We start from the raw sequence: 144,179 nt of genomic DNA, 5'->3' as shown, positions 1-144,179 counted from the left end.
TGAAAAATTAAGTGAAGAGGTTTGGCAATCACAGCGCTCAGCTCATTTAATACCCTGGGATGAATCCCATCCTGCCCTGGACCTTTGTTTACCTTTACATGTTCAATCAGATGAAGTCTTGCAGGCTACTAAGATATTAAAGAACAATAAAGCCCCAGGTCCTGATGGATTTACTAATAATTTTTACAAAAAGTTACTTTCCACCATCTCTCCACTTTTAACCCAGTTATTTAATAATCTAAGTAGCAACCCTTCCCCTCGTTCTGAATTGTTTCAAGGTACCATTACCACCATTCCAAAACCCGGGAAGGACCCCAATTCAGTAATCTCTTTGTTAAACTCCGATATAAAAATTTACGCGAAAATACTTGCTACTAGACTAAACCCAATATTAAAATCCCTTATAGTGAATGATCAAGTAGGATTTGTCCCTACTAGACAAGCCCCGGACAATACTAGAAAATTAATTAATATAGCCCTCCACGCTAATTCACACAAAATTCCATGTCTGATCCTCTCTTTAGATGCTGAAAAAGCATTTGATAGAGTTGCTTGGCCCTTTATTAAAGCAGTATTAAATAAATTTGGTTTTTCTGATTTTTTTTTTGAATAGTGTTCTATCGTTATACATTAATCCATCAGCTAAAGTATACACAAATGGTTTCAGCTCTGCCCCATTCTCCTTGACTAATGGTACTAGACAAGGCTGCCCCCTTTCTCAGTTAATATTTGCCCTTATAATGGAACCTTTAGCTGAAACTATACGGAACTCTGATTTACCTTGTAAATATATCCTGCACTACATACAGCTATGGAGCCAGTAGTGCTCTCTTTCTTCTTACCTCTTGTCTATTTTCTTTTATATGTTTTGCATTGCTATTTTCTTCCTCCCTTTCTTTTCTTTTCTTTATTACCATTATTGGGTTTTTTTTTTTTATATGTATAAAATCGGTGAAGTTATAACTGATTTAAAATCCTTGTAAATGAAACAAAGCACGATTTTTATTTACTTTGTTGTACTATTCTATTGAACTTTCAATACGCAACTGTAACAATGTTGTTGACAATTTGCTTCATCAAGAAATAAAAAATAATAATGAAAAAAAAAAAAACTCGGATAGAGAGGATAGTAGTGGCAGATAATTATCTTGATAGCATTTGCTTAAGTCATCTTTTAACTTGATACCTAGGTATTTTATGCCTTTCGTAGCCCATTGAAACAGGAAACTTTGTTTTAAAGCCGAGGAAATTTCTTGTGGTTTGGCCTATCCCTAATCCTGCTAGTGTCCTTTCAAGATAGTCCCAGGACACCCTATCAAAGGCCTTCTCAGCATCGGTAAGATAAGTGAGGGGATATTCCTTTTTTTTGGCATGGTGTATCAACGATATTATTTTGGTTGTATTATCTCTACCCTCTCTTCCAGGGATGAAGCCTGACTGGTCGGTGTGAACTAAATCTGGTAAGTATTGTTTTATTCTGTTGTTGATTATCTTGGCGTATATCTTCATATCTATATTTTTCAGGGAAATGGGTCTGTAGCTGGCACATTGCTGAGGGTCTTTGCCTGGTTTGGGTATAATTGTTATGTGGGCTTCTTGGGCTTATGGGTGGAATGTGGTTGTTGCTGAGATTGAGTTATAGTAGTCCAGTAAAAGGGGGGCTAATTCTTTTTTGAATGTTTTGTAATATAGTGCGGTGTATCTGTCTGGTCCGGGACTTTTACCTGTGGGAAGATTGTCTATGTTTTTTTCTATTTCCTGGAGGTTAAAGGGGGCATCAATTATCTGACTGTCCTCTGAGTACTTGTAGTCTAGCGTTCTAAATAAATTCATTTATTTTCTCCTTATTCTCATCAGACATGGCTGTGTCTTTTAATTTATACAGTAATTGGTAGTGGTTCAGGAAGGCCATAGCAATGCCTTTAGTATCATATTGTGTGATGTTATCTTTGTTTTTGATTGCAGTGATATGTGTTTGAGGTTGCATCTTTTTAATTATGCTTGCGAAGTGCTTATTGCACTTATCTCCTAGTTCATAGAACCTCTGTTTACACCTCATGAAGGCCGAGTAATTTTTTGGTCGAGTAATGTCTTCAACTGTAACCTTTTACTTTCTAGCTGGAGAAGGTTTTTCTGTGCTAGTGTTGAGTTATGTGTTTGTTCGAGGTGAGATATTTCTTCTATTAACTTGTTCATTTCTTTCTCTTTCTCTTTTTTCAGGTTGCTACTTATTGAGATGAAGTGGCCTCTGAGAACACATTTTAGAGTTTTCCAGAAAGTTCTGGGGGATGTTGTGCTGGGGCTATTGTCTTGTAACATTTGATTAATATTTGTCCTAATCTGTTTTCTAATTTGTTCTTTATGTAATAAAAAGTTGTTCATTTTCCAGGTGAATTCGGGTTTAGTGGTCTTAGGGATCACAAACTAATTTGGGGTAATGATCAGACAAGACACTATTACATATTTTAGCCTGTGTGAACAAATGTAACCAATTTTGTGAAACCATAATGTAATCTATTCTGGAATAAACCATATGAGTTTTTGAAAATTGTGTAATCTTTTTTTACCGGATTTTGGGTTCTCCATATATCTATCATCTTTCAGAGAATAATTTTTTAATCTCCTTTAGAACCTTATGGGGAGATGTTACTTTTCCCTGAAGAGAAGTCGATCAACGGGTTAAATAGTTAATAGCTGTAAAACTATTTCTAAATACACAGATATATCTTAGTACGTCTTTGCTAGAATACCAATATAACATAAAAGCATTATCTAATTTAGTTGCCACAACCATCCTTTGGTAGCTGCATAGTGAATCCATGAGCTGCTGGAGCAGTGATAGCAAATCTCATGTGGCCACCTATCTGTATGGGGTTAATATAGCTTTTAATGTATTTGAATTAAAAATTACTTTTTAAACTTTAAGTACAAGAGTATATGTTAAGTATTTAAATAACCTATTTTGGTCACTATGTCTCTATGCACAACCTTATTCCAATTTAGTACTTGAGAATCACTTGTATCTGGTGTTTAATTATATACTGCTCTCTGGTGCTTTCAGGTGGGGACCATAAAATCAAGTGTCCCAGTGTGATCCTCCCTGTGGCATTTTGATTATTAGAGGCTAATTCTAAGAGCAGCTCATTGGGGAAATGCTACCTGTGCATAGGGTGTGCAAAGCCAGTGCTTAATTGTGCCTGCTCAATAAATAAGCAGGTTTATGTATTTTCAAAGCTTAGAGTCTTTATAGAATACTGTGTTCGAAAGCACTCTCATACTTTTTTTGTAGTAAAAACTGGCCTGTAGTGATTTATTGACTGAGAGAGTAAAATCAACAGTGTTTTGTAATGCTTACAATCAGCAGGAGAAGCAATTCAATGATAATAATTTTTTTCAGGAATTCTTTCAAAAGCTGTCACATGCCAGTCAGAATATAGAAATTCATCATTTATTCATGGTATAATATTTCAATACTTACTCCCCTTTGGGACAATATACACAAAAAGTGTAATGGATTGCCACTGTTTTTTTTGTGCAGTCTCCATAAACCTTTTCAATTCAAGCAAAATGAGGGTTAGGGCTAAGCAACAATGGGAAACAATGGGAAACAATGGGAAAGTGCTGGGTGGGGTTATTCTGTCAGCTCACTTTATTCATACAATGTAGATGGACTGTATGTACCGAGTTTAGATTATTACAGATGCTTAATAATGAAATAACAGGATTTATTGTACTCACCGTTAAATCCCTTTCTCTGTTGTTGACAGGGGGACACAGGAGACAGATGGGGTAAAGCTCCACCCTCTAGGAGGCAGGACACTTAGGAAATGAATAAAGTAGGCGTGCCAGGACCGGTGCTGCTTTACCCCCTAGCACTGTCCTTTTCTCTTCAGTTTGTACCCAAGACCAGGTGGCCCCAGGTAATGAACGGTATAAGAAACAAGAAAACTCTTCCATTATGACCAACTGGGTCAAAATTATAAGATAAGATAAGGCCCAAAATAGTGGGGAGGGAAGTCCTGTGTCCCCCTGTCAACAACAGAGAAAGGGATTTAACGGTAAGTACAATAAAGGGGGACAGGGGACACAGGAGACAGATGGGGACTTAACAAAGCAGTCCCAAGACAGCAGGGTGGGCAAGTCTTAATCTTACTGCACCACGGATTGTTAACCTTCCTGCCAAAGACCACTTCTGCTGAGGTGAAGGTATTGAATCGGTAAAATTTGGTGAAGGTATGGATGGAAGACCAGGAACAACAGTATCTGTGGTAACATAGTAAGTTGGGTTGAAAAAAGACATACGTCCATCACATTCAACCATAATGCCTATATCTAACCTGCCTAACTACTAGTTGATCCAGAGGAAGGCAAAAAAACCCCATCTGAAGCCTCTCTAATTTGCCGCAGAGGGGAAAAAATTCCTTCCTGACTCCAAGATGGCAATCGGACCAGTCCCTGGATCAACTAGTACTAAGAGCTATCCCCCATAACCCTGTATTCCCTCACTTGCTAAGAATCCATACAGCCCCTTCTTAAAGTTATATAATGTATCAGCCAGTACGACCGATTCGGGGAGGGAATGCCACAACTTCACAGCTCTCACAGTAAAAAAAACCTTTCCGAATATTTAAATGGAACCTCCCTTCTTCTAAACGGAGTGGGTGCCCTCATGTCCGTTGGAAGGACCTACTGGTAAATAAAGCATTAGAAAGGTTATTCGATGATCCCCTTATATATTTATACATGCAGTGGTGTTAAATTGCTATATAATCAAAGACTTCATCGAGTTATAATTACTTATGAAGGAAATAAAAAAAAAAGTGACAGATAAATGTGAAGACACCAAAGAGTTAAAGGAACATTAGCTTTCACTCTTTGGTGTCTTCACATTTATCTGCCACTCTTTTTTTTTTTTTTTTATATCCTTCATAATTAATTATAACTCGATGAAGTCCTTGATTGTATAGAAATTTAACACCACTGCATTACTTACCTTGCAATCTTCGGTTAATCAACAGTGACTCAATGGATTCGACTATATATTAAGGCCCTAGGTGATATAATAAGAAGTGGATACTTAACAACAAATGTCTGGTCATTATTGGCAACAGCAGAGAAGTGACCTCAGACCAAGCTAAAATGGAAGCTGCTTTCTAAATCAGAGAGAGCTTCTAGGGTCGTTTACTCAGCATGGCATTTTACAGAAAAAAAATATAGCATTCTAGCTTGCACTATTGTGGTTCATTTATTGGGAATAAACTGCAGCATAAGCTTTCCTTCTCCTACAGTAATGTTGCAGTGATGCTTACAAAAGTTCAAAGTTTTTCTTTAAAGCCAAGCACTGTGCCTGGTTGATCCCAAGTAAGGAAATGTTAAATCTAAGTAAACTTTATCAAAGCAAATACTCAAAGAAACACAGTATTGCTGTTCAGTGTCCTCTGTAAAAAAGAAACAATGCATTCCCTTGCTTTTATTCTGTACACAGGGGCTCTGGTATCAGACTTCCTTCTCTCAGCTCAAACCTCAAGGGCAAGGGGGTTCAAGCCTGAGCAGCTTGCTCCTGTCTCCCCCTCCTTGCTGTAATCTGAGCCTAGAGCTTCCAGGCAGCAGCAGGAAAGTGACATCAGACCCAGCTAAAATGGCAGCTGCTATCTTAAACAAACAGAGGGAGCTTCTAGGGCTGTTTACTTGGGTATGGTAAAGCTTTCTGCAGAATAAATATAGTGTTCTAGGTGGCACAAATGAAGCTAATCTATTGGCAGTAAAATGCTTTTCCTTCTCCTTTAAGCAGCAGATTTACTAAAAATTGAACTGGAAAATTCATCAGTTTGACATTTTTTCACTTACTTTTCTGGCTCTCAATAGCCCTTGATCTTATTCAGTCTGCGGCTCCTCTTTACTTCAGTAAAGTGGAGGACTATAACTCAACACCAATATATCCTTGATACACCAAGCTCATGGTCACTGGTCTGAATGCAGCTTCAACTGGCCATAACTACCTAAGTGGTCAAGTAGTATAGTCAAAATCCATCAAAATGCCCAACCAAATCCTGTCACACCAGCTTAAGAGTTGCCCTTGCTCTGCCCGGTACACACCTTTTGAGTGTTTAACATTAGAGGGGATTATAGGATTATAGGATGTTCTTTTTTCCCATAAAAACAATCAACGCACCAGAGGTCACCCCTTTAGATTAGAGGAACGGAGCTTCCATTTGAAGCAGCGTAGGTGGTTTTTCACAGTGAGGGCAGTGAGGTTGTGGAATGCCCTTTCTAGTTATGTGGTAATGGCAGATTCTGTTAATGCCTTTAAGAGGGGCCTGGATGAGTTCTTGATCAATCAGAATATCCAAGGCTATTGTGATACTAATATCTACAGTTAGTACTAGTGGTTGTATTTATAGTTTATGTATGTGAGTGTATAGATTGGTAGGTGTGGGTTAGGTGTGCTGGGTTTACTTGGATGGGTTGAACTTGATGGACACTGGTCTTTTTTCAACCCTATGTAACTAAGGGGTAGATTTATCAAAACGTGAGACCAGAGGTAACAGAAAAACTCACCCACTTTCTATTCATTACTATTTTTAAAAGCTTATTTATTAAACAGTGAACTCTAACTTTCACCCACTGATAAATAAATAATATAAATAGAAAGTGGTTGAATTTTTGGTTGAATTTTTCTGTGGTGACATCTGATCTTTTGATAAACTTGCCCCTAAAATGTACACTGAGATTTCTTGACATACACTAAGATAAAATACCAGCAGAAGCCAAACCAAAATTATATTTAATATATAAAAAGACATTTGGTAAAGGACATTTATTCACTTATCCATGTGACTGGATCATGTCTGATAGATGTTACTGCCCATAAAGCAATAAATAGCTAGGCTCACATACACAATATCCATATTAATACAAATAATGTACTGTTATATATTTATATAGGAAATTAAGCTCAAAATACTCTTTTCTTTGCAGTTGGTTTTGTATCTTTTTATGACATGGTTTTCTGCTGAAAGGATCCAGCAGTCTGTTAGCAGCACTGGCCAGACAAACTGTGTTGTCCATGTTGGTATGGTAATTTGGCATCAGCCTCCTTTTCCACATTGGCATAAATGGGCAGCTCCAGTTAATAAGTTTGTTAAGATAACTTAAGTCCTTGGAGATTCTGTTTAAGGTTAAGCTGCTCTTTTACTTGTCTGCCTTTTTCTACTTTGAAGGCTAGTTTATTGGATTTCTTTTCCACTCTTCGTTCCTGAAGAAAGAAAGAACAGTTATTAATAGGACATTCTCTGCATGGGTTATACACACAAGGAAATTCAGAGGGAATACATTTTGTTTATTCTAAGTACAGTGAAGTCCCTTCTGCCTATTTAAATGTATACACTGTATTAATGTTCTTCTCCTCAGTGTAGTATAAGCAACAGTGCTGAACCCTACCAAAGGTAAGCACTTGGTAACCAACACTAAAAATTGTAACTGAGCTGTACACACACTTAATGCCCAAGTACACAGGGCACAGGTACTAAGCACCCCCCCCCCATATAATGCATCTAATACATTTTACTAATAAAGACATAGTTAATTATTTCAACACAGTTGTATATGATCCAAATCTCTACCACCTACTGTAATAACATTAAAGTTAGATGGTTTGAAAAAAGGCTCAGTTATGAACAAAACAATTCTTTTCTATTTAGGGTCATTTTTTTACATAGCAAATGTGTTAGAATTACAAACAAAATATTACTTACTTTGCGTTCTTCTTTAATTGCTTGTTTTCTAGCTTTGCGCTCTTCTTTTGATTCATCTTTGGGACGTAGCTGTGTTGACACTCTGGGAAGATCACTATTGTTTATCATTTCCATTTGTTCAACCTGCTTGGCAGTGAGTCCCCTTGCCGGAAGAACATCCAGAGGAATACCAGTTTTTGCAGATACCCGTATTAATTTTGCCTGCAGGAAATAAATTACAATTTGCAGTTTTCGAAAAATTCAGCTTGCTGTTTATGCCTAAATGTATTCAACAATCAGAAACTATACTTAAGCTGTAACACATCTCTTCCGTGTTCAGCTAGGTCTAGGGATTTGCAACTTATGTATCAGCATTTTATGCACTTGCATTTCATGTCATATGTTTTAGAAAAGTTGTTCCTTTTCATGCATCAATATATAACATCTTTGGGTACTGGTAAGGCAGTTGCCTTCAAAAGCTGGGAAACTGGAGCGTCTACCAGAGGAGTATCAGTCCATTCTTCCAGGGTTTCCTTGGAGAATGGGTACAATTTTTGTTTTTAGTTTAGTAATTTGTGTTCAGGCGCGTTCAACTTCTCCTGGATAATGAACTGTAATTGGTCATGCGCAGGAAATACTAATGAACGGTCAGTACCCAGACAGAATAAACCTTTTGATTTTTTTATCCGAGGACGTGGAAACCTCAACCTGGTCTGCCGAGAGAGTAGACTGATGGAGAAAGTTCACGCTCATTGAGGGGTTTCTCCCTGGAGTCTGAGGGAGAGGTGTGAACAATGCAGAGGGGCCAGTTAATCTCAGTATTAATACAATTTAAAGTTTATACTAAAGTAAGTAGTCGCAGCAGCCAGACAGATGGGGGTGGCAGCATGGGCCAGATGCGGCCTGCCAGTTGGACAGCACTGATCCAAATAAATGAACAATAATTACACATATAAATACATCAAGCTGCTAGACTGCTTAAAGTGATTGCTCACACACATTTACACACAGAGAGAGACTAGAAATACAACTGCAAGGCTTGAAAGAGCCCTGTCTGAAGCAGTATGGCACTATTATCATTGTGACCACCAAACTAATAACAAATAATTTTTGTGCTAAACATTAATAAAAATTAAAAAACAGCAAGGTTCATTTTCTTACCTTGGGTGGATCCTTGATAATCTGTGGATGATTGTATAAATTAGAGTATGTACCTTTAAAAAGGAAAAGAACCTAATTACATTTCAATGTGACATATGACATATTGTTCAAGATGTACGCTAAAATGATTTTGATCAGTACACATACTCTTGCCACTGATCTATAAATTGCCATAAGATAATTTCCAATCCGCCAATATTTAAAGGGCTTTTAAGGTATACGCCTATCTGGGATTAGTATTGCGGTACAGGTATAGGACCCGTTATCCAGAATGCTCGGAACCAAGGGTATTCCGGATAAGGGGTCTTTCCGTAATTTGGATCTTCATACCTTAAGTCTACTAAAAAAATCAATAAAACATTAATTAAATCCAATAGGATTGTTTTGCATCCAATAAGGATTAATTATATCTTAGTTGAGATCAAATACAAGGTACAGTTTTATTATTACAGAGAAAAAGGAAATCAATTTTAAAAATCCTAATTATTTGATTATAATGGAGTCTATGGGAGACAGGCTTTCCGTAATTTGGAGCTTTCTGGATAATGGGTTTCCGGATAAGGGGTCCGATACCTGTATATACAGGAACAATTTTCACTCTGCTTAAATACAGATTCTAGCTTTTAACCAAAGTATGGCGCTGTGATGTTCTGTTACTTTTTCTCCAGTATATAAAAGGGTGAAATAGAGCTTGCAACAAATTACCAGAGGAAAATTTCACTGTTCTTTATTGACTTGTATAGAATTTTCAGGTAATGGTGTGTTTACCAATCAGTGGTTGAAATTTTACCTATTTAGAAAATATGCACTTTCCCATTTAAGTAAATATGATAGCTGGGAAATTACTCTCTAGTGATCAGTGGTGAGCACTAAAGTCCGATATCCTCAGTTCTTTATAGACTCACTCAAAATAGATTCACAGTCCCATTTTTCTCTAGGCTCCTCAATAACTAAATTTTGCATATCTTCTTTATTATCTTCATCTTCCTCAATTACTGAATCCATGCCATCTCTAGGTGTCAGGTTTTTCAGTTTCACGCAGCTGCAAAAGGAGTATGTATATCAATTAAAACTATATTTTAACTATCAAAATGGAAAAAACAACTTGCCATGTTAACCTTATAATCTAAACGTTGTAGGAAATACAAGTTTATAGACAGTACAAAAGTGCAAATAAATGCTATAGACATCTCATTTTCAGTTCCAGGGGCATAGCAACAAAACAGCAGGCTTAAAAGCTGCTGGATGGCCAAGGAGTAAAGAAAACCAAATGACAGTCCAGTCTAAACAGTGTCCATAAATGTGGGTTGATTTATAAAGGTCTCCAACCAACCAACCAACATGACATCGCTCTTCAAAAAAGTACCCCTGGCAGGTGTTTTTATGCAGTGGACAAGACCGCACCATTAATCATTTGACTCCAGTGACCCCACTGTATTAACATTTACTTTACCCAAGATCAGATAGTATTGCAACAGTATATATGAAAGTATCTATTTTGAAGGTGTAAGTGAACAGAAAATAATCAAAAACATACTCTTTTGCTTTTTGCTTGTGGTAATCATTTATTACTTCTTCCAACCGACCACTGTTTGAGTGAATGAATCCTTCCAATTCTGTGTTATCCAAGGCTCCAATTTCATCATCATCAAACTGTTCATAAAACTGAGGATAAAATATAAAATTATTCACCTCCATTGTTTTAAAGAAAGTAAAAAATTAATGGAAATACACTGTAGCTGTTAGAAGAACTACATTTGTTTTACCCATCCATTTGGCAGATAGGTAGATACCAAGTGGTAGCTACCTACACTTCTGGTAGCTATCACTTGGTAGATGCCAAATAGATGGGTAAAACATTGAGCCTGGAAAACAAATTTAGTTCTTCTCTTGAAGAAGAGAGTCATGATATATATATATGACTAACTAGGTTAAAAAGAAAAAGCTACTTTAATAAACCAAAAATCAGATCTAGGACCCTAGAATAGTTGGAGAATGTCCTGCTTTCACTAAGCATAAGCTTCTAATTATTAAACTACATTTGTTTCTTATCATCATTGAAAATATGTCTGTAACTGGTTAGATGATTTTCCAACCTTTTCAAACCTTTCATCAAGAAGGGTTAGTTGCTCATTTCTCCTAATAACAGAAGATGTCATGGAATATTCTGTAAAACGACTTTTTGTTTCCTCTTGCATAAACAGAAACTCTTTCCTGGCTCCTTTACCCTCCTCATCATCATCCTCATCTGAAACAAGTCCATCTGAATCATAGTCATTTTCTTCACTCTCAACATCCTCCCAGTCATCATCATCTTTTTCATGGGATGATCTGCAACCATGTAAAGAAATGTATAGATGTATATGCTGTGTAAATATACATCTATGTAAGGCAAAAATAAAGATAACTAAGGAGAATAAAGTTTAGAGTACCTCCGGAGGTCATCACTATTAGGGTCATTAGCCTGTAAGATAAAGTCATCATCCAGCTGATTCTCTGGATCGCCAAAATTAAAATCATCATCCAAAGCTGCTACAATATCTGGATCCAGGTCAAGACACAAACCTAAAGGCAATAAACCAAAAAGCTAATCGGCTTGCTTGATTGGGCACATGTTGGCCTGGCCAACAACAGCAAATATGTGTCAACCATTATTTTATTTAAACTAAACCATCTGCTATAAACTTATGGTTCAATGAGATGTAGTTTTTGCAATGTTTCAGAGGATGGTATAAGCTTCTCAGGTAAAAAAAAAAAAAAAGATTCATAGCCTCAGAAAGGAATTTGTTTCCTCTTGAGGCAAATTGGAGATGGCTTCAAATTTTTCATCTTCCTCTTTATCAACTACAGGTTGGTGTAACTGCGCTTGAGGGGATTTGTAGGGTTTTGATGAACCAGGGGTTTGTTGCTCTTTTATATAAGGACAATACTCTAGAAATCTCCTTCCAGTGTGCCCTGTCCTCTCTACTAACAGAGGCTTATCACTAAAAAATGCAGGCTGTTTTGGAGCATTATGTTCCTGTAACTATAAACTCTCTTAAGTCAAATTAAACTCTTCCTTTTTAGCTTTTTGTAATACTTTTCCCGGAAAAGGAACTGTAAAACAAAATACTATTAATTGCTTCTAAGAAACTTAGTTCACAGTAACCTGCATATGCCATAAAATGGCAATTCTCACCGATTTTGTCAGTTAATTTGGGAATTTCGTATCTGCAAAATTTTTTTTTTCCATGACATAAGTCAAAGAATTAAGGGTTAGGTGTATGTTTTTTGGTTATGCCTTGAAAGCTCATCAACTATTATGAAGTGGACTTAGAACAAAAATAAATGTGGGGAGGAAACTTAAAACTTGGGGCAATCACTTTGCTGTTAGCAACCTTACCTCGAACAGGAGCTGCTTTATTTAACAATCCAACATCTTCCTCAAATTCAGATGCAAACACAGATGATGGCAAATTTATTGATGGACCCTAAATAGAGATGAGAGAGAGAGAGAGAGAGAGAGAGAGAGAGACAGAGACAGACTTTAAATACATTTATGCTAAAAGATTTACTACAGTATGTGTAAAAATAGTCAAAAACAGTCATTACAGTCATCCACATTAATACACATTACTGTAAGTCAGTGCTAGAGCTCACATTTCATTGGCAGATACCATTGACAACATTTGCAACTGAACACAACAATGCCTTTTATCTATCTGAGCTGATAAATAGACTGAAGATAATCTGAGAGAAGAAGTGCCTCTATGTAGTGAGCTTAACAAACATCCCAACTTAAGGGCTCTGGCACACGGGGAGATTCCCCGAAATGCCATCCCACTGATGAAAATGTAAAGCGCCAATGGCATACGCGGCGCCGCGACTTCCCTGAAATTGTGGAAGTTGCCTTGAGAGGAAAGCAAGGCGACTAATCTCCCCGTGTGCCAGAGCCCTAAAGGGTATTTTATGATAGGGTTCCGAATATATTGTACTGTGCGCACAGCCCAATGATGCAAAAAGGGATCAACTATTATTAATGTATTAGTGAACTGCACACAAAATCAGTAATTGTCACCAAAATTATGCCTGCAACCAGTCTTAAGACATATTAAACAGGAGGTGACTGTGCTGAATGGGTACTAAAATACAAAAATGAAAAAAGAAAGAGAAAAACAAAGATCTAGTGAAAATCCTCATAACAAAAGAGACACTGTGCCAGCCCTGGACTACACAATTATAAAGTGAAAGGTGTCTAACACAATAACACCCTTAAAATTATGTGTTTTCTTCTCCTTTAATGCACACATGGTTTATCGTATGCAAACTTTAATTCTCCAGGTTTGTTATAGAGGCACCAGCATCTGAAATGCAATGTCAACTCTGGCTGCCATAAACATATGAATGCAATTAATAGCACAGATGCCATACGGGAAAGCGATGAGGCTCCTCTTCTATGCCACTCTCCCGAGCAACGATAACGCAACTCTTTGACTTGCTGGTCTCAGAGGAAACAAGTTCTAAAGGGCCTCTTTCTTTGAGGTGCTGTAGGTAATTATAGTCATCGTCAAAAAAGACTCCAAAATTTCTCTGTTCTTCTTTCCTTTTTTCTGTTTCTACCTGCATAGGAAAAGAAAAAAGGCATAAGTCATTGTAGCAGTAGTTCTTAACTTTAGTACACTGTTCTTCTTTAGGGCCGTGGCAGCTCCGCATATGCCATCCCACTGACTATTTACATTCTAGCTGGTGGGATGGCATATCGGGGAGCTCCCCATCTATCACGGCACTTAATCAAGAGAGGCCAGACATGTCTAGAAAATGAAATAACTCTGAAATGATTGGTTCAATCAATACACTGTTCTTCAAACAAGATAGCCCATAGATATGAAATGCAAAATTATCCAGCTAATGTGAACTGTAATTTATAGCATTATCCACTAGCTTTCTGGGAAAAACAATATCCAGGGATGCATAGAGATTTCTGTCTGTAAAGCAGAGGCCAGATTATATTTGGGAATATTTCTTTAAATGTATTTATTATAGTACACGATTTCTGAATCATATGGGCATGCTAACAGATTACAAAAGAGAATGGTAGTGGTGCAGCCATTGAATAGAATTCTAAAATATGTTTTAAAATTTAAATTTTGACTAGATTTCTAGATTTTGCCTCACTGCTGGTGCAATCACTTGAAAATCAGAATCAGTAAGTGAGGCTATATTTATATAGACGAAAGTACCTGTGGGGGACTGAAAAGTTGCGGTCTGTAATGTTCCTTTTTCATATTTTGCAACAAAATGTAATTTTTTTCAAATAATTTAAATCCTGTGAGTGCTGACACTTTTTTCTTATATATATTATATATATATTATATATATATTATATATATATATATATATATATATATATATATATATATATATATCCCTACAACCGACGTTTCGGTCCCTTTTGGGACCTTTTTCAAGGTATCTATTCGGTATTCCGTGCACAGGGGCAGCTACATTGTAGCAACTTTCGGAGTGTCGTATATATATATTATATATATATATATATATATTAGTGCCAGATTTATATCTGATGCTGCCCTCTGTATTGTATGTAGGCATCAAAGAGGACTACCCCCTCTTTCACCTGCTGCAGCCTGAGGGCTTTTGTAGAAAAAAAATTCTGTATAGCCACCCAAAGATTGCTAATTATGTTAAAAGGTCAGGCATGCAACTGGTATTTAAACTACTTGTTTGTGTGACCCAACTGGCAACATAAAATGAACACTTAAAGAAATATTGATCAAGAAGTTTGGAAATTGTTTTGCAAACCAAGTCTTGCATTTAAAATTTTATAGAAAGGGATACCTGCATTCCAGGCCAATAACTCTGTTACTAGTTACAAATCAAGTTTACTGTTTTTTCTACAAGAAATTTGCAGTAGTAGGTACAACATTATATACAAACTTAACCCAATAAGTGTGGGACTAGGGATGGGCCGAATCCAGCCTTTTTTTGATGGATTTAGTTTCGGCCGAATCCACGGTCCCGGCTGAACCGAATCAGAATTAACATAAATTAGCATATGCCAATTTGCATTCGAAAATGGCTAAATTTTAGGGGGGCTTTTTTTTTTTAACCCTTCCCAGTCCTGATTAGCATATGCTAATTAGGATTCGGTTCGGGATTTGGCAGAATCAGTCAGGGTGGGTTCGGTGCATCCCTATGTGGGACAGTAGAGAAGAAGATGTATCTATTTGATATGTATCTTTGCATGGATTTAGTATTCAGGACAGCACTTCAAATGAAAGGTAATACTTCCCAATTTTATCCTTTGTTAATAGTCTGACTGTCCCAGGAGAAAAACGGTTCCTGAATCTAGTACTTCTTATTTTAATAATAACTGGTCTCCTGCTGCTTATGCTGTAATGTGTTTCTGCCATCTGAACAGTTTGTTTGCTAAATGTGCAAGATCCCTTGATCAATTGTTTAGACATACTTTTGTAAGCAGATGTCACAAAGCCTCAATTAGTGCTAAATAAAGTTTAAAGAATTAATATCCCACCTTTTCAGCAGGTAACAAGACTCTCTGAGGAGCAGTTTCATCAGCAGCCAATGGATCCCTCTGACTCCTGTGCACCAGATGAAAAGTGACTGCTTTGTTCTTTTTAATAAATGGTTTCTTCTTTCGGTGAGGCTATACCAAAACAAACATTATTTTATACAAGACATAGCTTATCTGTTCTACAGTAATGGAAATATTCATGTGTACAGTAATGGGGAAAAAAAAAGGTTTTTAATCCCTAAGGACAAAAAGTACCACCTTATAGAACAGATTTACATATGCTTGACAAAAGAAAATAAAACTTTTACTTAAAGAGTTTGTTAGTAACTTAAATTAATTAATTAGTGACTTGGAGAACTAATTGCTGAGATTATTACTGGTTGAAAATAATTTCATAATAAAAAAAAATTATATATATATATATATATATACAAACATACTTATACACACCCATACACACGAGTGCAATCTATACATAATAAGCAAATTGCTTGAGGTCTACTTGGGTCCTCCATCCTTAAATACTACTTGTGCCTAACAACCTTACTCTTTGGGTTAATTTCAGTTTCTTTCATTCAATAGCACCGAGAACTGCAAATAATTAAAGCGATCAATGTTAAAACGCTACAAACTATGCCAATATCTAAACTATGCGGTAACCCTATTTTATATCGCACTGTACTCTTGCGCAACCATTTCATAAATACTGCTAGCAAAGCGAGAGAGTTAAAACGAATTATAAAGGACTAGCACGGAGAAACATGGGCTGCTCCTAGGGAAACAAGGTGTCAACAATGACATAAAGATACAACTGCTAATGATAAAAAGCCGTAGGGACAAAATGCTTTTAAAAAGAACAGTGATACTTCTTTTAAAAGTCGCCACGTGATTCCTTACCATTCTAACACGTAAAAGCAGAGCTGTCACACAATATCAGTAACAGAGGCTCCCATCTAACCACGCTGTCTCCGCCACGTTGGATCATGCCACAAACATTTAGCGCGGTATTACATATCTATAGTATTTATATGGTATCTATAGAGCGTACAAAACTATTTCTGGCATATAGAATAAAATGAATAGCGCTATTTAAATTATATACTCGCTGCCCCAATTACTTGGTAGGTTATACAACCAATGAATTCCGGTTAAATTTAGCAGATCAAAAATTAGCCACCCCTCAGTTTTATGGTTTGTTCCATTCCGTAAAGAACGGCCTAAAGAATGGCCCCACAATTATCTCGCGATAGAAAGTCTCTGTTACTTGGATGTGTTCTCATGCGGATTATCCAAAACTGGAACTCCATCTAGTGGAAAGAGTACGCCAATGCTTCTGCTTAGCTTAGCGAATTTTTATTCACTTAAATGTCTTCTTTCTCCTACCTTGTACTCAATATAGTGCTGCAGGCGGCTATAATGTCAACATTCCGTTTTTAAATCGAGTATTGCAGCATTCCTTTACTGAGCTGCCTGGTGCATGGCTATCTACAGGACTCTTCCTTTTAAAAAATTCACTGTCTGCAGCAGCATAGCTAGCGCAGAGCGTAAACATATGAACAATAAAATAATTCTGTTGTAGAAAAACATGTTTGTTTTTTGTTTTTTTAAATCGGTTAACAGAGCTTCTCCAGCTCTTCTTGTTTAAAAGTGCAGATTTTTTTAACATTTGATTTAGAAATGCATTCATTTCCAAGGGTACCACACCCATGTGACTTTTACTCTGCTAGACTTCAGCCAGTCTTTACTGCTGTGCTGCAAGTTGGAGTGATATCACTCCTCCAATTCCCCCCCTCCCCTCCCCTCCCCCAGTAGCTGATCAGTAGAAGAACAGGGAGGTACCAAGATAGCAGCTACTTAACTACCATAGTAGATATTTTATAACAGCACTCAATAGTAAAAAAAACCAAGTCCAACTTGGGACTCCTCCAGTTATGTGGGAGTGGGAGAAATAATAGGTTACCTGAAAGCAGTTCTAATGTGTAGCACTGGCTCCTGAAAGCTCAGACTCAGGTACAATGCGCTGAGATGGCTGCCTACACACCTACACACCAATATTACAACTGAAAAAAAATACATTTGTTTGAACACAATTTTTAATGGTGATTTATTTCATATGTAAACAGTGTTATTTAGAAATAAAAAGTACACAATAAAATCATGACAGCATCCTTTTAATTTCTCTGGAATTTTTCTGCAAAATCACAGAAAGGCTAAATGCTAAAATGTACGCTTCTGACACACTGATTTCTGATCACCAAATTCTTACATTCTCCATACACACTCTCCCCATTGAGTAAACCATGCAAATTTTGTGCAAAACACCAAACACTGGAAAACAAAAAAAAAATCTCCGTTCCAACTGGATTTATTATCTGTATTGCAGACCAGGAAGCTAAAGCAAAGAGCCCAGCACACAAGAGGAGGAGAGGAGACCAACAAGGAGAATAGCCAGGGGCGATTCTGGATGCCAACCGCCCCCCCTCCCCCGCTCCCCAGCGCTTACCTTCTGAGCGCAGGAGCGGGTCCGGGGGCGGTGAGATCGCTAGATCTGCACTAGAAGAAGAAAACGGAAATTCGGCTCTTAAAGTTACCAGGAGCGGCTTTTTGCCGCCCCTGGTAACTGGGGCGCTTCTGCCGCCTGAGGCGAGTTTCTCAACTCGCCTCATGGCAGAAGCGTCCCTGAGAATAGCCTAAATAGACTAGATAGATAGATGACAGAATGATCTCTTTGTCACATACAAAGTTATTCAATATTTAAAAAAAAAAAAAAAAAGCTGCCAAAGGACAACTAACAAACATACATTTTTTAACGCATTGTGCTTATAATATGAAATATTCATACAAAATTTCCCTACTCAGAAATAATATACATAAGTGTAGGGACCCATAGGTTTAACTAGTCCCTATGGCTTTAAACCCTGCAGCTTCCTTGTTTTGTGCTGTTACTGGGCAAAGACCCATGTATCAGTTTTGAGTTGCATATGTGTGTTCATTGGTTAATAGGGAGACCACTCCCTTGGCACTCAGATATAGTGTTAGCAGGGGGGTGGGTCTGCTTCTTTGGCTGCCTTTGCTCACAGGGGAAGGAGCACTGAGCCTGAGCGCAGCAGTAGGCCCCAGTAAGCCATGTGCCCCAGAGTGTTGTCATCCACTCTGGTGAAGTCAGGGACAGGTACCCCATGAATGAGGACCAGTTAGATAGCACTTTCTAGGAAAGTGAGATAGTGAGGGAAGAAAGCAAGAGAAGTTTGGCTCAGAGGAAAGTAGCTGTGGGAGTACCCTTCCAGACAGGCACTTTTGCCTTAGCGTAGGGCCACGGTTTAGACATAGGAGGCAGGTAGTGTGTGAACCCTGATCCAGAGTTGCCGTGGGGCCCTGAGGGCTAGAGGTGTTCAACCTGAGGAGTGTGGTATCCAAGCTGACTGTTCCAGAGAGTGAGAAACTGAACCGGTGGCACTGATCCTGCCCAGGCTCAAGAGGAGTTGGGAGGAGCAGGTGTGCACCCTCTCTGTGCTGTCCTCAGAGAAATGCTATGCTAACTGATGTGTGTGAGTATATTGCATAACCCTGCAAATAGATTGTCTCTGACAATAAACCAGTTCTACTGTTCAACTGCAACATTTAACTGCCCATTTATTATTCTGCACTGCACACAGCTACAGTGGGTTACACCATAGCTCCGTTTGGTCACTTCCACATAAAGAAGGCCCATCCTGAAGGACTGAGTCGTGTGTACCCCATGCTCTAGACCATATATGTCAAACACAAGGCCCGGGGGCCAAATCCGGCCCACCTGGCTGTTTTATGTGGCCCTTGGTGAGTGTGTCTGACCATGCAGCCTGGTAAATTTCCATTTTCCTCACATAGTAACTAAGACTAAGGGGTATATTTATCATGCTGTGTAAAAAGTAGAGTGAAGCATTACCAGTAATGTTGCCCAAAGCATCCAATCAGTAATCAGATTTCAACAGTAGCAAAGCATCTATTGGCTGCTATGAGCAACATCACCGGTAATGAGTTACTCCACTTTTTACACATTGTGATAAATATACCCCTTAGTATCTTACTAAGTATATTAATAAAAAATTTGGCCCGCGACTTGGCCTGTGTTTTAGATTTCGGCCCCCTTATGTGATTGAGTTTGACACCCCTTCTCTAGACCTATCTAGCTGTGCTGTTGGCTTGGTTACAGCCAAGAAAGGGTTACATAAGTTTGAGTGCATTGTGTATATAATGTAAACAATATTTACCAAATAACCAAATGTGTTAATAAAACATCCAAAATATCTATAATATCAAAATAATTAAAAATAATTTTAAAAAGTTGTGGTGGCATATCATGATTTAAAAGCCTAATAGCCTGAGGATAAAAGCTCTTCTAATCTAATTATTAAAATATCATTACTTTCTTAAACTTAGAGCACAAGATATAAATGCTATAATTTGCTGAAAATATAGAGTTGTTATTTCAGTTCTGGTGCAGCTTCCTGCACGTGATGTGCTTACAATTTTTTTAGTAGTAATATTACTATATACAGAGTAATAGACCTAAAACAATTGTGTGCTTTTTGAAGGGCAATACATTTGGCTTGTGGGCCCATATTATAGCATTGTGAAAAACAATACTTGAAATCCCACACAGATTGGGCAGCAAAACCAGTCTGTCCTAAATACGAAGGGAAGCTTTTGCCAAGGTGATATCTTTGAGGTCAAAAAACTAGAATTTGGTGCTCAGTCTGCACTGGTAAGACATTTTGTTACTACCATAAGTTAGCATTAACTAAAGACTTTAAAGGAAAAGGAAAGGTAAAAACTAAGTAAGTGTCTATGTAAATACAGCCATAAGCACTCACAGAAAAGCTGCAATGTGTCCTCTATCAAAAGAAACACAGGATTTCTTGTCTTCCTTTGTGTAAACATGTTCTTAGGGTATCAGACTTCCTCTCTCAGAAAAATCCTTTTTCCCGGGGCCGGAGTCTGCATAGCTCTCTCCTCTCTACCTTCTTCTGCTCCTCCCTCCCATAAGAATTCCGAAAACTCATTCCACCTCCTATCAGAATGTGTGATCTAAGCTACCAACAGCTAGAGCTGCAGCATGGAAGCTACTGAGACCAAGCTAAAATGGCAGCTGCTATCTTAAACAAACAGAGGGAGGTTTACTCAGGTATGGGAAAGCTTGCTGCAGGATAAATATAGCATTCTAGGTGGCACTGATGTGGCTAATTTATTGGCATTAAAATGCCAAAATACCTCATTTAAAGTGTTGTGCTAAGGAAGGATGTCACTAAAAATCTTGATTTTGGTGATAGTTAGGCTTGTCACCTCTTAAAAAATTTAATACAAGGCTGGAAGATCTTGGGGATGACGGTGACATGTGGGAAACTGGGCTATGATGCAGGGGGGCTATGAAGTAATGGGCAGATTGTGGGTGGAATTTGGGCACATCAGGCTTGAGAGAGATGATTTAAGATATACTGTCCCCTCATCCCTCATTATATACAACAGTGTGAGACAGGTATCTGGGTGGCAAAGGGGCTGCTGTGTGCCCTGAACGTTCTTGGTTTTCTTATGGTAACTATATGGTACATTCTGAGTCATCAAGATAATCTTTGCATCTGTAGATCAGAATGACTTTATATTTTTCTAGGCATATCTATTCCATTATGTGATATTTATTCAGGCAAACTGTGACTTGCTAAAATATTACAGCTGTCTTCCCTAAACAGACACTAAACTACAAAAGTTTCCCTTTAAAACGGTGGTTAATCCAAAAAAACATGGTGGCTAATTAATTATATTAAAATATGGTTTAATTATAAGTAACAAACTAGAATTGTGTCCAATTTTTTTTAGATGAGACGCTCCTCCGTGACAATGACCCTATGCACAAGAATAGACATTGTTGAAATGGAAATTTTGAACCAGTGTCCAGTTGAAACATGTGAAGCAGTAAACATAATGGTTGTATCTTTTTAACTTCATCTACTATGAACCTCTGTGGAAAGGTGTGATCGTGTGGTTGACTTTTAGCTTAAAGGAGAAGGAAAGGCTAATAAAGAGTTAATCTCAAGCTGCAGGCATACCTTCAGTTCTCTCAATAGTGCCCTTAAGTCTCCCCATACTTCACCTGTTCAGAAGATCAGAAGCCAAACAGGAAAAAAAAACGCTGAGCAGTGTAGAGAAGATTCTCATAATGCATCGCTCCTTCCCAGACTTGGCGACTTGTTACTGTAGGCGGCGCATGCGCAAACAGCAGGAGCGTCTGGTTGGCATGGCGACACAGCGACGGAGAACTCTGTGACATGCAGGTGGGGGGAGCAGGTGCAGGGAGCGGCGGAGGCTTTGTGGCAGGAGCGGGGATCGGAGGGGGGGGCTGGCTTGTGCTTTTCAGCCCATACAGACATGCTGGACAAGATGCCGGCGCTGTTCATCTTTCATTAGGCAAGCCAGAAATATAGCATTTTTACACAGCAATAGTAGTACTATTTAATAGTGTGCTTAATAGGTTTTGACTTTCCTTCTCCTTTAACACATAAGGGTAGACACACTGCTCTTTAGTAGCAGCAACATATCACAGCTGATAACGCCAGAAAATATCCTGACAATCCTGAGAATTGCCTCTGCTAAAACACACGTAAATAACCAGCATTGTCTGTTTTAGTAGCCACGGCAAGAAGCTACTACTAGTAGCTGTGTGTGTCTTCAGCCTGAAAAGAAAGACATCTTTTAATTTTATATTTGGTTTTTTTTCCTGTTGTGTAGGATGTCACCATCTATTCATGCAGTACCTGCATATTCTGATGCACCCTCCACACTTATGTCCAGTGTGGGTTTTTAATAAATGCATCTTCTGTTTTACCAAAAACCATTTGTTGCTAGGACATGCCTGGGAAAGGGCTTGTAAGGAGCAAGTGTTACCCCTAGCACTTTTTGTAGGCCTACGATTTCAGTAATCCTGCTGTAGTATTAGCTCCCTCTTGTAGTGAAAAGAGTGAAAAAGGGACCTATGAATTAAAAAGTTAAATGGTTTGCAACATTAAGCCTAAATTACAAAGGCAGGTTATTTTTAAAAGGCAAATTAATTGACAGTTAAGCGTGGCTGCCCTAGATAATGAATAGAAGGTTATAGAATGCTTTATTCTCTCCATAAAAGCTCAGTCAGAAAAACGGCTGCATAAATCTAATATTAAGATGTCATTTGCATTTGCTTTTTGCAGTGTTTCATTGTTATTCAGTTGTCTGTTTCTGGCAATTTGGATTGGGACCAAGTAGACTCTTTTATGGACTGCCAAGTTTCTTGTTAAACCATTCATTTCTCAGGGGTGTCTGGTAACTTTAAAGGAGACATATTACAAAAAGGTCAAGGATGTTCCAGTGCACTATTCTGCCCCAAATACAGAAGGCCTGTTCTTAAAAAAATGTGTGTTCTAGCATGTTTTTTTTTTTTTAGTTCTCCAAAAACCCTTTTAGACCAACCCATCTGTTCCACTTCCTGCTGCTACTTTTCTCTGTGCAGCAGAGCTGGCAGTACTCAGCACATTGCACTGTAGGATAGGATCAATTCAGCTCCTAGGTGGACCTTATAGGGAACTGAAGCCTGTCTTTGCTTGTGTGACTGCAGGGCTGTGATTGGCTTCCCCCTCCTACAGGCAGGGGCTGTTAAAACCTCTCACCCCTCATTTGAAACACTGACAGGGACGGTAGTGGATCGATGGGGTCCTCGAATAAAGGGGGACAGTTATGCTATATGTCTCTTGAAGAATCTGGTGACTGTATTGACAAAGAGCCAATAGCTTGAAACTTGTAAGTAGTCATTTACATACTGCAGATATGCTTGACTGCACTCAGTTGTGTGATACTTATGTCAACTGCTTGCCTCTCCAACCACTCCTCCTCTGCCATGCCACTCTGCCAATCCCTGCACTGGCTTCCCCTTCCATCCAGCATAAAATTCAAACTAATGACTCTTACATTCAAAGCAGTCCATAACTTTGCCCCCACCCTACATCTCTTAACTTATCTCTAGATACCAACCAACCCGCTTGTTACGCTCCTCTACTGACCTGCTCCTCAATTCCTCTCCCATTACCTCCTCACACACTCGCATTGAAGACTTTGCAAGGGCTGCCCCCCTTCTCTGGAATTTACTCTCACAATCTGTCAGACTTTCTCCCAATATCTCTGCCTTCAAAAGATCTCTAAAAATACATTTATTTAGAGAAGCTTCCCCTAATTTAGTTTAACATAACCTCAGTGTGCTGCTAAAAGCAATAACCTGTGCCGCACCTCAAACATTGTTTAACTCTGATCTTGCCCATTCCCACACCTTGTGTCTCAACCCTTTCTCCTTGTAGATTGTAGCTCTTTTGGGCAGGGCTCTCTTCACCTCTTGTATAGGTTATTGGTTGATTTATATATTACTCTGTATGTCCAATGTATGCAACCCACTTATTGTACAGCGCTGCAGAATATGTTGGCGCTTTATAAATAAATGTTAATAATAATGTTAATAGGTACTCTGGAGAACCAGGTGGTAACTGGAAAAGGTTCCCTGAAAAATTAACTTAGGGGAAGTCATGTATTTAACAGGTAAATAAAAGGTATGCCATTTTCTTCTGTGAAAAAAGTAACTACTCTAATACCTGTTGTGTAGGCCTTTTTTATAATTGTCTACCAGTTTCTAATAGCGACTTGGAGCTCCTGGTGCCAGTGCCCATGTTATTTAGCGTGCATGCACTTAATGAGTGAGACTCCCTGCTCATGCACGTGACGTAGGAGCAGTGAATGACTCATCTTGGTCACATGCATGTGCATAATGAGCAAGTTGTGGCACTCGCTTGTTGTGCACATGTGAGTATCACAATATGGCTGCCCAAACCGGGAGCTCCCTCCCGGTGCAGGCAGTCTAGCACTGTAGAATCATTTTTTTTTAAATAAGACTGTTGTTTCCCACAATCGAAGTGCAGGCTCTATTAGTCCGCACCTGTGGTGGAGGAAGCAATTTTAGGGTCAATTCTATGCAACAAAACAGCCCAAAACCTAATAGGGCTGATTCACTAAAGTGCGTTAAAATGTGCGCTATTTATAGCTTGCGTTAAAAATTTTATTGCGTCTAAATTTTCGCGACTTAACGCACGATTCACTATAACCACACTTGCGCTAATTTACGCGCGATACTGCATGCGATATTTTAGTCGCGCTAAATAACGTGTGTGCTACTTTTCGCATGCGCGCTAATTAATGCGGTATTTTCCTTACTGTCTTTACTTACTTTTTTCCTTCTTTCCTACTTACTTTACTTGTATGTAATGTATGTATGGCACGCCTATTATTATGTGCGCAACTTATGTCCTCCAAGCTGTGTAGTACAACATCAAATTATGCCAGTAAATAGGGGGGGGGGGCATTTAAGAAATATTTAGCCAAATACTTAAGGGCACGTTTACTAAAGTGGCTTAAATTTAGTGCCACATTTTAGACACAGACTAAATGGCAAATATGTTATGGGCACTTTATTAAACGGGGACAAATATTGCAATTATTCTGGCAACACAACATTTGATACGCTACATACTAATTAACGCAAGCTTTATATTCAGCAAAATGGCCTAAAGACAAAATTGTTGGCAGAATATTTGCAAACATTTAACCCATATAGCATATTAATGCTGTTACTGATAAATGTAAGAGTGGAGGAGAAAGTACTTGAAAGTATAGAATACCATATCAATGAAGGCTAAATAATTAGACATTACTCAGTTCAAAAGTACAAAAATAAAACAACTTTTATTCAAACAATAAAATTTTTAAAACTATAAAAATATAAAAATATAAAAACTTAGGGCTTGCTGCCCATAAATGCGTCCACTTTTTGCTCCACTCTGGCCAACTGGGCCTTCATGGAGGCAAGGTCCTCCTGTATGGACCGAAGAGTGAGGTCAATCCAGGAAGGTGATGATTGGGTCCCCACTTCTTCGGTCGGAGGACTTGCCTCTTCCCAGTCTTCGGCCAGGGGAGCAAAATCGGCCTGGGGAGAGTCTGGTGGTGTAGCCGGGGGGCCTTGGGTGGCTCGGGGGCCTCGGGGGCCTCTGCAGCCTTGGGGGCCTCTGCAGCCTCGGGGACCTCTGCAGGCTCGGGGGCCTCGGGTGGCTCGGGGGCCTCGGGTGCCTGGGGGGCCCCGGTGCCTGAGGAGCCTCTGCAGCCTGGGGGGCCTGGGGTTGGGCCTCTGGATGAGGCGCTACATCCAGTTGAAGTTCTGTGAGATAGTATTGCAAGATGTTATTTAAATATATTATACATATATATATATATATATACATTCATACACAGAGGGCCACCATCATAAATAAGGGGGCCCCTCACAACAACAACGCCCCCAATGGCCCCTCCCCCTGTGAACCCTCACATCAAAGCCAGGGCCCCCTAATACATTCGTGGTCCTTCCCAAAATTACTCATACTATGCATACTACTGCTAAGTTCTAAGTCAGGCAAATTTGGGAAGGCTAAGAAAGCTGCCATACTAAGTAAGGATAGTAATGATAAGATGGAAATCCAAGCAACTGGCAAGCTTTGGTAAATTCTGTTTTTCTGCCCCAATGTCCTGCTGAGGGTACCATATCTAATAATATATATATATATATATATTTATTAAATTAACGTATTCTTTAAAACCCTAATAAAGTACAATAATTACCTTCCGCTATTTCAGCAACTAAATCTGAACTCCTGCGCTTAATATCAGACCATATCCGCTGGAGAAGTCTGAGGTCCATTCGGAGGACAAAACGATGTTCTAACCTCCGCATCAGCCTGCGGAGGATTGCCCTCTTCCTTTCATGGACCCCTACGATTCTCAGCGGCTGCCTGTCATAGGATTCGCGCAGGAGGTAGCGGCAGATGTAGCACCTCTCCTCCGGTTGGAGCTCTGATACCCCAGGCATGTTGGCTCTCTGTGTCACTGCAGGCTCTGAGACAAAATGGGCGAAAGTCACGCCTATCATGAGATTCCAACGGCGTAATGTCGCGACAGAATAGTCGCCAAAATATAACGTGTAATGTATTTGTTGCGACAAAATATGCGCCGCTATAGTACCATGATAATGCCATTATTTTCGTACACATACTTGAATAAATAACACTGCTAAGTCCATATTTTATTGCCAAAAGCTCATTAACTGGACTTTTCTATAATTGCCGCCTGCCTCAAGTAGGTGATAATTTTCGCATAGCCTAATGCGATATTTAGCGCGTCTAAGTGTTTATGAATCATGCGTTCGTATTCATTTCTGCGCGCAAATCAACGCATGCGGTAGCGCAACATTTAACGCTTGTGATATTCGACAACACACACGGTAATACTGTAGTGAATCGCGCGCTAATTGCCGCGTCTATTTTAACGCAAAAAAACGTGCGATAAAACTTATCGACCTTTAGTGAATCAACCCTAATGTATCAACTGCCATGTTTCATAGTTTGTATGAGGTTCTTCTGGTGAAATGCTGTCTTCTAGACCAAATAACTCTATCTTTGCCTTGCCAGCAAAGGTTTCTTTCTAATTACAGACTCACAATAACACAGAAAATGATTGACTAACAGTAACACTGCACAGTAACATCAGAAGTCATAAGAACTACCTCTAGCTCCCGTGTTAGGATTCTTCCAGCATATGGTGTTCTGTCCTTGTCCAAAGGTAAATATAATAAGGCAGATAATGAGGAAATGGTTCATGCTTTTTGAAGTGGACAATATGCCTGGAAAGCCAACCTGGGCCACCATGGGAGCAGATAAATTACAATACTGTATAGGGACACCACACAAAAAAGAAACTTCTGAAAACAATATCACATATTTAATTAAAGTGAGCCTTAGTTAAAAGTATATTTCATGAAACTGAATATTTTAGGAGCAGGATCTTCTGTGCTTTCCATACAAATAAGGCTTAATCCTACTGGCAAATATAACTAATGTTCTGTATTTTTTGAAACATAACTGAAGGCGGTCAGGCACCGACCGATGGGCCCACTGGCTGAACAGATGGAGAGTGTATGAGAGGCCACACACAGTGGATGCCTTTCAGTTGTTTGAAACAGCATACATACATAACTTCATCATCTGCCAATACACCATGCACTGGCCAACATGGTGCATGAGGGTATATGAAATCTTCAAATCCCCAAACCAACTAGTATCCATAGTATATAGAAATTGGTCAGGTTCAACAAGTCACTATACATGTATTAATATTACTGGTATGTGCATGGCCATCTTATCAACTTGGTTCAGTGCACTGGTCATCCTATTCACCTAAATAGCCTGAGTAGTAGTATGTTGCATTGAATAGTCCTTTAATAAGAGGTCATGCTGACAAATTTGAAAAGCTAAACACAAACAATGGGAGCAAAGCAGCGATGCATAAATACAAAGCTCCAGATTGTTTTTTGTGTTAATCTTGGCAGCTTTATCACATTCATTATTTTTTTTTAATAGAGGAGACAGTCAGCACTCTATTGCCTAAGTTAATGGTTTATTACAACACTTGCGGCCTCAGATCAGTCTTGTGTCCTAAAGTGTTTTTTGAACATGCATGTATTTAAAAACCTAGCTTGCATTCTGCACAGAATACTCTTATTTGGCATCCTGTAGGAGTAGAATCTTACAGTAGAAGCCTTACTAGCTTACATCACCTGAGGAAATCTGCCCAAAAGTCATAAGACAAACTTATAAACAGGTTTTGTAAGGGGTTTCTTATGTTATGTATGATTATGTTTAACTGATTGTAGTTAAATTTACATTTCCTTGATCAATGTTATGTATTGACTGGCAACACACAGCACTGCAAGATCCAAGGCCCTAGCCAAACTATGGATTCAATTTGAATGTATTATGTAATGTAATTGTTACCCCTATTTGGCTGTAAAACAGTCAGGCACCAGCTATTGCTAGAGCATTGGGTACATTGTGACTCTCTTAAACAGGATGGGCCTTTGCTATGTGGAAGGAACTACTGGAGGATGTTGTTGAGAGGATGCCACCGGTTTATCCCACCTCTTTGGGTGACTGGGCAGGGTAAAGCACCTGTCAGCACGGCACCACTATGGAGGGCAGTCAGGATAGTTACTCCAATCCCCAGGTTGAATACCTTTAGCTTGTATGGGTCCTACAGCCGACTATAACCCAGGGATTTACACTGACTTGTATCTTGCGTCTTAACCGTGGCCCTAGGTTAAGGCAACATTGCCTGTATGGAAGAGTACTTCCAGCTGACCTCCTGGTTGGAGCCTGAACTGCTGTTACTATCTAGTTCTATCTACCTCACTCTCCTAAAGAGTGCTTTTTTAGTATTCTGCTATCCTAGATAGTCCTCATTCACAAGGTCCCTGTCCCTGACTTCACCAGAGTGGATGTTTGGCTTTACTGGCTTTACTGGGGCCTATTTCTGATGCCATGCTCAGTGGAGCTTTCCTGAGACTCAGAGGCAGCCAAAGAGGAAGGCACACCTCCTTGCTAAACACTATATGAGATTGCAAGGGGTGTGGTCAACCAACTAACACAATAAGGTACAAGGATAAACTAGATACATGGGTCTTTGCCCAGTAACAGTACAAATCAGGTAGGGGTTTAAAGCCATAAGGCAGCTTAACCCTATGGGTCCCTACATAATCAAAAGAGAAATATGCCATACAGTCTAGGATTCATTATATAGAAGCCATTTGAAGCAAATAATTTTTTTTCAAAGGTAAAAAGGTATAGTCAAAGTTAAGTAAATTTACTGCTTAAAAGCATATTTAATACCTTTTGAAGATCATGATTGGGCACTCCAGTATAATAAACTATAGCTAGTCTAATCTACCACATAGGAGCAAGCACTTCTGCAACGACGAAAAATTAGAAAAATCCAAGTTTTATTTCATGTTGCTAAAAACATAGCAGCCTGGTGCATTTTGCATCGTAATGATACATAATCATAGACAATGATTACGCATCATTACGATGCAAAACATCTGGCCTTATATCAGATTTTTGTACAGTCCACAGGAAGTGAGTCTGAAAATGAGAAAAAATGGCCTGGCTAAAAACTAACTAAGCTTGCCAAGTACTAAGGGCTCAGGGCTTTTGCATAAAAATTAAGTACCAAATCCTCAACTACTGACTTGATTGAGCTTACCCATGCGTGCCACTACAGAGTGGACTCTGAAATAAAACTTGGATTTAACTAATTTTCATGGCTGCAGGAGTGCTTGCTCATATGTGGTTTGTGGGTCTCACCTCATGCTAAAGATTCGGGACAATGCACCTGAGCCACTGAAGAGAACTGGTGAGTGATTTCTTCGCCATAAACTGCCATAAATGAGAGGCTCTAACTTTAGTGATTAGCCTGGGGTATATTAGCCTGGGCAATTTGATGATTTTTGAATTTAAGTTTTTTCTCAGGCTTAATTATGGAGAAAATCTTGATTAAAATTATGTTTAATGTTAATGTTTAAATTAAAGTTTTTTCCGCTGTCAGGTTGTTGTTTTTTTTTTACTCAAATGTCTCATGTTTAAGAAAAAAACTCAAATAAACAATAAACCCCTACTGACTTCTACAGAAACTCTTCAGGTTCTAGGAACCACTTTTATTATAATATTTTCATTGACATTCTGCCTGTCCTATGCTGCCTGTGTGTGCCATACTCTTCCTGCCCTACCCTGCCTGTGTGTGCCATACTCTACCTGCCCTATGCTGCTTGTGTGTGCCATACTCTACCTGCCCTATGCTGCCTGTGTGTGCCATACTCTGCCGCTCTACCCTGCCTGTGTGTGCCATACCATTTCTGCCCTATGCTCCCTATGTGCCATACTCTGCCTACCCTATGCTGCCTGTGTGTGCCATACTCTGACTGCCCTACCCTGCTTGTGTGTGCCATACTCTGCCTGCCCTACCTGTGTGTGCCATACCCTCCCTGCCCTATGCTGCCTATGTGCCATACTCTGCCTACTCTATGCTGTCTGTGTGTACCATACTCTGCCTGCCCTACCTGTGTGTGCCATACCCTCCCTGCCTTATGCTGCCTATGTGCCATACTCTGCCTACCCTAAGCTGTCTGTGTGTGCCATACTCTGCCTGCCCTATGTTGTCTGTGTGTGCCATACTCTGCCTACCCTATGCTGTCTGTGTGTGCCATACTCTTTCTGCGTGCCATACTCTGCCTACCCTATGCTGTCTGTGTGTGCCATACACACAGGCAGCATAGACCAGGCAGTACATACATCTGAGGTGTGATCAGGTGAACAATGTGGGTGATTACAGCCTGAGCCTGAGGTGTGAACACTGCAAGGGTTGAACAATGCAGGGATTAAAGGTGTGAACAACACAGGGAATTACATTTTTAAACAATACAGGGTGATTACAGCCTGAATCTGAGGTGAGAACCATGCAGGGGTCCAGGTTATCTAAGTATTGATACCATTTAAAGCTTACACAAAGGTAAGCCATCAAAGCAACTAGACAGGTAGGGGGCCACACAGATGGGGGTCGCCAGTTGGACAGCACTGTTTTAGATAAAGCTCATAAGTTTGCTTTAGGAAAAAGATTTGCAATCATGTTTTTCTCTGTGATTTTCTCAAATAAAGGGAAAAAACATGATCTCACATTTTAAAAAATCAGTTCCTAGGAGTCATTGGGGGACATTGGGGAGGACTACAGGCTGTCTTGTAATCCATGGTCAAATTTTTTTCCAGTCAATATCCTTCAGAACTTAAAATTACTTTGTCCTTTCCATCCAAGTTTGGGCTAGAGATTACACTATTCATGATACAGGTATGGGACCCGTTATCCAGAATGCTCGGGACCAAGGGTATTCTGGATAAGGGGTCTTTCTGTAATTTGAATCTCCATACTTTAAGTCTAAAAAAAAATAAAACATTAAACCCAATAGGATTGTTTTGCATCCAATAAGGATTAATTATATCTTCGTTGGGATCAAATACAAGGTACTGTTTTATTATTACAGAGAAAAATAAAATGCATTTTAAAAATCTGATTTATTTGATTAAAATGGAGTCTATGGGAGACAGGCATTCCGTAATTCGGAGCTTTCTGGATAACGGGTTTCCGGATAATGGATTCCATACCTGTACTACAAATTACACGTTCAAGCAGAAAATATGTTCCACCAAACCTTTTATTTTGTTGTAACTCAAAACAGCTCCCAAATGTAATTAATGGTAGCATGGAGAAATGGTTTCAGGGAAAATAAATGTCCCTTTCAATAAGTATGAAGAACAGATAATTAACCACTAATCTAACAGTTAGTCAGATAGAGGATCTATGAATGCCTGAATGCATGTAGGTTCTTTACACTGTCCTCATTAATTCTGCCATCAAGACAATTGTTTTTTATTTTTGTTAGATGTAAAGAAAAAAATATTCCTCTAACCAGTTACAAGCTCTTCAAAATGTGTATTTAGAATTTAATTTTAAAAATAATTTGGAAAATCTATTTTCACTGAGGTTTGAGTGGATTTGGGGTGACTGTGCTTTTATCACCTTTCAGGTTTTCAAAGCAACTCACACAGTAAGACACCAATTATTTGGACTGCTTTTCTGACCTAAAGTCAAAAGGAACAGTAAGGTAATGTCATTCCAAGGAAGAAGGTTGTGCACTGGAGAGAGGATCAGCAACTTAATTGGCAAATTAGTCCGGATGTTCTGAAGACAAAGGGAACTCCAAATAATGCCTTGCATGCTTAAGCCTGGCACTGTGTCTTGTATGACCTCTTTGGGAAATGCAGGACAGAATATTATTTGGGGCAATCAGACCCTTTGGTTGAGTTCTTTAATGTTTGGTGTTAGAAATATGCACTACCAAACTATAAAATATTTTTTGCAAATTAGTGAATTTCATGTCAGTTCATGTCATTTAACATAGGATGTCCTCATTTACCTTTCTCCTATAGATGTTTCAAAGTTTTTTTTTAAGTATTTTAACTATTATAGTGTCAGCTTATTTTCTCAATATGTGGATGCTGTTCACTAATTAGATTTTGAAATTGTTGGACTCATTTTTGGAGCATTTCCTAGTGGCAACTTGTATTTGTCCTAGTAAAATCATATTTTTTTAATTTAAGGACAACGATAATTGGGTTTTTCTTTCCCCAACCAAAAAAATTAAAAGCTTGGCACCTAAAACCTGCTGAGATTTTTATTTTTTGGTCGGGGAAAAAATAACCTGATTCGCACAAATCAAAATAACCTGAAACCACACAAGAATTTGGGAACTCCTGTGTGTTTTGGGATACGAAGGCACAGATGGTCATAAATGTGCCCCTAAATGGTAGTGTGTTGGGGGACATCTTCATTTAGAAGGATTTGGTGATTTTTGTGCTTAAAAAAACTGTAAGTCTAGGTATTATTCCCCTTGTAAATAGGAAAGAAATAGTATAGTAAGCAAGGAAAGATCTTGCAAATCTTGCTTTATGGTTGGATAAAAGTGTTAGTGTCGAGGTTGGTAGGATAAAACGTGCTTTTAAAGCATTAAAGTTAGCTGAAATAGGTACAAGGAAGCCAATAAAGCATGCATAAAAGCTAAAATAGACAAGCTAAAATAGTGATGAAAAGGGAAATTGTAGAAAGGAGTAAATTAATCCAAAATTATTTTTCAAATATGTAAATAGTAAAAAAAATGACGCTAAAGCATTTGATACAGTACCGAACAGAAAGTTAATGATAAAATAGAGCAATATTGGCCTAGAACATAATATTTGTACTTGCAGAGAACTGGCTGAAGGATAAATTACAAAGAGTGGTGGTAAATGGAACATTTTTTAATTGGGCCAGTGTTGTAAGTGAAGTATTGCAGGGGTCAGTCCTTTGCGTTTTCACTTGTTTATTAATGACTTGGAGGAGGGCATTGAAAGTACTGTTTCTATTTTTACTGACGATACTAAATTGTGCAAAACTATAAGATAGTGCTGACTAGCTAAGACCAGGCCCGGATTTGTGGAGAGGCCACGAAGGCCCGGGCCTAGGGCGGCAGGAATTTAGGGGCTGCATGCCGCCCCTCCGCAACTAAATTTTTAAATTTTGCCCCCATATGGAGCAATGGGGATCACAAGGGCCAGACATGATAGTGCTGACTAGCTAAGACCAGGCCCGGATTTGTGGAGAGGCCACAAAGGCCCGGGCCTAGGGCGGCAGGAATTTAGGGGCGGCATGCCAACTCCGCCCACCTCCCCGCCCCCAAACGGTGCATGCGTGCCGGGGCGGTTAGATCGGTCATTGCCTTTGCCGCTAATGACAAGCGGCGGAGGCAATGACAAAGTAGCACTAGGGGTAGGCAGGAGAGGCTCCTGCCTTGCGTCCTTCAATCGTTGCGCCCTAGGCAGCTGCCTCTTCTGCCTACCCCTAGTTCCGGTCCTGCATCCTCTATAAAAGGCTAAGACTTTCAGGGTCTCATTGGAAGCTGTTAGTGACACATTTCAGTTGCTGTTCTGTGTTGCTGAAAGCTTCCACAAGACAAGTCTTTGATTAATGAATAAAGCATCAGTTATGCTGAGAACCTTGTCTCGGGGTCTTGTTGTATAGTAAGGTTCTGGTCGGTTAAAATTACCAACAGGTGGCACAAATTCATTTGGTACTTCTCCCCACTGCTCTGTACGGGAGTTTAAATGCCCGCGCATGGCAGCAGGGGTGGGGTGGGGGGTGGAGAGAGAGGTTTGTTCGCACAGGGTGGGGGGGGGGAATGGGGGGCGTCCGGATATGAAATCTGTTGCTGATAGTAGTCACAGAAATACAGAGTGTAACAGCTATCCTGGGCTCTGAAACATTGGGGCCAATTCTCTAAATTGCGATAACACTTTTTGCATGCTTTTTTGCGTTAAAAAGCAAGCGATAAATAAGTACCGATTCATCAAAGTCATTTTGCATGTGTTAAACCGCATATCCCATGCGCAAAAAAACGCATTATGTACCTCGCATCGCGTTAATTCTTGCATAGATATAATACTAACGCATGATTCACTAACACATATACAGAGTTAAATGCGCTAAATATCGCATTAGTCTGTGCAAAAATTAACACCTACTTGGGGCAGGCGGTACTTAAAGAAAATTATGGTTCATGAGCTTTTGGCAACACAACATGGACTTTGCAGTGGGATTTTTTCAAGTATGTGTTGGCCCTAGAGTGATGCATCCTCCAGTTTTCAGGGAAATGGTATTTTTTAATTTTACGTGCGTTAAATCGGGCGCTAATATAGCACGCGGGCGAAATATATCGCACACAGTGGGAAATAACGCACGCGGCGGAAAAACGTTCATCGCGAGTTAAATAACACAAAGAACATCGCGTCTAAATTATGACGCCTGTCCTTTTTGGGCGTTAAGTTGCAAAAAATAAGAACATTTTTTAACGCATGCTATAAATAGCGCTCATTTTAACACACTTTAGTGAATCGGCCCCATTGTTTCAAGTTCCAAGTTTGATGGACACAATTGACTCTCTTAACCCACGGGTTGGGGTTTTGTGCATACACAGATACATGATTGAAACCCAATGTGGAAGTGTCAAGTATTGTCAAGGCACCAACACATACTATACAAGATTGGATTATGCAACCTGCTATACTCAAGGTACTACAAGCCTCAGCTGGGTTCTTACTGTTTGAATTACTGTATGGTATACACCCAAGGGGTCTGCTAGATGTAGCTAAGTAAACTTGGGAATAGGAGACTACCCGCTATAAGACTGTGGTAGCACACGTCACTTAAATGCAGGACTGTATTCAGCTGTATTTGGCGGCCCAAATACAGCTGAATTTTGGAATGTACACATTCAGATAAATCTTTCTACTCCAAACTACCAAACGGCAAAGCTTTACTAGAGTTGGTGGTTTTGATGGCAGTTCTGAAAATCGCCTAAAAATGCGGCAATTGCAGCATTTATCTCACACAAGCTCTTACCCCAAAATATAAATGGTAGAGGTCTACTAACAGTTTGATGCCCAATATGCATTGATATACCAAAGTATGTGGTTATGTATTGACCCCAAATTAAAATAGCGCATTTTCTTGCCTGCCAACTCAGTTGGCCTCCCTGATCGATACTGTATCAGGCAATGAATAGAAAATGTTATGTTTCTGTTTATTGTGTTTTAAAATTCATGTTAATTCTTCTATTTTGGCAAATTTGTCATCTCCTTTGATCCCTAGGGCCAAACGATGGAATTCACAAGAGAGAGCCAGTCTTTACCAAACCTTTTGAAGGGACTGTGGAACCCTTTTTCCTATTCAGCTAGTCTTAAAAATGAATGTATATATATTTTTTATTTAAAAAGGAGCCAATTCTTAAAATACACACAAAGAAGATGTGGGTAAAACTGGTGAATGTGATACTTCCAGTTATTAAACTCACCTACCTAGCCAAGCACTGACATAGCAAGTTTAACAAAATATGAAAACCCTAAATTGATATAGAAGGATTAATTCTCTCCAGGTAATAGAAGGCAATGGCTACTGTACATAAATCGTAAATAATGTTCGATTCAATGCTCTCCCCCCTTTTTTCTTCCCTATTCTTACCCCTTCTCCCCCCTTCTTCTTCCCTATTCCCCCCCCTTACATGTTGAAAACCAATAAAAATAAACATTTTTTGAAAAAAAAGCTGCCAAATCTCAGACTAATATATACTCTTTTACCTGCTTTAATCATGGGACTTGTTTTAAGTTGATCTGTACAAAGATGCATTATGCCTCTTATGCACTGATCAACAATACAGACCGTTTGTAGAAACATCAGTCAAGCAGATCGGATAGTAAGAACAAACATTCTTTGCATTTCATGGCAATGGCACATGGGGGATTTTGTTGCGCCACTTATATCATGGGTCACAAAAAAATATGAAAATGCTCTTCAATTTAATTGCATTAAAATGCCATGGTATGCCAGGAAAAACTCATAATAGATAAATTTAGTGTGATTAAATGCTTTTACTGATTTAAATGCACCATGCTGGGAGGGCATTTGTAGTGTTTTTGAATTCTGTAATTTCACATGCATCTTTTTTCACTGTGTGAGCTCCTATATCACCCGAGACATGTTGCCCTTTCACATCACAAATGCAAACTTCTCCCCCCTCCCATTGTCACACACTTGGGCAGCAAGGCTTTTATGGATATGGATTTTATGTGTTACTGAGTTTTGACTTTACATTATTGCCCTGCAATGGAAGTGGAACAATCTGGAGCACAGTTGGCATTCTAGTGGCAAAACACTTGAGATGTGAACTAGAAGGTGTGAATATAATAACCTGAGGTCACAACAATTTAGGCCTAACTTCAAGGTTAGGTGGTGGGGATATTATCCATGGAGCCAGATGAAAACAAAAAAATGGTCAAATATGGACAAGACTGGAAACAGGAATTTGGTCAGGGATAAGTAAATGTTCAGAAAACAAAGCACCACATATGCCTTCCCACCAGTGATTCATTTTATTGCTGGTGGTAAGGCATTTTGGGGAGATTAGCCTAGGGTAGCAGATTTTTAACCATGGGTGACAAATCTCCCTATATTCCACTGTCCTAAACCACAGCAATCATAATTTTACATTTCAGTTTTACTGGAATTACCTGATCAGATCTAGCTACTAGAGTAAAATTCCACCATTATTGTTAGTCTCCCATCTCATACATTGGCTGATACTCTTCAGTAGTTGTTGAATCAGCCCATGTTAGGCCACCTTTCTATTGCTTAATTTGTTAAGGCCTACAGCCTGAATGATCAGGAGTGTAAAAACTCAAGAGGAGCTGAAACCTAATTTGTTGATGTACCATAAACTTGCAGATGTGGTGAATCAGCAGATTATATATTCTAACATGTCTGATATGCTTGTACAAGGATATTGGTTGAGATAATGACCTCAGCTAACAAAATGACAAAAATTACACACGTTACCAAAAAATATTTTATTGGTATACATGGGCCATCTTTAGATTGCCACATTGAATGTACTTGCAGAATAGAATAATGCCAGATTTTTTGTGCCATTGGGACAAAAGATCTGTCTGCTGTTATTAAAAAAAATACTATTTGAACCTTACCTCACTAATGAGTTTAACACTTAAATGGCCTTTCAAGATGATTTAGGCAACTCGACACAGACTGAGCTTTATATTTGTCTCTTTGTGCTCTGAACCTAAAAAATGTAGGAAATTCAGATCACGTTGCATTCATTTCCTTGTGATGTAATTCCATAATAATCTCCCTACAAGCTATAAGCAATAAAAAAGCAGATTCAGGTTAAAGCAATTGTGAAATATTTACTAACAATTTTAACATGTTCTTCATTTAAATAAATCAGTATTCAAATGTACAACAAACCGAAAACCAACTGAAAAACTTAAAGCATAATATATTAAGTGTTGTCTTGAAAGAGGATCCTGCCTATTTTATTTATTACAAAATAGGAAACATCTAATTAGGTTATAGAGTGTTTGTAAGAGGGATGACTTTAACCCTTGTATAAAAAAACTGCTGATCTGCTAAAATCATTCATGACACCCACATGCAAGTCGCAGAATAGGGGGACATGCTGATTCAGATAGTAATAGTAAGTGAGTAAAAGCTGTTATTGAATTGTAACAATTCAGCTAACACTTGCTCTGAAAATGAAGTAGTGCAATAAAGTTTTACATTTAAAGGCCGGTATTGTAATTTAATATTAGTATGGTTTAATGCCAGCCACATGCAGCAAAAATTACTCTGCAGGTCAGGAAATAAGGGCCATTTGTGCCTAATAGCAGCAACGTGGTGTGCTGCATGTCTTACGCCTCTCACATATAGTAAAGAATCTACCAAACTAATTGTAGGGGTATGCTATAGATCCCCTAATGTAAGTGAGGAGGAGGCTCAGCTCCTGTTGCAAATAGAAAAGGCTGCTAGTTTGGGGCAAGTGATAATAATGGGGGATTTTAATTATCCTGATATTGACTCGAGCCATAGTACTGCCAGGACAGTAAATGGGAACAAGTTTATAAACTTGCTGCATGACAACTTTATGTCACAGGTTGTTGAGGAGCCAACCAGGAACCATGCTATATTGGATCTAGTGATCTCTAATGACCCAGAATGTATAGCAAATGTGCAAGTGGTTGAACCCCTGGGTAACAGTGACCATAATGTTATTTCATTTGATGTTTGGTGCAGGAAACAAATTTACACTGGGGCAACAAAGACACTGAATTTTCGGAAGGCAAATTTTAGCTCCTTAAGGGCAGCGCTTCAGGGCATAGATTGGGGCATTACGTTTTCTGATAAAAACACAGAGCAGAAATGGTTGTCATTTAAAATGATATTAAATCATTACTGTTCTCAATTTATTCCATTAATAAGAAAAAGTAGAAGTGTTAAGAATCACCCTATGTGGCTTAACTCTGAGGTAAAGAAGTTAACAGGGAAAAAAAGGAAAGCTTTTAAAGGAATAGTAACACCAAAAAATAAAAGAGCTTTAAAGTAATAAAAATATAATGCACTGTTGCACTGCACTGGTTAAACTGGTGTGTTTGCTACAGTAACACTAATATAATTTATATAATAAGCTGCTGTGTAGCCACGGGGGCAGCCATTCAAGCTGGAAAAAAGGAGAAAAGGCACAGGTTACATAGCAGATAACAGACAATTTCTGTAGAATACAATAGTGTTTTATCTGTTATCTGCTATGTGCCTGTGCCTTTTCTCCTTTGAATGGTTGCCCCCATACTACACAGCAGCTTATTTATATAAATTATAGTAGACTTTCTGAAGTAAACACACAACTTTTACCAGTGCAGGGCAGCAGCACATTATATTTTAGTTACTTTTATACACTTTCATTTTCTGGTGTTACTGTTCCTTTAAGAAATATAAGTCAGAGGGGACAGTAACTGCATTTAATGAATATAAACACTATAACAAGTGTTGTAAAACAGCAATCCGGAAGGCAAAGATAGAAAATGAGGAGCGCATCGCGTCAGAGGCCAAGACTAACCCCAAAAAGTTTTTTAAGTATATTAATAGTAAAAAGATGCAGGTTGAGGGTAACAATATGGTTACAGAAAAGATACAGAAAAGGCAGATGTGCTTACCCAGTTCTTTTCTTCTGTGTATACAGTAGAGGACCCAGAGTACCAAGTCCCACCCAATAGCTGCACTGTTGCCTCAGCTCCAACTACACAGTGGGGAACAGTGATCACAACATGGTCTCCTTTGAGATAATGCTACAGAGACAGCTCTATAAGGGAGTAACTAAAATGCTCAATTTTAGACGTGCAGACTTTGCCAGTTTAAGGGCATCTCTGCAATGTGTCAACTGGGAAAGGCTTTTCTTGGGTTTAGACACAGAAGGAAAATGGAACATCTTTAAAACATTGCTTTGCAAGTATACACAACAGTATATTCCCCTTGTAAGTAAGGAGAGGCATCGCAAAGCAAAACCTTTATGGCTGAATAAAAGTGTTATTGTCAAGGTTGGTAAGAAAAAACATGCTTTTAAAGCATTCAAGTTAGCTGGGACAGCGGAAACTTTCATCAGGTACAAGGAAGCAAATAAAGCATGCAAAAAAGCTATCAGGCAAGCTAAAATAGAGATGGAAAGGGATATTGCAGCTAGGAGTAAAAAGAATCCAAAATTATTTTTTAATTATGTGAATAGTAAAAAAATGAAGCAAGAAGGGGTGGGAACTTTATTATCACAGGGGGGTACGTTGGTTGATGAGAACGGGGAAAAAGCAGAAATTTTGAACTCTTATTTTTCATCTGTCTATACATCTGAGGAGCCAGATAATGAAGGCTTCCCTTTTAATATACCCAGTGCTAGTAATTTAGCTACTGACGCGTGGGTCACTCAGGAGGAAATTCAAAAGAGACTTGAACATGTAAAGGTAAACAAAGGTCCAGGACCGGATGGGATTCATCCCAGGGTATTAAATGAGCTAAAAGTGATTGCCAAGCCTCTTCACATAATTTTTCAGGATTCGTTGAGATTTGGCATGGTGCCGAGTGACTGGCGGATAGCTAATGTGGTGCCATTATTTAAAAAGGGATCTCGTTCTCAGCCTGAAAACTATAGGCCTGTTAGTCTGACATGAGTAGTAGGAAAGCTTCTGGAAGGGGTAATAAGGGATAGGATAGTTGAATACATTGCAGTTCACAATACTATTAGTTTGTGCCAGCATGGTTTTATGCGTAACAGATCTTGCCAGACTAATTTAGTTGCCTTTTATGAGGAGGTGAGCAGGAACCTTGATGCTGGAATGTCAGTTGATGTCATCTACTTAGATTTTGCTAAAGCGTTTGATACAGTACCTCACAGAAGGTTAATGATCAAATTGAGGAATATTGGCCTAGAACATAATATTTGTAATTGGATAGAGAACTGGCTGAAGGATAGAGTACAAAGAGTGGTGGTAAATGGAACATTTTCTAATTGGGCCAGTGTGGTTAGTGGAGTACCGCAGGGGTCAGTCCTTGGTCCTTTGCTTTTTAACTTGTTTATTAATGACCTGGAGGTGGGCATAGAGAGTACTGTTTCTATTTTTGCTGATGACACTAAATTGTGCAAAACTATAAGTTCCATGCAGGATGCTGCCGCTTTGCAGAGCGATTTGACAAAATTGGAAAACTGGGCAGCAAACTGGAAAATGAGGTTCAATGTTGACAAGTGCAAAGTTATGCACTTTGGTAGAAATAATATAAACGCAAACTATCTACTGAATGGTAGTGTGTTGGGGGCATCCTTAATGGAGAAGGATCTAGGGGTTTTTGTAGATCACAAGTTGTCCAATTCCAGGCAGTGTCATTCTGTGGCTACTACAGCAAATAAAGTGCTGTCTTGTATAAAAAAGGGCATTGACTCAAGGGATGAGAACATATTTTTGCCTCTTTATAGGTTCCTGGTAAGGCCTCACCTTGAATATGCAGTGCAGTTTTGGGCTCCAGTCCTTAAGAAGGATATTAATGAGCTGGAGAGAGTGCAGAGACGTGCAACTAAACTGGTAAAGGGGATGGAAGATTTAAGCTATGAGGTTAGACTGTCGAGGTTGGGGTTGTTTTCTCTGGAAAAGAGGCGCTTGCGAGGGGACATGATTACTCTGTACAAGTACATTAGAGGGGATTATAGGCAGTTGGGGGATGTTCTTTTTTCCCATAAAAACAATCAACGCACCAGAGGTCACCCCTATAGATTAGAGGAACAGAGCTTCCATTTGAAGCAGCGTAGGTGGTTTTTCACGGTGAGGGCAGTGAGGCTGTGGAATGCACTTCCTAGTGATGTGGTAATGGCAGACTCTGTTAATGCCTTTAAGAGGGGCCTGGATGAGTTTTTGAACAAGCAGAATATCCAAGGCTATTGTGATACTAATATCTACAGTTAGTATTACTGGTTGTATATATATAGTTTATGTATGTGAGTATATAGATTGGTTAGTATAGGTTGTGTGCTGGGTTTACTCGGATGGGTTGAACTTGATGGACAATGGTCTTTTTTCAACCCTATGTAACTATGTAACTATGTAACAGTGGTTGACACAGGATATGGTGCTTAAAGGGTTACACAAGATAAATGTAAACAAGGCACCTGGGCCAGATGGAATACAACCTCGGGTACTGTGAGAGCTAGGGTCAGATTTACAGTGGTCCTTGTTTCTGATATTCTCAGACTCACTTTCATCAGGTATGGTACCTAGAGATTGGAAGAAGGCGAATGTCATTCCTATATTTAAAAAGGGAGTAAGATCTCAGCCTGGCAACTATAGGCCTGTAAGTTTGACATCCGTGGTGGGCAAGTTCTTTGAAAGCTTGTTAAGGGATCACATACAAAATTATGTACTGGAGAATGCCATTATGAGCAGTAATAAGCATGGCTTTATGAAGGACAGGTCATGTCAGACCAATTTAATTGCTTTTTATGATGAGGTAAGTAAGAAGCTGGACAGTGGGGATGCAGTAGATATAATCTATTTGGATTTTGCCACAGCATTTGATACCGTTCCCCACAAACGACTGCTTTCTAAACTAAGGTCTATTGGTCTTAGTGAAGTGCACATGGATAGAAAACTGGCTACAGGATCGGGTACAGAGGGTGGTTGTTAATGGTACATTCTCTACTTGAAATAAGGTTCTCAGTGGGGTCCCTCAGGGTTCTGTACTGGGTTCACTTTTGTTTAATTTGTTCATAAATGACTTGGGGGAGGGTATTATAAGTAATGTATCAGTGTTTGCAGATGACACAAAACTCTGCAGACCAGTCAATTCTATCCAGGATGTGGCATCCTTGCAGCAGGATCTTGACCAACTGGCAATCTGGGCGGCTAAGTGGCAGATGAGATTTAATGTGGATAAATGTAAGGTCATGCACCTGGGATGTAAAAATATGCAAGCCACTTAATGGGACTGCACTAGGCAAATCCATAATGGAGAAGGAACTTGGAGTCCTTGTAGATAATAAACTTGGCAAGCAATGCCAGGCAGCAGCTGCAAGGGCAAAAAAGGTTTTGAGCTGTATTAAAAGGGGTATAGATTTATGGGAGGAGGGTGTTATTCTTCCCCTTTACAGAGCACTGGTAAGGCCCCATCTAGAATATGCTGTTCAGTTCTGGTCTCCAGTGCTCAAACGGGACATGATTGAGTTAGAGAGGGTCCAGAGAAGGGCAACTAAGTTGGTAAAGGGTATAGAAAGTCTCAGTTATGAAGAAAGACTGGCCAAGTTAGGTCTGTTTACACTGGAGAAGAGGCCCTTAAGAGGTGACATGATAACTATGTATAAATATATAAGGGGATCATATAATAACCTCTCTAATGTTTTATTTACCAGAAGGTCCTTCCAACGGACACCCACTCCGTTTAGAAGAAGGGAGGTTCCGTTTAAATATTTGGAAAGGATTTTTTAGTGAGAGCTGTGAAGTTGTGGAATTCCCTTCCCGAATCAGTTGTGCTGGCTGATACATTATATAACTTTAAGAAGGGGCTGGATGGATTCTGGTCCGATTGCCATCTTGGAGTCAGGAAGGAATTTTTTCCCCTCTGCGGCAAATTAGAGAGGCTTCAGATGGGGATTTTTGCCTTCCTCTGGATCAACTAGAAGTTAGGCAGGTTATATATAGGCATTATGGTTGAACGTAATGGACGTATGTCTTTTTTCAACCCAACTTACTATGTTACTATGTTACTATGTTACACAAGCAAGCCTCTGTTTGACATGTTATTTTGAAGCTACAATGCAAAAGTTGACCTCAGTGCCCAGATATATCTCCAGGTTTATTACCTGCTACAAGACAGTGCAAAGTTGCAGCCAATGTGGTGAAAGGTGTAGAATTTAGACACAAAAAGAAACTCAAGGGCAGGAATGTGCCCAATTTGAGTCAGGGAGGTGCTGACCCCTCCAAACCAAGCACAAGGCTAACTTTATTGAGAGACAGAGGGAATGAGAACTTTGGATGTCTTGCAATTTGTATAATGCCCTTCTAGACTAAACCCCTATAGTGTTTTCTTAAACTGAGTTTTTTAGTGAACACTAACTAACCGGTTTGAATATTCCTAGACTTATTGCTGCATGTTTGATATAGCAAAGTGCTTATTACATTATGAGAGATGTATGGACCAAATGAAAGTCCTAATAAGGCACTCTGAATGAAAAATTTGAAATTCCTTCCAAAGGGGACTCACACATCATATTGGGCTGATACATTATATAGCTTTAAGAAGGAATTTTTTCCCCTCTGCGGCAAATTAGAGAGGCTTTAGATGGGGTTTTTTGCCTTCCTCTGGATCAACTAGAAGTTAGGCAGGTATATATTAGCATTATGGTTGAACAACCCAACTTACTATGTTACTATGTACTATGTTACTATGTAAGTGAACTAATGATTTTTCTGATAGTTGCAATGAATATACTGATACATTTTGCCCCCCCCCTTTTTATTTTATTTTTTTTTAATCTGAATCTCAGATTTGTTTCTCATGTCACTTATATTATTTGCCAAACAAAACTGTGGCCAGAAAAATAGAAGTCTAACTAATGAAGCCTCATTTCACAGCTCATTATTCTCTGGGAATGTTAACTGTTGCAAACATTAATGAGGATTACTCAGTCTATTAAAAAGTATATCCATATATTCTATATTAATCATATATTGCACTACATTTGGCACATTTACAGACAATATAACAAAATCTACTTGTGAATAATAAAATTATTTTTTGCTTATTAGCCACTAATAATCCTTCTTGCAAATTGTTTAGTATAAAAACACAAAAGCACCAACTCTGTGTCTGGTAAACCTTGTACTTTTGTTCTAGAGCATTACAAAATACACACTAGCATTCTTAGTAAGCATGCAACAAGTGTGTATCTTTCTGAATTACTTACTTTCTTTCTTTTTTATTTCCAACACAACTCACTGTATGGTGTGCAGGAAGACAAATAAGCAAAGTTAAGGACTGAACAGGTACTGCCCTTTTTGCATTTCTCTGATAAGACTGGCTGGCAAGATTTAGCCAATCGGATCAAGAAATGCAAATGAAGCTGGAGAGGAAATGAATCTTCAGTACAGGTTTAGTCCCGAACTTCTTATTTAACTTCCTGCATGTCATACAGCATTTAAGAATGCTCAAGCCTTTGGGCTTGCATCCGTATTCCAAAGGCGCATACGTTCATAAATGTGCCCCAAAGTTTTGGGAATCCACTGCCCGAGGAGAGAGCAGAGAGATGCACAACTTATTTGGTGTGTATATTTAAAACAATTCAAGCTAGTTTTCATTATGTGGAGAATCTATGGGGCACATTTATGAACGCTCGAGCCTCCAGGCTCCTGTTGTTGCTGGCTGAAAGCCTTTTCGGAGCGGTTTGTCACCTGACATAGCAGAGATCTATTGCAGGTGACTCACTCAGTCCGTGGGTTCTTACCCTTAGTTTGTTTTTCAAACTGATTACAATGGAGCTGTAATGTTTTCTGATATATATACAACATTCAGCCCATAGATCGAATAAGCAATAAAAAAGAATATCCATCTGTGTGCGAGGTGTTAACAAAGTCATATATAAGGGGACTTTCAGGGGACAAACAGATAAGGTACAAGATAATGTGGATCAAAGTGGCTGGATATAAATTAGGGTTACTGAAGTGTGAAATAAAAGGAATCCCATATAATCAATTGGTCCAGTGTCTCTACAGATGTATGTATAACTTTATTTATAAAGCGCTACTTATGTACGCAGCGCTGTACAGTAGAATACATTAATATAAACAGGGGTATTAAAATAGATAAATACAAAGTATTACAATAAGCACAAATAAATACAAGATACAGTTGCAATAAGTTAAGAGTCAAAGACACAAGAGGATGGAGGTCCCTGCCCCGTAGAGCTTACAATCTATATGCAGATGTATGTATTTCTGGTTTGGTGCAGGCAGTTCTTAATCTACATAATTTGCCAGAATCAGTACTCTTCTCAGAGAGTTCAAAGTTTTCATTAATTTATATTCCTATACTTTTTTTTCATTTTCTGTTTTAAAATAAACAGACATAAAAAGCTGTATAATAAAAGCCCATTCAAATTAAACATGAAACCCAAAGTCTGTTTTTATTAACATATCCATACCCATTAAAAATGCATTTTTATAAATGCATTTAAAAATCCCAACTGTCAATCATATATTGCCTGCCCTGCCTCTATGCCTTAGGCCATACTAGTACCACTAGAGGGAGCTGCATGCCTAAATGTTAGCTCAGCTACAATATGTCATCTAGCTTGACTTTCTGCTTATTCTCTATGGTCAGACATACCTCTCAACATTGGTAAAATGAAAAGAGGGACAAAAAGATTTGGTGCGCGCAGCGCAGCAATTTTTTGACCACGCCCACTTTTATGGCCATGCCCTAATTACCACACCCCATTTTTTAAATTCAATTTTTATATAGTTGAAATAGAGCCCCCAATGGCCCAATAGACAGTACCCCCCATACAAAGTGCCCCCATTTGCCCCCATAGACAGTACCCCCCCATACACAGTGCCTCCCATAGACAGTGCCCTCAATTGACCCCATAGACAGTGCCCCAATAGACCCCATAGACTGTGCCCTCAATTGCCCCACAGACAGTACCCCCCATACACAATGCCCCCATAGAAAGTGCCCCCATAGGCAGTACCCCCCCATACACAGTAGGCCCCAATTGGCCCCCATACACAGTAACCCCTAATTGCCCCCATACACAGTACCTCCAATAGACAGTGCCCCCCCATAGCCGCTGCTTCTCCTTCTGTGGCTCTGCTTCTTATGCAGCTCCTTGTATGGCAGCGACAGGCCCTTTTATAAGGTTGCGCTCAGTGCGTAATGACATCACACGTACGCACAGCATAACCTTATAAAAGGGCCTGTCGCCGCCATACTAGGAGCCGCATAAGAAGCAGAGCCATAGAACTAGCCGGAGCTGGAGTGCACGGTTTTAGCCAGCGCATCCCGCTGTCGCGGATAGTTCAATGAATGGCCCGCATTTCCGTAATGCGGGACATTCATTGAACTATCCGGGACAGCGGGATGCGCTGTAAAAACCAGGACAGTCCCACGAAAAGTGGGACAGTTGGGGGGTATGGGTCAGATAAACTTCCTTTTTGCAAATGTCTGTATATAGTTTGCCATGTTGGAGCTCTAATAAATAAGTTGTTTAAGCATTACCATTGAGTTGTGCACAACTCCACTGTGAACCCAACACTTTTTGTGGCGACGGGGATTAGAACTCTGCTGTCTGGACAGAGCAGCAGTATAGGAAAAGTGCGGAAAAGAGAACTCACAGGACAAACTTCAGATCCACTGCAGACATGGCTTCCCTGGGACACATGGAGGAATTTGATGTAAGTGACCCTGCTTCTTGGGACTCATTTGCAAAGAGACTTTCCTACTTCCTAGAAGCAAACACTATAGATAGCCCTGAGCAAAAGAGGGCAGTGCTGCTGACTGTCTGTGGGCCTAAAACATTTGCAGTCATTCTCTCACTCACTGCCCCAACCTCTCCAAAAACAAACACTTATGAGGAGTTACTAGCAATGTTAAAGGCACATTTTTCTCCAACACCATCTGTCATTATACAGCTATTTCACTTCCACAAAAGAAACCAAAGAGCAGATGAAACGATTTCTACCTATATTGCAGAATTACGGCACATAGATTGTAAGCTCTACGGGGCAGGGACCTCCTTCCTACTGTGTCTCTTACCACATGGCACTTATATATATATACATATATGTATTTATTGTATTTATTTATTATATCACTCGTCCTCCCTGTGTGTAATTTTGTATTCTATAAATAAAGTTATACATACAAACCGGATTCCAAAAAAGTTGGGACACTAAACAAATTGTGAATAAAAACTGAACGCAATGATGTGGAGGTGCCAACTTCTAATATTTTATTCAGAATAGAACATAAATCACGGAACAAAAGTTTAAACTGAGAAAATGTACCATTTTAAGGGAAAAATATGTTGATTCAGAATTTCATGGTGTCAACAAATCCCAAAAAAGTTGACATGGTGTGAAATGGAAATTGACTGAGGAGCCGCATTTACCATAATAAGCTCTGAATTATTTGATAAACTGTTTCCTCACAATCCTCCCACATTATCAAAGCCAGGGTGCACACTCCGTGACTATAATGGGCAGTCTGTTGAGCTTCTTGGAAGTTGTGATGTGAGTGTTCAGTACAACACATTCAGTGGTATGTTACCCCTGATTGTTGCCAAAGGTACTCAAAAAAGCCTTTTGGGAAGGAACTGGTTCTCTCCATTAAAAATCGGCATCCATGTCGTCACTGGGGGATCGGTAAAGAAAGTCATTGAAGATTTTCCACAAGTTTTTACAGATGAACTAGGCACTTACAAGGGTCCACCTGTGTCACTTAGATTAGACCCTGCAATCTCACCCATACACATGAAAGCCAGATCTGTGCCATATGCTTTATGTCCAAAAATTCAAGCTGAACTTGAACGTCTCACAGCACAAGGGGTCTTTGAGCCAGTGACTCACACACAATGGGCAACTCCGATTGTGCCAGTTCTTAAGCCTAATGGTGATGTAAGACTCTGTGGAGACTATAAATGCACATAAAATAAAGCTCTTAATCAGCATCCATATCCTGTGCCTGCTGTGAATCAACTGTTATCCACACTAGCTGGTGGCAAGGTTTTTGCAAAACTTGATCTTGCCCAGGCATACCAACAGTTGTTGGTAGATGAAGCTTCTGCAGATGCCCAGACTATTATTACCCATCGGGGTGCATTCAGGGTAAAGCGCCTCCAGTTTGGGATTTCAACTGCACCAGGAATATTCTAGCACTTTATTGAAACCTTGATATCCAGCATTCCTGGTGTTGTACCATATTTTGATGATGTTCTACTAATGGGGCCATCTGAAAGTATACTGGCTGACCGCCAGTGCTATCTTGTTTATCAGGCATTCATTTAAAAAAAGAAAAGTGTGAGATTGGAGCTACCAGTGTAAACTTCTTGGGGTACCATATAAATGCTTCAGGCATTCGTCCTACAGAAAGTAAACCAATGCACATTAAATTAACACTCTTAGGCTCTCTTACAGAGATATTGTTAATATTAAAAAGGAATTATATGTGCCAAACCCACCAATAATCATAAATATAACACAAAAATAAATTGCAAAAGTTGCAAGATGAAAAAGTAGGCACATGTGCAAGTGGATGCTTTCAACTGACTAAGAACACTTGGGGACAGATTTACCAAAATGTGAGTTTAGAGCTTAATACATAAAAACTCACCCATGCTCTGTTTGGTCCTATATCTAGTATAAATAAATTTAAAGCAACTGGACTTGTTTGGTAATCATTCAAGACGTTTCACTACTCATCCGAGCAGCTTCTTCAGTTCAACTGACTGGTATGGGAAGTCCTCAGCATATATATTCTTCCACTAATCCAATCACAATGGCACTTTGTAACTCTTCAGAGAGGTGACATCTGAAACTCACAGAGGTGTGAATGCTTTGGAGTTACTTTGAAAGGATTGCCAAAGTATCATGCAACTCTTCAAAACAGGTGTTACTTGTTAGAGTTGCATGAATGGATGTGTGCAGAGTTCTGAAACTGCCGGGGTACAGATGTTAGAACAGCATTGTATGTAGCAGACAGATGGTGTTGAAGTCCCCCGCCTCTGTTTAGGGATGGTTTCTCCACTTTGACATGAATGGCCTCTTTTACACCTCTTCCTGGCCTGTAGTGTTCGCCCTCCTATGCTGAGCCATTCGCTTGGAGAGCAGTTGCTTTGTCTCACCAATGTAAAGGTCTGTGCACTCCTCGCTACACTGGACTGCGTATACAACATTGCTTTGTTTTTCCTTTGGTGTTGGATCCTTTGGGTGTACAAGTTTTTGTCTCAGTGTGTTGCTAGGTTTGAAAAACACAGGGATGTAGTGTTTGTTGAAAATTCTCCTGAGTTTCTCCGACACTCCTGCTACATATGGGATGACTATATTGCGCCTTCTCTCTGCCTCAGGACAGTTATTCCTTTTGGTGTTCCTGTTGGGCTTAGTTGCTCTTGTTTTGACAAAGGCCCAGTCTGGGTAGCCACAAGCTTTCAGTGCACCTCTGAGATTTTTACATTCCTTGTCCTTGGACTCTGTATCAGTTGTCACTCTTTCCGCCCTGTGGTGTAGAGTTCTAATGACACCCAGTTGGTGTTCCAGCGGATGGTGGGAATCGAACAACAGATATTGATCCGTGTGAGTGGGTTTCCTGTATACTTCTGTTTTCAAGATACCCCCCTCTTGAATGGATATCAAACAGTCCAAAAAAGCAAGTTTGTTCTCCCTCCCTTGTGAACTTGATGTTGTTGTCCACTGAGTTAATGTGTTCTGAAAAGGCCGCCACTTTGTTGGATCTGATTTTAACCCACATGTCATCTACATACCTGAACCAGTGACTTGGTGTAGTTCCATTAATTGTGAGTAGGGCCTTCCTTTCCACTTCCTCCATATACAAGTTTGCTACAATGGGAGAAACTGGTGAACCCATTGCACAGCCATATTTTTGCCTGTAAAATTGGTCCTTGTATTTGAAGTATGTGGTGTTAAGGCACAAATCTAACAATAAACATACTTGGTTCGGACTGAGTTTCTGCTGCTGAGAGTGTTATCTTTCTTCAGTCGATTTCTTACAGTCTCAATAGCCTCTGTGGTAGGTATACATGTGAACAGTGAAGTGACATCATATGATACCATCGTTTCTTCTGCCTCTAGTTTAACTCCTTGAATCTTGGTGACAAACTCTTTGGCATTTTGGATATGATGCACTGTTTTACCTACCAATGGGGCTAAGATGTTGGCCAAGTATTTTGCAATGCTGTAAGTCACTGAATTGATGCTGCTGACAATAGGCCTGAGTGGTGCTCCATCTTTATGTATCTTGGGGAGTCCATATAAGCATGGTGTAGCTTCTCTGGTGTACAGGCGGTGGTATAAAGCTCGATCAATGGCTTCCTCCTTTTCAAGTTGTTGTAGGCAATCTATCACCTTTTTCTTGTAACTGCTGCTTGGGTCTCTCCTTAAAGGTTCATATGTATTGCTATCACTGAGTAGCGAGGTCATTTTGCAGTGATAGTCAGTTGTGTTTAGCACAACTGTGCATCGCCCTTTATCTGCTGGCAGGATGGTGATATTCGGGTCCTTACTAAGAGATGTGAGAGCTCTCCTTTCTTGTGTAGTAAGGTTAGAGGGGGGGGTGCTCTGGCACTTGACAACGCAGCTGACACTTTTAGTCTTTAGACAGCAGGGGCATTAGGATTGTTAACAGGTATGTTAAAGTCACCTAGTACATTGGATGGGGAGTCAGAGGAAAGGAAGTAAGAAAGTCAGGCAGAAAAGTTGTCAAAGAATTGCGAGGTCGGTCCAGGAGGTCAGAATATGACCGCAATGCGAAGCAATGCAGGGGAGAAGAGCCTAATAGAGTGAACCTCAAATGAGGAAAATGAAAGAGAAGGTGGAGGTGGAAGGACTTTAAATGAATAGCGCGGGGAGAGAAGGAGTCCTACCCCACCCCCGCCCTGTTTCCAGGTCTGGGAGTGTGAGTAAGGTGTAGCCCCCCAAACGACAGAGCAGCAGGTGAGGCAGTGTCAGTAGAGGAAAGCCAGGTCCCTGTTATTGCAAATAAGTTAAGCAATTTAGCGATGAAAAGGTCATGGATGGAGGTGAGTTTGTTGCAGACGGAGCGGGAATTCCAGAGGGCACAGGAAATTTGAACAGAGGCTTTGGGTATAGGGGTAAGGGTTCTGTACTGTAAAGAGGTACAAGGTGGGTGGTGAACGTGACCCTAACAGAACAGGGATGGGGTAAGGGCCGGGGTTGGGGGAAATGTCACCAGCAGCAAGTAACAGGAAGGAGAGGAATGCAAGGTCTGCTGCCTTGTGTTAATAAATATACAGCTCAAGATATAGCCGCCAGAAAGTATAAAAAAACACTTATACACTAATGAGGGAATGTAATAGATCGCTAACAGAAAAAATAGTTGAAATGGGAATAAAAAGTTGCATTTTGAATAATTTTGCATTTGCGCAAATATAAAAACTATTTGCGAACCCTTTGCATTTCTTGCAACAGTAGGATAGGGATTGTGAATTTTTTAGTTTGTACAAGTGGGCAATGTATGTAAAAAAACTTTAATAAAAAGGTCATTATTTTTGCTATAAAATGTACACCAGCTTCAGGCAAGTCTTAAACATTCGCAATGCACAATTACAATTTGCAATGCAATAAAAATCTAATGAAAAATATTACACTCCCTTTTTAGATAGCATTACAGTCTTTAAGAAACTCTCCTTAGTCTTTTACATAAATATTACATGGGCTGTATATAATAAAAAGACACTGTTCAATTCTTTAAAAGCCCTGTAAATTGTGCTTCTTAGTTTTCATTTGTTTGCTAGAGCTCACTTTTCAGAAATGAGGAATCAGTGGGAAGAAAAAGGCTAAAGTAAATCCTCATGAGTAATCTGTTAAAATGCAAAAGCTCTGGGCTTATTCGGCATTATGGTACAGATTCAAGCAGCTGATTAAACCCAACAGTAATTAACTTTCAGGAATAAAATGGCATGCCTATTAAAGTAAGATGCTTACTGTTTCTAACCATTCAGGCCTTTCATTATTATGTCACTTTGCTTAAAAGGTGTGATATTTAATTTCTTTTAAGTTATTCTTATTCACATGGTGCTTTTCTTAGTGCTGTGACTAATATTGTGATTTATACAGCCCCACTGTAAGCTGGAGGGAAAGCACAGCGATGCTGGTAAAATTTAGGTGGAACAGTAAGGGGCAGAGATGATCTAAAAAAATAAATAAATAAATAATTGTGCTCCATAATTTAGCAAAGTTGAATAGATTTTTTGAAGCAGTATAATAATGTGGTACCCTCAGATAAATACCTACATTTACACTTTGGCAAGAAAACTTAAGGTTGTCTTCACCCCTTCAGATATCCCTACCTATTCATTGCTTTGATACCTCCAGGGGGACCAGCTTTACAGGTTGAAAGCCTATGCTATAAATAATAGAAATTATACTTTGTATAGGCAGTAAGGCTCAACAGGGATATTGTAGGGAGAATTGGACTGTTCTGAATAACTCATAAATGTTAACAAAACTACACACCTTACAGAGATGCCAACAACACAACACATTTTGTTCTGACATGACATAGCGCAACAGTTCACAGTTTACATCTTACTAAAAAAAGGTAATAATCTATATAAATAGAAAAAGGTGAATCATGGTATGATATTTATACTGATTGTCAAGATTAGAAGTTTAGATGTTTAATCCTGGATGGAAACCCTATAGCATAAAAAATCACTATATATGGACGAAGAAGACATTATTAGATTTCATAGACAAGGTAACTGCTGGTTAGTGGTATTTTTTATTGGTTGTCAGTATACTGAATCTAGTTAAAGGGGTTCTGTCACTCACACATAAAAAACTGTATAATAAAAGTTGACAAGGGCAGCTTCAAGTCTCCGCAGGAAGGATAACCACCAACTTACCCTTACCTCATGCGTATATCCTATTTCTGGAACCCTTTTCCTCAAGACACAATAATGACATCCAGGTTTTGGGATAGAGAAGGTCACAGCTTTAATAAGATTAGATACATTTACATTAACATCATCAGTGTATTAACTTAACAACCAATATGTTTTCAACTTTGAGAAAAGAAACATATCAAGGAATGCTTGCCCAAAACTACTGCAATACACCTTCCTGGGCTACCTGGTATGCCGGCCACCCAACCCCGTAGGGGGGCAGATGGGCAAGTGAGAACCAGGTAACCAACTTGCCACCCATCTTGCGGGACCCATGCCCAACATGAGCCTGCATCAGCATCAGCCGTAACAATCCATGGTGCCGCTTCACCCATGCGATGTGCTTGTGTCTCCTCTGTCCCTGCTGACGTCACTTCCTTCTTCCTCCTAGCCCTGTCACTTTCCTCCTCACTGCACTACGGGCTGTCCAGAGCCCCTAATCTTTCAAATTGATATTGAAACCCAGATTTGATTAAAATATCCACACCTGTTATAAATATATGTAGGGACCCATATAGACCCCCTTGTCTGTGCTGTTACTGGGCAAAGACCCATGTATCAGTTTATAGTTTTGTATATGTGTCTTATTGGTTAACAGGGAGACCACTCCCTTGGCACTCTGATATAGTGTTTAGCAGGGGGTGGGTCTTCCTCTTTGGCTGCATCTGCTGACCCAAGTGGAAGTTACACTGAGCCTGGGATCAACATGGCCCTAGTAAAGCCTTCTACCCTAGAGTCTGCATCTAGCTCTTTTGAATTCGGGGACAGGGACCCCGTGAATGAGGAGTAGTGAGTATCAGGACAATTTATAAAGAGCACTTTCTAGGAAAGTGTGATTAGTTAGAAAGAGCAGTTTCGGCTCCAACCAGGAGAGATTAGCTGGAAGTACTCTTCCCTACTGACACTGTTGCCTTAGAGCAGGACACGGTTAAGACGCAGATATCAGGTCAGTTCCTATCCCTGAACTATAGTTGGCTGTGAGGGATCCTTGGCTGCTAAGGGGCACCTTGAACATACACATACTTGGCCAGGCTACTCTCCACAGGGAGGCCTTGCTGGTTGGAGGTCCTTACCCTCCCCACCCTTGGCTGAGGTGGGCTATACGGGTGGAAACCATATTTTTCTACCTTCTGTGCAATTACCTGATATATCCCCTATGTGAGTATATTGCAATAACCCTGCATATTGATTGTCTCTGACAATAAACCAATTCTATTGTTCAATTGCAAGAACCTTCTGGCGCTCATTGTTACTCTGCACTGCACACAGTTACAATGGTTTGTAGTTGCACTACACCATAGCTCTGTTTGGTCACTTCCACTTAGCGAAGGCCCATCTTGAAGGATGGAGTCACATATACCCCATGCTCTAAACATACACTAGCCGTGCTGTTGGCTTGGTTACAGCCAAAAAGGGGTTACCTATATTTAAAATCGCTGTAAATCATATTTTGCCTTCCCCTCCTCTATGTCTCACAGCAGTCACTGCAGCGGGTGCCAAACAAATAGTTAATTGTAAATTACTTAAGCCAATAACCTCTGATGTATGTGACAGCACAGGAGTTATTTTCAGGGACTTAAATATTTAGGAGCAGATCTATGTGAGCTCACCACAGAAAAAATTTCCCCACTATCTATTCATTCCTTCGGATTTATAGAAATATATTTATCAGATTAAAGAGTTCACCATTTCATAAATACACTTCTAAAAATCCCATATGAATGAATAGAAAGTGGGTGAATTTTTCTGTGGTGAGCTCTAATCTCATATTTTGATAAATCTCCTCCTTAAAGGACAAGGAAAGGCTAAGTCACTTGGGGGTGCCAAGTGAACAGGGGCACCAGCCCGGGGTACAAGGTAGGCGATTTAAGTCACTTGGGGGTGCCTAACATTTTTAATAATATAATTATTTAATAATGTAATTAGTCTGCTGTAACTGTTGACTACTTACATAGAATTTCCATTGCAATCAAATAAAAAAAACTTAACATTAGAATACTCTGAAAATCATAAAGCATCAATCAGTCAGAACCCTCCTCCCAATTGCCCACCTGGGGCCCCTCATTGGTGAACCAAGTAGAATGGGGCTTTAGTTTAAAAAAAATAAAATTAAATTAAAACCCTTATCTATATGGCACACCTTAGCACACACCCCAACTCCAAAAATGTCCACAAGTTGCCCACAAGCCCCAGCTGATTTATGGTGCAAGAATCCAATTGGCATTTCTCACTGCCCAACAGGATTCCCACATAATGCTGGTCCTGATTACAAGTTAAATATGTTCTAAAATTTAAGAGATTGGCTTATACATTATGGGGTAAAGAAAATATATATTTTTTTCCTCCAAATCGAGTAGAATCATAATTAGTAATTCCATTAACTTTACTGTTTTCGTCTTTCAAATATGTTTGTCTTTCTGCATTTTCTAATTCTTATCTTTGTGAATGGTTTTTATCAACTGTGAGGTATCACCAAAGTCTACCATTTATACGTTGTGCCATAAATCTGACATGATTTTTAACAATCATTTTTCCCTATGCCAAAAGCATGCTTGCCTGAGGCCTGTGTAGATCCAACATAAGGAATTGTTGGTATGATCTGTGACAACAGCATTTAGAATTCAGATTGTATTATTTATGTATCTATATACCTGCCACTCCTGCAATAAGGCATGGTAAGGACCTTGTACCACCCCTGGTAGCTTTAAGAGAAAAAAATTTAGTTTTTAAAACCAGAAATTCAGCTTTCCTAGCACAGAAAACACAAATTGCCGTGTAAGAATGCAGAAACGGTAAGCAGGGAGGGGGGATTGTGAAGGGGCACCACTGGGAAGACTGTCTTAAGCAGCATGGGGCACTGTATTTACTTATTCCTATACAGCTTCCAGTCTGTCATTCTAACTATTGTTTTGTAGCTAAGGTCACTGAACCTAGCAACATTATATGTTATTATATTAAAGAGATGAAGAACAAAAAATGTAAATGACTGAAAGAAAACTTGAAAAATGATAACCTGTTGCAAAAGGTCTATGAATATCTTTGTTTACATCACATAAGAGTTAATTATTATTATAATCCTTTATTTAAGAACCTCCACCTATAATCAATCAATATTTTATCACACTAATTCATTTAAAGCTAGTTTCTGTCATATCACACACTTGTTGAAAACTCTAAAATAGAGAAAACAGTCTGTTTATTTTGTTACTGTGCCATACAAGTGTACGAGCTGTGTCCTTGCACAGGTCAGTCAACCAAACGCTCCTCCTTTGTGTTCATGTGTGCGTATATAAGACAGCTCCCTCTCTGGAATCTCTGTAATGGTTAGTGGAATGACTGAGCTATTCAGTGACTGCTTGGCTATGTAATTGTAAAGTGAGCTGTTTGGATTAAAATTACCATGTTTTCTACACACACTAGCCACAAAGCACGCAGGGGAAGCTATGAAGGAATTTTACACAACAAGAACACAGTAAGTTTAAAGGGTTCCTCTTTGTTACATTATATTTCATAATCTCTGTATATTGTGTGTACTGAGTTCTTGAAATGCAGCTCTGTTGTTTCTGGGCAGATGAATATCTGTCAAGATTCTCAAAAAAATATTATTTTTTTTTTACCAGTAGCAAATAATTATAATTGTATTCATTTATTTTATTAAGAACACACTACAGTATATTTGCAAATTTTATTTGCCTTCTTTTTTATGTAATTGAAATTTTTTTTATAGTTTTTTAATTTTTTTTGGTTAACACAAAACAGAATTCTATTAATACAGGTGAATAGCATTTATTTACGGTGAAAAGTGTGCAAAACCCAAATTTTTTTGCAATTTACTAACTGAAATATGTGTGACCTGGAGCTAGCCCCTTGAACAAAGTGCTGCCTGCATTTGGCACCACTGCATCCAAAAGGGAGGGGCAGAAAGAGGTACGTAGGTGTCCTCTCTTCAGCAACAGGGCAGTAAGGACAGGGCTTAGCTGCGTTTCCTGGTGCTGCTCTCTGCAATGAAAGTTGGCTTTTTTATCTGGCGCTTGGTGCAAACAGCACTACGGAGTGGGCTTTTGTGCTTCTTAACACTTTATAGCACTTACTATGCCCCAGGGAAATTATAAGTCAAGGAGGGGGGGTCAAGTAGGGTGGCATGGGAAAACCTGCCTTAGTGTCACCTGTGGCGCAGAATTGCCCCTGAATATATATAGCAAGGATATGAAGCTCTGCAGCATGCTGCAATATCTTGCAGGGCATGCTAAGAATCATTGTGTGTGGAGTTTACAAGCCCTTTAACATCCAAAAAAGAGAAGGGTTTATGAGCCTAGCTACCTAATAATTGCTGTTTTGTTATGTTATTTTTTTTCATTGTTACTGAAACAATCACCTCATTGCTAGACCCTAGTTACTGCAGAGTGGACTGTAAAGATTCAAAAAAGTTAAATAATATTGAGGCGAACTTCCTTTTAAACATTATAGTGATATATGGTAATTATCTTACAAATTAGCTCAGCAGTGAATATTCTATGCTAGATTTCCTTTTATATATATATATATATATATATATATATATATATATATATATATATATATATATATATATATATATATATATATATATATATATATATATATATATATATATATATATATATATATAAAATGTACCTTCAAAGTAAGTTAAACATTCAATGTGAATTCAACTGGAATGCCCACACAGCTTACTGAACCTAGGCCAAAAAGTAGTCTCCTCTGATTAAGCATTATGATGTGCGTGAGAAACTTAAGAAACCTAATTTGATGGTTATCTGCTGAGGCAGGTTTATCCATTACAACCAGATTACTGCAGCAATTACAATCCTCATGGCTTCACCAGTTACACATGAGAACATCAATGGCTAAGTGCACTAGCAGAAGGTCAAAAGATAGTCTTCATTAAAATAAGTAAACTCAAAACTGACACAGGGTGTTACAAATCAACACGGTGCAATACTTGGCATGAACTACATACTCAAAGGCAGATTTATCAAAATCTAAATACTTTAGAGCACGTGTGTCAAACATAAGGCCCGCAGGCCGAATACAGCCCTTTTGACTGTTTTATGCGGCGCTGTGACTGTGCCTGACTGTACAGTATCTTAATAAAAAATTTGGCTGGCAACTTAGTTGAGTTTGCTTTAGAGCTTAATACATAAAACACCATGTTCTATTCATTCCTATGGGATTTTTAGAAGTTTAATTATCAATGGGTGAAAGTTAGAACTCACCATTTTATCCCCTTTGGCTTCGCAGAAAAATTTGTGATACTTCTGAAAAATTTGTGAAACAGTGGAAACTTTGTGAAACACGACTTTTTCGTGTGCAATTTTTTTTGATGCACCCGCAACATTTTTGATGCAACTGCTGCATTTTTTTACGCGACTGCAACATTATTAAAGGTTATTTTTATGGTGAAACCTATTAGTTCTGGTTCGGAATGGCAGTCAACAGTCAGAAATTAGAAAGGTGGAATGAGAAGGTTAAATTGCTACACACTAATGTTTTTCCTACTACAAAGAAAAAAATTAATAATATATGTTAAACATATGGTAGGTTGCCCTTTACAAAAAAACAGCATGAAATCAATGTGGAGGAGTACTAACAACTTTGGTTTGTAAAATAAAAAAGGTTGTGGACAAATATAATGCAAAAAGGGGGAATTTAAGCCAAAATAGAAGGAGTGTAGAGCTGAAGGAACTCAGAAAATAAGCAAATATGTTTGAGGGCTTAATGTTAAGTGTCACAGGGCTTCTGATTTGGAAAGCAGCAAAAGTATTTAAATTAATCCAAAATTATTCCTCCTAAATATTTGTTAATGATACAGCACTTGATATGCTTATAAATATGATCAAATGTGGTCATTCTTTTTTTAAATATGATGCTATTTTGGTTACAAATTATTAGCTTTGTTCAGAAGTCTAATTATGGGAGAATTACAGACTTCTTGCACTGATCCTCAGCTTAGACGAAGTGAAAATAATTCAGTCAGGTGGGTCAAAATTCCTCTGGCTCAGTTGAAACTTCAAGTATTTTTATTCGTTAACCCAATGTTCATGAAGTGTTTGAATTTCTGTTTACAAGACACTTTACTGTAAAATTGCCTTTTCTTGCTTGGGTGATAAAGAGGTATTGCTAATTCTCGACCAGAAAAAACAAGTATGGAATTCTAATCCCAAGCCTCATATTTTGTATTTCAACCTGAGCATAGTTATAGAACCAGCTAAAAAAAAAGTTTATTCAAAAGCAGCATTTACAGATATATGTGTAGCTAGTATTAAATAAAAAAATATTTATGAGATGAGAGTCTGTAAAGGTCACTATTCACTATTCATTAACATTCCATACTTTTTACCTAGCTGTACTGATGTTTATGTCCCATTTTAAAAATTCTACATTTAACAACTTTTTTCTTTTTACTAGAAAAATTTGTGCTTTGAAAAATGTGTTACATTTGTTAAGCCAGAAAAGTGTTAATAAATGTACTCAAATTCAATCTGCTGGGAATCCTTCAGGCTTCTCTAGTTCAAATTTTCTGCCTCTTAGATTTGTCCAATAGAACTATTAAGTGAACTGGTAGAATTCCAAAAGAGTTAGGAGATTCAGCTGCAGATGCAACCCTTGAGTATACTAGCAAATCAGACATGTGAAAGTACAAAATTACACAGATGCAGCTGCAGTAGCTGAATACTGTCAGACTGGAAATATTAAGGGTATGGAAAACTCATTAGTTCTTGAAGGTTAACTAAAGCCCCGCATGCATTTGATTGTACCTTACTCATAGGGCTGCTGTCACAGTAATAAGTGGGTATGTGTCACCAGAGCTTCATGTCCCTGGAATATCCCATCCCCAATTAGTGATTACAATGAGTAAGCAGAGTTCAGTGACTGGCACTTACCATATACAGTATAACATGCATGCACAGTAGGAACGTATATACTAGGCATCTTTAAACTGATACTGACACCAGAAATTAAAACTTTTTTTCATAACATTGCCTTTGCATGAGCTTTATAATTTAGCAATAAACGTATTTCCTGAGGCTTTTACATTCGCTATCTGATCCCCCATGTTTCTCTATGAGGGGGTTGCCATATTTGTGCAGCGGCAGGCCGTTAGCATTAGAAGCTATAACTGACAGGCTGAGAAGGGACAGTCAGGTTGGCAAAACAGTCAGGTTTAGGAACTTCAATAACAATTACTCACAAAAGCAGCTCTGTCAGTGAAAAATGATCAACATGACTTATAGGTAACTTTTTATGTAGATTCATATTTTAAAAAGTAGTTTTTTCGTGTCAGTATCACTTTAATAGAATGCAGGAAGGCCAGCCAAGAGTTTTATAAATATTAAGCTCTAAACTCACATTTTGATAAATCTGTCTCTAAATATGGCTGAAGAAAACAGATTAATAACTGTTGCACATATAAACACATAGCAGCCATATGTGTTTAACTGTATAAATATGACTGCTCTGCAGATGTAATTGCAAAATTCAGTACGGATGAAATAAGGAGATATGCATTTATAAATTAATATGAAGTAAGTACGTTTTAACAAAGGGTTTTTTTCTGCACAAATAGAATGATCTGCAAACAACAGTCATGTCTTTTTACTTAGTTTCCCTTTCTTTAATAAATCTCCTACTGATTGTGTTGGAAAATTAGAGAGGTCTGATAGATTGAGAAAATCAGCATGTCGGGTCCATGGTCATTAACTTCAACATCATAATAATTTGTGTGAAATCAGAGCAACAGCTTTATTAAGCCTGGTGCTTCTATTGTCAGAATTGAGCAATGAATGGCTCTGTTATGGTCATAGTTCATTTGTTACACAGCAAAGGCTGTAAACTGAGAAAAGCCTTATGCTTCAGTACCCACATTAGGAGATCAAAATTAACTTTTTGCACCTAAATAAGGCCCCCTTTCAGCAAATCTTCTTTAAATTAGCCTGCTTTTCCTGTTTCTTTTCTGATTACCCTATTCAGATATGCAATGTAAAATACAATACGGGTATGTGACACGTTATCCGGAAAGCTCCAAATTATGGGAAGGAATCTCCCTTAGACTCCATTTTTATCAAACAAATCAATTTTTAAAATTAATTTCATTTTTCTCGGGAATAACAAAGAAGTACATTGTACCTTGTTGGGAACAAAACAATCCTTTTGGGTTTGTTTAATGTTTAAAAGATTTTTTAGCAGACTTCCAATATGGAGATCCAAACTATGAAAACCCCAGGTCCTACGCATTATAGATAAAAGATGCCATACCTGTAACTGGATACAGATACTGTTTTTTAATGGAAAATAAAAAAAAAAACTAAGCAAACTATTGCCAAAGCATTGTAAAATGCTTGTTTTTACTATTAGCCTGAAAGTACTCAAGCCATATTAATTCACTTGCCATGAAAGCCATGAAAGCTTGATTCCTCGTATTGGTACTAAACTATTGGTGTAGTTGTCTACAACTACACCAATAGTAGTTAGTAGTTAGTTAGTAGCAATTAGTCAGATGTCATCTTTCAATTACTAATTATTTGGTCTGATCCTAGAGCTGATTAGTAACTGCACTTTTGCACTTCAGTACCTATGTTAGTGTAGTAACCTGCTTGTGTAGACATTTTGGTTAAGGGCATTCTTGCTGTTTTGCCATTGCTTGATGATGATATTCCTATTCCTGTTTTGTGCTTCCTGTTAAGCTGAGAGCAAGCATGGAGCAGGCCAGATCTACCTGCCATGTTCTAATAAATATACCAAAAGTTCCAGTGTGCATCTGACTACTTCACCTGAACTAACACAGCAGAAGTATTAACCCACTGCTAGCCAGCAGTTTATTACAGTGGCGACGAGGATGGGATGTAATTGGACTCAGAAACAGCTGCAGAGCAAACAGGCTGCACAGGCTGCATGATTTCTTCTCTGCACAGAAGTAACTTGCTACAATGTCTGCCATTGGAAAAGTCCCAGAGTATTCAGAATCTGCTGAGGAATTTGAGTCTTATTTGGAAAGATTTGAGAGATGGCTGTCTGCAAATGATGTTAGTCAGGAAAAGAAAGCAGATATTTTACTTGCTACACTGCCAGCAAAAACCTACAGTTTCCTTAAAACTCTTATAGCTCCTTCAAAGGCCACTGAATTGTCCTATGAGAGAATTACAGAGACCCTCTCTCAGCATTATAAACCCCAGCCTATCATCGTTGCAGAACGCTTTAGATTTTATGGGAGAAATCACAACATGGGGGAAAGCCTTGCAGACTATATTTTGGATTTAAAACGGCTATCTGCTTCCTGTGAATTTGGTACATTCCTGGATCAGGCTTTGCAAGATAAGTGGCCTCCATGATGAGTTCTACCTGCATAAGCTGCTAAATGAAACAAATCTCACTTTCAAGTCTGCTTGTAACATTGCCTTGGCCATAGAATTAACCAGAAGTGACTCTCAGCAATTCAAAGAGCAAAATAGTTGTTCATTTACAGATATCCCTAAAATAACTACAGGGTGTAAACCCATTTCACCAAATTCACCACAGCCACCTACAGTGTCAGTTACAGGTGAGCAAGCATTTCAGACACAAAGGGTCAAACCCTGCTACCGCTGTGGGGGCCTGCATCAGCAGATATAAATCAGAAACCTGTAGAAATTGTGGAAAGTTAGGCCACATTGCTCGTGTCTGCAGAAGCAAACCAGGCAGGCCCAGGGCGCAATATGTGACTAATTGTGACAGCTATGGAAAGTGACTGCACAGACTTGAATACAGTCAATACTACGCATGGGGGAGATGATGGCATCCATATTAAGCTGGAAATTGATGGGCATCCAGTAAACATGTTACTTGACACAGGTGCATCTGTATCACTAATATCAGAGTTTGTTTACAAGAACTGTTTAGGTGGAATTGCACTGCAGAACTTTTACATCTCACTTTTATACCGGAGAGAAGATTCCTGTACTTGGAGAGATTGTAGCGTCAGTCACATATGAAGGTCAGTCCTTTACATTGCTTTTAGTGGTTGTGAAGGGCGACAGGCCCACCCTTTTGGGCAGAAATTGGATGAAGCACCTAAATCTGAATTGGGCTAAAATATTTACTATCAAACAAACTGAAGCTATCTTTACCAAAAATCTGGATCACTGTCAATCGCTGTACTGAACCAGAACCCTACCCACTACCAAATGTAGAGGACTTGTTTGCTACAATTGATGGAGGTTAATACTTTAGCAAAATTGATTTATCAAATGCCTATAAACAGCTAGAGCTGGACCCGGATTCAAAGCCATTTCTTACCATCAACACAGACAAGGGGTTGTTCGAATACCAGTGCTTACCATTTGGAGTATCTACAGCACCAGCAATCTTTCAGCATGCAATGAATCAGATTCTTCAAGGAATTGATCATGTGGTCTGTTTTCTGGATGACATTTTAATTACAGGTTCATCTGTTGAAGAGCACTTGGCACTGTTAGATAAGGTGTTATCAAAATTAAAAGCATCTGGGGTGCGAGTAAAATTGTCCAAGTGTCACTTTCTCCAGGAGTCTGTAGAATATTTAGGGTACCGCATAGATGCACAAGGTCTTCACCCAACAGAAACAAAGTTAACTGCTATTGTTAATGCACCTTCACCTTCAAATGTGTCTGAACTACGCGCCTTATTAGGACTGCTAAATTACTATGGACGATTCCTTCCAAATCTGTCAACATTATTGCAACCCTTACATGAACTTTTGCAGAAAAATACCAGAGTGTGAAAAAGCATTTCAGGATGCAAAGCAAAGACTAACCAACAGCAAGTGGCTAGCACACTATGACCCTAGTAAGCCACTCAGATTAGCATGTGATGCCTCACCCTACGGAGTTGGAGCAGTTATATCACATATACTGCCTAATGGAGAAGAACATCCAATTGCTTTTGCGTCTAGAACCCTAACACAAACAGAGTGCAACTATGCTCAAATAGAGCAGGAGGCACTAAGTATTATTTTTGGAGTAAAAAAATTTCAGAAATATCTTTATGGAAGGAAGTTTTCACTGGTCACTGATCACAAACCACTTCTGGCCATTCTTGGGCCAAAATCAGCAATTCCAACATTGGCAGCACTTCTCCTATTGGCATATGACTATGAAATTGTATATAGACGTTCTCAGGATCATGGGAATGCAGATGTTCTATCTCTATCACAGCTTCCATGCCCATATACAACAGACATGACGATAGTGTCATTTTTCAAGTTTGATTTGCAGAGGAACTACCTATTTCTTGCAAAGATATTGCAGCTGCAACAAGTCGTGATCCTTTTCTGGCAAAAGTGTGGGACTTTACTTCCAAAGGCTGGCCGAACTACAGCTCTGACAAAATCCTTAAGCCATATTTTGAAAAGAGAGATGAGCTTTCCATAGATCAAGGTTATTTACCTTGGGGGATACGGGTTGTCATTCCCCCAAAATATCGTCAGAGGCTCTTGCATGAACTTCACGAAGGCCATCCAGGTGTAAACGGGATGAAAGCACGAGCTCGTGGTTACCTGTGGTGGCCAGGCCTGGATCAAGATTTAGAAATTTTTGTAAGTCAGTGTACTGCTTGTGCTTCTGTACAAAATCAGCCACCCACTGCACCCCTTCACCCATGGACATGGGCCACATCGCCGTGGGAAAGAATCCGTATTGACTATGCTGAAATAAACCAGCAAACATTTCTTGTGGTTATCAACAGCTATCCCAAGTGGTTGGAGGTCTTACCCACTAAAATGAGTACAAGCGAGAAAACGATTACCTTGCTGCGTAATTTGTTTGCATCCTATGGTCTGCCAAAGGAATTGGTTTCGGATAATGGACCTCAGTTCACATCTCAGGAATTCCAGTACTTCTTGACACAAAATGGTATCAGGCACAAATTGACCCCGCCTTATCACCCAGCTCCATATGGTGCTGCTGAACAGGCTATTCAGACATTTAAAAAAGCTTGGATGAAACACTCAGTAGTCAATGAGTCCGCTCGCACTACAGGAGAGTTGAGACTTTGCCGATTTCTGTTTAATTATAGGAATACTCCACCTTCAGTCACTGAGAGTACCCCAGCGCAACTGTTTTTAAAGAGGCACCTCCGAACCGGGTTGGATTTGCTTAAACCCTCTTCAGCTGATACAGTGGAGAAACATCAGAAGCAACAAGTCAGAGCACATAATAGCTCCAGACAAAGAAACAAAGACTTTTACCCAGGTGATAAGGTTTTGGTTCGAGACTTCCACCACTCAGGGCGCCTTTGGTCTCCAGGGACTATTTGTCATAGAAGGGGTCCCCTGACGTACGAGGTTCAAATTGGTAACCGTCACATTCATGTCCACGTGGAGCATCTGGTTCCAGATAAGAGTGTGTCACCCGTACCTCCTTCATTTTCTACCATTGACTTTCAAGTAGCTGTATCGCCCTTATAGGAATCCATCTAATCCAACCAGTGCTACAGCCTCTGAGGGTGAACGGAGGTATCCGATACGAGCACGCAAGCCTCCTGAGAGACTGGACTTATAATGCCACTATGTTATTGTTGCTATAACAAGAGAAACCTCGCACAAGAAAAAAAGCGGGTGCACAATGTGTATAATGAATTTGCAGAAAATGAACAGGGAAAGGTTACACTTTTATTGGCACACCACTGGGGTTATAGTTAAAATATCTTTATTAAAGTTAATGTTAAAATCACAAAATCATAAAAAGATAGAAAAAGATAAGAAACGGAGAAGATAAAAATTCTTACGCAGTCTCTGTACCAGAGTGTCAATTCGTTCAGTGCTGAACGAGTGAGAGGTTTAGGATAGCTGCTATAATTGCTACATTGGGTAAGGAGGCTAAAGAATGTGGCAATATATGTTGCCAAAACTTAAGGTTACTAATGTATCAGAAAACCACTAGAGAACAAGGATCCCAAGAGACTCCTTAAAATCGGCACAAATATATCACTCAGATACAATTGTAGCAAACAGCCCAGAGGCAAACTTCAGGAGACGGCTTCCGTGATCACTAAAGGTATATCAACTGGCTGGCAGTCTTGAAGGGATTCTAGCGATATGAAAGGCAAGTCTCATTGTAATCGTTGCTAAGGCTATATCACATAGTTTGTGACTAAATAAAATGCTTTTTAACTATGAGAATGCACATGTGGTTTTCTTATTGTGAGGCAAAGGTAGCTATGTCTTAAATTAAAGCTAACTGTGATACTTCAATTCAGCGGCGCTTTTACTACAAGTAAGCAGATTCGGCAAAGGTGCAGCAAAGTAGGTACAAGGTAAGTAACGAGCTAATTATGTGAGTGCAGATTCCTGGAGTGCTTAATTCCTACATCGCTTAGTGCACGGGTCGATGTTTGTTAAATAATTCCCTCCCCAGGTCAAAACACTGCAATCAGATATCAAGGTCCAAAAGCAGATTATAAGATACAACGGCGCGTACAACAAGATGAACTGATCAAAAAGGCCTGGGCTTTTTCACTTTTTTTGCCCCGTTGATATTATGGTTTTAAGCTGATATTTATATACATAAACTTCGCGATAGAATTTTCACTCGCTTATTCAACAAGGTAGCCCCGGGACTCGCTATTCATTCATTCCCTTTTCCCAGCAACTATTATCGGGTTGTTAGGAGATCGCCGTTCTTGTCACTAACTTATAGCTACCTACTTTCATTGCCGCAACATGACTAAGGACCTACATGAGCCAAATTCAATTTCTAAGACGAGCTCTGATTATAAGCTTTGTCGGTCCGTTACCATAGGACTATTATAGCGCTACAACGATTCTGTTCGTAATAAGCATGCAATTAGCTATTGGACTTCCGCCACCTATTCCGTAAGTTTACTCCAAAATCAACAGTTCGTCAACTCGATTTGCCCCACTGTTATTATACAATTCCCTTCTAGAGTCACAAGTCTTAGTTTGTATCTGCACATGCCTACTACCAACATACGGGATTACCTCGGCACGGCCAAAACCATACTTAGTTAGACTCTAATCTAAAGTATATCCTCCATTATTCAGCTATCATCAACACAAATCAACCGGTAACTAAATCATTACCTCGCTGTGCCTACTACCATTTGCAGGTTACCTCGGCACAGCTACATACACAAGGTACAAGAGAGTGCGAACGCCGACGTGCGTTTCGCTTGGAGCTTTTTCAAGGCGAAATGAGTTTTTTGGCGTTTCCATACGTCATTTTTTAAATGATTCCTGACCAATTCCTGACCAATCATGCTGTTCCTACAATTTGTTACGTAGGTCACATTATGTACGTCAGCCCCTAGAATGTTCATACGTCGATTTAAAAGCTTCACGGCCAATCATCGATTTGGAAGTTCTACAGTGGGGTATTGGCCCCTATCTGGAGTTATACCACGGGGTTACTATGACCCAAAAATGCCTATAATCCTTGTTTTAAACATTTATCTAAGATTGCTATTTAATTACAAAGTCGATCTTCACATATTAAAAGGAAGCTCCCTTAGGAATTTCATTCCCCATTGCAATCTGTGGTGATGGAATAAATAAACAAAAAGGAGAGAAGGAGACTTGCATTATAATTAAGGCGAACCTAATTTAGGGACAATAATTATAAGTAAAAAGTGAAAAGTGATTAATTGGGATTCATACAATCTAGTGGTTTTCTGATACATTAGTAACCTTAAGTTTTGGCAACATATATTGCCACATTCTTTAGCCTCCTTACCCAATGTAGCAATTATAGCAGCTATCCTAAACCTCTCACTCGTTCAGCACTGAACAAATTGACACTCTGGTACAGAGACTGCGTAAGAATTTTTATCTTCTCCGTTTCTTATCTTTTTCTATCTTTTTATGATTTTGTGATTTTAACATTAACTTTAATAAAGATATTTTAACTATGTTATTGTTAACTTGGACATTTCCGCCTTTAAATGTTTAGAACTGAGTTATAACTGTTGGTTATATATATATATAATATATATATATATATATATATATATATATATATATATATATTGTTGAGATCTACTTTTTGCTAAAAAGGGGGGAATGTAGTAACCTGCTTGTGTAGACATTTTGGTTAAGGGCATTCTTGCTGTTTTGCCATTGCTTGATGATGATATTCCTATTCCTGTTTTGTGCTTCCTGTTAAGCTGAGAGCAAGCATGGAGCAGGCCAGATCTACCTGCCAGGTTCTAATAAATATACTAAAAGTTCCAGTGTGTATCTGACTACTTCACCTGAACTAAAACAGCAGAAGTATTAACCCACTGCTAGCCAGCAGTTTATTATAGTTAGTCATCCTTAATACAATAAAGGTAGGTACAGTAAACCCTGTTTATTAACATTAGTATAATGAACAGGGCTTGTGCTGAACATACTTTTTGCCTATTTTAGGAAGTGATAATGTTTTTTTTTGCAAACCCCAAAATTAAATAAAAGTTACATTCTAATTCTCAGTCCCAGCAAGTAAAGTTAAAACAAATCAGTAGTCCAGAGGGAGCAACAATGAGATTAACTGAGAAAAACTGAGGGTAAAGGTGGCCATACACGGACCGATTTTTTACTTACAAACGACCGATTCCCGAACGATCCGATGCTATCGTTAAGTTATCGTATAGTTGGTGGTGTACGAACGATCGTCGGCCCACTAAACGAGCCGACATTATCGTCCCCAAAATCGATCGGCCAGGTTTAAAAATTTTGGTCGTTTAACGATAAAATCTGCCAGTTGGTGTGAGTGTCAGACATTTGTCTTTCAACGATTGTTCTCTGCGCATGTCACGATTGCCAGCAGCAGAAGTCAACAACATCGATCGTACGTAGATGTACGATCGTAGGTATTTTACGATAATGATGCGACAAAATCTTTCCCGAATTATCGTTGCCCGTGGATGGCATATCGTATGGGAACTCGATCGCCATACGATCGTTTGTCGATATAATCGTTCATCGCACAACGAGCGAAATCGCCTCGTGTATGGCCACCTTAATGCCAGAAAGCTGACCAATCTCCCAAAGAATTGTTTGAAAGGGAGTATCAGGATGACTCCAAACATTTTTAATTGTTTTACTGATAGTCCTCAAGCAGCACTGCACAGTGCAGTGAAGAAACTCACAAAATGTGTGTAGGTATTGCCCAGATGACATAAGTTAGTTTTTTTCTTCAATTCTTTATTTATTTTGTTATTTTGAGGAAAAAAGGACCCCCTCCTACAGAAAGGAAGGGGAGGGGGGAGGGTTATACCTTAAATTACAGCCTTCGAGATCAAGCTACAACAGCAAAAGTCATTGCTATAAATCGCAACAAGAGGTAAAAGTACATATGTTTGGTCTTGTTTTATTTTTTTTCAGAGAGCTATAGTGCCATTACTTTCATAGACATGAGTTAGTTTTACGTGTGCTTTGTATGCTGATGGGCACCTCTGTGTTTCAATACTTAAAGCTAAAGTAAGAGTCTGGGCCATATAAATTTTAAATTCTCTGAATTGCACTCTCATGTGGCTTTTCAGATATTTTGTAATACTTTAACAATAGATCCCAGTCATTTAAACCTTGTGTAGAAAACAAGGTACCAACATAACAATCAGAATGTATTTTTAATAAAAGGGATTTTATGACAGTATGAATATCTCCAATTTGTACTTAGTATTGATCATTCACAAAGCAATAGCAAATTCCCAAAATAACTTGCCTATAATCATCTGGATAACAGTTTTACTATTATTTAGATATTCAGTTTTTACTTGTTGCAGACAGATTTATAGTAACAATCATAAGGAAACAAAACTTGTTTTTTATTATTTGTGAACCTATTCCACCCACCTTAATGAATTAACATCATCAAAGACAATGAACTGGAAATTACAGGAATTTTTCAAGTGCTTTTGAACTTGTGTAACTTGTGTATGCAGTCGGGTTGTATGTCATTTTGTATGGATACTAGCGAACAAGGTGCAGTACCGATCAACAAGGTGCAGTAACGAAAATGTGCGCTTGTGCATGTGCACACAAATTTGAGGCACAAAGAATTTTGTGTGGAGACACACAATTTTGCATTCATTGTGAGCAGAAGATACAATTTAAAATGTGCACATAAATTTTTTTCGTGCACTTAGCTGAGAAGAAACTAAAGGGACGATTGGTGCACATATATATGTATAAATGGTGTGTATTCTACAGTGATTCATACAAAATTGCTTGCTGCAGCACTTTAAAGTTGCAGAGGATACAACCTATGAACAGAAAGGGACATTTTACTACAACCATGATGCAAGACAACTGAGCCACAGTAATTTTGTACTTGATTGAGTCCCCATGGTCACATGTCTAAGCCAAGGACAAAGTCCTTGTAACCTGTACACTAAGGGGCACATTTACTAATCCACGAACGTCTGAAAAGCGTCCGAATGCATTTTTTCCATAATAATCGTTATTTTTGCGATTTTTTCATCACCGTCACAACTTTTTTGTTGCTGTCACAACTTTTTCGCGAATTGTCGCAAACTTTTCGTCGCCGTCGCGAAAAAATCGTACTGTTGCGCCGAGTACGAAAGTTTTGGATTCATTCAAGCTTCAGTATCGTGACTTTCCTTGGGCCAGGTTGGAGCTGCAGAGTGGCCATTGAGTCCTATGGGAGGCTTCCAAAATCATGCAAAGTCGGAAAGATTTGCCCACCGTTTACGATCGCTCAATACGAAAAAGCTGCGACAATTCGCGAGAAAGACGTACCGGCACCGAAAAAGTCGTGACAGCGACGAAAAAAATCGCAAAAAATACGAAAAAGTTGCAAAATGTTCGTTTCCAATACGATTTCTTCCCATTCGGGATTCGGATTCGTGGATTAGTAAATGTGCCCCTAAGACAAAGTAACTTGCAATTGACCAGAAAAAGCCAAAAAAGTTAGGACTCACGTTTTAAAAAAGGGAAGGCCACCAAAAATGATTTAAAAATGAATGTGGATCTGGCCTTCTGTTTAAAGAGATAAGAAAACAAGAATCAGAACACAAAGAGATTGCTCCATTCATCCATAGAAGCTTAAATTTGAAAAGAATTTCACTCATCAAACAGCCATTCACAAGTGCTTGCACCTGTACACGCTCTTTATAGATGAGCTTTGCTCTCATTTGCTCATTGTGACTGCTTTTCTGACTAAAGGGCAAGGTGTAGCATGCTCTGGTGCAACGAAACCCTGTTCTTTACACCTTTCCTGAACAGGTGCACATGCAGGCATTCCTAGTTGTACCACTTAATATGGTCACCAGCACTATTCATGATGCTACGCATTTCAGAATACCCATTTGACAATAATGACGTTTTGCACAAAGATTTCACACATCAAGTGTAAATAGCAGTGGGAGAAGTTTGCACTTCAATGCTGAAAAATATTTTTGCATTGTTGGCAAAATATGGTTAATAGTGATGATTTTTGGCACAACATATCGAATATTAGCCCTGTTGTTTAAGGGGTCTGTTTATAAAGATAAAAATGAAAAAATGCTACTCACTGTAAAATTACAAGTATTTATGAAGCTATGTTATGATTTGCGTGCTTTTTACACATTTTCATGTCAGAATTTTTTTGCCAACAAAATTTGTCCCATTGACTTCAATAGTCAAATCTAGAGTGGTGTAAACCAATACCAAACATTGCAGTGTTAGCTTACTGCAATATATTATTACCTTGATAGCAATGTATTGCTTTAAACCACATATAAGGACAATATTGAAATGTTATATGCCACCAGGCTTTTGTGTCATAAAATATTCTTCAACTTGTAATAAGAGCTATTTTCAATAATGCACTTGCTAAAAAGCCATACAACCCCTTCTTGAAGTATGTTTAATTCAGGGAAAGAATCCAATGTTCTCACTGTAAAAAAAACCCTTTCCGAATATTTTTTAGGGAACATCCTTTCTTCTTCTCATGTCTGCTAGAAGAACCTACTGGTATATAAAGCAGAGAGCTTAGAGAGATTATTATATGATCCCCTTATATATTTATACATAGTTATTATATCCCCCTTAAAGCACCTGTTCTCCAGCATGAACAGCCCCAACTTGGTCACTCTTCTTTGATTTCATACTCTTCTTTGGACCCTTTCTAATTAAAAAATATCCTGTTTAAGCACTGGAGACCATAACTGATGCTTATTCCAGAGGGGGCCTTACCAGCACTCTGTCAAGTGGAAGATTTACCATTTCCTCCTGTGAATATATGCCCCTTTTAATACAGCTCAAACCTTGTTTGCCCTTGCAGCTTCTCCTTCTCCATTATGTGTTAATGTTAATGTGTTTGCCTAGTACAAATGGGTGCAGGAAGGAAGGATGGCTTAATGCTTTATTGACTAAACAATGAGTAAAAATATATGCTGGATTTACACTAGAAGCTAAAGTGTACATCAGACCACAAATGAGCAAAAATATGTGCTGGATCTACACTACTGTAGAAGGTAAAGTGTATATCAGACTATAAAACATTTGAATGGTGGGAAATTTCCCATGAGCACTTAGTCTGCTTATACTTGCCATAAAATATGATGCCATAAAACATGATGGTCTGTTGGTCATTACTAGCTTTAACAAAACAATGATGTGCATACTAGTATTAAATATAAAAACCTACTATGGTAGACATGATAGCTTTGTTTCTTGATTGTCTTAGTTGCTATATGTGTTATTTTTTCTTGTGGTATGTACTTTATCCTTATGTGTATCTTTTGCATACTTAGGGTAAGTGATGCATTAATGTATAATTACCATTATACTGTTTATTTTAGTTAATTCACTGGAAACATTCCTAAATACAATAAGACCTGAATTCCTTTCTTTTACAAATAAATGTGGTATGGTGACATTTGTAAGAGTAATTTTATCATAAAAATAGAAAAAGCAAGGGCAAAGATAGAGGTATGAAATACAGGTATGGGTGGAGGTCCATAGGTCTACGAATCCTAAAATGGATGGTTCTGGGAGTTCCCTCTGCAGGTACGCAGCCTTTTGTCTCAGAAAGACCCTCCTAACATTCTAATTACTATTACTAATGATGAGTCAAATTTTTCGCCAGGTATGGGTTTGCTGCAAAATCCTGAATTTCGCCATTGGCGTTTTTTTTGTGAAATTGCGGCAACAAAAAGTCACTGTCACATCAAAAAAGTTGCAGTCACGTCAAATAAGTCGCAGTCACAGCAAAAAAGTTGCGAGATAGCCGCATTTTGCAAACTTTTTGTGAATTTTTTTTTCGCTCATCACTAACAATGACATACCTTTCTACAGGACAGCCTGTCTATAGAAATTTGTGAGCTGGAAAAGTGAAATAAAGTGTCTGACTTGCTCATTAGTTCTAAAATACTCCAGCTTTCAGGACACAATAGCAAGGTTCTCTGAACAGGAAAAACATAATCCCTGCTTAGTAATAACCTCCCTGGAACTTTATAAATTGCTTTCATCACTTGATTACAATAAAAAATATGGATATATGGGGAATATATTCAATATAATACATACAGTATACATTAACTGGCAAAAGTGGTGTAAGTTAGGCAATTGTGCTTTATTTAAATAAATCCTGTTCCAATAAAATTTCAGATCAGAACCACCCTAGAGTGTTATTACACATTTGTGACATTTTCCATATATGTAAGAAAGTGGTAACATAGCATTTGATTTATTTTTAAAACTATTGCCCAGTGGGCATTACATTTGCTAAATACATGTCCATCAGGTTCAACCTTTATATATATATATATATATATAAAGAAAATGGAGTAATGTTGATGTACATTGGGGACTTAGTCAAATAAACTTGTGTTGCTTTAAGCTGGCCATATACGTTAGAAAAGATCATTCGTACCCTCTATTGACCTTCAGGGCTGAATCGTCAGATATGGAGGTAGAAGCAATAGGAATTTTACCCCTATCTGATGATTCAACACTACGGGACAGATTTATTAAAGTACGATCAGTCCGAATCCAACTTTTTCGTACCTTGCGTATTCTCGACGATTTTTAGCTAATTTGCGCAACTTTTTCGTAATGTGCATGAAAAATTACGCAAAAAAATCGTATTGCCGCGATGAGTATGAAAGTTTCGGATTCATTCAAGCTTCGGTATCATGACTTTCCTTTGGCCAGGTTGGAGCTGCAGAGTGCCTATGGGAGGCTTACAAAATCATGCACAGAAGGATCAAAGTCAAAAAGGTTTTCTCGCCGTTTATGATCGTTTGATACAAACATTTTGTGACTTTCGGATCACCAATACGTTATTATCATGACTATTCCGATTTTTTCGTAAGCATTTTCACGATATTTGCGATCATCAGAAATTATTATTAATTTTTCCCATTTCGGGATTCAAACTCATACTTTGATGAATGTGCCCCTATGCGCAGCTTTTGCTCGGACGCCTTCAATGGTGCCCGAACAAAATCGTTGAGATGACCGATTTCCAAGGCTATTGCACAGGAAACCTTGTTTCGTACAATAATATTGGTGTGTGTATGGCCAGCTGAAGTCCTCACCTTGGACCTTTATCAAGATCAATGTCTTGATACAAGTCCTTGGCGAGGGCTGAAATGTTGAGTATAAAGAAACGTTGCAATATAAAAATTGAAAGTTCCTCACGCTGGTCCAATTGGCATCAAAAGTAATGAGGAATGATTTTTTTTCGTCTTCTGAGGCAAATTGGAAATTCTACATATGGGGTTTATTACCTTCTTCTGGATAAACTAGCTGTTTGTAAGTACATTTTGTCTACAAAAATACATTCTTGCATGGTTGAGAAAATCATAGAAGGAAAGTATATCCCTCCCAGAATCCTCTATGAAGCGGCACAAAGGGCTATGAAATGAAGGCTAATGCCAGGCACATGTAGCCGAAATACGCTTTTATGCATATTTACGCTACATGTGCCTGCACCCGAGCGTATTCTATTCATTCGGGTGCAGGCACAAGTAGGAGGTGTAGGGCAGAATTTTCGGCAAGTGGCCACTTGCCGAAAATATCCGCCCTACGCCTCGTCTGACATTAGTCTAAGGCTGATGCCACACGATGCGTTTTTTACGCTGCATATTTTCTAATACTCTCAGCGGCTGAAAAACGCCCGATATCATCATCCATAGAAATAACTTGAAAAGACTCGAAGCAAACCACACAATGCGGAAATACGCTAGAAAACGCCTTAGCACGGATTTTTCAAGCGTTGGCCGAAATACGCCAGTATACACAAAGGCAGATGCCAGACCTAGCGGAAATACGCTGCGTTTTTTGCTATTTCGCACTATTAGCACCATGGAAACGGGATTTGCTACGTCACCAGTACTAGGCTGAAAAACGCCATAGTCAGAGGCTGTGTGGCTTGTGCGGCGTTTTTAGGCTGAGAAAAAATGCAGCGTAAAAACGCCACGTGTGGCATCAGCCTAAGGGTCTGTGCAGCTGTGCGGGCTGATTAGCCTCACCTGGAGTTAAAAGGTGTGTTCCAAGGATAGTGTGTGCTCTGTTCTCAGGCCCGGATTTGTGGAGAGGCCACAAAGGCCCGGGCCTAGGGCAGCAGAAGTTTAGGGGCGGCATGCCGCCCCGCCGCAAGAATATTTTTAAATTTGGCTCCCATACGGAGCAGTCGGGACCTCTCCCCACTGCTCCGTATGGGAGTTTAAAGGAGCGTTCGCGCATGCGCAATGGGGAGGCGGTGCGTTGCGCATGCGCACTGGGCGGCGCGTTAGCGCATGCACACTGGGCGGCGCGTTTGTGCATGCGCACGAGGGGACACCCACAGGGACGGCCTCGGGGTGCCCAGGATAGAAATCCGTCCCTGTCTGTTCTGGGAGAGAGGTGAGACACTGGAGCTGCAGTGTGAAACTTATTCTGTTTGGGGAAAAGTGTGTTTGGGACCTGTTGGGAACTGTTTTCCTCTGAGAGCCGGAGGAATATTTATCCACAGAGGTAGGTGGTCTAGTAGCAAGGCCCAGCTACTGTATGCTGCCCTAAAGACTGAGGGACTGAAGTGCAGCTGCTTCTAAGAAAGCACAGAAATACTACAAAAGACTCTGAGTGTAACTGGCATTTTCCTATATTGGCTTATTCTGCCCAAGTGTGGCTGTGTGTGTCCCCTGGAAAGGACAGTTTTCAGTTTTAACAAGACTGCTACTTTTTGGTTGTATTTGGGATATCAGCTGTATGAACTTTTATTTCTGTCAAGCCTGCTGTGTTAAATAAACTCACACCAGAATTCAGCTGGAACCCCTGTGTACCTGCCTCTTGCATGTGTGAAATGAGCTGATGTTTCTACCTAAAGAGCTAAACCCCCACATTCTGTATACAAAAATATCTGCAGTACACAAAAAAATGTTTTCTCTGGGTACATATGTAACAGTGGCCATGTACACTGGTAAAAAAAAATGATAAAAGACACATATTTAGTGAAGAATGAGAAGAAAATAAATTTTGTGCACAAAAGGACATTATAATACAACAAACTCTACTTAGTAAATATTAACTAAAGGACTGATTAACCTTTACGTTAACTTTTAGTATGTTATAGAATGTCCTATTCCTAGCAACTTTTCAGTTGGCCTTCATTTGAATTAAATAACTCACTTTCTCTGTAATAATAACAGTAGCTTGTACTTGGTCCCAGCTAAGATATTGGTTATCCTTATTGGAGGCAAAACAATCTTATTGGGTTTATTTAATGCTTAAATGTTTTTTTCAGTGGATTTAAGGTATGGAGATCCAGATAGCTGCTGATATTCCAAAATGAAGAACTGCTGAACAAAATGCTAAATAATCAAGCAACCAAGAAATAAGAAATGTAGACCAGCCGCAAATTGTCTAAAAATATCAATGTCTATATAGTAATAAAAGTAAATTCAAAGGTGAACTACCCCTTTAAATGGATATAATACATGTAATGGAACCAGTGATGTGTAACATCACTTGCAAAATGAATTATGTAAAGAATTTGCGGACAAAATATATAATGGTGAAAATGAAAAGCGTAAGCCAAGTGACACAATATCTAACTCACATTGCTAGATTTAAACGTCGGAAAGACGGATTCTATTTTACAGAATTCATTCTGTCAACAAAATTAACATTCAATTTCACACAAACTATTGTTTCATTTTCATCTAAATTATGTAAAATTATTCTGTCAGTCAAATTACTGAACCAATAGGAAGCAAGCATACTTGTTAACTGTCTTTATTTGTAGTCCATTTCTTGGTCTTTCTTTTTACTGTCTACTCTATACTTAAAAATGATTCTGTTTTCACAGAATTGATAAAATGATGTTTCTGGGGATTTTGTAATTGAGAATAAATTATAAAGAAAAGCATGGAACCCATAAATGTGGTCAATACAAAACAATGGGGCTTATTTATCAACACTGGGCAGTAACCCATAGCAACTAAACATTGGTTGGCTTTTCCAGCCAGCTGCAGGTACAAATGAATGCAACAATTTGATTGTCATGGGTTATTGCCCACAGGCAAATTTGCCTTGTGTTGCTAAATGGCCACCCTTATTGCTCATATTTAAATAACTTTAAAACCAATGCTACTCATGGGATTGAGGCTCTCCATATAGTACAATACACCAAACAGATACTTATAGTACCAATGATAACCCATTTCAAGTCAGGCACTTATGAATACTTGAGTGAGAACAGTAAATAACAATTTAATATAAACTCCTTGCCATAAGTTTGCTGTCTATTTAAAATTTTTACACTGCAATTTCATCTGGCCAACTTTACATTGTTTATACTTTACATAGGTATTTAGTATTGCCTTAGGAAGCTCTGTGTAGTTGTTGAAACGCATAGGAAAATTATATTTTATGATATCATACAGTTATCATAAAGCAATTGCAAACAATTGCAGAATATGTTTTTCCATACACTGTTTGAATGCTGTTGGAATACATGGTGGTCCCCATAGCTATTTGATATATGGGAGAGAAACAGCAAACTTGAGTTTGGTGAAGCAGAGAGTGGAGTGTTGGTATAAGGAAAGTGGAGAGGAGGAGAATTGTGTGACAGAATTGTCTCTGTTTGCGTATAATGGATGAGATTAATCCTTTTTTTTGTGGAGACACATAGGTAAAGGTGAGAACTTACTAAGCATTACATAGTTTAAGGCTAATGCCACACGATGAGTATGGCACTTTTTCAGCTTGCCAAGAATATGCGCCATATGCTCCTACCTGTGCCTGCACCCAAATGAATGGAATACGCTCGGGTGCAAGCACATGTAGCCGATATTCACATAAAAACACGAGAAAAAGCAAAGTCTCATGTTTTTATGTAGATTTCGGCTACATGAACATGCACCCGAGCGTATTCCATTCATTCGGGTGCAGACACAGGTAGGAGCACATGGCGCGGCAAGCGTTCTTCGACTTGGCAAGCGGCAAGCGTTTTTCGACTCTCCAAAAATATATGCTATACACTTAGGGGCACATTTACTAATCCACAAATGCTCTGAATGCGTCAGAATGTGCTTTTTTTCTTAATGAGAACAATTTTGTACCTTGCGCAACTTTTTTGTATTTTCACAACTTTTTTGTACTTTGCGACAAAATTTGCGCGACAAAATCTTATTGCCACGCCGAGTACGAAAGTTTCGGATTCATTCAAGCTTCATTATCGTGACTTTCCTTGGGCCAGGTTGGAGCTGCAGAGTGCCATTGATTCCTATGGGAGGTTTCCAAAATCATGCACAGAAGGGTTAAAGTCGGAAAGGTTTTCCTGCATTTTACAATCGTTAAATACGAAAATTTTGTAATTTTCGGATTTTATTCAAACTCGCATTTTCATGAATGAGCCCCTTAGTGTGGCATGAGCCTTACAGAGCCTTACCTGTACCTACTGCTAGCCTCAGTGATAGAAAGAGTGAACGCTTAATTGACTGCTGTTTTCCATCTGCAAAAACCCCAACAATCCACCTCGGTTTACAAAAACCTTCAAACCACTATAAATGAAGCCTTAAAAGCATTTTCAAGTTAATGCTGCAATTTAAAAATGTTTAGCTTGCTTGAATGATGTTGATCAACTATTAGTTTTTAAAGTCTCTGTCTACCTACATTTATTCTGCTGAACTAGCAATTTTTGCTATTTAAACCGATACTGATTAGTGATATTTAGGGGCACATTTACTAACCCACGAACGGGCCGAATGCGTCCGATTGCGTTTTTTTCGTAATGATCGGTAATTTTGCATTTTTTTCGGCGTCTTTACGATTTTTGCGTAAAAACGCGAGTTTTTCGTCGTCTTTACGATTTTTGCGTAAAAACGCAAGTTTTTCGGCGTCTTTACAATTTTTGCGTAAAAACGCGAGTTTTTCGTAGCCATTACGAAAGTTGCGCAAAGTCGCGATTTTTTCGTAGCTTTAAAACTTGCGCGAAACGTCGCGCCTTTTAAGTTTTAACGCTACGAAAAAGGCGCGACTTTGCGTGCAAGTGTTAACGCTACGAAAAACTCGCGTTTTTACACAAAAATCGTAAAGACGCCGAAAAAAATCGCAAAAAATACGAAAAAGTCGCAAAATGTTCGTTTCCAATCGGAATTTTTCCAATTCGGATTCGAAATCGTGTCTTAGTAAATCAGCCCCTTAGTGATAAGCGAATCTGTCCCGTTTTGCTTTGCCGAAAAATTTGTGAATCTTTTAAAATTTTAGTGGAACAGTGCAAAATTTTTGAAACGGCACAAATTTTCACCAATGGCGAAATGGGTAAATTCGCCGCTAATAATTTCACTCATCACTAGTGACATTGAACATTCTCTGCCTGTATAAATTTATGCTGGCAAGTGACTTAGGCCTATGAATTTTTGCACATGAACTTCCATTACAGCTTAGGATTCTTTCATTTTATATATTTATATAGATTTTTCATACATCTATTTTTGAATATTTATTGAGTCTGTATGTGGTGAACTGTATAATTAGATACATTTTAAGATGATATTAAGGAGAGCCATTTACTAACGCTTGGATTTTTTTTCTGATTCAGATTTTTTAGTGCTAAAAATCGCTGAAAAAGTATCAACTTTTTCGAGATTTACTATGCGATAATACTGCGACAATTCCAATTATGTAAACGTCAATGGCAGATGTCCCTTCCCTTCCCTGGAAGACCTTTCTTTGCTTCGATTTCTGACACTAGTATTTGTTCAACAATCCAAAAAATTTGCAGTTTTTGCACCTTTTTCTGTGACTTTCCCACATGTGGTTTTTCAGTTCAGATTTTTTGATAAATGGCAGACATTCATGGAAATTTTTGTCAAATTTTTAAAAAGAAAAAAATTACAAATGTTAGAGTTTTAGTAAATCTGTTCCTTTGTGTTTTAATTAGTAGGGTGGCCAGCCACAGTTTTAAGGTAAAACTGATTTAAATACATGGAATTATAAACAATAGCAACAATAAACAACCCAGTACCTTTTTTCTTATTTATTATTTCTTTTTCTCTTTAGGTCTTCTCCAGTCATTTTGCCTAGTCATTAGGGTTATTAGGAACCAAGCAACCAATAACTGCAGAAATTCCAAACTGTTGAGCTGCTGAACAAAAGCTAAATAATGAATGAAAACACACAAAAAAGAGAGCAATTGCAACTTGTCTCATAATGAATAAATAGGAGCTAACCATTTAGGGCTGGGTTTACATCTAAGTAAAGAAATTGCAATTACAATCTCTTTACAGCCCTCACGGACTAACACAAAAATAAACAGCTACACATAACTGTATTTATGTATATTGTTAATCATATATTGCATTTACTTACTTATATAGAGCATGAGATGGTTTCACAATGCATTTCAAATACAAATAGGATATTAAAAATATAAGTAAGTCATAAATATGTCATTGAATAATACTGATCATAAGTAAGTGTATATAATAAGTGAGGCTATCCAAGTATATCCAATTATGCAGTTGCATCACCGCGTAAGTTTGAGCTACTAAGAGAGATGAGTAGAACAAAGGGGGTTGCTACCCACAGTACTTGAAATAGACAAGATTTGCAGTTGAGTTCTATCAGAAGGTGCATGCAATGTTTTCTGAAAACTGCAGTTTAGGTGCATCACTCAAAAAAGTCCCCTCCTTAGTTTCCTCACTCTGAGTAATACTGGTACACCAAAAAAACAGTATTTATGCATATTAATAATGCCCTTTCCCCAAGGTTTCACTGACTAAACGTGACTAGAGATATTATGATGGTTTCTAGCAGGCATAATGTGCCCAACCTGGATTTTGCGTGAATTCTTTGTCGATGCCTGCGATAACTAAAGGACAGGCAGATGTAATTGCTGAACAAAAACCCTACTCTTTCACATTTCACAGTTAAGTCAGTAGGCTTACTCATAGAGCTCTTAACCACATTAAACCAAGACAGTATTTATGCTTGGTTAGTAAATCAGGGGAACTGATTTGTTGTTGTTGTTGTTATAAACATGCACCCAAATGTACTAATTATTTTTATAAATAGGTCTTATTATTTTTATTCATATAGCTTTTAAAATATACATTTTTTCCATAGTGTGTTGCCTTAACCTATTTTTTCTCCCTAAAGTAACAGTACAGTAAAGCACCAGTAAAGATTAAGTTAAACTTACACCACTTTTGAATAACCTAGACTTTCCCCCTAGCTTGGAAACAAGAACTTTTGACCACTGGGCTCTGACCAACAACAGACCAACGGTCTTAGCAGACTAAAGGTGGCCACACAGGTGGCGATGGTCGCACGAAACATCGTCAGATCCGCCACACACCGTCAGGGCTGAAACAGCAGATAAGGAGGTAGAAACAATAGGATTTCTACCTCCTTCTGCCGATTCAGCCCTGACGGCAGATTTTGGTCAGGCGCCTTCTATGGCGCCCGATCAAAATCTTTTAACCGGTCCGATCGGCGAGTCGACCGATATCAGCAGCTTCCTGCGATATCGGTCGACTCGCCGACATGCCATACACGCACTGAATATCATACGAAACGAGGTTTCGTATGACAGTATCGGTGCGTGTATGGCCAGCTTTACTCACTTCCAGGGGTGTGAAACCATTAAGTGAAATACAAAAATCAAAACAAACTCTCCCAAGAGACACTTGGCGCTACAGACAATTACACCACTACGTTAATACCAGAGACTTATCCAAGACACCCAGAGAACACACATGGTGGGGACAAATGATGTCTAAACCTGACAGAATAAAAAAAAACTCTTATCAATATTCTACAAAGAGATAATGAAAAATTCTCTCAGCCAGGACAAATCACTGGAACACAAGTGGGAGACAACCTTAGAGGTAAATATTAACACAAAAATATGGCACCAAATATACAGATCTATGCACAAAAGCTCAGTAGCTTCAAAAACTCAAGAAGCTAACTATAAGCTAATCTCACAATGGTACTACACCCCTATCAGGTTAAACAAAATGTTCAAGAATGTCTCCCAAATATGCTGGTGATGCCAGAACCACAATGGCACATATAAACACATCTGGTTTGAATGTAGGGGAATTAAGGCTTATTGGGCAAATAAACTGGGGATAATGCAAAGTATAATACTAAAACTGTAACTTTTCTCATTTTTTTCTTTTAAAAAATTTGAATAAATGATTTCCCATGAATTTCTGAAATGTATTAAAAATTCTGAACTGAAAAAGGACATGCGGGAAAAGTCATGAAAACTTGACTTCAAAAAAAACCAGCATCAATAATCCAAACACCTCTAAAGTTTTGAAGCAAAGAAAGATGTTCCAGGTAAGGGAAGGGATATCTGCCATTGACTTCTACATTCTCAAAAAACTTGCAGCTTTTTTTAGCGCCTTTTGGTGTTAAAAAAAAAAATCACAAAAGAAAAAAATTTGAGTGTTAGCAAATGGCCCTCATATAATAAAACTGGGGGGTTACATAATGTTCAGAATTATGCAGTTTATTGACAGATGAAGTACAAGGAATGCACAGCACTAAAAGAATATAAGATAATTATCTTATATTGTTTTAGTGCTGTGCATTCCTTGCACAGCACTCCTTAATTAACCAAGGTACAGTACATGGAAGCACAGACTGGTATTTCAGATAGACAGCAGAACAATACACAGGCAATAGGTTAACATCTTAGTGACATTAATCAATAAAAATGACATGATAAAAAGTTAAGCTAACTAGGCCACAATGTAAGCAATCTAATGCCTAACTACAGAAGATAAGTATTTGAATTTTTGTATCTTTTTATCAAAATAGGTATTGTATACTATCGGTTTATCAAAGGTTAAAAATTAAGCCATTTTATATACTCCTGATTGAAAACTGATTGAATCAGATAATTTTTTTCTACTGGTTTACACAATGCCTTCCTTTGTTGTAGAATTTCTATGCTTGGTTTTGGAGCACAGAGCCTTGTGACTACACCCATAAATGCAGATCTCTCTGTGTTCAAAAGCACTGTATTTGTGAGGGGTGGGAGTCCCCCCTCTTTACCCCCCACCTTTCTTGTACCCCTTAGTGTTTTTGCACTTCAGGCCAAGGGAAAAGTTTATGACCCCATATTAATTTTCTAAAACTAAAGTAATAGGGGAAGTGGTAAGAGACATGAATGCATGATTTGTTTTCTGGGGGATGCCCTGCACTTTTTTGTTTGTGTGTACAGAGCTGAGAATACCTGTGTAAAGACAAACTGTGGCCCTTTTCTAATAATATGTGAAAATCCAAATCTAAAAGTAAGGAGAATATTGTTATGATATCCTAAGGCTCATTTGTAAATGCAATTGGAAGTGCGTGCTAAAATGGGCCCATTTTTGTGTGCACGTTGACACTATTTGTTTGAAGTTGCTTAAGGTCAAACACACAATGCATCTGTCTTGCCCTTTTCTGATTAATTGTGCACTTTGCATCTTTTCTGAAACAATAGAAATGGCAATAGTTGTATGTAAATTAACAGGTAGCAGAACAGAAGATAAAACGTTCTACTTGTTTGTAGATAAACAAACAATCGGGTTCAGCTATGAGCTCTTATTGAAAAAATAGGATAAATTGATAAAAAAATTAACCATATATAATAGAGGACCTATTTATTAAGAGAGGGGCAATATGCAAGGTGCAAAATACTGGCACAATTTGCCATTTTTGGATGCATATCACTTTGCAACCATTTGCAGCAGAGCCTAGCATTGTCATGTATGTGGGATAGAGCATTTTCTTCCTTAAAGGACATGTAAAGCCTACATTTTACTACAACGTATATATGTTGGGCACATCTCCCCCACCCAAATGGCATGATTTATACTGCATATATCCCCTCTGTTTGCCAGCACCATCACATTTTCCTATAACAAATTGCAGCTTTCACCTGGTGGCCATATTCCCTCTGACACATTATCCGTTACAGTACATTTAAATCTGCAAACGGCATACGTGCACAAAGACCCCTATTTAGTGTACATTTTATCAAGAATGCAGGCTCACACAGCCATTACTTTGATAAAAAGTTCTGCTTGGATTGAGCACTGTGAGCGGAGGTTAGCAGAAAAAAAATAGGAGCAGACATCTAGAGCAGAGTTTCTATGGGAACCAGCAATGCCGTGTCTTCATTGGCTGCTAGACTGGAGGGTGTGTTTAGTAATCTGAGCTGGGAAGAACTGAGCATGCCCAGGAGCCAACAACCAAAGCAAATTCCTGAGGGAGGTGGCCGAGTGGGTTACAGGAGGAGAAGGAAATCTAAGTGATTAAGGGGATGTTGCAGCCTTACTATTAACCTCTGGACAGGTGTGGAGTGTGGCAGGTATTAAAAGTTCAAAGAGGCTGTTCACTAATTACATTTTTGTGTGTAGTGTTTACATGTCCTTTAATACCAAGGTAATTATGGTTGCCCTCAGAGCAGCTTCTGTTGTCCTGTTGCAAATCAAGTGCAAGTTGCACCTAGTATTTTCACAGAGGGGGCTGTGTAACTTCCAGAGCATGCATTTAGAACAGCATTTGTATCCAGTTCACTGGGAGTAAGTCTGGCAGGCCTATTGATGTAATGCGCTCTGGGAACTCTGGAACTACCACCAGGTCCAAGGTGGCAACAGCTTCAGGGTTCCACATAATTAATAGTCACTGTTATACACCATCAGTAGCGGTAGGCTAGATGCATTCACAACCATGTAGTAGTGCAGTAGAGCAAGTAAACAAGTACTTTAAAAGAGAAGCAAAGCTACTGAGCAATTTATTGCCAACAGATATGCCACAATAGTTCAAGCTAAAACGCTATATTTATTCTGTAGAAGGCTTTACCATACCTGATTAATTTATTGCCAACAGATTTGCCACAATAGTGCAAGCTAGAAAGCTATATTTATTCTGTAGAATGCTGTACCATACCTGAGTAAACAGCCCTAAAACAATTTCTGTTTAAGATAGCAGCTGCCATTTTAGCTTGGTCTGACATCAGTTCCCTGCTTGCATTTCTCCTGCTGGCTTGACTCTCACTGCTGAGGGGAGTAGGGAGAAGGGGGAGAGAGGGAGGAGAAGAGTGGAGCAATTTGTGCAGGCTCATGCCATGCCCTGAAAGGTTTGAGCAGAAATAATATCAATGCGAGTTACACACTAAATGGTATTGTGTTGGGGTATCCTTAACTGAGAAGGATCTGGGGATTTTTGTAGATAACAAGTTGTCTAATTCCAGGCAGTGTCATTCTGTGTCTACTAAAGCAAATAAAGTACTGTTTTGCATAAGAAAGGGCATTGACTCAAGGGATGAAAACATAATTTTGCCTTTTTATAGGTCTCTGGTAAGGCCTCACCTTGAGTGTGCAGTGCAGTTTTGGGTCCAGTCCTTAAGAAAGATAATGAGCTGGAGAGAGTGCAGAGACATGCAACTAAACTGGTAAAGGGGATGGAAGTTTTAAACTATGAGGTTAGACCAGGGGTGGGCAAACTACAGCCCGTGGGCCATGTCTGGCCTGTTGGTCTTTTTAATTCGGTAAGACTTGGCGTCTGGGGAATGAAACGGCAGAAACGGCATAACGCTGGCCTGGCCTGGCCCGTCTGTAAGTCAATGTGGTTTGTGAGCCAAAAAGTTTGCCCACCCCTGGGTTTGACTGTCAACGACGAGGTTGTTTTGTCTAGAAAAAAAGGTGCTTGCAAGAGGACATTATTACTCTTTACAAGTACATTACAAGGGATTATAGACAGATTGGTTCCCACAAAAATGATCAGCACACCAGAGGCTACCCCTTTAGATTAGAGAAATGGAGCTTCCATTTGAAGCAGTATAGGTTATTTTTTACAGTGAGGGCAGTGAGGTTGTGGACTGCCCTTCCTAGTGATGTTATGATGTCAGATTCTGTTAATGCCTTTAAAGGAACAGTAACACTAAAAAATAAAAATGTTTTAAAATATTTAAAATATAATGTACTGTTGCCCTGCACTGGTAAAAGTTGTGTGTTTGCTTCAGAAAGACTACTGTAGTTAATAGAAATAGCTGTTGTGTAGCCATGGGAGCAGCCATTTAAATTGAAAAAAGGAGAAAAGGCACAGGTTACATAAGAAGATAACAGATAAACTGTGTAGAATACAATGGGAATCTATGCTACTTATCTGTTATCTGCTTAGTAACCTGTGCCTTTTCTCCTTTTTTCAATTTAAATGGCTGCCCCCATGGCTACACAGCAGGGTATTTATATAAACTGTAGTAGTGTTTATGAAGCAAACACACAACTTTTACCAGTGCAGGGCAATAGTACATAATATATTAATTATTTTTATACACTTTAATTTTTTGGTGTTACTGTTCCTTTAAGAGTGGCTTGGATGATTTATTGAACAAGCATAATATCCAAAGCTATTGTGACACTAAAATCTACAATAAGGGGTATATTTATCGTGTTGTGTAAAAAGTAAAACATAACCAGTGATGTTGCTCATAGCAGTCAATCAGATTGTTTGCTTTGCTAACTGTAAAAATCTGATTGCTGATAATGCTTCACTCCACTTTTTACACAGCATGATAAATATACCCCTTAGAATTGATGTTGAGATATATAGTTTATGTATGTGAGTGTATAGATTGGTTGGTAAGGGTCTATGTGTGTGTGTATTGGAGTTTGCTTGGAAGGGTTGAACGTTAGTCTTTTTTCAACCCAACTTAACTATGTAGCTATGTACAGAATAGAATAAAGGGGATGCAGATTTCTTTGTTAAAGAGGACTGTCTAGGCTGTATTTACATGGACCTTTCTGATAAAGCTCACTTAGTTTTATCCTTTTCTTCTCCTTTAATGAATTAGTTCAATATACAGATATCAGACCCCTTATCCGGAAACCCATTATCCAGAAAGTTCCGAATTACAGAAAGGCCCTCTCCCATAGACTCCATTATAAACAAATAATTTAAATTTTTAAAAATTATTTCCCTTTTCTCTGTAATAATGAAACAGTACATTGTACTTGATCTCAACTAAGATATAATTAATCCTTAATGGAGGCAAAATAATCTTAGTGGGTTTAATTCCAGTTTAAATATTTTTTTTAGCAGACTTAAGGTAGGGGATCCGAATGACAAAAAAACACCTTATCCGGAATACCCCAGGTGTGTTTGTAAATGACCCTATAGAGTGCTGCCTGAAAGGAAATTGCACACTGCAACATCTGCATGTGGGTGGCCCCTGAGTGTTACATTCATATGAATTTGAAGTTCTGTTCATGGCAGTCATTAAGTACAGCCTTACCTTGAGGCATCAAGAGCTGTGCTCTGTGCCTTGTGATGGATTTTTTAATCCAGCCCAAGGTGCAGAGCACAGCTTGTACTGCACTACTGGTACAATAAAAGTACTTTTTTAAAATTTTGTGCTCAAGCTATTTCTATTTACCCACAGTAAGTACGCCCTTATATTCATTATATAGGTGCACAGTAGTAGTAGGTACTGACCCTTTCTTCCCCTTTTTCCTGCCTGTAGATACAATAGATATAGTGCTGGGGCATCCTTAGATTAGAGAGACATATTAAATGGACAATGTAAATAATGACTTTGTGCATATTTAATTTCTTCAGATACACAAAACCCTCGCTCAGAGACGATGCTCAGCGCCTTCCCTTGGGTTCAACAAAGCTCTTAGTAAACCACGGTCTACAGTATGGTATGTGCCTTCAGTCTACTCGAGGTTTATTCCTTTTAAATCACTGAATTTATGTGATCCTAAAGTATTTTTCTTTGCAGTTTTGGGTTTTAGATCTTTGCTGTTAAAAAAACAATACAATTAGGGTTTACTCCATTTGACCCCTCCAAACTGTTCTAGCTACCTGTAAAACATATTTTGCTAGAGTTAGCCCTATGCTTTGTTGTCTTGTTCCAGTACAGGGCATTACATCTACTAAAATCAAGGTATTGCAGTTATGCACATAAAAAGACAGGAACAACTTGGTCACCAATCAGCAATTTCCTTTACAAATAACTTAATAAAACTTAATAAAACAAGTTTAATTACATTAATGGATGTAGATTGGAAAGCTGCTTAGAATTACATTTTCCTTTATTATACAAAAATATTTTTAATGAACATCTCTTCTTACTTTATCACTGGATATATATATTCAATGTCTTTTACAAATGCACTTTGCATTTTTAACCACTAGATGGATTTACAATGCATATTCTAAAATCATGAAGGTTTTTATGTACATACATTGTATTAACTGAACTATTTCAGTTGATAATATGCTATTTTTTGTGGGGGAATTGAGGTCTCTTCACAGCTGGGGCAAATTCTCATTGGAGTATGATTAAGTGTTCCACTTTTTTATGGTAAAAGGTTTCAGACACCACAGGACTCCAAACAAATGGAATTTTAAAGGGTTGTAAAACCATATACAAAATTTCTTGGCTGTCAATCATATTTTGCCTTTCCCTCCTTTATATTTCAGGGGAAAGAGATATATATTGGTAGAATTATGTAGTTACTGGTGGTGGAATTAGTAGTGGAAATGTGAAGATTGCAAAATATGGGGTGGCTGAAATAAGCTGAAAGTTAAAATGGAAAGAACACAGTAAAAAGGAGAGCAATCTGGATAAAAGACTGAAAAATAAAATTATAGAGCAGGACGAGAGAGAGTTATTTAGTTAACACCTTGCTGTAATGTTTTTTTTGTTTTTTTTTTACAGACGTAGCCAAGTGTATTCTTCCTAGCATAACTGTTTTATCTCCTCCCCCTGACCTCAAACAAAAAAACTTTCACTGTCAGAGACCTTACACAGTCACAGAAAGTGCAGTGGAAACTTTATTCATAGCTTGTGGTCAAAAAGCGGAAGTTCTTTCCGATGTGCATTGTGAAATGGAATGGAGGTAGATTCAGCTAGATTTTGTCTTTAATTGCTGTCACCTTTCCACTTTTTAATAGGCAGCTATCACCCTCAAATTTTTCCCCAACCAGAGGTGTGGGCTAATAGAGCCCACACTCTGGTTAGGGAAAACAAAAGCTTTTGTTGTTTCCCCCAAACGGAGTGTGGGATCTATTAATCTGCACCTCTGGTGGTGGATACAATTAGAGGGTGATAGGTGCACTTTAATATTGACACAAAATGTAAATGACTAGTAGTAACATTCATTATACTTATAATAATATATATATATATATATATATAATACATTTCTTTTTTGTCATAAAAAGACATATATTTTTACTTTTATTTTGTTATGCATGTGTCATGACCTGCCTGTACCAGAACTCTGGACTCTATGTTAGGCAGGTTCTGTATTACCTCACTGAGCCACTGGAGACTTTGGGCATCCAGCCTGTACATTCTGTTAACCCCTCTTCTTTGCTTCTGTGTTTATGTTCTCCTTCTCCTCCCTTAATTAGCCCAGGTGGTTCCAATCGGTCAATTAACGGACCTTATAAGCCTGTCACAAGCAGCCCCTGGTTGCTTGATCATTAAGCCCTTTACGTTCCTGTGACCTTACCTGCTTGTTCCAGTTCCTGTTCCTGCCTGACTCCTGCCCGCATACCTGCCTGATTCCGTTACCTTACCCTGTTCTACGACTTCTGTTCCTTACCTCTGTTTGATCTCCCGGTTTTGACCTCAGCCTGATTATTGGACTCTCCCTGCCTTCAGCCTGCCTTTGACCACTGCCCGTTATTCCGGACCCTCCTTGTTTGCTGCCAGTCCTGACCCTCTGCCTGTTTTACGGATTGTTTCGTCTTCTGCCTGCCTCTGACCACTGGCCTGTTGTAAGGACTTCCATATTGTTATTACTCTATTTTCATTAATAAATCATGTTTCAGCAACATAAATTGTTTCCTGGCTATCCACAAGTGAAGTACCCCCTGTACCCATATTACACGGCATATAAGCTCCTACCTGCCAGCCACCCACCTGTGGCTGCGCCTGACAGAATGATCAAGCCACATAAAGAGGAGCCTGCTGGTAACAACTCTGCGGTTCAAAGTAATGCTGAACTACAACTCTCTGCAGAATGGCTTTCCTCCATTAAGAGGTATGAGGGGGAGAAAGACTCATTCAATTATTTGCTTGATTTATGTAAAAAGTTTTCTACAGTGCCATTTTTCAAAGAAGCTCCTGATAATATGAAGAGCAAGTTAATTATTCTATTCCTTTTGGGCGGTGAGGCCGCAGAGTGGGCTGAAACCTGCATTGACGAAGAAGCACATTTTTTAGAAGATCCCTGTTCTTTTCTTTCATTTTTAAAAGCAACATTTACAGGAGATCTATGGCCAGTTTCAAATGTATTTTCCTCCACCTCAAATCCTTCTGCTGCTGTACTACCCAAAACTTTCCAACTCACTCCTCCGGTTCCAAGGTACTCACCCAGGCCCAAAGACTGCACACCTGCTTCAACTTCTTTCAGCGAGTTTTCTGAGGTAGAAGAGTTTTCTGAAGATTCACCTGATGAGGAAGATTGGCAAGATATTTTTGACGACAAAGAATGGGAAGATTTGGACTCAGATGAGGAAGAAATACCTACGGCATTTACCACTAGGTTTAAAGGCCGGTCTATCTCCAAGAACTCTTCTATTCCTCTGTCTGTTTCTTTTCCTGCTGTATCAGCCCCTCAAGATCTCAGGCCTGAACCTCAATTTGTTTGTTTTTCTAATATAACCAAGGCACCTCTGCTGGCTCCAGCCTCTGTGCCAGCGCTTCAGACTCCTGCTCCAGCCTCTGTGCCAGCGCTTCAGACTCCTGCTCCAGCCTCTGTGCCAGCGCTTCAGACTCCTGCTCCAGCCTCTGTGCCAGCGCTTCAGACTCCTGCTCCAGCCTCTGTGCCAGCGCTTCAGACTCCTGCTCCAGCCTCTGTGCCAGCGCTTCAGACTCCTGCTCCAGCCTCTGTGCCAGCGCTTCAGACTCCTGCTCCAGCCTCTGTGCCAGCGCTTCAGACTCCTGCTCCAGCCTCTGTGCCAGCGCTTCAGTCTCCTGCTCCAGCCTCTGTGCCAGCGCTTCAGACTCCTGCTCCAGCCTCTGTGCCAGCGCTTCAGACTCCTGCTCCAGCCTCTGTGCCAGCGCTTCAGACTCCTGCTCCAGCCTCTGTGCCAGCGCTTCAGACTCCTGCTCCAGCCTCTGTGCCAGCGCTTCAGACTCCTGCTCCAGCCTCTGTGCCAGCGCTTCAGACTCCTGCTCCAGCCTCTGTGCCAGCGCTTCAGTCTCCTGCTCCAGCCTCTGTGCCAGCGCTTCAGTCTCCTGCTCCAGCCTCTGTGCCAGCGCTTCAGTCTCCTGCTCCAGCCTCTGTGCCAGCGCTTCAGTCTCCTGCTCCAGCCTCTGTGCCAGCGCTTCAGTCTCCTGCTCCAGCCTCTGTGCCAGCGCTTCAGTCTCCTGCTCCAGCCTCTGTGCTAGCGCTTCAGACTCCTGCTCCAGCCTCTGTGCCAGTACTTCAGTCTCCTGCTCCAGCCTCTGTGCCAGCACCCAGACAGCGGCCTTGTCCTGCCTCAGCTCCTGTGCCTGAACTGCAACCCTCCGCTCCTGTGCCTGAACTGCAACCCTCCGCTCCTGTGCCTGAACTGCAACCCTCCGCTCCTGTGCCTGAACTGCAACCCTCCGCTCCTGTGCCTGAACTGCAACCCTCCGCTCCTGTGCCTGAACTGCAACCCTCCGCTCCTGTGCCTGAACTGCAACCCTCCGCTCCTGTGCCTGAACTGCAACCCTCCGCTCCTGTGCCTGAACTGCAACCCTCCGCTCCTGTGCCTGAACTGCAACCCTCCGCTCCTGCCTCGGTGCCAGCGGTTGTGCCTGCTCCTGCCTCGGTGCCAGCGGTTGTGCCTGCTCCTGCCTCGGTGCCAGCGGTTGTGCCTGCTCCTGCCTCGGTGCCAGCGGTTGTGCCTGCTCCTGCCTCGGTGCCAGCGGTTGTGCCTGCTCCTGCCTCGGTGCCAGCGGTTGTGCCTGCTCCTGCCTCGGTGCCAGCGGTTGTGCCTGCTCCTGCCTCGGTGCCAGCGGTTGTGCCTGCTCCTGCCTCGGTGCCAGCGGTTGTGCCTGCTCCTGCCTCGGTGCCAGCGGTCGTGCCTGCTCCTGCCTCGGTGCCAGCGGTCGTGCCTGCTCCTGCCTCGGTGCCAATACTTCTGCCACCAGCATCTGAGGACAAAACTGCTTCAGGACCTGCCTTCCCTGCTACTGGATCTGGTAGTTCTGGTGTCCCAGACTCTGCCAGTTCTGTTGCAGTGTTTGGTGGTCTTGTTGTTTCTCTGGGCATCTCTCTTCCACCTGTAATGGGTGTTTTGCCTGGTGACGACTCCGCTGTGGCTCCTGACCCTGGCGACGACTCCGCTGTGGCTCCTGACCCTGGTGACGACTCCGCTGTGGCTCCTGACCCTGGCGACGACTCCGCTGTGGCTCCTGACCCTGGCGACGACTTCGCTGTGGCTCCTGACCCTGGCGTCTCATCCACTCTGGCTCCTGACCCTGGCATTTCATCCACTCTGGCTCCTGACTCTGGTGACACTTCTATTCGGGCTTCCAACTCTGGCAACTTGTTGCTCTGGCTCCCGACCCTAGGCACTCCTATGTTCTGGCTCCAGTCCCTGGCGTCTCCTTTGCTGTGGTTCCTGGACTTGGTTACTCTCCTGTTCTGGCCGCTGTTTCTGATGAACCACCTATTCTGGCATTCACCTTGTTTGGGACTTTTTCTAAGAAGTTTTTTCTTTTGGTTTAATTTATGTTTTTCTGCGATTTTCCAAAGTAGTTTTGGGCCAGTATTTTCTATTTTTGCAGGTTTTCTGTTTTTGGGTTCTCTGGACTTGAAAGTTTTGGACTTTTGGACTGAAAACATTTTTGTAAAGAAGATGTTTGAAAGATGTCCACCCGATCCTGGGATCGCCCGGAGGTCGATCCTCAAGGGGGGGGTAATGTCATGACCTGCCTGTACCAGAACTCTGGACTCTATGTTAGGCAGGTTCTGCATTACCTCACTGAGCCACTGGAGACTTTGGGCATCCAGCCTGTACATTCTGTTAACCCCTCTTCTTTGCTTCTGTGTTTATGTTCTCCTTCTCCTCCCTTAATTAGCCCAGGTGGTTCCAATCGGTCAATTAACGGACCTTATAAGCCTGTCACAAGCAGCCCCTGGTTGCTTGATCATTAAGCCCTTTACGTTCCTGTGACCTTACCTGCTTGTTCCAGTTCCTGTTCCTGCCTGACTCCTGCCCGCATACCTGCCTGATTCCGTTACCTTACCCTGTTCTACGACTTCTGTTCCTTACCTCTGTTTGATCTCCCGGTTTTGACCTCAGCCTGATTATTGGACTCTCCCTGCCTTCAGCCTGCCTTTGACCACTGCCCGTTATTCCGGACCCTCCTTGTTTGCTGCCAGTCCTGACCCTCTGCCTGTTTTACGGATTGTTTCGTCTTCTGCCTGCCTCTGACCACTGGCCTGTTGTAAGGACTTCCATATTGTTATTACTCTATTTTCATTAATAAATCATGTTTCAGCAACATAAATTGTTTCCTGGCTATCCACAAGTGAAGTACCCCCTGTACCCATATTACACGGCATATAAGCTCCTACCTGCCAGCCACCCACCTGTGGCTGCGCCTGACAGCATGTTTGCTATAAGCAGCTGCTTTATTGTACCTGAATGGTGTGACAAGGAGGTCCTGGTGCAAAGGTACAGAAACTAAAGAAGTAAGACACATCCTGGTTTTTCCACCAGCAGCACTATACTTGGGGACCTGTCACCCTAAGAAATAACTCCAAATTATTTTCTATATTGTTAGTTGAGCAAAATAAACTTTACTTACTCTATATAAATAATATTAATCTTGTTTCATTCTGTCATGGAATTACTCAATCAAAGCAAGCAGGCAGCTGCCATTTTGTGGACACTGTTATGAAGGCAAGCTTTGTATCATGTCAAAATCTTGTTTATGTGCCAGAATGGGGGACCAGATGACCATGCCTATGCACTGGCTACACAATTAAATGAGGAGGAGGGAGGGGAAAAGAAAAATGTGTAGTGACATTTAGGTAGTGCTAAACGGAAAGTTAAAGTTATTGTCTACCTCGCCTCTATGCCTAAGGCAGGCAATATATGATGATTGACAGCTGGGATTTTCAAATGCCTTTATAATGGGTTTGGATGTTTTATAATATAATATAAAAATGAATTTGAATTTCATGTTTAATTTGAAAAGGACTTTTATTATACAGCTTTTTATGTCTGGGTGACAGGTCCACTTTAAGAGTCAGTATATATCTGTGTTCCACATATGGTCAAGTTAAAATGGATTGTAATAGACATCCATTCCGCTTCTTGTAGATAAAACTGATGAAACTGATCTTACAATACATTAGTGACATAGGAACCACTTTCCCTTTTTCAAGTTAAAACTATCTGTATTGTGAAGTCCTCCTGACAATGGCAACGTCAATGGTATGCCCTCTCCAAACCATCCCCCTTCCAATTACCAGTCCACACTTTAGTTGGTTGAAAAGGCCGGAGGCAATTTATTCACCCTATGAGAACCATGACATCATTCAATAACATCATTTAACCATAACATGTTAACATCATTGGGTACGTCACAACTAACAACATTAAGCCACTGAAGGCTGCCATTTAGTGGGAGCTAATCCTGCCCCCCATCCACCTTCAGGTCCCTGAGGTTCGCCATCCCCTTTAATCTGGCCACCGGCCAAAACTCCCTATCCTCAGGCCTAACCTTCTGCCTCTGTCCTAGCTGTGACTGGGTCCCCTCCTTCCTTAACTGCCCTTTTTCCTCCTTACCTTAGGGCGGGAGGGTGGGAGCTGACTCCACCTCTTTCCCGGGCTTTTCCTGGCATTGTCATGGCCCCTCCCTTCGACCGTTCCTTACTCAGTACTGGGCATCTTTATTTGTAAACCCGAGACAAAGGCAGCAGGTATGCTAAAGAAATACTAAGTTATAAATGCATTATTTCATTCCAGAGGGAGTGAGAGAGGGAAATAATACAGTTGTACGTTATAAATGAAAATTAAGATTTAAAAGAACCATATGCAATTAAATCCCTCCCTACAATTTATTTGACTAATGTTGCTAATGTCGCTGTACTTTTAATGCGTTTTCCCTGTCCATCAGAGAGAAAAATTATATTAAAATGGGATTCATGGGAGTCAGTAAATGGAATTAATGTTGTGAGGTTGTGAGCAAGTTTTCTCTAGTTTTCCATGCATTTATACATCCAGTTTCATCCTGTCCAGTTGCTATGCATAGTGGGTGTGATCTTATTATTTGGTATTTTCCCCAGGCCTAAATAAAATGTTTTGGGTTTTTTTTTACTTTTTTTCACTTTTTCACATGATGTAACACTATAAACAGTGGGAGTGTACTTAAAAATATCTTGTTATTGCAACATCAGAATTATGGATTTGAACAGGAAAATAATATATGCCCTGCCCCAAGAAAATCAGATTAAAAGTAACCTGTGAGTTAAGATCACAAGCCATAATTTTTTTAGCAACATATACAAAATTATGACATCCTTGGCAAATTATAGCAATCCCTATGCACTTTAAATCATAGGGTAATTTACTAATGCAAAGTACAGCACCTGAGGATACGCAGGAAACTCAGGGGGCTTGGTCTTAACATAAAAGCTAGTGATCCTACACCAATATCGTCCAGTTCAGTGCTGTCCAACTTCTGTGGTGCTGAGGGCAGAAATTTCTCTAGAATACATAGTGGAGGGCCGCTAATTGAAGCCAGTTTGACCACCCCCCTTTTTTAAACCACACCATTTTCTGTGGGTGCCATACTCTGCCTGCCCTATGCTGGATGTGCGTGCCATACACTGCCTGTCCTTAGCTGTCTGTGTGTGCCATACTCTGTCTGCCCTATGCTGCCTATGTGCCATACTCTGCCTGTCCTACCCTGCCTGTGTGTGCCATACTCTGCCTGCCCTACCCTGCCTGTGTGTGCCATACTCTGTCTGCCCTTAGCTGCCTGTGTGTGTCATGCTCTATCTGCCTTATGCTGCCTGTGTGTGCCATACACACAGGCAGCATAGGTCAGGCAGTACATACAATGACACAATGCTGGCATTGCTCATACAGTCTGTTTCAGATGTGAACAGGTGAACAATGTGGGTGATTACAGCCTGAGTCTGAGGTGTAAACAATGCAGGGGGTAAACAATGCAGAGATTAAAAATTGTGAACAGTACAGGGGATTACGTGTACACTCTATTTGGGATCGAGTGATTAACTGCAAGTGTGTATATATTATCAATATCAGTGTATAACATCAGTGTCCCATCCTCCAACGTACATGTTATTAATTGTGATCACATGGGATAACGATCCATCTTAGCCTCCCCCAGGTGTATATATATGGGTGTATTTCAAGAGTGTGTAACAATTGTTTGTCTTAGAAGGGGTTAATCCAGACTAGAATATGGTAGAGCATGTGTTACATGCGACCCCCTTTCCCAGGATGGGCCTCCGCTATGTGGGAGATAGGATATAGGAGCTGGATTGGAGATGAGGGTGTTGTTCAACTACAACTACCTGATGCTGTGTAGTGCAGTTAGTAAGAATGGACGTCAGAAAGGTTCTTGCTGATGAACTATTAAACAGGTTTATTGTCCAAGACAAGGTAATGGTACAATCAGGGTAATCATATACTCACAAGGCACAAGCAGTATAGATGGTACAATTGAAACACACTCTGATGCTGAAGAGAGGGTATGCACCTTTTTATCCCACCTCTTGGAAGAGTCTGGGCCGGGATACACACCTTATCAACCAGTACCCCTTTGGAGGTAGTCTAAGTAATAGGGACTCCTTCAGGTTGATAAACTCTACTCATCTCCGGGTGAGTAGGATCAGGGGTTATCCTGCCTGTCACTATCTCTACTCCGTGGCCCTGCACTGAGGCAACATTGCCGGATAGGAGAACTAATGGCTAATGGCTGCCCTTTCTAGCTAGAGCTGACTATGCTCACTTTCCTAGAAAGTGCTTTACTTAAATCTTGCTGTGCTTGCTTTTCCTCATTCACGGGGCCCTGTCTCCGACTTTCACTAGGGGTATAATGTCCCCTAGGGTACAAATGGCTTCTGGGGCCTAGTCTGCCTCCAGGCTCAGATGGAGCTCTGCTTAGGACACAGCATGCAGCCAAAAGAGGAAGCCACACCCTCCTGCTAGACACTATATCAGTCTGCAGGGGGCGTGTACAACCTGACTAAACCTATAGGGAATAGTGTTTCAACTGTAACCTGAGTACAGAGGGCTCTGCCCAATAACAGTAAAGATATGAAAGGTAGGGATATGTAGCCATAGGGAGCTTAACCCTATGGGTCCCTACAAATGTAAATATATTAAATTGACTCTTGTGCATTGGCCCCTCTAATCATGCTCTGAAATTTACATTTTGATTAAACAATTATGTAAATAGATGAATTCAGAGTGTGTATGTGTATATAAATATGTATTTTTAACTTTTCCATGTCACTGGTTGGCATGGATTAATGAACTGGGATCCTCACTTATAAGACTATATACAAACTATTATTTTTATGATGTATGAATTAAAAGTTATGTATTAATTAATCAGATGAAGCACTACATTTTTCTTGTTTTCGGTTTATTGTATTAGGGTGGCAGACACCCAGTGAAATCTGACTTTGTGAATACACTGAGCGTCTGAGTATCTTCTCTGTTAAATTACTGAAACTGCACAGGCCTGTGCTTCCCTGCACTTCTGCAAAGCAGAACAAAACAGTGAAAATTGGTCATCCATGTATGCCCAATTATTTTCTGGCAAAGCATCCAGTAAACTACCTGTGCATCTTGTCTTGTTTACTTGATATATATGCATTATGTAATTCAGAAAATATTGGTGAACTGCCCACAATGTGTGGTTCTACTTTGCTAGCATATAATATAAGGAAGCCAAGACAAAGATAAGTAAATCACATGATGCTGCAATAAGTCACATGGGTTACACAAGCAAAAGACACTGTAACTAACAGATAGTAAAGGAAGTAAGCAGTGTGGATAATGGTAAACACAGTAAACTCACAAACATATCGCTTTTCCCCTTGAGGAGTTTTCTGTTAACATATTATCACTGAATTTGAAAAACAACTTTTGATATACATGGCAGCATGCACATTACAAGGCAAATGAGATTTGCTTCCATCAATATAGAAGCTATAAAGATCTTTAAGGTGATTAAACTGGTTGTTGTTTTTTACAGCAAAGGAGAAAACAAAGGAATATACTGTCCTTGTTATGGTGGATGTATGAATCATTTATACAATATGTAGTGGATGCTGCAAAGTGTTAGCTGAGCTTTTCATTTGGCTGATTGCAAGCAACTATTTTGTCATACAAACCTGACGTCATCAGACAAAAAACAACACTCTTTTCCAGTCAGTGACCTACACCGATGCCTTATACCATTTTACCGCTAAGCATAAAGCCTTTAGTATTTTGCGGAAAATTCTGCAGAATGTTGCTGCACTTTCTGTGTTAGTCTGCAATGTAAATGTAAGGTTGCTAGTGCTCTGGTCCTTTTGATGCCACAGGACATTTTTAAAAGAAATTATTAAAGATGATGAGTGTGCAGTAAAGTTATTCCACAAGTGTCCTGTAGGCTGTATTGAACATTTCCTATGTACATGTATTTAATTTTCCATGTTTCTCTACTGATGGGATGAAAAGTATTGACATGTGTTTTAGTTTGCTGGCTTTTCCTTAAAATTCATGTAGTGAAAAAACTGTATGCTGGGTTCTTTAGAAATAACTAAGAATAATACCAATCTCCTTTTTTTTCCATAGGGAGAGCAATGGCTGTTCCATATCCATAGAACAATGCCCCTTTGTTTTGGGATTAACCAGTGAAGATTCAGAACTAATTTTGCATGAATGTGTGAAGCTGACCCAAGACTTGAAGACTAAGGAGCGCTATCTCTTCCTATTCAGTGATATGATTATTATTGCCAAATTAAAGTAAGAATATAGTCACTGTACCATATGCCTTGAGATATATATATATATATATATATATATATATTGTAGGTACTTTTACATTTTCAAAGTTACAATAGGCAGGGTGAAGAATAGATCTGCCTTATGTATTTTCTAGATTGATTTAGATATATCAAAGGCAAGATTTGGCTCATGGAGGACACCCTCTCCATGTTCTATAAATTCATCACAACATTTCATTTACTTTTCCCCTTAAAGAGTAGTCTGCTCTTTAGCAAAGGGGGTCACATGCTGTATGTCCTTTTATCAAGGATTGTATATCCACAAACATTCCACTGTTTGTGGATATACTTTTTTTTCTATTTTGGGTTTTCATTGCATCCGGGCAGTTGTTTGAACTAACATTTGTAGTGTACCTTTCATGCTGGATATATATATATATGCAGAATAAAAGTGTTCTATCTATCTACACGAAACTAAATTAAATATACACTCTATTTAAGAACTAGAAAGGGAAGTTTGAGAACAACCTTCATGTTGGGTTGAATTGCTGAATGAAATCTGATCTGTTGTTGGCTCCGCCCACATTTTCTAACCTTGGACCACAGTTTTATAGTAAAAACCACTGTGCAAAGTTTGGGGACCCTGTTTTCAGAATATACATTTCCCCACTGAAAGTCAACAAGTGACATCTGATTGGCGGTTGGTGGCTCCGCCCACTTATTCTAACCTGGAACTGCAGTTACCTAGTGACTAACTCTGCAAAGTTTAGGAACCCTAGGAGTAATAGTTAAAGAACAGCAGCAGTTTAAATTTAAACCAATAAAAATCAATAGGTAACTTGTGATTGGTGGTTGGTGGGTGTGTCCACTTTTTCTAACCTTGAGTCGAAGTCACCCAGTGACAAACAGTGGGCACCCTGGCATAAATAGTGTGAGAATTACAGCATTTTAACTTTAAACCAATAAAATTCAATGGATGAAATCTGATTGGCTGTTAGTGGCTCAACCCACTTTTCTTATTTTTGAACTGCAGTCCCCCAGTAACCAAATTTGCAAAGTTTGGGGAATCAGGCATTAAAATTGTGAGACTGACAGCATTTTCACTGTCAGTGACTAACTCTGGAAAACAACCCAAGAATTAAATATAAACCAATGAAATTTAATGGGTGGAAATGGATTGGCTGTTGGTGGCTCCGCCCACTTGTTCTAACCCTGAATATGTAGTCAGCCAGTGACTGACTGTGCAAAGTTTAGGAGCCCTGACATAAATAGTGTGATAAAGGCAGCATTTTAAATTTAAACCCAAAAAATTCAATAGGTGAAGTCTTCTTGGCTTTTGATGGGTCCACCCACTTTTTAAAACCTAAAAATGGAGTCCCATAGTGACCCTGGTGTTAATACTGTGAGAATGGCAGCAAGCTGAATTTACCCATTGAAAATCAATAGTTAAAATCCTATTGGCTGTTGTTGGCCCCACCCACTTTTCAAAACTTGGAACATAGTCACCCAGTGACAAAATGTGCAAAGTTTGGCAACCCTGACATTAAACTTGTGAGAATGGCAACAGTTAAAATTTCCCCACTGAAATGAAAGAAATGTGATTGGCTTTTGGTGGCCCCACCCACTTTTTCTAACCTTGAGTACGTAGTCACCCAGTGACTGACTGTGCAACGTTTTTGGAACACTGGCATCAAACTAATAAAATTCAATAGGTGAAATATGATTGGCTGTTGGTAGCTCTGCCCACTTTTCAAAACTAAAACTGCAGTCCCTTATTGACCAACTATGAAAAGTTTGGGGACCCTGGTGTTAATACTGTGAGAATGGCAGCAGGTTGAATTTCCCCATTAAAAGTCAATAGGTAAAATCTGATTGGCTGTTGGTGGCTCCGCCCACTTTTTCTGACCTTGAACCGCAGTTACCTGATGCCTAACCCTGCAAAGTTGGGGACCCCGGTGTTATTACTGTGAGAATGGCAGCAGGTTGAATTTCCGCCAAGTCAATAGGTAAAATCTGATTGGCTGTTCACAGCTCCGTTCACTTTTGGGCATCCAGCAATCATCATATTTTCATTCAGGCTGACCCCATGAGTTTGTGTATGTTATTCAAGTTTGGGGAGTGCAGCTGTAAGATTGGCAGCAGTTTCAATAACCCATAAAAGTCAATGGGTGGAATTTTATTGGCTGTTGTTGGCCCCTCCCACTTTGGGGTCATCCAATAAATGCTGTTGTTTCATTCGGAGTGACCCCATTATTATGTTATTCAAGTTTGGGGGTGTAGCTTCAAAGCTGTAAGTGTGACAGCAGTTTGAAAATCTTCCCTGTCAAAGTCAATGGGAAAATTGGGGTGTTCGGAGTGGCGCCACAAAAAGACGGGGGGGTGGGAACGCGTAGAAAAGCACAAGCAACCTGCTCCGCTATAGGGCAAAGAAGTGTGGATAGTTTGGGTGTTGTACCCCTAAAACTGTAGGAGAAGTAGCGTTTAGAAAATGGGGCGGCGCTAAGAATAAGTAGAAGAAGAAGAATAAGCTGAAGTCGAAGAACAGTGTGTTGGGTTTTTCAACTCAACATAATTAGTTATATCACAGGAACCTAATATATGTGCCTTGGCTTTGTATCTCAAAAAACATTTTTCTTCTTAAGCAGGTGTTGTTTGTGCATGTGTTATTACAGAAACTAATTTTAAACTAAAACAACAACCACGTAGGACCTGGATAAAATAAACCTAATTTATCTTGAAAGCAGAAAAATAAGGGGGAAATCCTGCTGTGTAAGTCTTAGCAACACTATTTCATAATCTTGGGTCACCCCTTTCTTCCAATAACTGGAAAATGAAACTGAGTTACACTTATTTTAAACACAACTTAGAAGTGCACCATAAAACTATTGCATTACTCCTAATAAAAATATTTTGCTAAGGGAAAATTTAGACTGAACTTTCATTTCAGGACAGTATCTAAGTGTTCTTGCTGTGTCAAGATACAGTATATTTTTCAATTGTGTATCATTATAGGCAACACATAAATAAGGCATAATTATACAAACATGATTATTGGTTTGCAAGATGTATTTAACATATAAAAAGATGGGAGAGTGAGAAAGGGTTAGAGAAAGCTAATGATGGGAGGCAAGTTAGGGATGGGCAGTCCCTGTAAGAAAGTTAAGAGAGTTTACATATCTGCACACTGATGTGCCAATACTAGTACAATTTACATCTCTGCTAACCATTTGTCCCAGATTTTCCTGAGTGTTTCTAGGCATCCTTAGGCGATATATATGAGCTTTAGACAGGGAAGGTTGTTGTTAATCAGTATCTTCCAGGATGTCTGTGATGGAGGCTCTACTGCTTTTCATGTCTTCAAATAGGTTTCCCTATCTAGGTTACATTTCATACAGGTGTCAGAACATCCTGGGTATATTTGTGCCAGCCTATGAGGCCAGATATACTCTGATGAAAAACTTGGTGAGTATATAGCTATCCAGGTGCCCTCATCTAGACGAGGGAGGCCCTGGGACCATTTTTTACAGATGTGTTAGACTGAGTCAACACTGTCTTGTAGAAGCATGGTATAAAATCAACTAAGTGGCTTTGTAAGGTCCTGCCTTCACAAGTAATTCTCAAGGATGAACTCTGTGACAGCTGGTGCACCATCAAGGAATTGGGCAGGAATTGGAGGAATAATAGTAATAAGATTCAGTTATGAAGTGTAAACTCCTCTTTAAGATGTACAAATTGCTTTAGTGCCCCGCCTTCACCACATTATCCAAGGACATTGGCCCCATCCAATAGCCTGGCATCTGGGAAGGTTCTGAAGTATGAAATGGCATCATTGCCCCATAGAGGGATCCGTTTGGACCAATGGCTGGCTCTGTGGGCTAATAATACTGTTCTGTGAAAGACCTGGGTCAATGTGTATATGGAGGGAAGCCCCCTGTGGAACTGGTTAGCCAGGGCTTTAAATCAGTAAACTACTGCAGCCTCTAGGACCGTAGCTTAATAATTGGGGTCACGGTTGAGCCACCACCAAGCATATACCAGCTGGCTGGCAAAAATGTATAGCAGAAAGTTTGGAAGAGCTACAGTAGTCCCCCCTTCCTTACTGGGGCCTGTGGCATCTGCAGTTTGAGAGGTGTAAAGCAGTTTTGGCAAGAAAATAGTTTCGGAACATAGTAGGGACAGTGGTAGGCTGGACCAGTTCTGAAGTTTCAAGAACATGGTTCTAACAATTGTTGCTAGATTTAGTGCTATGTACTTATGGGGGTTGCAGTAAACCACAACTCCCATACATGTAAAGGATATTGTCTTTGTTTTTATGTCTAATATTTAAAAGAGTGTTGGAACTCAAATGTATCAGAAGCAAGGCATCTGGGTGCAATCCACATAATGTCAGATGCTCTTGTATTGGAAGAAAATCTACACTCAGGGTGTATTTTGGTAAAAACAAATGTTTGTAAAAATACACTCGATGGATGTATGTATATATATGTGTGTGTGCTTATATTACATACTGGGGCCGATTCACTAAAGTGCATTAAACAAGCACTATTTATAGCATGCATTACAAATTTTATTGCTTCTTATTTTTTGCGACTTAACGCATGATTCACTAAAAGGACAGGCGTCATAATTTAGACGCGATGTTCTTTGCGTTATGTGAGGTAAATAACACATGCAATGATTTTTTTGAGCATGCGATATGCATTTTAAGGCATGCGAAATAACTTTGATGAATCAGTACTTATTTATCATGTGCTTTTTAACGCAAAAAAGCATGCGATAAACGTTATCGCACTTAAGTGAATCGGCCCCACTGTGTCTTATGGATATTAGGTCCCACTGACATGATCAATTTTTTTTCCTCCACTAGGCGTTAGTTGTTGTTTTAGTAGCCAAAACTATTTTACTACCACAGTAAAGCATGATGGTAAGTGTAAATTTACACACAAAACACATGAAATTTCCACGTGTGACATAGGTCTAATAGATTTCCAAGGATTAGGATGTCCAACAACTGGGGAAGGGGTGACAATTGTATGTATGTATGTATGTATAACTTTATTTATAAAGCGCCACAAGGGTACGCAGCGCTGTACAGTCTTACAGAATACAAAAATTCTATTTTATTAGATGATATCTACTAGAATTTTAGCATTAATCTGTGCCCAGGAAAAATCCACCAGTGTAAACTGGGTATGAATAAGAACATCTTAACTGAATCTGGAACAATGAAAGGTACATTGCTTTTATAACTTTAATAATAATAATTATAATGAATGCTTCACACATATTTTTGAGGCACTGTTAGTTCCTAACTCATTGAGCTTACAAAAATATGGACACTGGATATAGTGAAGCTTGTCCTCTGCATACAATGTTGCACAGTGGACAGATAGGCCCCGTAATATAATGAATGTAATGGAGAAAAATTGAAGGGTGTTCCCCAAAATTCTAAACTTGCTCTATGTTTCCTGTATTTTTGAGGTAATATTACTTTTTATACAGTTACTGCTAGAGCAATATATTTTTTTGAATTAGCCAGATCAATCACATTTGGGAAAATTTACACTTTAGTTACAAGTGGTACATTTACTGTAAAAACACTGGAGGCTTGTAATGATACATATATTTTCTGCAAATGGATAACTCAACATAAGATATTATTCATTTGTTGTCCATCAATCACCCATTATAGTGGGCTCACTTTAATTAAAAACATGCAGCACTGCAAAGGAGATCAAATGTCATGGTTTAGCTTTTCACCCACTGAATTTCTGAGGTTTGTCTTTCACACTTTCCTCCTACTTTACACTGTGCCAAGTGGGTGGTCTGCTATTTTGCCTGAGCCTTTCTGATTAATCATGGCTTGTGTTCTGGTCTCAATATGACATTTAGGAAAGTACAAAGTTTAATACACCTTAATACTCATTACCAAATGTATGACATAAAACTAAAAATGAAGAAGAAATACATTTTTGACTACAAACCTGTGAAAACTCTGACAAATATTTCTGACAAGTGATGTATTGCTAATTTCTCAAAATTGTAAATGCTTGGGCTCTGGGTGCATTTATACTGTTCTTCCAGTGAAGACTGTCTCTTATGTGTCTTAGTTTATTGTTTACACTGCAGCCTTAGGGTCCATAACAAATGAGTAGTGGTTAGCAGTTCATTAAGGCAATTTCCAAAGATTTCACTGGCTCTAGTGTGTCTTTTTCTCAATGTTATCCCCAAAAGTCCCCTAAGTTTTGACTCTGTGTATTTTATCTTTTCTGTATTACTGTAGAATGACAAAGTCCTCTGACTTTTGTTTGGCTTTTGATGCCTAAAGAGCTAGATGGTATCAATCTATAGCCCCACTATTGTGGAATTAATCATCCATTTATGGCCAGCTTTGAATTTAAGAACTCAAAGAAACAATGGTATGGTCGTGTCAAGGAGCTGCAGCCAACTCCTCATCAAAGTAAGCATTCCACCATTTCCATAAAAAAGCTATCCAACAGAAGTCACAATTTCATTTGAGTTTTTGGATGAGGTTTATGGATAATAGCAATAGTGGCTGCTCCGACTAATATAACTTAGCACAAATATGCAGGTAGGTAGGTTACCCAAACAGAATACTCTATGCCATGATGATTTAGGGCACATTCATAATAGTGAATAGTGAATAAATGCATAACTGAAAGTTTTGTTTATCTTTAAGATCCGGCACTAGTTTTAGACTGAAACACAGAGTTGATCTCGCAGAAATGATGGCACTACCATGTGAAGAGGAGGAGGAGGAGGAAGAAGCCTGCCCTTTTCATAGTTATCCTAAGCATGCCTTGCTTTTTATCTGGCAGTGTAATGGATGCATTGCCTCTTTTCGGTAGGTGGGAAGTTAGTCACTACTAAATTCATCCCTGTTCATCCCTACACTGTAGCAGCCATGCGTGTGTATATATACTGTAACTAGCTAAAATATTTTGTGGTTCTTTGAATGTCTGATTCTTCATTAATAAGACTACTAATAAATATAAAGAAATTATTTCAGGTTAATTATTCTGTCCTGCCCACATACATTCTCATTGTTTACAGTTTTGACAGTTTCCAAATTCTGCAATCCTCAGTTCATTTGTTGCATCCTTCCCAAAATCAAAGAAATAACTATGGCAGCCTTAGGCTGCCATTAAAAAACTGGAAATCAGCATGTGAATTTGGATGCCTGCCAAACTACCAGCCATCATTACCCCCACCCACATGTGAGTCAATCCTGCAAATAACTGATCCTCCACTTAGATGTCGAAATTGCACTGTGTATGCATCTGTGTAGCAAAATTGCACTATTTTCTATCTAATGTGGATGTGTGGCAAGCAAAACCCTGACAAAATTGTAAGCAAACTTTTATAAATGTTCATGTAAATTAGTGGTTTCTTGACCATGTACAAATCTACAATTAGTACTGATGTTGGTATATATAGTTTATGTATGTGCTGGGTTCACTTGGAAGGGTTGAACTTACATAGTTACATAGTTACATAGGGTTGAAAAAAGACCAGTGTCCATCAAGTTCAACCCATCCAAGTAAACCCAGCACCCACAACCCACACCTACCAATCTATACACTCGCATACATAAACTATAAATACAACCACTAGTACTAACTGTAGATATTAGTATCACAATAGCCTTGGATATTCTGATTGATCAAGAACTCATCCAGGCTCCTCTTAAAGGCATTAACAGAATCTGCCATTACCACATCACTAGGAAGGGCATTCCACAACCTCACTGCCCTCACCGTGAAAAACCACCTACGCTGCTTCAAATGGAAGCTACGTTCCTCTAATCTAAAGGGGTGACCTCTGGTGCGTTGATTGTTTTTATGGGAAAAAAGTACATCCCCCAACTGCCTATAATCCCCTCTACTTGATGGAGTTTGGTCTTTTTTCAACCCCACTTAACTATGTAACTATGTCATGTTTTGGACATTTCTGGAATATGGTGAATATCATTACCATGTTATTACCGTGCTTTTATATACACATGCTTGATTATTTATGGCTTTATTTACATAGACCTTTCTGATAAAGCTTACTTGGTTATTACCTTTCCTTCACCTTTTAAGATACAATCTTTCCTCAAGACTTAAAATGCCATTTCAGCAGGATATTTTGATCGGAACATCAATCAGACAACTTATTTTCTTGTAAAAGACACATTCAGGAGCACAGTGGGGAGAATCATTTTGACAGACACATCTAAACATAGCAGCAGCTGCCAAAACAGATCTCTCCACTTGCCATCTTTCCCAAAACACCTGATGAGCTTTTCTTGCAAATGCTGCCACTGATTTATGTGTGTCATCCAGGGAGATTTTCATTAACATTAGGAGCAGTGCCAGGTAAAAAGGGTTTCTCCTCCAGAAGGCAGTAGCAGTCAAAATCTTAAGGAGTATATCACTAAATTAGGACTACGGTATGAAGTACTGGCACCAGTTCATAGAATATTTAGCCACATATTGCAGTCTTTTGCTTTGTGTCAGTAAAATGATCAATGTATCTCAATAGAATGGGATTCAAGGGTTGCCAGTGAGTCATACACACAGTGGTATATATTCAAATCATGCATTTTGTTGTATCAGTGATGCTGGACAGTAATGCAGGCAGGTTGTTAACAGTTCACCATCTATATTTCTTACACACAGAGACAAGCTTCCTAGTCTCCTCCCACTATTTCCCAAGGATGCAATATTCAACAGCATATAACTTAACACATAACACAGCTTATGCACATACATAACACATTTCTCTCTTACCCTGTTTTAAAAGCAAATTACATTGTGCCATCATGCTTTTCTCTAACGGTCACATTATCTGTTTCTCAATCACCAAACAGACACATACACATACAGTACACATGGTTTTATGCATTTTAATGTTGTAATGCAAGAAAATTGCAAAATACACTGTACAAGAAAGGCCCACAACCATATACTGTATATTACAGGTATACCATGCTTACCACATTTACCTTTTCTTTGTTGTTCTATACTTTCTGCTTTTACAGTTTGTTCCTTTTTTGTCTTTCTTTCACACTCCCTTTGCATTCTTTCTTTTACATTGTCTTGCCTTTTTGTGCCCCACTACCACATGTCCCATAACCACTAAAGTAAAAGGCACACTTTAAACCATTTTGCTTATATTAACCATTGGATTATAAGATGTTTGTGCTTTATTAAAACTGTGCATATGATTAGCTATAGGGCCCTGTGCACTGCAAGCAAAGCATATGGGTACAGGTGTAACCAATAACCAATGCACCAAAAAAGGGGAAGATTACCTTTTTTAAAAATATGTATATAAAAATATACTATACATACAAATACTAAACTGAAATATTCCCCTACCCCCTGAAAATGGTTGGAATTTACTAAGAGGTCAAAAACATTAGTGGATTAGTGGGTTAAGATTCTAGTCGATTCACAACAGGTGTCAGATCTGTTATGAGGAATATTTGGCACCTGGGGTTTAACAAAAGGAAAAAAAAATGTTTTAAAAACCAAATAGGATTATTCTTCCATCTATAAGGGTTAAGCTGGGATAACAATTACATTGTATTATTTCCTTATTACACAAAACACGTGAATCAGTCAAAAACAATCTTTTTTTTTTAAATAGGAGACTATGGGAATTGCTGTTGCTATATACTTCATGCAAGAGTCTTACAAATATATACTGTAGGTCCATACAGTAAAGGGATTTGGCTTATTGTATTCAAAGTATATTATTTTCCAGTTTACCTTTTTGTACAAGTTAATTCAGTGACTGGTCCGATTGCTATCTTGGAGTCAGCAAGGAATTTTTTCCCCTCTGCGGCAAATTAGAGAGGCTTCAGATGGTTTTTTTTGCCTTCCTCTGGATCAACTAGTAGTTAGGCAGGTTATACTGTATATAGGCATTATGGTTGAACGTGATGGACGTATGTCTTTTTTCAACCTAACTTACTATGTTACTATGTTACCTAGAGTATGCTATTTCAAGCCATAAGTGCTAAAGTATACAACAAGAATTTGATAACGCCAGAAGTAGCAGCAAGCAAAATCAAAGCAGATCCTATTGGGTTATTACAAGGCTAGGTTATTACAAAGTCTGTTAGACTCCATCAGATTTTATTTTGTCAGATGAAGACTCAGCAAGCAGCCTTCCTTTCCAACAGGAGCGTAGTGTTGGATGGCAATTCATGTAGTTTACACATCAGTCCCATTATATTTTGACCAATGTGACTACATTTGACTTGCAGGATGTATTTCATTGATCCAACACCATCCGATAAAAGCTCCTGTGGAGTTTAGCCCTTAGTTTCCCAAGTTGGAAGAACACTGATGTTATCCTATTGTGCCTGTGACTTTTCTGGACAAAAATTAAATGCACCTATATATTTTCATAAATAATAAAAAAAAAATGTATGGAGTGCAAGCCAATATTAGATGCAGAGGTTTTAGAGCATTATTTTGGAGCTTGAGCAGAAAGAGATTAAAATTTCCGTTAAATACACAAGGGTTCCTATTCACGTGACTGTTTCAAAAGTGATCACATGGATTTGCACAATGTAGTCATCACTGGAATGATCAGTCTAGTTACTATTATTCATTTCCTATTTCCCGCACAACATATTTTGAACTGTACAAAATAAGTGTACTGCATAAAATAAGCTTAACAGAGTGATTCTCTAACTAATCTGGGATTTTAGGTGATGCTCAGTAGAGCTTCTGTGAGGGGAAGTCATGCTTGCCTTGCAGAGTAGTGATGAGTGAATCTCTCCCAATTTGCTTTCCATAAAATTTGCAAAACAGCAAGAAAATTTGCGAAATGGCGAAAAATTTGCAAATGCCTGCGGTTTTTTACACGGCCGCGCCCTTTTTTGACTCGACCATGCCCATTTTTACGTGTCCGCACCCAATTTGGTGTGCAACAAAAAAAAATTCTGTGCAGCGAATTTTCATGGAGTTTTTGCGAAAGAATTTGCCAATGGCGAAATGCTGAATTTCACTGCGAATCCATGCCTGGCTAAAAAATTCGTTCATCACTATTGCAAAGCAGAAGAGTAGATGGTAGTTAGGTGCAAAAGAAGAAAAAGCACTTTATAAAATACTTTTGCAGTTACAGATTTTTGTATGATTTGTATGATCTACAAAAGATAAGAAAATGTGAACCTTATAAATAAATAGTGTATATAATCCTTTCAGTTAATAATGAAACATATATAATACACATACTATTTAATATATACAGTCACAAACAATAAAGTGGAACTGTCATGCAAATGAAAATGTAATATAAGCTTTAAAGCATCGAAATATGAAACCATTTCTGAACCATTTCTGAAATTAAAGTACCCTTCACAAATTCCCTCTCAGCATCTGTCTCTCTTTATTCTCTTTTCATGCTGAGAAGGGGAATAGTGGAGAGTAACTTGATGATAGACTGTTAGGGGGGAAAGGGGGGTGATATCACTACAACTTGCAGTGCAGCAATAAAGAGTGATTGAAGTTTATCACAAGTCACATGACTGTGGACACTTGGAAAACTAAGAATATATTTAGCCCAACATAAAATTTAAAAATCTTTTGAAAAACAAATTTCAATGCAGGGTTCTGCAGGAGGAGTGGTATTAACTGATGCATTTTGTAAAAACATGTTTTTCCATGAAGGAACCTCTGAAATATTTACTCCCATTTAGGGCACTAGTTTGCCAAGGTGCAGTAACCCATGGCACCAATAAATATGTTTGCATATAAACAGATGCTGCATGCTAATTTGTTGCCAAGAAGTACACCCACACACAAAATCACAAAAAATATTTGCACCATGTGATATTCAGACACAGCAATGTCAAATTGCTATTTTCTTTGGTATATTTCTTCCTTCCCATTTTTATTATTTCTTACAGTTGATAATTACCTTTGACTTCCCTATTTTTTTAAATAAGTTGTTTCAGTGAAGACACATGACTTCTGAATATTACAAGCGAGTGAATGATGAAAGAGACATGGACTACTTCTGTTAAATGAAGGAATGTCCAACTGAGGGTAAACATAGGGCAAAATGCAAGATACAGTATGATTTTTTCTGAAATAAATATTTTAGCACTTTATTTAATTTCCTGTAGTTTTAAACAATCTACTGCTCATTTACAACTGCAAGGTGCAGCACTATGCACAAAAATGTGTTCCACAACATTTTTGCTGTGCCGGTAATTTTACTGGAATTCTGTAAAACAATGTTGCATGGTAGATAAAAAAGAAACCAAAGGCAAATTGAACCTATTTTTGTGTTTTGCTCTTGCTAAGAAACATAGGTCTTGGTAAAAAACATAGCTCTTGCTAAGATACTTAGCACGTTTTGTGTTTGTTGATAGAACATTTTTGCATCTGACCTTGATCTAAATCTGCTTTTTGGCATGTGGTAAGGACAGGGCTGCCTTGCTCCTAATGTGCTCTGCATCTCATGCTGGATATTTATTCCACAAATAATTTTGTCTACAGGGCAAAAGCTGCATAAGCTAGGGGCAAAGATCAAGAACAGGTGCCGTGCCCCTGCCATTGATTTTTACATGACCTTGACAGGCTTTAGGTAGAGAGTTTTTGAATTCTGAATTGTCGTGGGCGCATAATAAATGCGTAATAAATCTCAAAAAGGTGCATTTTGTGTGACATTTTCAAGCTTTGCAACTTTTCTGGCATCAAAAACCCTGACCCAAAAAGGTATCAGGCTAGTACTCCCCTTAATCTAGTTTATTGATGAGAAAATACAATTCTGCTGATGGCTAATAGGATGTGTGAGATGCAATAAATAAGATCATTGTTTGGTGTATTTTCCACCAGTGTTAAAGGTGGGATCCAAGTAGCACCAGGGAAAATGCCTGGTTTTGCAGCAGGAAATGCTGTTTTCAAGTTACTGGCTTAGGAAAAGCAAAATTAATAGGTGAATGGAGGGAATGGAGGGAGAGAAGGAAAGACCTTCCATTCCGAACACCAATTAAGGCTAATGCGATACGAGGCGTAGGGTGGATATTTTCGGCAAGTGGAAAAGCATTTGCTGAAAATTCCGCCCTACGCCTACTACATGTGCCTGCACCCGAATGAATGAGATACGCTTGGGTGCAGGCATATGTAGCCGATATAAGCATGAAAACGCGAGATAATGCAAAGTCTCACGTTTTTATGCGTATATCGTCCTACGCCTCGTCTGGCATTAGCCTTATGTTTTCAGTTGGCCAGCTGTAGGTAGCTGCCTGATTAGGCTGCAGGTGAAGCAGTAAAAAAAAGAGCTGTGAGGTTAAACAGTAAGGGGTTGGTTCTTGAGTAAGTCACTCTCGGAGCAGTGCACAGGGCAGGAAGGTTGCCTGTCTGTGTTAGAAACTCCCAGATGGGCTGGGGGTGCTTTCTGTCACTGCAAGTAGTAGAGGAAGCCATAACCAGGTGTGTGAGAGCTGAGAAGAGTCAAGTCAGCAGGGCTTAAGGTGAAGCCAGAAGGTCAAGGCTTAGTGAGAAGCCAGCATGGTCACGAGTGTGAGAGTCACCGTGGATATGTGAAAGTCATTGGGGATGATGAGAAACCCCGAAAAGGTGTCGAAGTTACTCTGGAAGGTGAGGGTCCCAGAGAGGGAACAAGTTTTGAGCAAGTTTGCTGAACTGATGAACTGTGTTCCTGTGAGCTTTATGTTGTGAATAATTTGCCCTAAATAAACTTGTGTTTTTGCCTGAAGAAGTGGTGTCCCTGTCTCTATGTTCCAGATCCTCTGCTTACCTGCCTACCATGACTAATTTCCCCAAAAAATTAAGTGTACAGGCAGTCAGCATGTCACATATAACATAATTTCAAGCACTCTGTGTCAAAATGACAACTGCACATGATTCTTTAGGTGCAAGTTTGCTGCTCGTATTGACACCAGTGTTCCCACAGTGGGAATTCTGGTGGTTAATCAGCCATATTGTGTTTCCTGGTCAGGTTCAAAGGCTGTCCAGTTGTCATGTCAAAAGGATTTTACCCACAGACACACACATATATAAGATGCAACTAATTTAAGTAAACTTATCCTTTTGTGTTTCAGAGTAATTTTGAATGGATTGTCTGTGTACAGGTCATGCTGACCAAATGCCATGAAATGTGATAACCTTGCCCATTAAATGTGCTCTTGGCTATTATCAGATGGTTCCCAAATATGCTGCAAATTTGTGGACATTTTTACAAACTATACTTAGACTGCATGTTATTTTAGAAATATTCCAGAATTTTCAGATGAACTGGAAACCTAAGTTATAGAATTACTAGTCTTGGAGAGCTTGGCTATATGAGAACTGGTGGAAGAGTCTTAACAGCTTTCAGAAAGCATACAAAGATATTGCTTGTTTTGTTTATACAGGTTAATATGTATAGTGCACAATCATTGTAAAAGTGTATTATATATAGAACAATGATTTGGAATCTCGGAAGAATTGCACTATTTTAATTAAAAAAAAAAATTTTCTTTTGGTCCATCACATCTGAACTCCATCGTATTCAACTGGTTATTATAACATATTGCACCCTCTTCCCCCTTCATAAACAACTTATACTGACGCTCACTCACTGACATTTGAGGTGAAAATGCTTTTTTCTGTAGGTGAAAACTTCCCTGTGACATCACGGGTCCTTACACATTACTAGTCTCACCATTTCCACTAGCACAGTTACCTCTCAGAGAAAGAAAAAACAGTCCCCCATATAAGGAAAGAGGAAGGCAGCCTTTTTAGACACAGAGTATTATTGAACTGCCCATGATGATGTTGCTTCCTGCCTCCGTGACTCGACTGAATTTCCACCTGCCCCTACACAAAAGAGGAAAGCATGTAGGCAGCCAGGTTTAGTCAGCCAGTTCTGCACTGTGGGCTTACACAGAGTGTAATGTGGTCTCCTTTCTCCTCCTTACAGCTCCCTTGAAGTAAAGGAGCTCTGGCTTGATACTCTTGTTTGGTAAGTCAAATTAGAATTTATTTTAACTAAATTTTACACAAACTGGATTGGCAAAGAGCAGCACATTAATATTTATATACAGTATGTGTTTAACTGTCTGTCTATCTACCAGTCTGTCATATTTCTATCTATTATCTTTGTATGTCAATGACTCGTTAAAATATAAATACTAAGGGCAATGACACGGATACTTGTAGTCAGCTACTTGTCACGGCTACTGAATAGACAATATTGATAATTGTCTCTACGTGTATTTTAGCAGAGACAGTTCTTAATACTGTCTATGGCAGGATTTCCTTGAATTTTGTAGCCACGGCAAGTAGCCAACTACAAGTAGCTCCATAGCCCTTAGATTATAATGCTGCTTTTAAAAGTGCTCATCCACTAATAACAAAATTCAGTTTCTGCAACTAAATATATCTACTGAATGTGAGAACACAATCTATGCATTGTTCTGTGGTATTATGTGGTTTTTATTCTTACAATAAAAGAACTACTCTTGCATCGTTACCTAAGATATTAACTGAGATATTTAAAAAGTTGTTTTTAAAGGGGTGGTTCACCTTTAAGTTAACTTTTAATATGTTACAGAATGCCCTATTCCTAGCAAATTTGCAGTTGGTCTTCGGTATTTATTAATTATAGTTTTTGAATTGTCTTCCACTTTCCAGCTTTCAAATGGGGGTCACTGACCCTGGCACCCAAAAACTATTGCTGTGAGCCTACAATTGTATTGTTATCATTACTTTTTATTTCTTACCTTTCTGTGCAGCCCCTCTACTACTCATATTCCCATCACTCGTTTAAACCACTGCCTGGTTGCTAGGGTAAATAAGGCCCTAGCAACCATATATTTGCTAAAATACCAAATGGAGAGCTGCTGAACAAAAAGCTAAATAACTGAAAACCATAAAATAAGAAATGCATACCAATTAATTGTCTGTATCATATTAAACATTAATTTAAAGGTGAACTACCCCTTAAAACTGTAACTTCTTTCATCCACCACTGATGGCTTTTAAAGAATATGGGAGTTGTAGAGCACCAGCAGCTAGACACCCACAGGCTTTAGAACCATGCATATGGTATTAATGTATACTTTTCATTTTTATATTTTATATAGTTAAAGGGCTGAAAAGCATAACATATATTTAAAATAAAATCATGAAGTACTTATTAAATAATATAATAATATACTGCTGATGTTGTACATTGCCTACTGAAATTGATATGGAGGGTAGCATGTGTGACGCTCGAGCCTTAGGGCTCAAGCATTCATATCCCAAAAATCCCGAAAGAAAAACCTTATATACACAAATCAGACTATTTGGATGAAGACACCAGATAAGAGTTTGGGAACTCCAACGTGGTTTTGGGATACAAATGCTAGAACCTGAAGGCTCAAGTGTTCCTAAATGTGCTCCCATGTGATTTTATTTTGCTCACATGCTGTGGGAGAAGTTGCAAGGTTGTGATGCTCAGTTTGTTTTGCTAATACCATCACAGGTGGGGAACCTTCCTGTTTTTGTCTTCATTCATGCAAAAAAAAAAACCTGAACATCCTTATCCTTTACTATCATTATATGCAGGGATTTTTAACAATTTTTTTATACTTTACCATCATAAATTGCATTCTTAAAGACTTATTGTGTAGTCATTATCATAGTGGGTAAAATAAACCTGTAAAATGTTCAGAATATCATAGTGTGTGTGGTATTTACAGGCAGATTAGAGAAGTTGGAGGACTTGAAGGCATTAGTATCCCCTATACAAGACTACTCATGAAGGTGCTCACAGGCTGCAATGCTGTAAGTATTAACTTTATGATCACTGATTTTCTCTTGGTGGCAGAAAGTTTTTACAGAGCAGTTTACGTTTATAATTCTTTTATAATTTTTTTATCTTACACTTGCAGTTTAAAGCAATCAATACCAGCAACATGGAAGACTTAATAGAATGCCCAACAGAGGTGAGTTGTTTTACTGTAAACTTCTAATACTGAAGCACAATAGACATTTCTTTTTAAGAGACCATGCCAGTTATGTAACTAATTTGACATTACCAAATTCTTGTATCAGCAATACCTGTAGGTAAATCTGACGGGCCAGCCATCATATGTGCAGAATTGCAACTGTGCATTTACCAGCAGTAACCAATTAGCATTTATCAGTCTACTGCAGTTACAAAATAAAAACAAAGGTCTGATTGCCTGCTTTGCTTAATTTTACTGGTGCATTTTAGTAAATATGTTATTTGCTAAAATTAATCTCTTCCACCAGCTTGGATGGTAGAGAATATAACATATGATAATGCATGGCAACTAGACATCTAGACAATACTAATATATATTTTATAACAGAGATATTTTCTATACCCCTGATGGATATTCATATTTCATTTTTTAATCCATTTCTGTATTTTTGCCTAGAAAGATATGTAGATTTTATATGGGCTAGTTAATGGTACAGTTTATTATTGAGTAAATACTAACAGGGATATACAGTTTGTCTGTAAATGCAAAAAGCACTGTAGGATTGCAATGTAAAATGTTACTCATTAAATTTTTCTCTGGTTGTGCAATGCTACAGAATAAGTTTGCCTTTTTATAACAGAAATAGTGTCAATGCAGAACTACAACTTTTGGACACCCAGCCACATATATGTGTGAGAAAAATGCTGTTTTCTGTAGGAACTGCACATCATTGAAAACTGTTCTAATTATATTTGTATTTGTTTTGCAGGCAGATGCCAAGAAATACCAGTTATTGGCAGCAATGATAAGTGAAGATGGCATGTGCCATGTAATTGGTAAGTTAAAACTTCTCTTTGAAGCTGAAAGATACTGTGAATTGTAGTATAACAGCTTGTGGCAGTTAATCACTTTGGTAATTAAAACATGTCTTATAGTTCTACTGTAGACATCTCATGCAATAGTAAATTCAAGTATATCCTGATAGATATGATAGACTTGATACTGTCTATGAGTGCTATTTTTTCTCAATCATATATTAATTTTGAATATAGAATAAATGCAAACAATTTCCTACTCATTCTGAAATGGCACAGTCCAAATTTTGCCAACTTCTAACAGACTTAATAAATCATATAGTTGTTAAACAGTAATGTCTTTTCAATATTATTGGGTATGTTTTAGGTATAAGGCTACACTACAAGGCATGATGTTTAAGTAGATCTAAAACACCTACAGTATGGCATATATATATATATATTTCTATCTCCTGTGTTTTGCTGAGCAATTACTAAATTGAAACAAAGAAAAAAAAATGCTCTTTTTATCCAAGATGCGCATGTAGACAATTAATATGTATAGTTTTGTAGGCTCATTGCTGCTCTGTTAATATAATATTTCTAATTTTCTTTTTCTTATTCACCAGAAAACAACAAAAAAAGAAAGGCTGTCATATCCTGGCCATTCACATTCAGAAGAAGCTCAACACTATCAGAAACTTCAGTTCCACCTGAACTAAAAGCAACTTTGTTTGACCAACCACTTTCTATTGTCTGTGAAGAGGACGCCCTTCCCAAACCAATACTTGTAAGTAAACAATCACATCATAACTTTAGGTATAATCATTTGCCAAAGAATACTAGGAATCTTAGCTGCTGAACTGATTGTAACATGAAGGTAGTAGAAAATGTTTGATGCCCTCATATTAGGAGGCTCCTGAAGTACATACACAAAAACTGTGACACATCGGTTATCCCTGGAATTGTCATGCATGACTAATGATTTGGTGTTTTCTCCTTTCCCCTCACAGGAAATCCTTACTATTCTGTGCCAGCAGGGCCCATCCACTGAGGGCATTTTCCGTAAAGCTGCCAACGAGAAAGCACGCAAAGAACTCAAGGAGGATCTCAATAGTGGAAAGACGGTGGATTTAAAAAGCAAGCATGTGCATTTATTGGCTGTGGTTCTCAAGGTAAATATATTGTCTACGCAAAAACTATGCATAGTGCATACATTTTCTGTGGTTTAAAGTTATTGCAAATATAATTGCTGTTAAAAGCAGTGTTTAAGGGCTCTGGCACACGGGGAGATTAGTCGCCCGCGACAAATCTCCCTTGTCACGGGCGACTAATCTCCCCAAACTTCATGCTGCGCAGGCGATTTCGGCAAAGGGAGATTTGTCGCAGGCGACTAATCTCCTCGTGTGCCAGAGCCCTAACTGTTTCCTGCACTCCTATCTCTGACTCCTGAAACAAAGCCAATTGATTAAAATTGATAAAAAGACCTAACAGATACCTTACTTCTGTTAGCTTGTTCTAGGATAAAACAAAAAGTTATACAAAGACTGCAACTACAGTATATTAAAACCAGGGAACATATTGAACTGGAACTAATAAAGTTGCACTGAATAACAGTTTCTGTCATTATGAAACAAAAAAGTTTTTGGGAGGAAGAAGTCATTAAATATATTAACAAAAATATTTTTTACTTTTTTGTTTTATTAAAAAGAACATATGATATATTTATTTTATATACTTTATGGTCAAGAATGCAGGGAGTATCCTAGCAAATATTATATACTATTTTAATGCTTTAATCCTATGTTTTTTTCAGGATTTTCTTAGAGGTATTCCACACCAGCTTTTGTCATCTGAGCTGTACCATGAATGGATGGCAGCTTTAGAGAAACCAACTTTGCAGGAAAAGATTGAAAATATGAAATGGTAAGCAAAGTGATTGTTCTTTATAAAGATTACTTTTAAGAAAACAATCTTCATTAATGGCCAAACCAAGATTGTATGTATAGAAAGAAGCAATTTATGAAATGTGTTATTTGATAACTTATCAAAAAACATCATTATAGTCCATTTAGACCTTTCAAGAAAGCTGGGTAAAACATTGGCATCCAAAAATGAACTCAATAACACATTTTTTTCCTTTGCGTCATTTACTTTACACCTTTCTTATATATAAAGCACCAGCATATTCTGGAGTGCTACTCCATTCATGAAATGATCATCAATAACAACTTTTTCTTTTTTCTTAACAACTTCATTAGTGATGAGCGAATATGTTCTGTTTCACGTGGGTAGTGTGCAACTTTTTGTGACACATGCAACTTTTGACGTGATGCACCCTGTTGACAATTTGACAGTAGGCAAGAGTACTGACTGCGGACTTCACTTTGAAAAAAAATATATAATATATAAAATAATATATAAAATAAATATATATATATATATATATATATGACATTTCCTTTTAGGTGCAGTCCAGTGCAGTGTTTTATTGTGAAAATGTAAAAAACACTACTTGGGTATTTCTAAACGGGATTTTTTTACACCACAGTTCCTCTTTCTGAAAGAGGTTTCTGTTTCTGTGGTTTAGGGACTTTTGAGAACAGTTTGAATTGGTTTGAAGCATACATTTTACATTTTTCTTGTTTTCTTTTAGTGTTGCGGATAAACTGCCCAGACCTAACTGGATTCTACTGCAACATTTAATCTGCGTCCTCTATCACATCAGCAAAGCCTCAACTTTAAACAAGATGGATTCAAACAATCTAGCTGTCTGTATTGGCCCAAACATGCTCCAACCTCACCATGACTATAATCTTTCCCTAGAAGCTCAGAAGCAGGCCAATGACAGGGTAAAAATTTCTATTTACAACTACAAACTCATTGCACTATTTAATTAGCTAAGCATTAAAAAGAAGAATTACTGTTTTAGCAATTTAAGGAAAAAGTTGTTAATCTTATATAAATAATATGAAATGCAGAACCAAGAATAGTGTTTGAATACCAATACTTCATTTATATATAGACAGTTTAATGAACACAAAAATAGATTATTATTTTTTTTCACCATATTTGTGTTGGATTGTTGAACTACGCTGTGCCCCTGTCATGGTTCTGATAATTACTTTTTACACAGAGGAAAGTCTAAGAATAGATTAAAATATTAATGTTGCATTAATCCTCTGATTGTAAGTTTAGTAAATTAGACTATATTCTCAATAGTAGGAAAAAACTGTAGGACTACATAAAAAGTGATTACATTTCTGAACAGTGTTAATGTCTTGATCAATACGTTGAGGCTAATTTACTAACACTTGCCAAAATTGCCTCAGTTCAGTAACACATAGAAACTAATCAGATTTGCTTTTTTAATATTCACTAGTCTGATCAAAGTGATTTACTGATTCTATAGGTTACCACAATGCTGTAAATTTGCTTACTCTTAGTAAATGATCTCCAGTTATAGAAACTAAATATAAGGACAATTGTGTATGTTTCCAAGTGTTTCAAGTTATATCATTTTTTCTACAGGTTATTTCCCTAGTTGAGTTCTTCATAGACAATTGCTTTGATCTGTTTGGTCAAAATGTATCACAGTGTCTAAGTACCTCAAAGGAGGAGTTGCTGGAGGACACTGATGTCTCAGGTATGTAACAACACTTTTGTAAGAAACTATTTTCTGCCTTGTTTCTGTCTTCTAAAAACTGAAAGTCGATAACTCAAAGACTCAAAATAATACAGTTGTATTAAAATAGTCCTGATAACAGAACTAGAAATGTGAAGGGACATAGGAGATACAGCAACAGGGAGATACATTATTCCTGTACATTTTTCCATTAAACAGTATCACATCAAGAAGCTACTTAGCTCAACAGTGAAGCTGGAAAGGTCCCATTAAAAGATTCAAAATGGGTGTCACATTTTAACACAAAATAAAAAGGGGCCATGGCAGGGCTTTTCTCCAGGAGCCCTGGGGATCAAAGGACCCATAGGGGTGGGGGGGGGGGGGTGTTCAGCAATGCATGCAAAATTGCAATTACCCAGAACAGATGCAATGGGGCTCAAAAAAATGTCACCCTTGCTTCTTATTTGCTTTGTTACATAATTTAATTTGGTGCAAATTTGTTGCAGTACAGCAACCGATAAAACATCTAGCAACAGTCTGTTCCAAAAAAAGAATATCTTTTACTAGATTCAATCATCTTTATAAGATAGAAATAACTGAATAACTGTATAACTAATGCCAGATTTTGTGTCTTGCAGAAATCCCTTTTCAACAAAATGACTCAGCATATGACAGCACAGATCCTGAATATGAGGGACATAATAGTACCATCACCAGCTGTCAAAAAGACTTGGGGATTAACAGTGGGAGAGAGGTTCTAAATAGCTCAATGGATCAGGATATAAATCTGACTCAATCTTCTATAAACTTGTTGAAAGTCAGCAATATGGACAGGAGGAAGTCAGAACCACACATATTCCCCTCACAGGATACCAAGGTGGTCGCAGGCAGAAAACTGACCAGAAGCCATGATGATGTCACTGTTCGTAAAAGTGGAGAACCTTTAACTAAGGAGGACCTATCAGAGCAAGTGTCAGAAATAGCCTTATATAAGAAAAAGATGCCAAAAGGTCTGACAGTTAATACCAGTTATTCAGAAGATGTGTTAGATGATGTACTGCAGAATGCTCTTTCCAGTTGTTCACTAGAGAGTTGCTTTTCAGACTGTTCTGTGTTTACCAGCTCACCGCTTGCTTCTCCCATAAGTCCAAAGAACAACTGTTTGATAAGACATCAATCATGTTCTTCGAAGAGTGGAATTAGAAATGACATTAAATTATCAAGCAGAGAAATAAAAAAGCATTCAAAGTCATTTTCCTATGTGAATCAAAAGAAAAAGTTGGCAAAGACACAGAGCTGGGGGCCTGAAGGACAAAATCCAGGCTTACAGAGGTACATGTTTAACAGCAGTCTCAGAAATAGACATCAATATGAAAATCCACAGGCTAAATGTTTTCAGCAGCCTGCTGTTGTTAGGCTTAGAAGGCCACAATCTGCCCGCAAAATGTCAGTTGATGAGGTGTTCCGAATAGTAGACCAGAGAAACCCTGGCAAACCTCCATCATATGAGGAAGCCATTCATAAAAATGTTCCACCCTTTAAAGGTATGACAGTCCAAACTGTGAGAGCTACTGTTTCAAATAATGAATATTCATCTTCCCATGTTGTCAGTGATACCCCCATGGACAGAGAATGTAGAACTCATGCAGAGAAACAGACAACAATAATAAATGAAGGGCCAACAGAAAAAAACTGTGCCGAGGAAATGCAACAGCTCTGTCAGTTTGGAAAAACTAAAAGTGTTGTTATACGAACTATGTCTGAGTCTGTTCAGAAACACAAGCATGAAACCTTAAGTCGGAGATGCAGCCAGCCTTTTGAGCTTTATGATCAGATTCAGTATGCCAAGGAATCCTATGTTTAGTCGGCTCAGCAGTTGGTCTCATTTTGTAAATATGGACGAAAGCAATAGAATTCCAATTTGTACATATCTTCCAAAACTGCAGTGCATTTGGTAAAAATATCTAAAAATCTAATATTAATGCAAATCTTCCAAATAAATAAAGATAGCAGTTATGTGTTTAGTTAACCATGTTTACTACATACCTACCAATGTAAATATTTATATGTCGAATTATATGGTACAATGTATGACTATATTTTTACATAGTAATCTACAATTTTGTTTTGCTCAATGCAATGTAAAAAAACAGTATTCTACTGAATTTTCACTACAATAAAGCACTTTCATATGTTTAAAAAACACATTTCTGGTTTGTATTTCTGGATGCCTTGGTAATACATCTATTGGGCAGTACGCATGTTTGTTTTTACACTAATATACAACTTTAAAAAAATGATTAAAATAAAAAAAGTTCAATTTTATAAACCATAATAACTGTACCCTGGAGACTCTTCACATTTGACATAATACCCTTGCATTTCTGTGCTGCCTGGCAACCATACTTATCTCTGCTTTGTGGTTCTCTTGGTTCATTGCCAGGAAACACTTTTTTTAAAATGCTTATGTCTTTGCTAATATTATCAGGAAATGTTTTTTTTAGGAGGATGCATTTCTATGAATTAAGGATGCATGTTCAACACTTGCACTAACCATTAACGAGTGTAAACTGTGAGTCACTTCTATTTATTGTTATTTATTTATTATTATTTATTATTGTTATTTATTATTTATAGAGTCACTTCTATTTATTGTTATTTTGTAAGATTATCTTTCTGTCCAGATCCTTTTTATCTTCTGCCGCAGGCTATAGATGGAACAAACAACCTGAACAGTTCCATTCGAAACTGGGCAGCTCTAAAATAAAAATTTAAATGATAAGTTGTTTTTAAGGTGATCTCTTTAATGGACTAGTAACACCAAAAATAATTATTAATAATCTTCTAAATATGTAGACTAAAATAGGTAGTTCCCAAATTTTCAGTAGAATTTATTCCTATTTTGATGCTTGTCATTAAATTTTAATCAAATAAGAACATAATATCTGTACAAAATACTGATAAAACAATATAATAATGATACCCTGAACCATGGGCGTCCACAGAAGGGGGCAAGAGGGGGCACTTGCCCCCCCCTGGAAAAGTAGCAAAAAAACAAAAACCTTACTCTGTTTCTGCACTTTCCTCTCAAGCCCGTTTTTGCTGTGCTCCGATTGGATCTTTCTTCTTGTGGATTCTCCAATCAGAGCACAGCTTCCTTGACAGACAGTAAAATTGACCAATCAGAGCACAGATGCACACAGGGATCGGGAGATTTTGCAAACTGGAAACAGAAATAAAGACTGCAGCTGTAACTTTACCTAAGAACCAACTCTCAACTTTTGCTGCAGTTTTCATCCCACAGGTACTATACACAGGTACTATACACAGGCACTATACACAGGTACTATACCCAGGCACTATACACAGGTACTATATACACAGGCACTATACACAGGTACTATACCCAGGCACTATACACAGGCACTATACCCAGGTACTATACCCAGGCACTATACACAGGCACTATACACAGGCACTATACACAGGTACTATACCCAGGCACTATACACAGGTACTATACACAGGTACTATATACACAGGTACTATACCCAGGTACTATACCCAGGCACTATACACAGGTACTATACCCAGGTACTATACCCAGGCACTATACACAGGCACTATACCCAGGCACTATACACAGGCACTATACACAGGTACTATACACAGGCACTATACACAGGTACTATACCCAGGTGCTATACACAGGCGCTATACCCAGGCACTATACCCAGGCACTATACCCAGGTACTATACACAGGCGCTATACCCAGGCACTATACCCAGGCACTATACCCAGGCACTATACCCAGGCACTATACACAGGTACTATACCCAGGTACTATACACAGGCGCTATACCCAGGCACTATACCCAGGTACTATACCCAGGCACTATACACAGGTGCTATACACAGGCGCTATACACAGGCACTATACCCAGGTACTATACCCAGGTACTATACCCAGGCACTATACCCAGGCACTATACCCAGGCACTATACCCAGGCACTATACCCAGACACTATACCCAGGCACTATACCCAGGTACTATACCCAGGCACTATACACAGGTGCTATACACAGGTGCTATACACAGGCGCTATACACAGGCACTATACCCAGGTACTATACCCAGGTACTATACCCAGGCACTATACCCAGGCACTATACCCAGACACTATACCCAGGCACTATACCCAGGTACTATACACAGGCACTATACACAGGTACTATACACAGGTACTATACACAGGCACTATACAGTTCTAAAGAATCACTAGCTGACATTAAATTGTTTTTTGCCTGACCTGACATCTATAATAATTTCTAATCTATCCCCTACCCTAACACATGGAGGGTAAGTTAACTCTTTCCCTCTGAAAAAGCTCATTGTGTGTTTATATATTTGTTGTTGTTTTTTGCACTTACTATTTTTTTTTTTTTTTGTCATTGTTTTGTTAATTTATAGTAAGTTACAGTGGGGCCAATGTTGTGTATCAGTGCCAGTGTTATAGTGCCAGGGCCTGAATATCTGCCATCAGTACCCACTGCATCTCCCTGTATATAATGTGCTGGGTTTGTAAATACGGACTGCGTCTCACTGTATATAATGGGGAGTCAGTACCCACTGCCTTTCTTGCTATAAAACTAACATAAACACATCTAAAGGGGTGGTTCACTTTTAAGTTAACCTTTAGTATGTTATAAAATGGCCTATTCCTAGCAACTTTGCAATTGGTCTTTCTAATTAATTTTTTTGAATAATTTGCCTTTCTCTTCTGCCTCTATACAGATTTCAAATGGGGGCCAAAAAATATTGCTCTGTGAGGCTACAATTTTATTATTATTATAATTTTGTATTACTTATTTTTCTAAGTAGGCCCCTTAACTATTCATATTCCCATCTCTTGTTTAAACCACTACCTGGTTGCTAGGGTAAATAAGACCCTAGCAACCAGATAGCTGCTGAAATACCAAATGGAGAGCTGCTGAACAAAAAGCTAAATAACTGAAAAACCATTAAAAATAAAAGTGAATTGAATGCGAACTACCCCTTTAAGCTAACTGATCACAAACACAAATGTTTGCAGATCCCCTAACAGAAGTGCGCGTATGAATACTTTTACATCCTAAACATTTTAGGGTAAAAAAAAAAAAAGCACCCCCACCCGCACTTTTGTACAGTATCCCTGGGAGTCAGTGGGAACGGCAAGAGGTAGTTGGGAGGTTAACTTTTTACGCCAGCAGCGAATCCACTAAGTGTCACATTAGCTGTAGGTCAGTCTGTGTATGGGCCATCTTTAGCCTCCCCTAGTATCATCCTGCAAAAAAAAAATATATATTTATATATATATATATATATATATATATATATATATATATATTTGTCTGTTGCAGGATGATGCTAGCTTACTTGCCCCCCCTTGGAAAATTTTCTGCGGACGCCCATGCCCTGAACTAAACATTGCAGGTCTCCCTATAAATATACTGTATATATAATAAAACATTTTCCTATGGAGGGTAATTTTTTTAAAAGAAAGTATTTTTTAAAAGAAATGTATTCCAAAACAATACACTGTCATTAACTGCCAGATGATTTGGCCAGACAGTTTTTGAACATTTTGCACTCTTGCACTTTAGGGCCCTTTTAGTTTACCCAGTAAAACAATATATTGTTTTTTTAGGACAACCTAAGCTTTAAAAATATGCTAAAATTTTTGTGTAATTCCAATTCTGTAACAAGATATAGGCTTCTAAATGTCTAAAGAAAAACCATTTCCATAATATAAACACATATAACAGAAACAAAATGTATTTTATGCATGAAAATTCAACTGATTTCTCCTGAATGCACCAATACCAAATACAGTGGCTTGCAAAAGTATTCGGCCCCCTTGAACTTTTCCACATTTTGTCACATTACAGCCACAAACATGAATCAATTTTATTGGAATTCCGCGTGAAAGACCAATACAAAGTGGTGTACACGTGAGAAGTGGAACGAAAATCATACATGATTCCAAACATTTTTTACAAATAAATAACTGCAAAGTGGGGTGTGCATAATTATTCAGCCCCCTTTGGTCTGAGTGCAGTCAGTTGCCCATAGACATTGCCTGATGAGTGCTAATGACTAAATAGAGTGCACCTGTGTGTAATGTAATTTCAGTACAAATACAGCTGCTCTGTGACGGCCTCAGAGTTTGTCTAAGAGAATATTGGGAGCAACAACACCATGAAGTCCAAAGAACACACCAGACAGGTCAGGGATAAAGTTATTGAGAAATTTAAAGCAGGCTTAGGCTACAAAAAGATTTCCAAAGCCTTGAACATCCCACGGAGCACTGTTCAAGCGATAATTCATAAATGGAAGGAGTATGGCACAACTGTAAACCTACCAAGACAAGGCCGTCCCCCTAAACTCACAGGCCGAACAAGGAGAGCGCTGATCAGAAATGCAGCCAAGAGGCCCATGGTGACTCTGGACGAGCTGCAGAGATCTACAGCTCAGGTGGGGGAATCTGTCCATAGGACAACTATAATTCGTGTACTGCACAAAGTTGGCCTTTATGGAAGAGTGGCAAGAAGAAAGCCATTGTTAACAGAAAACCATAAGAAGTCCCGTTTGCAGTTTGCCATAAGCCATGTGGGGTACACAGCAAACATGTGGAAGAAGGTGCTCTGGTCTGATGAGACCAAAATGGAACTTTTTGGCCAAAATGCAAAACGCTATGTGTGGCGGAAAACTAACACTGCACATCACTCTGAACACACCATCCCCACTGTCACATATGGTGGTGGCAGCATCATGCTCTGGGGGTGCTTCTCTTCAGCAGGGACAGGGAAGCTGGTCAGAGTTGATGGGAAGATGGATGGAGCCAAATACAGGGCAATCTTGGAAGAAAACCTCTTGGAGTCTGCAAAAGACTTGAGACTGGGGCGGAGGTTCACCTTCCAGCAGGACAATGACCCTAAACATAAAGCCAGGGCAACAATGGAATGGTTTAAAACAAAACATATCCATGTGTTAGAATGGCCCAGTCAAAGTCCAGATCTAAATCCAATCCAGAATCTGTGGCAAGATCTGAAAACTGCTGTTCACAAACACTGTCCATCTAATCTGACTGAGCTGGAGCTGTTTTGCAAAGAAGAATGGGCAAGGATTTCAGTCTCTATATGTGCAAAGCTGGTAGAGACATACCCTAAAAGCCTGGCAGCTGGAATTGCAGCAAAAGGGGGTTCTACAAAGTATTGACTCAGGGGGCTGAATAATTACGCACACCCCACTTTGCAGTTATTTATTTGTAAAAAATGTTTGGAATCATGTATGATTTTCGTTCCACTTCTCACATGTACACCACTTTGTATTGGTCTTTCACGTGGAATTCCAATAAAATTGATTCATGTTTGTGGCTGTAATGTGACAAAATGTGGAAAAGTTCAAGGGGGCCGAATACTTTTGCAAGTCACTGTATATATAGATTTTTATGGAGATTTATCACTTGTATAGGTCAAAAACTTCCAGCAGTACACTACCAAATTTCCAAAGCACTGCTTCAGAAAGCTGCATACTTTAGATTTCAAGGCCAAAAACTCCACTAACAGAAGGTTTATCCCAGAAAATTTAAAATTTTCGGAAAGAACAGATTCTAGGGAATCCAGAATAGGTAAAACTACCAAGTTGCAATGCTTTCCTAAATGTATTGGTGTTGATCAAAATTTGTGAAACTTTAAAAAATCACTTCAAAGCTTCCAGTCTATAGCATCTTATCTCCTACAGGTCATAAAGTAACCAGATAAAACACCCTAAATATGAACGCCAGGGGTCCACTAAATAGTTTGATGCTCAATATACATAGGTTATCTAAGTATGTGGAATGTAGGAGCCCTAAAATGAAAATACCCCTATATGCTTTATAATTTCTGTCATTTCAGCTCCTTCAAAATCAACACATTTACATAATTTTATGGTTACACATGTCTTTCCACTCCAAAATACCAAGTCGCAAAGCTTTCCTAAATATGGCAATTTTGATGACGTTTCCAAAAATCACCTTAAAGCTTCCACTTTGCAGCATCTTATCTCCACATATCACTAGGTACAAAGATAAAACACCCTGAATTTGAATGTGATGGGTCCACTGAACAGTTTGATACCCAATATGTATAGGTTTCCCTAAGTATGTGGCTCCAAGGGGCCCCAAGGTGAACATACCCCATATGATCTATCATTTCTGTCAAAAAAGAATGCTTACCCCCGAAACCTATATATGTTTGGAAAGTACACATTCCCCTGAATTCAAAATGGGTACACATGTCTTTCTATTCTAAAATACCAGGCCCCAAAGTTTCCCTAAATTTGCTGATTTTAATGACATTTCCAAAAATAACCTCAATATTTCTACTATGCAGCAAGTTATTTTCTACAGGTCATTAGGTAATTATATAAAACACCCTAAATATGAACCTCAGAGCTCTACTGAACAGTTTGATGCCCACTGTACATTTATCAAAGCATATGTGTAAGGAGCTCTGCCGGTCCGGCACGTTCTCTTACCTTAGCTCGCGCCGGCCGGCAGACGTGCTCCTGTAATGGCCCGCACTTACAGGTTCGCGTGGACCGCAGGAGATGTCGCGGTGTAACTGTGCATGCGCGCTGACACTCTAACATGCGCAGTTGCGCGCATTGAAGCTTTAGGCGCCATCTCGGTGTAGGTTTATTTACTTCCGTTCCCTTATTGTTTGGCGCCAAAATCTGTCTATTTAAACCCCTTCCCTCAGTTCCTCTTTGCCCAAACTGGCTTCTGGTTGTTTTCAGTACCTGCTCAAGCTTCTTTGATTGTGTATTTCTGGTTTTGACTTCGGCCTGGTTCCTGACTACATTTCTAGCTGCCTGCCTCGACCTTTGCCTGTGCCCCGACTACGGTTTTGCCTACACCTTGCCGGTACCTCGTCTTTTCATCTGTACTCTGAAAGTTTGCAGGGCCCCAGCTTGGACCGCAGCAGAAAGTTTTGGGGCCCCAAAAGGGCGTTGGTGAAGACAGGGAAGGGCTGGGAGTCCCTGCTATACCGTAAGAGTCAGATTGTCACACTGGTTCCTGCCTAACTTGTATGTTATAATATGGCACTTATGTACATTTATCAAAGCACATGGCACTTAGAGACCCAAAATATACCTTGTGCATACTAATTTCATTGCTTACTTCTACCAAATTCATAACCACATGGCAGTTTTACATGGGGCTAAAGCTGCAGAAATGTAGGGTGACCCCTGAAAACCATATATTTTTGGACAGCTTTTGGCAAAGCTTTCCTACATTTAGTGGTTTTGACAGCATTTCTGAAAATCGCCTAAATGTTGCAATTTGCCTCATTTATCTTGCACAGTTTTTTACATAAAAAGGCAAATCATGCCAAAAATGAACATCAGAGGTCTACTGAACAGTTTGATGCCCAACATGCATAGATATGTGATATAAAAGGACCCCAAATGCAGTTTCTGCAAAAAGAGCCCCATGACTGTGTTGTATGTGACTGTACAGAAGCGCGAAAGTACCAATCTGCAAAGCTTTCCAAAAGTTAGTGCTTTTTATGAAAATTGCATAAAATTGTTGCAATTTTCCACATTTATCTTACGAAATTTCTTACATATAATAACAAATCACCCTAAATATGAATGCCAGAGGTCTGCGGAACAGTTTGATGCCCAATATGCAAAGATTTACCAAAGTATTTGATATGTACCCAAATGAAAATTAGTGCATATGAATTTTCTTGGGTGCTGACTCTCAGCAAACAAGACACTTTAGGGCTGATTCACTAAAGTGCGTTAATTTGTATCGCATGCGTTTTTGCGTTAAAATAGACGCGAAACTTAACGCACGATTCACTACAGTATTACCGCGTGCGTTAAGTCGCACATCGCATGCATTAATTCACGCGCAACCGTGTGCGTTAATTTTAACGCAATGCAGTAATTAGCGAATGAAAAGAATGCGAACGCATGATTCACAAAAGCACCTAAAGCGTTAAATGCGTTAATTAGTGCGCAAATGTGTGCATATTTTAGCGCCTAATTGGGGGACGCGTTGGGCAGAGCACATTTTTCAATTTTGACTGTTACAAGTTAAAATGGAGTATGCCATGGGGTTTCTGCTTCACAGGGAGTGGGAACGTCAAGACCCCCAGCCTTCTTGAGTCATGCGGCCTCAGTTTTTTCGTGAAAGGGCCACATTAGAGGGCCTAAGCGAGGATGAAGTCAGGCGATACAGGCTCAATAGGGCAGTGACATCCAGCCTGTATGAACTGCTTGAACCTTCCCTGCAACCACTGACTCGCAGAAGCCGTGCTGTCCCCGGGATGGTAAAACTGATGTGCTCCCTGCACTTTTTGGCCACTGGCAGTTTCCAGAGGGTCGGGGGGGGTTTTACGGGGGGTGTCACAGCCCACCTTTTCACAGTGCCTTGGCCAGGTCCTGGACGCCATCTGCTCGGTGTCTGGGAATTTCATTTCGTTCCCCTAACATCGGAACAAGTGGAACGCCGTGAAAAGGCATTTTTATGAGGTAAGTGGCATCCGCAATGTGTTAGGTGCAATTGATTGCACCCATGTGGCGTTAAACCCCCCCAAAAACAGGGAGCACATTTTTCGAAACAGGAAGGGCTACCACTCCCTCAATGTGCAAGTGGTGTGTGATGCACTTATGAATATCATGAGCATCATATCTGGGTTCCCCGGCTCCTCTCACGATGCTTATATCCTTAGGCAGTCCGCACTTTACCATTCTTTCGAGACAGGGCAAATGCCTCACGGGTGGCTGTTAGGTACATATTTGTGTCACCTATCTAGCACAACTTTCCCACATTTGCTTTCTAAGTCCCACTGTAAAACCATGCCCTGCCTGCCATAAGCTTGTTTTGCAATTTGTGAAGTGCCCTCTTTTGCCACTGGGAGAGTCAAAGCAGCTACTTGTAGTGTCACCTATCAGTCTCACACTGTCACATCTATTGCAAAAGGGCCATGTTTTGACACAGGGAGACTGGAAGCAGCTAATTTGTTTGCAGCATCTTATTCCATCTTATTTTATTTCAGGAGATGCTGGCTACCCTTGCTCTCGGTGGCTCATTACACCGATTCACAGGCCGCATTCACGGACCGAGTGTGCTTTTAACGAAGCACATGTGAGAGCGCGGTCTGTGATTGAGCGGACATTTGGGGTCCTTAAAAGCCGGTTCCGCTGTCTGGATAAATCAGGAGGCAGCCTCATGTACAGCCCCTCCAAAGTTTCCAACATTGTGGCTGCGTGTGCTGTACTGCACAATCTGGTGAACCGGCATGGCTTACCAGGCGATGTGGCCGATGACCTGGAGGACCCCATACATCCACAAGATCCTGTCCGAGGTGCGGATGCCAGAGGGAGTGAAGTCCGGGACAAATCGTTACCAATTACTTTTCCTGTAAGTACCTACAATCTTTAATCCCATACACAAGAAATACCAAACAACTTCTCCAAAAAAAAAGATTTATTTACAGGGAACCCACTTCCAGGTGATTCCTCCACCCGCAACACAAACAGAAAAAACACAAAGAAAACTTTCAAAAAAACATAAGCCTAAGAAAAGATAGGTTCAACAAAAAGCTGCCTAATTGAACCTGCAGGAGCGGGAGCTCTGCTCTCACCAGCAGCTCCACTGGTAGAGCTTGTTGGCTCTGTTGGCTTTTGTGCCTGTTGATGTAGGGTGGCAATTTGTTGCTTGAGGATCAAATTTTGTTGAGCCAACAGAGCCAGTTTTTGCCTTTTGAGCTCTACCTGCTCCTCTTGCTGGCTCAACATGGCAGCCTCATGTTGTGCTTTCCTCTCCTCGCTGGCCTGATGGAGGCTCAACATGTCAGCCTCGTGTTGCGCCTTCCGTGCCTTGCTGGCCTGCTGGAGGCTTAGCATTGCCGACTTGTGTGGAGCTTGCCGTGCCTGACCTGCATTGTAGGCGTTAGTGGCCACACACAAGTCGACATGCATCTGATCCATTTTGCGCATCAAGGCTTTGTGATGCCTTATTAGGGATTTGTGGAACCTATCTTTCTCAGGTTCCTTGGGGGCCATGTTCCTCTGGCCTGGGTTGGGAGCTGCTGCTGCTGGGGAATGTTGGCCGGCTCCTCATCTGAGAAGAAGGCCACATCGCTGCCACCTACATGTGACCCTCTATCACTTTCCCCCCACTAAACGTATCCCCTCCAATTGCAGGATCACACCGTGGGGAGTGGAGCACAGACGAGGAGCGTCAACCTTTTGGAAAAAAAGAAAAAAATACTTTATTTAATTTTTTGTTATTATGTTCATGATGCCAGACAAACTTCATGGACAATAATGATTGTCATTTTTTGTTAAACATGACCAAGTTTATTTTGCCCAAAATATTTGTGGACATTGATTCATTCCAAATGAGGCAAAAAGGTAAAATCAAGTTGAAAAGATTAACTGTCCAAAAGTACAAGATGAACTGACTGCACCTAACCCAGCAAGACACACTTGTCCAATAACACACCTATGTTATTAGCAATACACTGCACTTCTGGAATTGAAACAGCTGCAATATACATGGACGCAATTCACTATTATGCCACAGCACAAGCCTAACACAAAACACAGGTCTAACGAAATTTGTTAACAAAAATACCTGGAATGGGAGCAGATGACGATTGTCTGCATCTGCTCGTGCCAGGTGGTGTTAAGGATGAATCTGTTAGGGAAAACATTGTTTTACATTAATATTAAGCTTCTCTGCAAGAGTAAATACACTTGTATTAATGTCATTACACCTACCTTGGCCAACATTCCTGTCCGAATCAAACGTGCCGGACACACCGCTCACACTCTCACTGTGAAGGAAAGGCAGCAGCAGGTCCTCAAATTTGCTGAAATGTACCCTCTTAGCAGGCCCACCTCCAGTTCCGGATCTAAATAAAATATACGAATGGTTGTATTGTGTTGTCTCCAGTAATCAAGCCATAACAACACAGTCACTTTTTGTTACTCATTGTTGCCCCAATCAATTCCCTTTACTTTCAAGTATAACAATACTAAGGCATGCTCTGACACAAACCCTACTAAAATGCTGCAAGTTGCTGCTAAGTGGCCTCGATATCTCCCAGGGCTCTACCTTATACTCTCTCTGTATTAAACAATGCTTAAACAATAATCCTCCTTGATAAAGGAGAGTACAGGGCATTAAGGGGTCAGTTTACTAAAGTGCGTTTAAATTGTCTAAGAGTATAGCCTATGAATAGTCGCTAACTTTAACGCCATAAAAGTAGACTATTTTTATAGGAAGAATAGTTGCAATGTTAATTTTGTCGCAAGAATATTCACCATTATAACCTGTTTCTGTCATCAGAATATTTGCCGCTTCAAAGTTTGACTAAGCAGCGATGTGTGTGTAAATGCCAGCGATCACTGCGGAAGCAGGTTATAGTGGCGAATATTTTGGCGACAAAATTAACTTTGCAACTATTCTTGCTATAAAATAGTCTACTTTTATGGCGTTAAAGTCCCTAGTGTTATGCTTTCTGCTAATCCCTATGCCAATGTCTATTTTTAGCTTCTCTGTGAAATCAAATTTTCATAATGGTTTACTTTCAAATTTTTCTCATGTTCCTCTAAAAGAAAGAAAATTTGGGATTTTCATCAGAGAGAATAAAGTTATAATCTAGAACAATGCAATATTATATAAAACAATAAAATATCAATAAGGGCAATGAGAAATGTTGTTGTGAGGGGCCCCGTTATTTCTGATGGTGGCCCTCTGTGTATGAATGTATATATATATATGTATAATATATTTAAACAACATCTTGCAATATTATCTCACAGAACTTGGACAGGATGTAGCGCCTCAAGACCCTCCAGAGGCCCAAGACAATCACCAGGCCCCTGAGGCTCCCGAGGCCCCTGATGCTCCTGAGGATCCAGATGCTCCACAGGCCGAAGACTGGGAAGAGGCAAGTCCTCCTGACGATCCAGACGAGGGACCATCACGTCAGAACGAAGATGTGGGGACCCAAATGACACCTGGGTGGACTGACCCCACACTTCGGTCCATGCAGGAGGACCATGCCTCCATGAAGGACCAGTTGGCCAGAGTGGAGCAGAGCCTCGAGGAGCATAAGACCAGCAAGGCCTAAGCAGTTTTTTTTTTAATTTAAAATTTTTTAAAAATGTTATTGTTATAATAAAAGTTGTTATTTTTCTACTTTTGAACTGGGTAATGTCTAATTATTTTGCGTTCATTCATGGTATTCTATACTTTCATGTACTTTCTCCTCCACTCTTACATTTATCAGTAACAGCATCAATATGCTATATGGGTTAAATTTTTGCAAATATTCTGCCAACAATTTTGTCTTTAGGCCATTTTGCTGAACAGTAAAGCTTGCGTTAATTAGTACGTAGCGTATTTTCTGGCGAGTGTGATAACTGCCAATCAAATGTTTTGGCGCCATTGAATAATATTATATTTGTCCCCGTTTACTAAACAGCCCATAACATATTTGGCATTTATTCTGTGTATAAATTGTGCCACTTTAGTAAACGGACCCCTAAGTATTTTGGCAAATATTTCTTAAATCCCCCGCCCCTATTTACTGGCCTAATTTGATGTTGTACTACACAGCTTTGAGGAAATAATTTGCACACATCATAATAGGCGTGCCATACAAGTTTCAAGTTTTATTGTCATAGACAAATAACAATGAAGCATCATTACTGTAATGACATTGTTTTGACCCGTGTTCCTCCCAACTTTACATAGACAAAAAAAAAAAAAATATTAAATATAATAAAAGTGAGCAATAAAGGTACAAGTATTTACAATAAAAAAACGCAATGAAATATTTGAAATTGTGCAGTGAGGATTTAAAGTGGCTTTGCTTAAAGTGATACTGCGAAGAGTCCAGTAGTTATGGGGAGTGTGTGTTAGGCAGACTGTCAGCAGTTCAGAAGCCTGATGGCTTGTGGGTAGAAACTGTCTCTGTATCTGCTGGTGCGGGTCTGGATGCTCCTGTACCATCTGCCTGATGGTAGGAGTGTGAAAAGACTGTGGCTGGGGTGGCCGGGGTCAGAGAGGATCCGCTGCATCTTCCTCCTACAGCGCTGTCTGTACAGGTCCTGCATGGCCGGCAGTTCAGTCCTGGTGATGCGCTGTGCTGATCTCACCACCCTCTGCAGAGCTTTGCGGTCCAAAGCATTACAGCTGCCATACCAGGTGGTGATACAGCTGGACAGAATACTCTCAATGGTGCATTGATAGAAGTTTGTGAGTATTCTGGAGTCCATGCCGAACCTCCTCAGGCACCGCAGAAAGAAGAGCCGCTGCCTTGCCGCTTTTGTGATCACACCAACGTGGTGAGACCAATTCAGATCCTCACTGATATTGATGCCCAGGAATCTGAAGCAGCTGACTCTCTCCACCTCTGCTCCCTCAATGTGAATGGGGGTATGGCCTCCTCCCTGCAGTCTCCTGTAGTCCACAATAAGCTCCTTAGTTTTGCTGATGTTGAGCAGCAGGTTGTTGTCACGGCACCATGATGTCAGGGCTCTCACCTCTGCCCTGTATGCCGACTCATCTCCATCAGAAATGCAGCCGATGATGGTGGTGTCGTCTGCAAATTTGATGATAGTATTGGAGCTGTGTGTTGCTGTACAGTCGTGGGTGAACAGGGTGTACAGCAGGGGGCTTAGCACACATCCCTGGGGGGCACCCGTGCTAAGTGTCAGTGTGGATGAGGTGATGTTGCCTATCCGAACCACCTGAGGTCTGTTTGTCAGGAAGTCCAGGATCCAGCTGCACAGGGAGGAACCAATGTTCAGGTCACGGAGTTTCATGACAAGTCTGGATGGTACGATGGTGTTGAAAGCGGAGCTGTAGTCAATGAACAGCATCCGCACGTATGTGTTTCTCTGGTCCAGGTGGGAGAGGGCAGTGTGAAGTGCAATTGCTATTGCATCATCTGTAGATCTATTTGACCTGTAGGCAAACTGGAGCGGATCAAGTGAAGCAGGGAGTAAAGATGTGATGTGAGCCTTGACTATACGCTCAAAGCACTTCATGGCAATGGAGGTTAGTGCTACTGGGCGATAGTCATTTAGGCAGCTCACATTCATTTTCTTAGGGACAGGGATGATGGTGGTCCTCTTAAAACATGTTGGGACAGCAGACTGGAGCAGGGAAAGGTTAAAAATGTCTGTGAAGACATCTGCTAGCTCGTGGGCGCATGCTTTGAAAACACGACCTGGGATGTTATCTGGTCCAGGAGCTTTCCGTGTGTTTACTTTTCTGAAGTGTTTACACACGTCTGCCTGAGATATCTGAAGAGGGCGACCGGCCTCTTCCAACAAAAGCTCCTGAGATAGGTGTTTATCAAAGCGTGCATAGAAGGTGTTCAGCTCATTAGGTAGAGAAGCAGTTACCTCCCCCACTCTGCAGCTCTTTTCTTTGTAGTCTGTGATGGTCTTCAGTCCACTCCATATGTTCTGATGTTAGAGTTGCTATAGCAGGACTCCACCTTTTCTCTGTACTGTCCCTTAGCTGTTTTTATTGCTTTCCTGAGTGCATACCGGGATGATTTGTACTCACTTGGGTCTGCAGTCCGCGCTCTGAGCACTGTGCGGACCTCTCCGTTAACCCATGGATTCTGGTTGGGGTAAGTCCGTACATTAACCCGAGGTACGACGTCATTGATGCATTTGTGAATAAAGTCCGTTACGTACTCAGCGTAGTTGTTGATGTTGTTGTCAGCGGCAGTCCTGAAGAATTCCCAGTCCGTGATGTTGAAACAGTGACGCAGGGTGCTGTCTGACTGGTCGGCCCAGCGCTGAACCAAACGCGTCATAGGCTGCTCACGTTTCAGCTTCTGCCTATAGGCTGGGAGCAGCAGGAATGAGGAGTGATCTGATTTGCCTAAGGCTGGTCGAGGGCGGGATTTATAGGCATGTGCGTACGGAGTGTAAACATGGTCCAGGATGTTCTCACCACGCGTTGGAAAGTTTACATGCTGGTAAAACTTCGGCAGAACTTTCTTCATGTTGGCTTTATTAAAATCGCCACCCACGATAAAAGCAGCCTCCGGGTGTAATGTTTCCTGCCGGTCGATAGCATCAAACAGTTCATCCAGTGCCTGTGTGGTGTCGGCGTGGGGAGGAATTTAAACAGCGGTACAAAATATTGCTGTAAACTCCCTGGGCAGATAAAAAGGTCTGCATCTGATCATAAGATATTCAAGATCTGGAGAGCACCCAGACGAAACTGTCTGTACATCAGTACACCACCGTCCATTGTTCTGTCCCTGCACATAAGACAATGGCCTGCAAAATCAACTCATTTACATCATTTTATGTGGGATAAAGCTACAAAAAAGTACGCTCACCCCAGAAAGCCATATATTTTTGGAAAGTACACATTCCCCCAAATCTAAAATGGTTACCCATGTCTTTCTACTCCAAAGTACCAAGCCGCAAAGCTTTCCTAAATTTGGCAATTTTGATGACATTTCCAAAAATCCCCTCAAAGCTTCCACTTTGCAGCCTCATATCTCCCACATAGCATTAGGTATCATGATAAAACACCCTAAATTTAAATGCCAGGGGTCCACTGAACAGTTTGATATACAATATGTATGGGTTTACCTAAGTATGTGGCATGTAGGGGCCCCAATGTGAACATACTCCATGCAATCTATCATTTCTGTCATTTCAGCTCCTGCAAAATCAACACATTTACATCATTTTATGAGGGATAAAACTACAAAAAAGTACGCTCACCCCAGAAAGCCATATTTCCCCGAATCTAAAATGGGTATCCATGTCCTTCTACCCCAAAGTACCAAGCCGCAAAGCTTTCCTAAATTTGGCAATTTTGATAACATTTCCAAAAATCCCCTCAAAGCTTCCACTTTGCAGCATCATATCTTCCACATAGCATTAGGTACCAAGATAAAACACCCTAAATTTGAACGCCAGGGGTCCATTGAACAGTTTGATACACAATATGTTTAGGTTTACCTAAATATGTGGCATGTAGGGGCCCCAGTGTGAATTTTTAATGCAGCTCCTTCATTTCCATGATAGAGATGCCATTTTCATGATACTGATACCCAAACCAGGGAAAGACACACTAGACTGTAGCTCCTACCGACCCATCTCCTGGCAAAGATCTTAGCTAAAAGACTATCCTCAGTAATACTTAAAGAACAAATAAAGCCTACATTTGCCTACAATGTATATCAGTTGGGCACGTCTTCCCCACCCAAATGACACCATTAGTACTGCATGTATCCCCTCCACCTGCCAGCACCATCACGTTTTCCTAAAGCAAATAGCAGCTTTCACCCGGTGGGCATTTTTCCTCTGATACATAATCAGATACAATTAAATCTGCAAACAGCATACACGCACACAGACCCTTAATCAGCATACACTTCATCAAGAATACAGGCTCACAGGCAGAACTGTGTTTGATAAAAGTTCTGCTTTGTTTGAGCACTGTAATGGTAAAGCTGAGCTCAGGAGAAAAAAACTGAAGCAGACAGCTAGAGCTGAGTTTCTATGGGAACCAGCAATGCCATCTCTTCACTGGCTGCTAGACTGGAGGGTGTGTTTTCTAATCTGAGTTTAGAACAACTGAGCATGCCCACAAGCCAACAGCCAAAGCAAATTCCTGAGGGAGGGGGCCGAGTGGGTTACAGGAGGAGACGGAAATCTAAGTGATTAAGGAGATGTTGCAGCCTTACTTTTAACCTCTGTCCTTTAAAGGAGGGTATAAGGATGGGCAAGATCAGGAGTTGTGATTGGCAAATAATATATTATCTATGGGGGAAGTATAAAATAATTAAAAAATATTTTTTAATGACTTAATAAAGTTATTTGTAAATATAATTATTTATATTTTATATATAAAAACTTTTTATTTTTATTACCTTTTTTATTTTTTTGTACTGCTGGTTTTGACTGTGGAAACAAAGTAGCAGAAGCCAACTGATTAACAGTACAGATACGTCAGAAAAAGCTGCCAGTTGCTTTTACAAATAACTTTAAACCCATTCTAAACTGCTAAAGGAGAAGTGCACTATTCATCTTTCTCATCCCCCTACACTTTCCAGTCTTCCAGGCATCCTTCCATGAACTTAAGCAAGTGCATGTGCACCTTTGTCTGCTAGAACTGACACAGAGACCACCTTGGGGCCCACACAAAACAGTGATGCTTTGCTTAGCAAAATGAACCTAGGCTGGTGCATTCTTTTAAAAGGAGCACCGACCCAGGGGACTTGACAAGAACTGTGCTTCCATTTTGCTACCAATAACACATAAATTCTATCCCAGCATAGTAGTTTTGAGGTTTTAATACTGTACATACACCTTCCTAGTTGGGCAATACTTGGGCAGGGAATACTTCTTTATATTAGGCAGCTGTATAAACACATTTCCAAAATATTAGGCATTAGCCATGTAGGTGTAAAAATGCAATTTTGAGTTTTGTGCAAACATCTACGGGAACATTGCAAAATGCAGCACTATGTTACTTGGGTAATCAGAAGCAAGACAGCAGCACAGCACTCTTCAAGAAAGTAGCTGGGGTTGGTGTGTTTTTTAACAACACCTGACAACACCTATTGCAAAATGTACAAACTGACTCATTTGAAGCACCTGCAATATTGCCACTTTCCAGTAAGCTATTTAAGTGGATGTAATCATGGTTAAATGATACCTTATGCCCTACTTCAGCCTTGGCAAATTCTGTAGCAAGTCAGCACTGCGGAATATGTTGGTGCTTTATAAATAAATGTTAATAATAATAATAGTAAAGTCCATGCAAATTAAAACAGCAGCTCCTGTACAATGGAAAAATAGTGGACTACAACCTCAATGGAGGCTATGGGAAAGGACACTGCCAGCTGCCAGGCAAATTAGATTTTTGCAGGCAATTCAGTTTGAAGAAATTACCCCAGGAATGAGGCTTTCACATTGCTACATGTAACATAGCATTCCCATAATATATGTATTCTAATACAGCTTTATATTAGGCAGCTGTATAAACACATTTCCAAAATATTAGGCATTAGCCATGTAGGTGTAAAAATGCAATTTTGAGTTTTGTGCAAACATCTACGGGAACATTGCAAAATGCAGCACTAGCAGGACACAGCCTGGTGAGATTCATCGTATAACTCATCCTGAACCTTAATAATCCTGCATTCCGCTAAGCTTATGATACCCACCAGACACTGATTAATACATGGCTACCATGGATGGAAAAAAGGGTCTGAAAAGGCATGCAAATGCATAACAGAAGTTCAGTAAAGAATCAGTAAATGAGAAGGCCTAGTATAGATGGCGCTGTGCCACCATCTCCACCAGCACCACCAGACAAACACTCCTCAGAAGCCACCTTAGCCTCAGTGCTAGGAGTGATAGCAACCTGCCAGGACAAACTCACTGCACATATACAGGGGGTCAAATAGACATCCCTCTTTTAAACATAGACCTGAGGCCATTTGGGAGAGAATTGCAGCAGTGGAAAAAAATTCTGACCTGAAACAAAAGCTCACTACTGGATGATAATTAAAGTGCAGTGCAGAAATAAATTCCATGTGGCAGTGCTCACAGAAGGTACTTCTCCAAATAAGTTTTAAAAGCAGAAGAAGAACTCCTACCCTAGCAGCCTTTACCACTTCAGGGTCAAGAAAGTGCACCATGTCCCAGGTAGCCCTAGGAACCCTGGAGCACCCTTTCTCCAATTTTTAATGCAGCTCCTCCATTTCCATGATAGAGATGCCATTTTCATGAAGACTCAGGCACCTAGAGCACAATGTGTCAGCAGTATCGCTATATATCTTGATTACTCCAGTTACCTACAGAACCTTTGCTGGAGTAAAAAGAAGCCCTGGCCCTAACCCAACTATTTTAGATTCTGTGGCACTATTCCTGGTAGATTGCCTAATGCAATGGTCTCAACCAGCAGCAACTGTCTCTTTCATTGATCCCATAAGTGGCAACCAACAACCAAAAGCTAGGCTATTCCAGCTACACCTTCTCCATCACTTAATGCCTTGCCTAAAGAATAGGGCCCTAGGCTCTAGTGTACACTCCTAAGCTACACTTCACCTGGGGAGGCAAGGATGGGACTCCCGTCTGTGCCACACTTTCTGCTGCCCTTGCAACTGGTAGTACACCATTCTCTACCACTACTACTACTCCACCATCACACTTACTATGACTATGGAAATAGCTATCTGTACCTAGGCAACTATGGACACCTCCATTTATAGCTCTGTTAGCTCAACCCCGGATGCAGTCAACTTACTTTACAATATTAACCTTACTACACACATAGCAGTGCCGTCTGGTACCCCATGTAGAATACACAACTAACTGCACCCTGCCATCTAAATGGCCACTTCCCAGTAATTTCTAGTCAGCCTTTTTAGTTGCTCTAAACTATGCAAGTACTTCCCCATCACATTGTTTTTACATAAGATCTTTCTTTATGTTTTTCAGGGCACTACAACCACTATATGGCATGAACTTGGATGCCAAATTGCTATGGGCAACCATATTCCCCAGATTGCTTAGGCAGGGCTGCCATTGGTGGGGGAGAAGGGGTACTCCTTGTGCCACTGGAAATTTTTGGGGGCTTGGCCACATTGCGAAAGTTACACAAATTACATAAGTTATGTATAAAGCAATGTCACAACTTATTACTTTCACAAAAACTGCCTAGAAACTTATATAGCTTACTTAGAAACGTAGGTACCTTGCCTATAAAGCAAAAGACAATTCGGAGAAGCTTGACAAGGGCAGGTAGGGGCAAACTCCACTGACCACCAATGAATTAAAAAATTAAGGTAAATTCCACAGTGCCCAATAAACTGACTTAATAGCACATTAACTATTTTATTAACTATTTTATGAACTGCTTATTACAGAAGAACATCAGCTGTTTGTATATGGAGCTATTTACTGAATTATATGAGCTATCTCCTACATGAACTTTTCAGCAAGGTTATTTGGCCCACAGCAACATCATTGAGCCCCCTAAACTTACTCAATTTATGCAACTTATGCAGAAACTTACGTAATTTATTTTACAACAGATACAGAAAAGGCAAATATGCTAAACCAGTTCTTTTCTTCAGTGTATACAGTAGAGGAGCCAAGAGAAGCTCCAAGGCCCACCCAATAGCTGCACTGTTGGCTCAGCTCAAACTAGTCAGTGGTTGATGCAGGATATGGTGCATAAAGGTTTACTAAAGATTAATGTGAACAAGGCACAAGGGCCCTATGGAATACATCCTCGAGTAATGAGAGTGCTAGGTTCAGTCTTATAGTGGCCTCTTTTTCTGATATTCATCTGGTATGGTACCTATGGATTGGAGGAAACCTGATGTCATTCTTACATTTAAAAAGGGATTAAGATCTCAACCTGGCATTTATAGGCCAGTAAGTTTGACATCCATGGTGGGCAAGTTATTTGAAGGCTTGTCACATACACAATTATGTTCTGAAGAATGGCATTATGAGCAGCAATCAGCATGGTTGGACAGTGGCAGTGCAGTAGATGTAATCTATTTGGATTATGCCAAAGCATTTGAAACCATGCCCCACAACTGCTTTATAAACTATGGTCTATTGGTCTTAGTGAAGATATTTGCACATGGATAGGAAACTGGCTACAGGATCGGGTACAGAGGGTGGTTGTTAGAACAGAGGTAGAACTTTCAGTTCTAGTGCGACCCTAGCCACCTTGAATACTTGATTATCGGGGGCACCGTGGCAAAATCAAATGAAGGCCTATATTTCTTC

The 144,179-nt window shown here is 39.4% G+C and overlaps 2 protein-coding genes across 3 annotated transcripts; one reads left to right on the top strand and one right to left on the bottom strand.

The window, feature by feature from the left end:
* Nucleotides 1–6,767: 6,767 nt before the first annotated feature.
* ltv1 (LTV1 ribosome biogenesis factor) lies at nt 6,768–16,633 on the bottom strand. Its single transcript, NM_001126650.1, has 11 exons — nt 16,324–16,633; nt 15,427–15,558; nt 13,305–13,493; nt 12,277–12,364; nt 11,327–11,459; nt 10,991–11,225; nt 10,432–10,559; nt 9,800–9,936; nt 8,895–8,947; nt 7,755–7,955; nt 6,768–7,255 (listed from the first exon to the last, which is right to left on the bottom strand). Exons 1-11 carry the CDS (start codon nt 16,324–16,326, stop codon nt 7,142–7,144), a joined length of 1,413 nt encoding a protein of 470 aa, NP_001120122.1. The 5' UTR covers nt 16,327–16,633; the 3' UTR covers nt 6,768–7,141.
* Nucleotides 16,634–56,824: 40,191 nt separating this feature from the next.
* On the top strand, nt 56,825–123,530 carry tagap (T cell activation RhoGTPase activating protein). Of its 2 annotated transcripts, none has more exons than XM_012963168.2 (14): nt 56,825–57,008; nt 88,584–88,669; nt 99,789–99,959; nt 106,641–106,805; nt 114,893–114,934; nt 116,658–116,742; nt 116,850–116,903; nt 117,676–117,742; nt 118,330–118,490; nt 118,714–118,875; nt 119,517–119,626; nt 120,357–120,552; nt 121,232–121,346; nt 121,964–123,530. In XM_012963168.2, exons 1-14 carry the CDS (start codon nt 56,937–56,939, stop codon nt 123,187–123,189), a joined length of 2,712 nt encoding a protein of 903 aa, XP_012818622.1. In that variant the 5' UTR covers nt 56,825–56,936; the 3' UTR covers nt 123,190–123,530. The 2 variants fall into 2 exon arrangements, with proteins under 2 accessions (XP_012818622.1, NP_001072700.1); NM_001079232.1 differs by having other exon boundaries at nt 56,950–57,008.
* Nucleotides 123,531–144,179: the final 20,649 nt, after the last annotated feature.

The sequence above is a fragment of the Xenopus tropicalis genome, chromosome 5 (assembly GCF_000004195.4).
Source record: "Xenopus tropicalis strain Nigerian chromosome 5, UCB_Xtro_10.0, whole genome shotgun sequence".
Classification (NCBI taxonomy): domain Eukaryota; kingdom Metazoa; phylum Chordata; class Amphibia; order Anura; family Pipidae; genus Xenopus; species Xenopus tropicalis.
The sequence above is the reverse complement of the archived record's forward strand: the minus strand, read 5'-3'. Positions and strand labels throughout refer to the sequence as shown.

Bases quoted from the DNA above. Each gene is read 5' to 3' on its own strand.
- ltv1 (NM_001126650.1), bottom strand. The intron at 12,365-13,304 runs GTATGGCATCTG...ATCTCTATTTAG, and splicing joins AGGAGCCTCATCGCTTTCCC to GGTCCATCAATAAATTTGCC. The intron at 7,256-7,754 runs GTAAGTAATATT...TTCTTTCTTCAG, and splicing joins CAATTAAAGAAGAACGCAAA to GAACGAAGAGTGGAAAAGAA.
- tagap (XM_012963168.2), top strand. From the start codon at position 56,937: ATGTTTTCTACACACACTAGCCACAAAGCACGCAGGGGAAGCTATGAA. The intron at 99,960-106,640 runs GTAAGAATATAG...TTTATCTTTAAG, and splicing joins ATTATTATTGCCAAATTAAA to ATCCGGCACTAGTTTTAGAC. The intron at 121,347-121,963 runs GTATGTAACAAC...TGTGTCTTGCAG, and splicing joins GGAGGACACTGATGTCTCAG to AAATCCCTTTTCAACAAAAT.